The sequence below is a fragment of the Lithobates pipiens genome, unplaced genomic scaffold, assembly GCF_037356315.1.
Source record: "Lithobates pipiens isolate NorthernLeopardFrog02 unplaced genomic scaffold, aLitPip1_a1.2 Scaffold_8, whole genome shotgun sequence".
In the NCBI taxonomy this organism is placed as follows: Eukaryota; Metazoa; Chordata; class Amphibia; order Anura; family Ranidae; genus Lithobates; species Lithobates pipiens.
In genome coordinates this window covers 104117924-104219395 of record NW_027507903.1, presented here as the reverse complement: position 1 = coordinate 104219395, position 101472 = coordinate 104117924, and the positions used below count along the sequence as shown (strand labels likewise).

Genomic DNA, 101472 nt, shown 5'->3' with positions numbered 1-101472 from the left:
GGCAGATTAATCCATCTCCCTATACCTTCTGGAATTCTGCCTAGAACGCTGGGTCTGCCTCTTAGAACATGTGACAGGAACTTCCCAGAATGCAGCTGTGAAACCAGGGTGACATCACCAGTACCTTAAAGAAACCAGGTAGCAGAGAAACTGTCATTTTAAGTCAAAGCAAAAAAAGTTTTGTTCACCTGATAAATGTTAGTTGGTTTTAAAATCAGCATGTAGAGCTGTATACTGCTTGGATTTTCACTGAAAAGGGAAAAGGTCCACTTTAAAAATGCTGGACTGTGTCTGTGCAAGGTTCACAGATCCGCAGTCACATGTTCTAAGAGATGTAACCTAGGATTAAGCTGGCCATACACATAGATTTCTTTTGCTTTGCCTAACAGATTTCTCCATCCATGCTGAACAGCGCAGATATGCGAAAATCTGCGCCGAACAGCACAAATCTCCTACTGCTGCCATTGTATTCTGACAGCTGGCACCACCAATCATTTAAAGGTGCTGTTTGGCTGTCAATTTTCCACCGGGCACATTTGATATTTCAATTGAAGCATGCTGGGTGGAGTAAAAATAAACCGAAAATACCTCTGCGTTACCTGTGTGTAAAATAGTGCATACAAAGTATAAATAGATACAATAAATGAACTGCTTACTGCAACGCCTAATGTGTTCCCACAGTAACGTGACCAAATATTATAAATGGTGTTGTGCATTAGTATCAAATCCCTTTGCACTTGCATTAATTAAAAGTGATGAAGCATATACAGTACAGACAACTCTGTCACAAATTCAGAAATGTAAATATATATATATATATATATATATATATATATATATATATTGCATAAAAGTAATATAGTTCACAACCAAAGAATATATATATGCAAAATACGTATGTTAGGTGATAAATCAATCTTCAATTGTGATAAATAGAAATGATTCGCCTCCTCAAAATGGATGAATCTGTATGTGATAAGATGAAAACAAATAACACCACTGTGCTGAACAAAACTCTCTCCTTAATAAATTTTCAAATACGCTGGAAAAAATCATAATGCAATAGGTGGTATGATGGTCCTCAGGGACCCCTGATGAAGTCACATGATGTGACGCAAGGGCACCACGGACCAGAAGCGATGTTGGAGATCGATATATGCCGAGTATTCTGACTATACAAAAGTGTTTTTAATGCACACTTGATGTAAAAGTTATTTTAATACTACACTATGGGAGGCTATTTTGCATTGTCCTAATATGCGGAGGAGCGCACCTATCGGCCCCTTAAAGGGACCAGCACCCCAGGTTGAACAAAGCTTATTTGGGAGGATTTGTGATTTGAGGACCATCATATTGTGATTATAAGGCATTTTTGAAAATGTATTAAGGTGAGAGTTTTGTGGGCACGATGGTGTTATATAGAGGTGGAAGCACATTTGGTTTCATATTATCACATAGGGATACATCCATTTTGAGGAAGTGGACTATTTCTATTCATCACGACTGAAGATTATACTATATATATATATATATATATATATATATACACACACACACATGTACACATACATACACACACACATATATATACACACACATATATACATATATATACACACACATATATATATATATATATATATATATATATATATATATACACACACACACACACACATACATACATACATACACACGTACACTTACATACACACGTACATATATATACACACACACACACACACACACACGTACACTTTGGTTGCGGACTATTTTACTTTTATGTGCTTTATACATATTTGTAGTTACATTTTTATCTACTTTAAATTTTTTGAATTTGTAACAGAGATCCCTGTATATGCTTGGAATGAAATTAACTCCGTGCATGGTCAGCTTTAGATTTCAAGTGACACATCTGTATAGAAGTAAAAATGAGCAGTGTTGTATGACACAAATTTAATACTCTCCTTGTCAGCAATGTATATACAGAGTTACAATGTCATTGTTCATGACAGCTGCCATTTATAACTGTATTGCAGAACTAAAAATATGAGAGTTACAACCAATGCTATCCACATAGCTTTGATTAGTGATTAGGGTAACTTGAAACTTTTCCTTTGGAACTCTGAATAAAGTTCCTCTGTTGAGTCCCTCCTCTTGCTGCTACTGCTATTTTGTCTGTCAGCGTAGAAAAGATGATCGATGGAAATCGAAGATGTATTTATTTAAAGGAATGTGTTGACTTTTCAATTTGTTTTAGACATTCATGTGAAGTAAGCCAGCTTGATGTAAAAAAATCTTGAATGTGTCCTAATCTTTTTTTTTTTTTTTTTTTTTTTTAAAGCTGGACTCCTGGTATGGTTTATATTGCATAGTTACATTGATCCAGCTTGGACTACTATAAGTATGCATATTTCATACCTCATGGACTGCTGTTGAAGCCAATAATTTGCCGTCATAGGCAGTGCTACTACAGTGTGCACGGCTCCCTTTTGGATCCTGTGCCAAGCAGTTGCTCCACTGCATGCTGACCACAGGAGGCAATTTACTCGGCACCGCTGTCATTCACAGGACACCTTGTATTTTTGCAATGAATACTTGCCATTCTCTGATTGGAAGAGGTGGCGAAGAGAGGTGATGCTACTATCTTCAGCCTGTTCAATGCACAGGACCCTGATGATTGCTGCTATCACTGCAGTAGTACCAACTACTACAGTAATTGTCAGCTTCCACAGCAATGCCTTTGGTATGGAAGAAATATGCAGGTATATTGATCAAAGGTAGACCAATGTAACCGTGCCATTAAGATCATTATTGGGGTTCAGCTTTAAAATGTTGTTTCTATGTATACTTTGTAGTTATGAATATACATTGGATGAGCCAAGTTTGCAGATTTTTTTTTCATGCAAGCTCTGCTTCCTTCAGCTTAAAGGGGAATGACAGGCACATTTTAACAGAATACTGTAAGGTCCGTTTTTAAACAATGACATTAATCAGCTTTCCTATTTGGCAATTTTGAGAGTTCACACAGTACTCTTCACCTCAGTTAAAAAGAATACATACTACTAAGAAACATTTTTTTTCTAAATGGCAAACTAGACTTAGACCCCTTTCACACTGAGGCAGTTTTTAGGAGTTCTAGTGATAGAAATAGTGCCTGCAATGCGCCTGAAAACCGCCTGCCATTAATTTCACACCCGGGCGGAGTGCTTGCAGGATGTTAGGAAAAGTCCTGCAAGCAGCATCTTTGGGGCAGTTTCAGAGCGCTGTATTTAGCACTCTGAAAACACACACACACACACACACACACACACACACACACACACGTTCATAACATTCAAAGGAAAGATAATCAGATTTTATTTATTTTTTTAAATACAGTTTATTTGCCCTCAGAAACTAGACTTTTTGAAAAAAATGACATCTATATAAGATGCAATGTAATAAAAAAAATATTCGAAGGCTGTTACAATGTAGAAAGTAATCATGACATGCAGACTTTACCTCATAGCAGTCAGAGTTCACAGTACTGTACTTACTTTGCACTTTGTTTTGTGCATCATTAAATAGACCTGGTGGGCAAGAACAGCGTGAATAACCAAAGTATCATATGGAGTGTTATTAACAGAGGAACCTATTCCAGATCTTCACAGCAGAGTTCCATTCATAAGGGAAATCGGTGCCCTTATCCCCTTCCATGAAAAACAATCCGTGATCATCACAGAATTAGAAGACATCTTTGCACCATTTCATAATCTCATCAGATCCAAATACAGTATTAGCTGGAAATGTGTTTATCTCTGAAAAAGAGCTATCTCTGCAGGACCAGGAGCACAGACAGCACTTTAAATGGCGTAAAGGAAAGCTTCACGCATCGATCCTTGGAAAGAACATTCTGCAAGTCATATGGCCGTTCAAGGAGATCGCACCTGAAAAGAACAACATTATTATACAATACAGGAGACCCGCCATACATGTGTTATGCTCATTCAGTTAAGGATCACTGACTAACTGAGATGAGCTGCGATCCTAATGATCACAGCTCATCTCAGATCATTAGCAGTTTATGAAAGCGAGATGATCAGCAGAGACATACAGAGAATCTGTCATTAACGGAAACAGCCAGTTTATGCAATCTCAGCGCCTCACTGGCGATCTCTGTGAAAATCCTCTCTCCCAGATTCTCCAGCTCAGAGATGCAGAATCGGGGAGAGAAGAGAGAATCCCAAAGAACTTTAATGACTCCCTTCTTCCACAATTGGACCCCTCAAGACAGTAAAAAAGCCCCCCTGCCTTTTACAAACCCCCCATAACTGATAAAGCAGGTTAAAAACACTATATATATATATATATATATATATATATATATATATATATATATATATATATATATATATATATATACAGTGGTGTGAAAAAGTGTTTGCCCCCTTCCTCATTTCCTGTTCCTTTGCATGTTTGTCACACTCAAATGTTTCGGAACATCAAACCAATTTAAACAATAGTCAAGGACAACACAAGTAAACACAAAATGCAATTTGTAAATGCAGGTGTTTATTATTAAAGGTGAAAAAAAATCCAAACCATCATGGCCCTGTGTGAAAAAGTGATTGCCCCACCTTGTTAAAACATACTATAACTGTGGTTGTCCACACCTGAGTTCAATTTCTCTAGCCACACCCAGGCCTGATTATTGCCACACCTGTTCACAATAAAGGCATCACTTAAATAGGAGCTGCTTGACACAGTAAGGTCCACCAGAAGATCCTTAAAAGCTACACATCATGCCGAGACCCAAAGAAATTCAGGAACAATTGAGAAAGAAAGTAATTGAGATCTATCAGTCTGGAAAGGGTTATAAAGCCATTTCCAAAGCTTTGGGAATCCAGCGAACCACAGTGAGAGCCATTATCCACAAATGGCGAAGACATGGAACAGTGGTGAACCTTCCCAGGAGTGGCCGGCCGCCCAAAATTACCCCAAGAGCGCAGCGACGACTCATCCAAGAGGTCACAAAAGACCCCACAACAACGTCCAAGGAACTGCAGGCCTCACTTGCCTCAGTTAAGGTCAGCGTTCATGCCTCCACCATCAGGAAAAGACTGGGCAAAAATGGCCTGCATGGCAGAGTTCCAAGGAGAAAACCACTGCTGAGCAAAAAGAACATCAAAGCTCGTCTCAATTTCTCCACAACACATCTTGATGATCCCCAAGACTTTTGGGACAACATTCTGTGGACCGATGAGACAAAAGTGGAACTCTTTGGAAGGTGTGTGTCCAAGTATATCTGGCGTAGAAGGAACACTGCATTTCATAAAAAGAACATTATACCAACAGTAAAATATGGTGGTGGTAGTGTGATGGTCTGGGGCTGTTTTGCTGCTTCAGGACCTGGAAGACTTGCCGTGATAAAAGGAACTATGAATTCTGCTGTCTACCAAGAGATCCTGAAGGAGAATGTCCGACCATCTGTTCGTGTACTCAAGCTGAAACGAACTTGGGTTCTGCAGCAGGACAATGATCCTAAACACACCAGCAAGTCCACCACCGAATGGCTGAAGAAAAACAAAATGAAGACTTTGGAGTGGCCTAGCCAAAGTCCTGACCTGAATCCTATTGAGATGTTGTGGTATGACCTTAAAAAGGCCGTTCATGCTCGAAAACCCTCTAATGTAACTGAATTAGGACAATTCTGCAAAGATGAGTGGGCCAAAATTCCTCCAGGACGCTGTAAAAGCCTCATTGCACGTTATCGCAAACGCTTGGTTGCAGTTGTTGCTGCTAAGGGTGGCCCAACCAGTTATTAGGTTTAGGGGGCAATCACTTTTTCACACAGGGCCATGATGGTTTGGATTTTTTTTCACCTTTAATAATAAACACCTTCATTTACAAATTGCATTTTGTGTTTACTTGTGTTGTCCTTGACTATTGTTTAAATTGGTTTGATGTTCCGAAACACTTAAGTGTGACAAACATGCAAAGGAACAGGAAATGAGGAAGGGGGCAAACACTTTTTCACACCACTGTATATATATCTAAAATGTGTATGTGCTCATGAGCGCGGGTGTGTATATATATTTGTGTAGAGGAACTTAAACTTTATCATTTTATGAATATAAGGTGTAGTGTGAGGTAATTAGGAGAGCGGTCTCCTCTGAAAATGCCCATGTACTGATAATAAAAGGACACCTGTGTTACACTGATTTTCTGGTACTGTAATCTCGCTATGTCTCGGAAGATTACATTAACAGGAGGCATTCTTTACAGTTTGAAGTGTATGTAGATCGCATCACTCCTCAAAAGGAGAAGTGATTTACACTGCTTAATAAACGGGCACTCAGAGGAGAATGATCTCCTCTGCGAATGCCGGAGAACTCAGCAGTGGTTATTTTCCTCTGCTTGATAGACACCTACAAAGAAAACATTGCTCACCATTCCTCTTAGTGTCAGGAATACACTAATGCCACGTACACACGATCGGAATTATGGTTGGAAAAAAGTCTGCTGGCTTTCCCGACGGAATTCCGCTCAAGCCGTCTTGCCTACACGCGGTCACACCAAATTCCGACCGCCAAGAACGTGGAGACGTACAATGGGACTAGAAAAAGGAAGTTCAATAGCCAGTAGCTTCTGTCTCGTAGTTGAATCTGAGCATGCGTGCGTACGCGGCATAAGGCTCAGTTCACACTGGATGCGGATGCTGATGCAACTCCCATCAGGAGCCCTGTGCGTCTAGGTTCACCATTTCAGGTCCGATTTCAGCCTGAATTTTGGGCTGAATTTGGACCTGAAACAGACCAAAAGATGCACAGGGCTCCTGTGCAAATCTGCACCGGAGCTGCATTGGAGATATGTGAACCGGCTCCATAGAGAGCCGGTCACATTCTCCTGCTATTGCGAATTGGATGCGGTGATTTCGCATCCAATTCGCAATAGTGTGATCCCAGCCTAAAAGCAGGCCATACATTATTCAATTTTCTTTTCTTTAACTACAGTTTGAAGGAAAGAAAATTGCTCAATTGCCTCATCCACACAGACAGTGTTGATTTATTTCTTATTTTATTCATTACAGGTGCATATACAGTGCCATCAGTCCTTCACATATTTACACACTCACATTAGTCCCTGCCCTCAAGGTCCCTAACACACATTCATACATCCATATACCAGGGCCAATTTAAATATATAGCTGCAGCTCCCTCCCCTCCAAAAATTAAAGGGGTTGTAAATCCTCATGTTTTTTTTCACCTTCATGCATCCTATGCATTAAAAGTGAAAAAACATCTGACAGTGACAGGCAGACCCCAGTTTTACTCACCTGAGCCCGTTTGTTCCCTCGGCGGAGATGTGCTCACCTTCTCTGCCCAGGGTTCTCGGGCTCTTGATTGGATAAATTGATAGCAGTGCAGCTATTGGCTCCCATTGCTGTCAGTCAAATCCAATGAAATGAGCACTAGGGCCCAGTTTTGCATTCTGCATCTATGGGTGCAAATGCTGGGCTCGGGAGTGTGCCCGCAAGGTAACCCCCCGGGAGAGTGCTTCTCCTAGGGGGTTATTTGATGCAGGGAGGTGCTGATAGTGCCTCCCGGGGGACCCCATAAGAGAATGATTGGGGTCACTCTGTGCAAAACGAGCTGCACGGTGGAGGCAAGTATGACATGTTTGTCATTTAAAAAAAAAAAAACAAGGATTTACAATCACTTTAATTCAGCAGCTACAAATACTGTAGCTGCTGACTATTATTATTAGGACCCTTACCTGTCCCTGGAACCCGCAATACCAGCACCCCAGCCAATTTTCCGATCGGCTCTCAGGTGCTGCCATCACCATTTGTGGGAAGAGAAACCATCAGGGAAGCCTTTCCGCTTCACAGCCAGTTACCTACTGCGCAAAGTGTAAAGCGTGCTGCGCTTTCTAACTGGCCCAGCGGTGGAGGGAGAAGGAAGAGGAGGGCCAAACTTAAGAGGAATCTCGCCGCAGCAAGGTCTCCCTCACTCTCTTCTCTGGGAAGCATAAAAGAAATGGTTTGTACTTCTCATATAACTTCTCTTAGTTTTGGAAAAGCAAAACGCAGGAGTGTCGGTGTGAATGAGACCCAATTCCAGAAAGGTAGGCATTTCCCAGCAATGCAATCTTTGGCACATGTGCAGCGCTGATTACATTTCAGCTTTGGAAGGATGTCAGTGCAACCCGAGGCAGGGAGAAGCCACAAACGGTCTGGTCTAGGATATATGTTACCAATATCAATTAAATATGCAGGGTTAGGGGTACATGCAGCTCTCTTTTAGAAGATCTGCATTGTTCTTTAAATATAGCACTATGAGCATTGTAAATGAGGTTTATACTCACAAGAAAGCTTCTTTTACAGGGAGTGAAGTCTGGAGCTGGGTGTCCACAGTGCTGCCATAAGCCTCATACAACCTTACTACTAGAGTATCTGGGCGTTTTTCAGCCTAGGAGAAATGGCATAGATAGTAAAAAACAAGACATATTATAAGAATTACATTTTTTTTAATTCCATGACTATTACTTTCAGTATTAAAGTGGAACACTAGCCCAAATGTTTTTTTGCATAGAATGGGGAGGTGTTAGAACCTTTCAGTGACCATTCAATAGCACATTACATCACAGGCTGTATTTAAAAATATTTTAGTGACACCAAAGTATCCAAAGCCTTTCAGTGCCACATACAGGATTTAAAAGTGTAAATCTCTTCCACAACCTACAGCTGAATCTAGATATACTAAAATAATGTATAAAAGCCTTGAGTACTAAAATAATGCTCACTCAGCACATGTACAGAAAGGTAAATACTCTGGCCACCTCTGTCCCTTGGTTTGGTGTTAAAGGAACTTCTATACTATATATTAGAGCTGCACAATTAATGGCCAAGAATCGTTATCGCGATCTTGACTAAAGTGTTTCACAATTCTTTCTATGTAAAGAATTCTCTCTGCTCTTCTGAAGCCACATCCATCAAAAGAAAGGACAAAACTGGGCACTCTGCCAAGAATCAAAACATTCTTTCCCAGTTGAGTTTAAGTATAAAAACTTTGTAACAATTTGTCAATGGAATAGACTTTGTGTGTAAGTGAAAAAAGTTTAACCACTTAAACACTAAACCTTTTTCTGACATTTGTTGGCTTCAAGTTAAAATTATTTTTATTTGCTTGAAAATTACTTAGAACCCCCAAACATTATATTTGTTTAGCTGACACCCTAGAGAATAAAATGGTGGTTGTTGCAATATTTTATGTCACACTGTATTTGCGCAGTGGTCTTTCAAATACAAGTTGTTGTTTTTTTGGAAAAAATTACTTTCATGAATTAAAAAAAAAAAAAAAAAAACTAACCAGTAAAGTTAGCCCATTTTTTTGTATAATGTGAAAGATTTTACGTCATGAGAATCGTGATCTTTTCACTCTAAGCAAAAATCGTGATTCTCATTTTGGCCAGAATCGTGCAGCTGTACTATATAGAAGGTTGCTTCAGACAGTAAGCCTATTTACTTGCAGTTTAGGAAGTCTCATGTCACATTGCGATTGTTACACACACAAAGTGTTGTGGTAACGCATGTTGCATGTGTTGGTGTGCTGCAGTGCCATTTATTTTGCAATGTACAGAAATGCACTACCGTGCAATGTGGGGCACTGCGTCACTTAATACAACACGCCACAACTGACAGGTGTGAATGGGCCCTTTAAATTTGTGTGAGGACATCCTCAAAGCTCTTTGTAGCATTTGCTGGAGTTCTGGAAAAGAGAACTATGGCACACTATCATGTAAGAAATATAACAAAGCATTCAATGGTTATTACATGACTGTAAAGAATGTAAAGCACAGCAGACAAATTCATGATGTTTAAAATTCCAAATAGGGAAAATAATTTTGTCCGCATGTATAAACGAATAACTAATCCCCATAAAATAAAATCCTAATCAAAATAATAGGATGGGCTAGTATAAACTAAAGATTATGTATGTATGAGAGGGATGGAGATACAATTAACCAGAGTTAGCGGGTGGAAGCGTTCACATCATCCTACCTAGATGTTATTACCAAGTTGCATTAATACCGCTTCATCTTAAAGTGTATCTAAAACACAAAACAAAAATACTGTACAGTGAATATAAAAAGTCTACCGATCCCTGTTAAAATATTAGGTTCTATATGTAGAAAAAAAAAAAAAAAAAAAAGAGATTTCAGAACTTTTCCCACCTTTAATGTGACCTATAAACCGTACAACGAAGGTGAAAAAACAAAAATCTTTTAGATGGAGGGAAATAAAAATAAAACGGTTGCATAAGTGTGCACGCCATTTTTTGGGATATGGCACTGTGCCGCTTTAACTAACAATTAAGTACAACGCTATACCCAAACAAATATAGCTTTCTTTTGGTGGTATTTGATCACCTCTGCGTTTTTTATTTTTTTGCGCTATAAACAAAAAAAGAGAGCGACAATTTCGGGAAAAAAAAAACACAATTTTTACTTTTTGCTATAATACATATCCCCATTTTTTTTTTCTAAAAACAAAAAAGTTCCTCAGTTTAGGCCAATATGTAATCTACATATTTTTGGTAAAAAAAAAAAAAAAAAAAACGCAATAAACATATTGATTGGTTTGTGCAAACGTTATAGCATCTACAAAATAGGGGATTTATGGCATTTTTATTGTTATAAATGTCACTGGCAAGGAAGGGGTTAACACTAAGGAGCGATCAAGGGGTTAACTATGTTCCCTCAGTGTGTTCTAACTGTAGGAGGGAATGGGACTGTCTAGGGCAGTGATGGCGAACCTTGGCACCCCAGATGTTTTGGAACTACATTTCCCATGATGCTCTATTATACTGCAGTGTAGTTGAGCATCATGGGAAATGTAGTTCCAAAACATCTGGGGTGCCAAGGTTCGCCATCACTGGTCTAGGGGAACAGACTAATCGGTGTTCCTATATACTAGAAACACACGATCTGTCTCCTCTACCCTGTCAGAAAGTGGATTTGTGCTTTAAACACACAGATCCTCATTCTGTCTCTGACAGGAGCAATCGCGTGTGCCCAACGGGCATCGGCTTCTCAGTACCGTGGCGGCATGCGCGCACGCATCCTATATCCCTTAAAGCGCTCGCCATACAGCTACGGCGATTCGCGCAAGAGAGCCATTCTGCCGCCTTCAAACAACAGCGGTCAGTCGGCAAGCGGTTAAATGAATACTTTGTTGAAGAACCTTTTGATTTTATTACAGCACTCAGTCTTTTTGGGTATGAGTCTATCAGCATGGTGCATCATGGCTTGGCAATATTTGCCCACTCTTCTTTGCAAAAATGCTCCAAATGTGTCAGATTGTGAGGGCATCTGCTGTGAACACCCCACAGATTTTCAAACAGATTCAGGTCTAGGCTCTGGCTCGGCCATTCCAAAACTTTAATTTTCTTCTGGTGAAGCCATTCCTTTGATTATTTGAATGTATGCTTTGGGTCATTTTTATGATGAAAGATGAAGTTCCTCTTCATATTCAGCTTTCTAGCAGAAGATTGAAGGTTTTGTGCCAATATTGACTGGTATTTGGAACTGTTCTCAATTCCCTTTACCTTGACTAAGGCCCCTGTTCCAGCTGATGAAAAACAGTCCCAAAGCATGATGCGGCCACCACCATGCTTCACTGTGAGTATGGTGTTCTTTTGTTGATGTGCAGTGTTGTTTTTGCGTAAAATATATCTTTTGGAATTATGGCCAAAAAGTTCAACCTTGATTTCATCAGACTATAACACATTTTTCCACATGCTTTTGGGAGACCTCAGATGTGTTTGTGCAAAATTTAGTCAGGCTTGGATGTTTTTTTGGTAAGAAAAGGCTTCTGTCTTGCCACTCTACCCGTTATCCCAGACATATGGGAGATTGATGTCCACAGCTAGGGATGAGCTCAGGCGTGTTCGCATGGAGCAGGTGCAGAGCCCGCCAGGAAGTCGGCGCAGCGCTAATCACAAGCAGTGAGACATTGCCCCGATGCGTGGCTGCAGAGATCGGGCAATGTCTCACTGCCCGTGATTAGCGCAACGCTGCACCGACTTCCTGGCGGGCTCTGCACTTGTCCCATGCGAACATGCCTGAGCTCATCCCTATCCACTGCCAGTATTTGCCAGATATTCCTGCAGCTTCTTTAACCACTTTCGATCCGCGCTATAGCCGAATGACGGCTACAGCGCGGACCTCCTTTGCCGGGACTACGTCTATCGACGTCGTCCCGTGCACGAGCGGCCTGCGCGCCCCCTGAGGGGTGCGAGCGGTGCGCTCTGAGATCGAGGGAGTCTATGAGACTCGCCTGATCACTGATCCGAGCAAGGGGTCGATCCCGACCCCTTATCACATGATCAGCTGTCAGCCAATGACAGCTGATCATGTGATGCAACGGAGCCGGTAATCGGCTATTATTCCTCCTCGCGCTGACAGCGCGAGGAGAAAAAAAAAAGAGCCGATCACCGGCGGCCGTGATCGGGACATCAGTCCCGATCACGGCCAGCCCTGCCAGTGTCCACCTGCCCCCTGCTAGTGCCCACCTGCCCCCTGCCAGTGCCACCTTAATAAAACATAAGTGCCCCCGTCAGTGCCACCCAGCAGTGCCACCCAGCAGTGCCCACAATCTGCCTCAACGGTGCTGCACCCCAGTGCCACATATCCGTGCCCATCAGTGTCATCTACCAGTGCCCATCAGTGCCCAGCAGTGCCGCCCATCAGTGCCACCTATCAGTGCCACCTATCAGTGCCCATCAGTCCCATCTATCAGTGGTACCTATCAGTGCCCCTTAGTGCCACCCATCCGTGCCACCCATCCCTGCCGCCTTATCTGTGCCCATCAGTACTGCCTTATCTGTGCCTATCGGTGCCACCTTATCTGTGCCTATTAGTGCCGCCTTAACTAAGCCTATCATTGCCCGCCAGTGCAGCCTATCAGTGCCCACCAATGCAGCCTATCAGTGCCCACCAATGCAGCCTATCAGTGCCGCCTCATCAGCGCACTTCAATGAAGGAGAAAAATTACCTGTTTGCAAAATTTTATAACAAACTATTAAACATGATTTTTTTTTTTGTTTGTTTAGCAAAAAATAAAACTCCGAGCTGCAATTAAATACCACCAAAAGAAAGCTCTATTTGTGGGAAAAAAAATGATAAAAATTTCATTTGGGTACAGTGTTGTATGCCCGCGCAATTGTCATTCAAAAGTGCATCAGCGCTGAAAGCTGAAAATTGGTCTGGGACTGAGGGGGGTTTAAGTGCCCAGTAAGCAAGTGGTTAAAAGTGGTTGTAAACCCTCCTGGAAAAAAAACACCCTGAAAGATAAAGGCATAATGAGCTGGTATGCATAGCATACTAGCTCATTATGAATTACTTACCCGAGAACTAAGCCTCCGCAGCCGTCCTGGTCTCCCCCCCCCCGGCCATCGATATCTAACCCGGAGGTTACTTCTGGGTATCGCGGCTCCGGCGCTGTGATTGGTCAGAGCTGCGATGACGCCACTCCCGCGCATACGTGGGAGCCGCCGGGAACGGCACAGTACAACTGGAGCAATGGCACGTACATGCCACTGCTTCAGTTGGGTAAGTGCGCATGTGCCGCATGACTTCGGCACATGCAAATACAGGGATATCTCCTAAGCCATGCAGGTTTAGGAGATTTCCAGTGCAGCTACAGGTAAAACTAATTATACAACCACTTTAATGTTGCTGTAGCCTCTTGGCAGCCTCCCTAACCAGTTTTCTTCTCGTCTTTTCATCAATTTTGGAGGGACATCCAATTCTTGGTAATGTCACTGTTGTGCCATATTTTTTTCACTTAATGTCGACTGTCCTCACTGTGTTCCATGGTTTATATAATGCCTCGGAAATTCTTTTGTACCCTTTTCCTGACTGATACTGAAAGAGTCAAGAAAGACCTACTAGAACAGCTGAACTTTATTTTGGGTTAATTAGAGGCACAAATGTGTTTGAATGTGATTGCTTAATTCTAAACACAGCTACATCCCCATTAATAAGAGGGTGTGCACACTTATGCAACCACATTATTTTAGTTTTTTAGTTTTACCCCCCCCCCCCCTAAAAGATTTCAGTTTGTTTTTCAATTGAGTTGTACAGTTTATAGGTTACATTAAAAAGGTGGAAAAAGTCCGGGAATCATTTATTGTTGTCTCTTTTTTAACATCACAGAAACCTAACATTTTAACATGGTGTGTAGATTTTTTATATCCACTGTATATTGCAGCTTACCAGTCCTTCGATACGGTGACTGCACTACTTTTTTCATTTCATATTTTCACCTGGAAATCGTGTGTATAATACATTTCCTTTTCCCTTCATATGTACACTTTTTTCCTCCATTGTATATCTGGAGGCAGCCTTGGTTGTCGCACAGGCTGGACTTCAAACATGTCTGGCTTTCTTCATCTGGATTTCATTACAGTTGATGGGACTAGTAGTGAAAGAGAACACCATTTGCGCATGAGAATTGACAATGGCACTTAAAAGAAAACTAATACAGCCTTCATATCTAAGGACTGGTAAACTGCAATATATACATAATTATTTATTTAGGATTAGGTATGTTTTTTTTGTATTTGTTTTGATGCACCGATCCTGAAGATACTGTAACACCAGGTCGATGCGTGGCGTCGGCAGAGCAAGCTCTTCTTCTATCTCCCTGTTCTAAAAATCCATTTAATATATGGTCCAAAGATAGGGGACATATCAGATGTTAAACTGATAAGAACAGATATTACACTTGATCTTGGCTAAAAGACCAAGAAGGAATAGGTTTAGGAACTAAAGCCCCGCTTTCAAAAACTACAAGCAAACAGGCCATTTCCTAAAAGAAACATAACTGCCTGCGTACAATCGTCTTTGGAATGTACGCTGAGCTGCACAACCCCAGCTTAGTTTATATGTTGACACAAGGCCTGTGTGTTGGGATGACTGCACTCCTGCTCATGTGCAGAAGTGACATCATCCCACTTTGGCCAATGAAGATGGCGCATTTAGAGGCAGCAACTGATTGCCATATACCTAGATCTACATGGTGTGGTTTCTGGGCTGTATGGAAGTGTGTGCAGCTGCAATGTGTCCCAAGACAACGTTGCCTTTTTAATTGAGTTGTGGAGTTTTTTCACTTGGAATCTCTATATAACTTTTATGGTGCATTTTTCTATAATAAACACATTTTTATTCAACCGTGGTGTTCTGCAGTGGTGACACTTCTTGGTGGGAACTCTTTTCCTCCTTGGGCTTTTATTCATTTTCATTGGCCAGAATAATAATTTATTCTGGCCACTGAATTGTATTAGCACTCAAGCGCTAAACAAGCCAAGCATTACCAAGCGTTTAGACGCGTCAACACACGTTTACAAGGGTCAAGCTTTTTACTGCCAAAAGGCCACTGCTTCTGGACGCAGCAGCAGTGGGGTTTTTTTTTTCTGTCTCTAAAAGCCTCTGCCACTAAACGCTGCTTAAAAGCCTATGGCTGTATGGACATTAAAATTAACATGCAGGGGAATTTCGAGGCAGGGGAAAAAATAAATAAAAATCTGATGCCCCAAGGAGCAGCTGTGGAACTGTCCAGCGTGCATGAGGTCTAATAAAGAAAAGTAGAAAATAATTATTGATTAGATTAATCTAAATCAGCTACTGTCTACAACAGCCTTTCTCAACCTTTTCAACACAGAGAAACCCTTGAAATAGTTCTCCGGTCTCGGGGAACCCCTGCTAAAAATTCAAAATCCACAACTCGTGATACAATAGTGTGATGGTCAGTGGGAAGAATGGTCCTTGCACTTGTGGTCATTGGAAAGAATTACCTCCTTACAGAGAGATTAAAAATATCAATGGTGTCAGTGGGAACTTATCTGAGAGGCAGAAATTGCCCAATGCTGAAGGAACCCCTAGCAACTTCTGGAGGAACCCTAGTTGAGAATCACTGGTCTACAAGGAAGGGTCCGTCCATTTCAAACCAACCACCTTGCAGTCATGGTTTGGCAGTTACTTGGTGATGACAATGTTGAAAACTTACCAGTTTGACAGTTTCTAGCACCACGGCTGGAGAGGAAATGGTGAAAGCACTCCAGGAGCTGGGCTGTGCAACTGGCGATGAGGTTGTCAGAAGGGGAATACAAAAGTTATATGCACTTTGGATAATTCCTGCTTCCTGAAATGATCCTAGTGGGTACAGAGTCATAAAATGACAGATCAGTTGGCAGTTAAGCAAAAGTGGAATACAAACAAATATAAATTCAGTCCTTGGAAGGAAAAAAAATACACTTGCTTTAGATTATTTGTACAACTAACAGTTTTTTTTTGTTCTAGTGACCAGTGTACAAATTTGATTTTTTATCACCTCCTTTTGGTGACGTTGGTCACTGGGACAAACAGAACACAAAGAAATAAATAGCACACTACACTCTAATTGTGCATGATGAATAAATGCATCTCTATTGGCAACGACCAATGCAAAAATGTAAATGACAATTTGATAAAAATAACAATGAAGGAAATAGTAATAATAATACTACTAAACTAGTAATGGTTATAATTGTATGATACCAATGAGGATATTAATGATCACCAAAAAAGGATTGAATAAATGAAGGAAGGAAAGGGCTCTGGAAAAGCTTTTTTTTTTTACTATTGGGGCAGACACCATTAATCTATTTAGTGGTGACAGCAAAACCTGACATACAACACAACAACAAAAAAATAGCTATAGATGCACTTAAAGGATGCTTCCACTTCCTATGGTGGCACACCGAGAAGAGGAGGAGCCACCAGGGGTGCCGGTGGGGGACCCCAAAAAAGGAGGATCCGGGCTGCTCTGTGCAATTCTATTCCACAGAGTAGGTAAGTGTGACATGTTTGGTATTAAAAAAAAAAATGAACTTTACAATCACTTCAAGCAGTCTTCTATCCAGCCAGCAGGTGGAGGCTCTGGTTTCCTTTTCCAAATTAACCCATGCTGAAATAAGCCTATTGTTATAACAGCAGTGTTTTCTTTTTAGAGATTTCTCTTTAACTAATCCATAGTTCGCCTAGTTTCAGAAAAGCAGATAAAGTAAGTAATCTATTATATTTGGGGATCTAAGAAGATCTCTGTTGACCAAAATGTGTTTTTGCTTAGATGGAGATTTTATTTTTATTTTTTTAATCGATGGTATGCATCTTAAAAAATAAAATAATAGTAATAGTAGATACCTACTCTCATGAGGCATTATTGCATAGGAAAACTCATGAAGTCCAATATCAGCAGTGGCATCTGGGGATTTTGGGGCTCTCAGTCTAGTTACAAAAAAGAAATGGACATATTACATGTTAAATCAAATTGTAAAGCAATTTATTTTAAAGTCAACTAATGTTCTAAAGGAGCAAAGAGTATGTAAAAAAAGAAAAAAAAAAATACTAATATAAGTATGATTAGCTTACAGACAGACATCTAACTCTCCATCATCCTGTTTATGTTAATATTACAAGCTTGCAAGGAATACATTGGATTGGAGTAGGGGAGGGGGAGGGGGAGAAATCACCACTCTGTATCCCTACAGAATGGCACTTTATGTTTGAAATGGAAAACCCAATTTTTCACAAGGTGTACCTTTTAGCGTTTGTAGTTTACTTTAATGTAGTATACATTATTTTTTTTCAGAACAGATAAAGCTTTAAAGGATAAAATTCCCCCTTTGACAAAAAAATTTGTAAATTCACATTCTAACAGTGTGCATATATTATTTTTTGTTTTGGGAGCTTGTAAAGCATTACAACAGCAATCAGCAGATCACTGATGCCATGTAGAGCTCCTGCAGATCTGTCAGTGTATCTGCTTGCTCATACCTCGTAGAAGCAAGGCGATACATTCTAACAGGAAGAATCAATGAACTACCACAGTGCTCACAGCCCTGTGTTAGTTCATTGACATTTACAAGCCGACAGCCACTAACGCTGTTGGGATTTGTAGTTTACCATCACAGAGGACTGTGAATGAGCAACGCGGCTGGGCGGGCAAAGCCCCATATGGCTGTGTTTTGGGGTTTTTTGACAGCCAACAGGGGGAGAAGATCCCCCACTAGCTGTCACAGCAATGGCCAGTCCTTTCATAACAGGTTAAATATGTGTATAACAGGTTATGAAAGGTGAACTTATACTTTAACTCGATAGCAAATCTGAATACATATATTTTCACTTCCTTGGTTTTTGTTGGGAATAAATAGTAAAAAAATATAAAACAATACAATTTCCTGTAATGTTTCACAACGCAACACTTACATAAGTTGTGCACTCCTATATATTTACAGAAAATATAATCAATGGAATGATAAAGGCTCAAAGTGAATGTATGGTTTTACTTTAGAAAAATTGTATTTGCCTTTTGACACTACATGGTGATGCACACAAAGGGGAAAAAATATTTCTGGAAAATGTTGGCATAACGTAAAATAAGGCTGACAAGGGTACAGATTAGAAAGATTTAAAAGTTTTCTTCAAAGATTTGAATGAGGTTTGCGTCTCCATACGTCATCCAGATCATCCGGTGTCATTGTTGCGATGATAAAAATAATACATTTCTAGGGTTGTACCGATACCGGTATTGGTGCTGATACTTAGCATTTGCATGGGTATCAGTACTCATGAAAATGCACCGATAACCGAAACTGATACCTTCTGGCTTGGTTTTTTTCAGCTGTCAGCAGGATTTCCTGGCTAACAACTGAAAAGCAAAGAAAAAAGTGCTGGCAATTTATGGTTGTTAAAAGAGTAGGGCTGACACGTCCTTAACAACCAATGAAATTTCAGCTGTCTGCAGGATTTCCATGCCGCCGCCTCCTATCTCTCACCAGCTGTCACCAGGCCTGGCCTGGCCTTGGGGCACATCGTGCATTTGCCCGGTGTGCTGGGGCTGCATATTCTGTGCAGCGCTGGGGGTACAGCTCCGCTCACTTGACAGCACATTAGATTGAACAGGCAGCGCTTAGACCAATGACAGCAAACTAACCTAACTCCGACCTCCAGTCCTAAATTTCACAGGAGGTGAGCGAAGTACCCTTTCCTCCACCCCACCTGTCCAGCCACTCTCAAAATTGGAGTTTGTGATTGGAGGTGTGCCCAATTCGCTGGAAACTGCTGGCAGAGGACCGTTGCTATGGGTAGCAGGCTGTGCACTTCCTCCGGGCTTCCTACGTGCCATTTTCAAAATGCTCCTCCACCTGCTACTGTGAACCCTGAGCAGTACCAGATTCCTCAGCAAGCGTTATAACAACCCCTTGCTAGACACAGGGAGGGATACTCTCCACTGAGTGCTGGGTAAGTGGCTGGTGTACACTCAGCTGTGATTTATGTTGTCCTGTACTAACTGGCGAGGGACCAGAGGAAATGTCCATCTTCAGAGAGGTCAAGATGGGGAGACCTGTGACAAATCGTAAAAAAGGATGTGGGTGCAGCGTCTGTGGGTAGTCGGGTACAGCGTCTGCGGGTGCAGCGTCTGCGGGTAGTCGGGTACAGTGTCTGCGGGTAGTCGGGTACAGTGTCTGCGGGTACGTTTAGGACTCAGGTGGTTAAACAGGTTTCTATTACATTGCTTTATGATTCATGATAATAAAGGTTAAGAAATCCCATAGAAACATTTAAACTTACAAAGAGAGACTAAGAACATTTCCTAGTACAGAGCAACCGTATTTGCAGTCATTTAGCACAGCAACTCCAAAACCGTACTCAGACAGGTCCATCCAGCGGTGAGCCCAAACCTGCAGGAGAAAAACATGGCTGAGATGTTTTATAGGATCAAAACATTAAGCTGAAAATTGTATAAAAGGGCTACTAGAAATGTGTTAAGCGTATTTTCACATTTGCAGCCAAATTAGTATCCCACCCACATATTTATTACATGTTCCCATTCACATAACATAACTTGACCCTTCTATGTAATGTTGAGGGGGGCTGGGAAGTAATATTTAACCCTATCTGTACTGTGCTAGCAGATCTCATTCATAATTTGTAGATTTGTACTAACAAAGGGTTAACCAATTCCTACTGGGTGGATGTCATATGACCTCCTGGGGTTTAAGTGATTACACCAGGACAGGCGTCATCCCGCTTTAACATTACATTTCGATACCGGACCTCTAGTCATTTTTTCAACTTTCCATCTATTAAATCTTCTTCTGCCCTTGTGGTTTTAACTTTGGATAGTAAAACATTTTTTTTTACTGCCAGCAAATACCTTATACAGGCCACTGTTTGTCTGGTCATTAGCCTAAGCTTAGGACATCATGCACAGCTCTCTCTTTCACTCGTCAGAGTTTGCCAGGAAGGGAGGGGGGAGGCGTGTGTCTAAATCCAGCTTCAGCTGCCCACAGTTAAAATGTTTGCAGCCAGACTCAGTGGAGGGAGATTTCTGAAGCACATTTGGCAAGTACAGAATCCCAGTATATATAAAATAATATGCAAAGTGGCTGAAGGGAAGCTTCAGAATGGCAAAGATAATCTTATTACAAATTATATGAGCAGACTGCAGTTCCTCTTTAAGGAGATACTGTAATTAACCCTATTATTACTGTGCTAACAGATATATATATATATAAAATCACATCCTATATGCACAAGCATGGGGGGACAGGCGATTTCATTTTTATTTTTCACTTTAAAACATTTTTTTAGCACTTTTATTCCTACCATAAGAAATGTAAACACCCCCTGTGATAGAAATAAGCAGTGACAGATCCGCTTTATGAAGAGATCTCTTCTCTGCCATGTAAGGCATTAGAAAAACAAAAAAACAAAAAAAACACACACACTGATCTAGTGCTTTGAAAAAATAAAAACAAAAAAAAAACCATGGTTTTGTTTACATTGGGCAGGAACTGGAAGTGACATCACTCCGGTCCTCCTAGAGTCTAGACCATAGAGATGAGCAGAGGCCATTTTACCTCCACTCATCTGTTACCAGGCGCCGCAACTGCCAGATCAGTTCTCGGGGCTACTGATCATCCAGGTAAGCCCGAGAACCACCAGGAAGCACTACCTAACCATTCACCACCTTCAAACAAGGTCTCTTTACATCTGCGTATGCCACTCTACTTTTTCTCTAAATTCAAAGTTTCACACATCCTCTATGCATTGCAGGGCTAAGGACTGCTCTAGCGCCATCTACAGCTGCAACCATGCTATTAACTGATCCCACCCACCAGCTGGGAGATGGAGCTGTGCCTGTCATTTTTCTTGCCTGGAGGTGCAGCCAATCTCTATCTCCTCTGCCTGCTCACCACAACCTTATCCCCAATAGCCTGCCCACCTACCTAAAGCAGGCTACAGAGAAGGTACTCACAAGCCACATGCAACCTGAGGGTCACACATTTAAAATAACTGATCTATAACAAGGTTAAAGAGATTTTTCCCTGATCTTAGATTCTGACAAGGACACACAGATAATCACTTCATTTTACTAGTTAAGAGAGCGAAGAGTTATACCTCATATCGTGCCCAGTCCCAAGAAGTATTTCGATGAGTGGGTCTCTGCAAGTGCCCAAACTGGATCTCGTAAGTAGCATTTGCATTGTGAACAGTCGTCGGGAATTCAACTTTTAAGAACTTATGAGCCTCGTTCCATGCCACCTATTGGACAACATAAAGCAAATATTCCTAATAAGCAGAAGAACTAATCACACACTATAGAAAAATATAATTTGCAAATATTTCATGGTGTAGAGCAATGTTTCCTATAGAGGTGCACTAAATGGAAATTGAAAATGAAAACCGATAATTCAGGATGCACTCGACTAAAACCGGAAAATTTTGATCGTCATCTTTAGCGTAAGAAAAGCGCAAGAAAAATCCACCCTTTAAATTCTATGTATGTCTTCACACTGGTCTGTTGCGCTTCCTTGTGGTGTTAAAAATTTAGCTTGCTGCATTTTTGCTCAGTTAAAAAAAAAAAATATGCACCTCCCCGTTGAAATGCATTGAAAACGCAGCAAAAACACATCAATAACGCACCCGTACTATGTTTTTAACGCAGTTTTTGAGTCACGAAACCTATGAAAAACACACCATAAGCACAATAAAATCATGGCAAACTTACGGTAAAATTGCACATGTTTTTGGCACTATTATCTGCACCTTTTTCTTTAGTGGCAACATGCCAAAAAATTTCGCCCGCTGAAATTTCGGTGTATCTCTAGTTTCCTAACATCTTGAAAATGAATTTCTCTAAAGTACCGCCTTAAATTGCTGGCAGGAATTATCCATACATCGAATCAATATATAAATGTTTTCTAAACAATTATTAATGGCTACACCAGTAAGTTTAATACAAGATTCATTATTTGCCTAAAGGATAAGTTCACTTTTTGGAACGGGTTACACATATTCCAACTGTATACTATTTACGGGGGAACATGTACCATATACTAGCAGCCGCAGCCTCACTCCCGTGACAGTGAGTGGGGGATCTTCTCCCTGCAGCCGCTGTCACTATTTGAAAAGAGTGCTTTGTCATTCATTAACAGTTTCCTGTGAATGCATAAACAACTACCGCCAGCCATTGTGGCTGATGGCTTGTAGTTCTGAATGGACTGCAAGGTTGCTGATGAGCAATCTTGCTGTTCATTCACAAGCCCTGCAGCTAGTCTGCCCATATAGAGGTATGGGCACAAAGCTGCATGACTTGCCTGCAGGAGTCTGGCATTGCACACCTGATCCATTGATCATGAGTGCAATGCTTTCCAGGCTCCTTAGAGAATAAAATAAATAATTGCACATTTTTTCAAGCAAAAATATGTGCGTTTATTATTTTTTCCCAAAAGGTGAACTCTTCCTTTAAAGTAGTCAAACCATCTCAAACATCATTTAAGCCTTCCTAATTACATTTATTATCCATCTTTGTAAAATTACCTGTTAATCCTGCAGTTCTTTATGCATTTCTCCTTCTTGGTGGCAATGATCTGCATGCTTATAGAGCCTCTACAATGTTGCCACTGCAGTGTGCATGCTCCTCTTTAGGTGGGTAAGTCGTGAATTACCATACTTTTACTAGGTCATGCAATTGCTGTTCATACTATCATTGCAGAACAGCCTGGGTCAGAGCCAAGCCAAAATGTTTCACATGTCCTGGGGTGGCGCTTTAGGCAATTCACGCCCTTCCTCCCAGGCCATTGAGAGCCAAGTGTCCTCTCAGTCAAGTATGTGCTTCACCCCAATGATACAAAAATACTATTGTGAAAGCCTTTTTTATATCTCTTTGGCTGGTGGGTTGCCCTATCAATACAAGGAAAGAAGGGGGGGGGGGGGTAGCTATATTTAAATTTTTTAATTGTTTAATTTATCTGAAAAAAGTAATGAACTTGTTTGGAGTATATGTTGTAGATTGAGATTTGCTAGTACAGAATGTAAAATAGGACTTCACTCCGAGAGAGGACAACCAATAGGCACTGAGCCAACTGAATAGTAAAAACATATAAAAGAAAAAGCCTTTTAAACATGACCTAAAGCTAGAGGCAAAACATCTACTGATCTCGTGAAGATCTATAAAAGGTTTTTAAACACTTATTAAAAGGACATCTGTACAGAATTTCTACACCCATCCCTGGCTGGACCACAACAACGCAGTTAATGTAATTCTCAGAATGCTAGTCCAATTCTTTGACCAACATTTGCATTTTTTAAATATGGTAAAGATATAAAAGTACAAAGTGTAATGATAAAATGTTTAACTGTCATAGCGCGATTCAATTGCTTCAAAGCAAGATGTATTACTTGTATTGTATGGGTTGCGATTCAATTGCTTCAAAGCAAGATGTATTACTTGTATTGTATGGGTTGCGATTCAATTGCTTCAAAGCAAGATGTATTACTTGTATTGTATGTGTTGTGTTACCAATTTAATACTCAATATTATTTGCATCACGAAGATTAAAAATTAACTTGAGTGTTTTAGAATTAGATATACACTGAAATTTTGGCCGCCGAAAATGGTGTTGTCGGCATTTAGCCGATATTAGAAAAAGGTGCACATAATGGCACGGGAAATGCATGCGTTTTGGCCACGATTTTACAGTGCTTATGGTGTGTTTTTCACAGGTCATATGACTCAAAAACCGAATTTAAAAAAGTAATAGTTGCGTTGTTGATACCTTTTCAATGCATTTCAACTGGGAGGTGCATTTTGGGTACAGTTTTTTAACTGACCAAAATTGCAGCAAGCAAGATTATTTTTCTATTCTTTATTTGGCAGTCATCCCCCTCCTGATATCTGCTTGCCGTGAAAGCTTTATGTGCAAAAAATATTATTTTGTCTTTCTGAAGTTGAGAGAAGGTAACTCGGAGGTCATCCTTCCACTGTCATAAAAAGGTCAAGTCGGCCATGTCCCCTTTGTTTCTCAGCAAAGCATATACATGGGAGAGGGAGTTGAGACCCTCCTGCAAAGATTTGTTCTAGTGGAGTGAGTTGACGAGGGCTTTGATAGTCTCTGGGAAATGAGCATAGGTAAGTACCCAGTTGAGCCCTACTGAAAAAGTCTAGGTCAGCATGGAAGCGGGTCTCTAATTCTCAGCTGAACATAAGTTTATTAGCTACTGAGAGATGAAGGTGAAGAAAAACAAACATTCTGTTGACGCAATGCAGCAAATTTCGAGCCTGTCAGGCCTGGGAAGAATGCATAGGACCCCAACACTGGAGCGAGAGGACTTGGGGAAGATCAAGCTGGATTTTTACACCTCAACGGAAGTGCAATGGACCACGAATAGAATAGGGATTTCTTTTTCCTGAGCTTTTCTTGCGCTAGTGGTGCCGATAATGGTCAATAAATTCATATTTATCAAAATTGCTGATATTAATTAAAAAAAGTCGAAACTGTAATTTTCAGTTTTTGGCCAAGGTTTCTGCACCAAAATTTCTATTCATTGCACCTCTATTTAGAATACATATATTCTGAGTTATATCTATCTGCCCTGGTTGTTGTGTACTGTTATTTTGCCCTGGTTCCCATTGATGCTACTTTGAAATCGCACCCAATTCACTTGAAGTAGCACGATTTCAAAGTAGAAAGGTCAGCGCGATTTCAGGTACTACTTGATAGACTTGATAGTGTGGTTTCATGCAGAGATGTCTATTGAAGTCGCACCTGAAATCTGCAAAAGTAGTGTAGGAACTACTTTTGCAAATCTGTGCGGCTCCGCAAAATCAGTGTCGCACCATTTGGAACAGTGTCACTGCCTCCAACAGGCTGCGACTTGTCATGAGATTCGATCTCTCAAATCGCATGACAAGTCGCTCCAATGTGAACCCAGGCTTTAATTATTTCTAAAGAGAGAGGACCAAGAATGGTTACTGACGGTAACAATGGTTCACCGGGATATTCGACATAAAAGTAAACATTATTATTACACAGTATTTAGGTGTCCATCTTGTGTAGTTGTATACCTTAGTGTTAAATCGAATGTATGGGGTTGCAGCTTCCAGGATTATCTCTTGTACTATAGTGCTAGTGTCACTGATTTGCAGAGTGAATGTCACAACTCCTCTTAGTCCTCCACTGCTGCTGATCTGGAGTTTATTTAGGAGGTTTGATACTGGTTTCCTGCCATCAAAAAATGAAATGGAAAAATAACAGTGTAGAAGAGATACTGAAGTCGGACACTGAAATCCATTACTTCCATTTACCTGGTCTCCAGGTGATAATCCATCACATCCCAAGCATCCCAGTATAGAGGAATGTCATCAAACATCACAAACTGATTCCCATAAGAGTTTTGGGGTATGGATTCTCTGAAACAATAAGCATTTAGTAGGTAAAGAATCATTACTTGTGGGGAGATTATAAAACCTTGCTGACCCTACACAAGCAAACTATCAGTTTATCTTTGTGCCTCTACTAAATATACAATTACTAGCCATCTTCTATTGTTTCTGCTTTGGCCCATCCTGAATCAGGAGCTCTATTAACGCCATAATTATTATAATTTTTTTTTTTCCAATATTATATACAAAGTGATTGTAAAGGATTTTTTTTTTTTTAATAACAAATATCTCTATACTTCTCTGTGCAATTCAATTGCACAGAGCGGCATCCATCCTCCTCTTCTTGGGTCCCCTGCTGGCGCTCCTGGATCCTCCCCTCTGTCCAGCACTTGTGCGTGCTCACTCCCGAGCCCCGCTGCAGCGTCCACAGACAAAACAGCGGGACTTGGCCCCACCTCCCTCATTACCGATTGACAGCAGTGGGAATGCGGTGACCCAGCAAAGCCAGTGAGACACAGAAGTGAGGGGAGAGAAGAGCTGCACAGTGCTAGATCGAATGAGGGCTCAGGTAAGTAAAAGGAGGGGGTGAGGGGCAAAAACCGATGCCTAAACATTTTTTTACCTTAATACAAGCAATGCATTAAAGTAAAAAATGTTTAGGGTTTAGAGCCACTTTAACTTTTATAATAAGTGTTCAATACAAGTACAAACTTTGGCAGAGTAAAGTCAACATATTTAAATCAACTTGAACTAGCAGGCTTGTAACAAAAAATAAAAAATAAAAAAGGGTATAGATCACACAGAATCCCAAAGGCAAGTACCACAACGAAAGGAGAAAGTCACTGTCTTGGCCCCCCCACACCCTTGTGGTGCCTGGTAAGATGAGGTTTGAGGACAGCAGCCTCCTCCCTTAGTACACAAGACTTGATGTAAAAGCAGTCAAATGGAACAATGCAAAAAAAAAAACATATAAAGAGAACGAATCCCATGTGCACATTCAATCCCTGACTTTTAGTGTGTCGTACCCGTGCATTGTTATTATTTTTATTTTACAGACATTTATATAGGGCTGACAATTTACGCATCACTTTACACAGTCAGCCCTTGGCCTCAAGGAGCTTTCATCTAAGAGTCCTAACTCACATGCATACATTCATCACCAACCGGTGTGTTTTTGGAAAGTTGGAGGTAACTAGAGTACTTGGAGGAAACCCACACAAGCACAGGGAGATTATTAACTCTTAGTAGATAGGGGTGCTAATCACTAAGGCACTGTACTGCCCCATTCATCATAGTAAGGGGCCAAGAAAGGCGGGAATGAGGTGGGACCAGAGAAGAAACTTCAGAAGCTGTGAATTATAGAGCAGCCTGTGTTTTGTGGTGGCCAAATGGAGGGTGGCCTACAGGGGACCAGATCCACTGTGCAAGCACCTGCAGGGGTCTGCTATTCAGGTAAGTAAGGCTTTCACATTTTTTATTTTTTATTTACTTCAGGTTTGCTATAGTACAAGCTATCATATATAGAGAAGATATACATTTTGTTTGGTGTTTTTTTTTTTTTTATGTTTTAGGGAAATTTCTAAATATTTATGTCTGCACTATAGAGATAGACATTTTAACCACTTGCTTACTGGGCACCTAAACCCCCCTCCTGCCCAGACCAATTTTCAGCTTTTAGCGCTGTCACTCTTTGAACAAGAATTGCGTGGTCATACAACACTGTACCCAAATACATTTTTTATAATTGTTTTCGCACAAATAGAGCTTTCTTTTGGTGGTATTTGATCACCTCTGTGTTTTTTTTTTTTTTGTAAAAAAAAATTAAAAAAGCCTAAAAAAAAAAAAAAAAACATACAAAACCATTTTATATTTTGTTAATAAATTTCGCAAACAGGTAATTTTTCTTCTTCATTGATGTACACTAATGAGGCTATACTGATGGGCACAGATTGGCTGCATTGATGGGCACTGAGGTGGCACTGGTGGCCAATGAGGTGGCACTGAAGGACATTGATAGGCAACACTGATCAGCACTGGTAGGTGACACTGATAGGCAGCACTGTTAGGTGGCACTGATTGGCACCACTGGTGGGCATTGATAGTTGGCACTCATTGCTGGCACTTATGTACTGGTGGGCACTGATTCATGGCGCTGGCAAGCGGTACTGGTGGGCACATATGAGGCGGCTTTCCCTCTTCAATACTGATGTCCCTTTAACAGAAGCCGGTGATGGGCTTTTATTTCTCCTCACGTTGTCAGCGTGAGAAGAAAAAAAGAAAAAACAATTACCGATCTTCTGTTTACATCACGTGATCGGCTGTCATTGGCTGACAGCTGATCACATGGAAAGGGGCTGGCATCAACCCATTACTTCGAACTGTGATCACCCGAGGCTCATTGACTTGGGTGATGACAGTGGGCGCCGGGCGCGCCCTTCGGGCGGTGGCGTGGCAAGCGTGCTAAGGGAAGGAAGTCTATTGACAGCCTCCCGGCAAAGCAGATCCGCGCTGTAGCCATCATTAGGCTATAGCGCGGATCTGAAGGGGTTAAACACCGGACAGTCAGTCCATCAAATGGCTGGTAGCATAAGCCAGCAGTTTGCAGGTGTTATGTCTTGGTTTCTGTATACAGCTGTGCTCAAAATAATAGCAGTCCAACATCACTAACCAGATCAAATCACGGTTTTTGATATAAATTATATTTCTACATGGCAAATCATTTGCTAGTAGGTGTAGTAAAGTAATAGAAAACCAACAGACCCAAAAGTCATGACATGCATACTGCTGATTCTGTGTATTTGAATCATTCATTGAAAGGGGTGTGTTCAAAATAATAGCAGTGTGGAGTTCGATTAGTGACATCATCATTCAGTCTGTGAAAAAATAGATGTCAAACAGGTGGCCCTTATTTAAGGACGAAGGCCACAAATGTTGTACATGCTGGGTATAGTGCATGCCTCTATGAGTAAAATGGGTAGTTTCACACATTTTTCAAAAGAACACTGTACTGTGATTAAAAATTTGATTGGCGAGCGGAAAACATTAATTAGTGCAGAAACTGATTGGCTGCTCAGCTAAAATGATCTCAAATGCTTTAAAATGGCAACCACAACCAGGAAGACGTGGAATTAAACGGAAAACTACCATTCAAATTTAGAGAAAAATAGCCATAATGGCAACAACTCAGCCAATGATTAGCTCCAGGGTGATGAAAGGTGGTGTAACGTCACCTGTGAGAACTGTAACAATTAGAAGACGTCTATGTGAAGTCCCATTGTTGAAAAGATAACATGCTAAATTGGCTACAATTTGTGAAACAACACATTGACTGGCCTAAAGAGAAATAGCACAACAATTTGTGGATGGATGAAAGCAAGATTGTTCTTTTTGGCTCTAGGGGCCGCAGACAGTTTGTCAGATGACCCCCAAATACTGAATTCAAGCCATAGTACATTGAAGACAATGAAGTATGGCGGTGCAACCAACATGATATGGGGATGTTTCTCATACTATGGTGTTGGGGTTATTTATAATGGATCAGTTTGAATACATCATAATACTTTGCCTTATACCAAAGATTAAATGGCCTTAACATTTTTGAGTCTGTAAAGAAAAATGCAGACACGTTATTTTTCCAAAAGTCTAATACAGTAAAACCTTGGATTGAGAGTAACTTGGCTTGAGAGCATTTTGCAAGACAAGGAATTTTGTTTTTCATAAATTTTGACTTAATAAACGAGAGATGTCTTGATATACAAATAGCGTCTTATCACAACTGGGTATAAAAGAGAAGAGTGACGCCTTTAAGTTTAACAAGATGATTACATTTAATGAAGGTTCAACATTTAGCAACTCCCATGGTTGATGATTAAAACAGGACATCTAAGTATGCAGGGATCCAGGGTAACGCTGTCCATATAGACCATCCGCCACCCCATCATCGACCTCATCCCTTCCACTCTGCGCTCCACGAGGGCTTCAAGCCTCGCTTTCAGATCACCCTACTGCAGGGTAGTCTTCCCGGTCACGCTTGTAGACTGGCAATGGTGAGAGTGGAGGATGGTTTATGTGGACATGCTCTTTTATACTCTGTAGCTTCTGCTGGATTTTGCTGCTAATCCCCTTGTGGAGGCTTCCATTTGTGGATGGACATTTTATGGTTAAACAACCTATTACATTGCTATAATCTTTTTATATGGACTATAAACTGAAGGACTTATAAATGTTTGTGGAACAAATCACCTGAGTTCCTTTTATTTCTTATGGGGAAATTTGCTTTGATATACAAGTGCTTTGGATTACAAGCATCTTTCTGGAACAAATTATGCTCGCAATCCAAGGATTTACTGCATTCATTTTTCTTCACTTTCTGCAAAGTAATAACACGTTTGAAACATTTTTCTTCATATTTTGAACTTTACTAAATTTTTGTTAAAACACACTGCTATTATTTTGAACACAACTGTATATGAAGAGTATGCTTTTCATATATTTCTATGAGGAAAGGATATATATATATATATTTTTTTTTTATAGGTACTTATATAGCGCCGTAAATTTACGCAACACTTCACATATACAGTATATTGCAAATTCATCAGTCGCTGGCCCTCAAGGAGCTTACAATCTAAGGTCCCTAACACATGCATACATACACATACTAGGGCCAATTTAGACAGGAGTTAACCACTTTCAGACCGGACCATTTTGCTGGTAAATGACCAGAGGTCTTTTTACACTTTGGCACTGCGCTGCTTTAACTGGTAATTGCGCGGTCATGCAATGTTGTACCCAAACAAAATTTGCGTCCTTTTCTTCCCACAAATAGAGCTTTCTTTTGATGGTATTTGATTGCCTCTGCGATTTTTATTTTTTGCGATATAAACGTAAAAAGACCGCAAATTTTGAAAAAAAATGATATTTTCTACTTTTTGTTATTAGAAAAATCCAATAAACTCAATTTTAGTCATACATTTAGGCCAAAATGTATTCAGCCACATGTCTTTGGTAAAAAAAAAGTCAATAATTGTATATTTATTGGTTTGCGCAAAAGTTGTCACATCTACAAACTAAGGTACGTTTTCTGGAATTTACGCAGCTTTTAGTTTACGACTGCCTATCTCATTTCTTGAGGTGCTAAAATGGCAGGGCAGTACAAAACCCCCCCAAATGACCCCATTTTGGAAAGTAGACCCCCTAAGGAAATTGATAAGAGGCATGTTGAGCCCATTGAATATTTTATTTTTTTGCCTCAAGCGATTGAATAATGACAAAAAAAAAAATTTTTTTTTTTTTTTACACAAAGTTGTCACTAAATGATATATTGCTCACACATGCTATGGGCGTATGTGAAATGACACCCCAAAATAAATTCTGCTGCTTCTCCTGAGTATGGGGATACCACATATGTGGGACTTTTTGGGAGCCTAGCCGCGTACGGGGCCCCGAAAACCAAGCACCGCCTTCAGGCTTTCTAAGGGCGTAAATTTTTGAGTTCACTTCTCACTACCTATTACAGTTTTGAAGGCCATAAAATGCCAAGATGGCACAAAACCCCCACAAATGACCCCATTTTAGAAAGTAGACACCCCAAGCTATTTGCTGAGAGGCATGTTGAGTCCATGGAATATTTTATATTTTGCCACAAGTTGCGGGAAAATTACAAACTTTTTTTTTTTTATTTTTTTTTTAACAAAGTTGTCACTAAATGATATATTGCTCATGCATGCCATGGGCATATGTGAAATGACACCCCAAAATAAATTCTGCTGCTTCTTCTGAGTACGGGGATACCACATATGTGGGACTTTTTGGGAGCCTAGCCGCGTACGGGGCCCCGAAAACCAAGCACCGCCTTCAGGCTTTCTAAGGGCGTAATTTTTTGATTTCACTCCTCACTACCTATTACAGTTTTGAAGGCCATAAAATGCCAAGATGGCACAAAACCCCCACAAATGACCCCATTTTAGAAAGTAGACACCCCAAGCTATTTGCTGAGAGGCATGTTGAGTCCATGGAATATTTTATATTTTGCCACAAGTTGCGGGAAAATTACAAACTTTTTTTTTTTTTTTTTTTTTTTCACAAAGTTGTCACTAAATTATATATTGCTCACGCATGCCATGGGCATATGTGAAATGACACCCCAAAATAAATTCTGCTGCTTCTCCTGAGTATGGGGATACCACATATGTGGGACTTTTTGGGAGCCTAGCCGCGTACGGGGCCCCGAAAACCAAGCACCGCCTTCAGGCTTTCTAAGGGCGTTACAGTTTTGAAGGCCATAAAATGCCAAGATGGCACAAACCCCCCCCAAATGACCCCATTTTGGAAAGTAGACACCCCTAAATTTAGGGGTACACTAGTGAGACTAGGTAATAAATGGCGGGTGCCCTGAAACTATAAAAAAATAACTAACCAACCAGCGTCACCTGTAACAGTTATATGGTGATCACTGGTGAAAGGGTTAACTAGGGGGCAATTAGGGGGCTTTATGCGGTAGTATATGGGGGTCCCTGGCGCTATAAAAAGCTGCAGCGAACCTAAATACCTACCTGCCTAACTAGCGTCACCTGTGACACTAATACAGCGATCAGAAAAACGATCGCTTATTAGGCTGGGTTCACACTGGAGCGATGCGGGAACGCCACGAATGCGCGGCGGGTTCCCGCATCGCATGCCTCCCGGCGGCAGTTCACACTGCCCTATGCGAACTGCTGGGAGTGTCAGTGAAATGTTACTGACACCCCCAGATCAGTTCGCATATCGCAGTGCGATCTGCAAACTCGGATCGCATGGTGTGAACACCCATGCGATCCGATTCTGCTGCGGGCCAAAAAAAGGGTCCCGTGCGAATTTGCGGCGGGTGCGGCGGGTGCGGCGAATGGCTGAACTCGAATCGCACAGAGATCGGATGTGATTTGCACTGCAGTGCGGTGCGAATCACATCCGTTCTCATAAACCGCTGCAATGTGAACCCAGCCTTAGTGACACTGGCGACGGGGGGTGATCACGGGGTTAAACCTTTATTGGGGGGGTTAGGGGGGTACCTTAGAACTAAAGGGGGCTAACCCTAACTGCCCTAACAGTTATTAGTCACAAATGACACCCGCCGGGTGATCAGGGGGTTAAACCTTTATTAGGTAATAAATGGCGGGTGCCCTGAAACTATAAAAAAATAACTAACCAACCAGCGTCACCTGTAACAGTTATATGGTGATCACTGGTGAAAGGGTTAACTAGGGGGCAATCAGGGGGCTTTATGCGGTAGTATATGGGGGTCCCTGGCGCTATAAAAAGCTGCGGCGAACCTAAATACCTACCTGCCTAACTAGCGTCACCTGTGACACTAATACAGCGATCAGAAAAATGATCGCTTATTAGGCTGGGTTCACACTGGAGCGATGCGGAAACGCCGCGAATCCGCGGCGGGTTCCCGCATCGCATGCCTCCCGGCGGCAGTTCACACTGCCCTATGCGAACTGCTGGGAGTGTCAGTGAAATGTTACTGACACCCCCAGATCAGTTCGCATATCGCAGTGCGATCTGCAAACTCGGATCGCATGGTGTGAACACCCATGCGATCCGATTCTGCTGCGGGCCAAAAAAAGGGTCCCGTGCGAATTTGCGGCGGGTGTGGCGGGTGCGGCGGGTGCGGCGGGTGCGGCGAATGGCAGAACTCGAATCGCACAGAGATCGGATGTGATTTGCACTGCAGTGCGGTGCGAATCACATTCGTTCTCATAAACCGCTGCAATGTGAACCCAGCCTTAGTGACACTGGCGACGGGGGGTGATCACGGGGTTAAACCTTTATTGGGGGGGTTAGGGGGGTACATTAGAACTAAAGGGGGCTAACTCTAACTGCCCTAACAGTTATTACAGTCACAAATGACACCAATGCAAAAAAAAAAAAAAAAAAAAAAAAATGACATTGGTGTCACTGTGACTGGGGGGGGCAGGGGTAATTGGGGGGGTGATCGGGGGGTAAAGGGGGGGTGTGAGTGTGCCTGGCATGTTCTACTGTGTGTGTGAGTGTTGGTGCAACTTACTGATCCGCTCTCCTCCGTGTCGGAACGAAAAATACCGACACGGAGGAGAGAATACATCACTTCCTCTCCTGTGTTTACATTACAGGAGAGGAAGTGATGTCACCGGGGATTTCTATTCGTCGGGAGCGATCGCGAGGGGGTGGCCATGAATGAATGGCCGTCCCCTCGTCCGGGATCGCTCCCGAACGAATACCGACCGCCGCAGGCACCGGGCGGGGGCCCGATCGGGCCCCCGACCCGCGGGAGGCAAGGGACGTACATGTATGTCCTTATGCCTGCCCGTGCCATTGTACCGACGTACATCGGCGTGCGGCGGTCGGCAACTGGTTAATTAACCTACCATCATGTCTTTGGAAAATTTGAACAAAAAGGTCCAGATGGCCGCACTCCAATGAAAACTATTTCCTTATTGTTATAATAAATCCATGCAGCAAGCATAAACCATTATAGCAGGTGCTTATTCAGCTATGAATAAGCATCTGCTATAATGGTGTAAAATGCACAGGGAGAACGTGAAAACTCCAGGCAGGTTGTGCTGTGGTTGGGATTCTAACAGATGAACCTAGTGCTGCTAGGCGGAAATGCTGACCACTTAGCCGCTGTAGTCATGGCAATATGCTAAATAAACACTTTCCCAAAACTGAAACTGGTTTAACTTAGGGACAGAAGGTGTGCAGACAAAACACTTTCCATGTCAAGGACACGCTTTTGTGTGCAATTACTGAAAAAAAGCAACCTGTTTATTATGCTTAACTGTAGCTGAATGACTACTATACCTTAACACTGTAGTCTTGTTCATAAATTGCAGTTCTAAAATTGGGCAAGCATGGTTACATTTTGAACTATGTAGCTTGAGGGTCTATCTAGTGCACGGATATGCAATTAGCGGACCTCCAGCTGTTGCAAAACTACAAGTCCCAGCATGCCTCTGCCTCTGGGTGTCATGCTTGTGGCTGTCAGAGTCTTACTATGCTCACGGGACTTGTAGTTCTGCAACAGCTAGAGGTCCACTAATTGCATATCCTTGATCTAGTGAATATCATTTCAATGTGGTGGTTAGTTGGGTACCTGTTGCAGGATAACAGTCTCAGAGATGTCAGACGTCCCATAGAGTCAAAGTTGGCAGCAAGTAGTTCATTCTCCATGATTACAGAGCCATCATCCTAATGGGATAGCACATGCAAAAATCTATGCTTACTCACAAAGTAGGTTTTATGTATTAAAAACACTTCTATTTTTTCAAAACAAGACAAGACAATAAAAAACGATAGCTGTAAGAATGGTTGCTGCAGGCAGGAATATACATTTCTTGGGAAAATTTTCATACAAGATGAAAGCAAACAATGACCAAATAAATATAAAGTGAACCTACAATACTTATATGACACAATGATTTCTACTTCAAATAATATAACATTTCTTTATATGTACAGAAATATCAAAGGAGACAGAAGACGTTGTAGTGACTTGATATTACCTGCTCATATCACACTTACATGAAGCATAGTTCAAAGGGTAAGTTCACCCTTACAGAAAAATCTGTAAGGTGAACTTACACAAGTCACCCTTCCTCGCCCCCCGCTGACCTGGACCACGGCAAACTCCGACTCTAAGTCCAGGGCTTAGAAATCCCCCGAGCTGAATGTCCTCTCCAGGAGAGACATTTTGGAGCATTGCAATTGGTCAGCGCCGTCACATGGCGACCACTGACCAATCAGCAGCTGCATAGCCTGTCCCGTCAGCTATGGAGAAGATGCGTGGATGCAGAGAGAATTTCTAAGCACCGGACTCCTGATGCTGATATACTGGGGTTTAGGAGGGGAACCAGTGTAAGCTCACCTTACAGATTTTTCTGTAAAGGGGAACTTGCCCTTTAAAAGGTTAAAGAAGTTTTAAACCCCCCCAAAAAATTATATATATATATATATATATATATTTTATTTTTTTTAATATATTGCAGCTTAACGATTCTTATACATATGTGGTGACTGCATTCGTTTTTTATTTTTTACCTTTATTTTTCCCTGGTGATCCAGCAAGTGAATCTGTTATTTTTACAACTCTTTAACTTAACACACCAAGCTGCTCAGCGAAAAATGGCAGATTGTTGGGACTAAAAATTTAACACTGACAGGGCTGCTTACAATGGTCAATTTTTTTTTGGGGGATTTATGTAAAGCCTTTATACCAAAAGGAAAAAAAAAAAAAAAACATATTCCTTTAACTGCTTAAAAAGAGTTAGCTGGAGTTATAGTTTCATTTGTTAGTCAAGTCCAGTACAAATAACACTATCCTCTTCCAAAATTGATAATGCGGCTGTCCAAGGGTGACCCGCTGCTCCTCCATCCAGAGTGGAGACACCCCAAGAAAGGAAGTGCGTTACCGGCTGGATCACTAGGTGAAAATAAAGGAATAATATCTAAAGAAGAAAAAAAAAAAATAAAAAAAAAATATATAAAATAAAAATGCAGCCACTACGTTTAAGGATCAGTAAACTGCAATATATTGAATTTTTGGGTTTATTGCCACTTTAGATTTGAGCTCCAGGCAGAAATAAAAGCACAAATTAGAGCGGATCTTATTTCATCCATATATCATTACATGCATTTTTTTTAATACAAGCACTTTCGATTCCAAATCTGACCTAGTATTAACCTTTTTCTGGAATCTGTACAGGAAAGATCAGACTGGGAGGTGGAGAAACAGCACAAGGAGCCAATCAGCTGTGCTGCACTATAAGGAGCATACAGATAGGCATAGAGGGCAGAGTGAGAGCTGAGGGGGGTGGGGAACAGACAGCTTTAAAATATAGTAAACCCAGCTATGTGCACATACTAAAACTCATTGTAAATAAGCAAGATATTCTGTTTAGGAAGGTGACAGGCTAAGGGCTCCTTTACACTTGCGGGCATTTGGCCTGGTGTGGTTCGGGGGCGCTTGCTCATCCTCCCCCTTTCCTGGCCTGCTGAGCTACATGAATGGATAAAGGTCTGGTATGGATTTGGGGGGGGGACCCCACGCCATTTTTTATGTTTTTTTGAACGTTGGGTTCCCTTTAAAATCTATACCAGACCCGAAGGGCCTGGTATGGATTGGGGGACCCCATGCTGTGTTTTTCATTTATTTTTCATTGCCAGCATTCTTCTTTTTACATTCAGCGGTCAGCAGGGAAGCCCGCTGACAGCTGATGACTCATCGGTTGTTAAGGAAGCGAAGCAAAGCTGCTTAACAACCAGCTATACTTTACACAATTCGAATCAGTCGATTATTTTTCGACCGATCTGAATTGTACATGTTTACACCTAATTTCCTCCCCCCCCAGTGCTTTCTATTGGCTGAACAAAAATGCCTGAAGCTGTAAAACGCTTGTAAAAAGCCGCAAAAAAATGCAAAAAAAAAATGCCCAAAAAACGCCAGTAAATCGATACGCTCAGGTGTGAATGGAGCCTTATTCAGCTTTAGCTTCACCTTGTTTTGAAGGTATTGCAGGTATGAGATATCAACACACACAGGGCATCTTCCAAGCGTCATTAAAGCTTTACTGAAGCACCACTGAAGCATCAAAAACACATCAATAAAGCATGTTGAAGTCGAAGCAAGTAATTGAGCCTTAAGTCTATAAACAGAAAACTATTCAAATTTGTAAAAAATACCAAGCTTCTGCAGTTCCTCAGATCTTTCATACTTGCATTCAATTTTAAAGCAGCCTAAAAGCGTATTAACAGTAGTTCATGTTTTGTCCGACAACACTTCTCAAACGCCAGTGTGTTTTGTTTTTTTTCACAAGGCTAACCTAAAGAAAATAGGAAATAATCGTTTTCGTCAACGCCTGCTAAACTCTGCAGGCAGCATTTATTTTTTGCAACACGAATCAACTCTAATGCTGCAGTGTGAACACCTCCATCCACTCCCTATTGTAATAATTCTGAATGGCATTGATAGGTGTTAGGGAAGCGTTCCAAAACACGACCTATTTTTAACGCCTGTGTGAAAGAGCCCATACATACTTAGTTTTGAATTTTATCTTCTCGGTTTACCTTCATGACAACAGTCACTGGAGTACAAGGATTAATATTCTCAGGCATCACAACATAACCCATACTGGGCACCTTCACAAGACCTTGAGGAAAGAAATCATCACAAAGTAATGTTAACAGTATACAGATGTAACCATAAGTACCGTACATAAGAAGTTTACAAAAAGATTTATGATATGGTAGTAAGGGCCAGTTATTTGACCCCAGAGGGTAAACAGGTCATAATGTTGCACAGTTATTCCAGTTGGCTCAACCCAAAGGATTCATTCATACAAGACTCATGTCTACTAGATTATATCTACAAACATTAGTGTGCAGTGTGTCTTACACAGATATATCACAGTCTGATATGAAAAGACTCAATATTTGCATTCAAATGGTATAATTGTGAATACAATTGTAAGCACAGTATTAATTAGAGAAATATAATCAGAGGCTGCCTTCTGAAAATATTAGCTGTCTGTCTCTGATTTTAAGACAGTCAGATCCAGAACAAGGATATAAACTCAGACAAAAAACCTTTATCTCTTGTTCCAGTAGGTGATTTCAAGGTACTGAAGCTAGGAGCCAAAAGATATACATGGTACTTACATGTATGGAGAAACATGTGTCGGCACTGGACCAATCAGTGCTGTCACATGGGGATTCTATAGCGCTGCCCTGTGTAAGCTAGGACCCTACAGACTCAAAGTTTGCACAGGGCTTTCCTTTGTTCATTTGTAAAGATGGAAGAGTGAAAGTAAGTCAGTCCATAAATTATGCAATTTTCTTTCCTTCCCAACCAAGAATTGAAGGAAAAATTGCTCAATTCCCCCATTAAATCAGTCAAGGTTCGGAATCTCTCCCGCAGTGCTATTGTGTTCTGTCAGCGGAGAGCCTTCCCACTGGCAGAGTACAATGATCACTGCTGCCCGCTATCGCCGCCAGCAATGATTAAGTTAAAAAAGCCCAACAGCTTGGCTATACTGAAGTTGATCGATGGATCTACTACAGTACAACCATCCTGCCCATAGATGCTGTTCAACCAGCCAAATTTCAAATTGTGAGGAGTACTTTACCTTAAAGTGAGCCTGTTGTTCCACCTTGCATGAGCACACCACAGGTTCACTTTAATCTGGTCACATACATGAGATAAGTGTTGTCATTTTAGGTCTACAGTGTCAGAACACACATCTAAGTTGACTTTTTTGGGGGAGCTAAATCAAAAAAAAAATATTTTTAAAATCCTTGTCCAGCTACTAGTGTACCCCCTGAAGCATTGTATAGTGTTGTGGAATATTATGGTATGTACATGTTATAAAGCAGCTTGCAAGGAGTGGGATACATTAGAAAATGTCCACTTACAATGGATCCGTATTTTAGAAGCAATGATATAGCATTTTATGTGTTTGAAAGGCTTAAAAACATATTGAAGGACCATGTCAAATATTTTTTATTTCAGAATGTGAGACACATACTTGACAAAGCTCATGCATCAACAGATACACACATTTCTAATTCATACAGTAGCAGACATTCTATTTATGGAAAGGATTTTACCTAATTTTTGCTCTTCTGATGGCCCTGGCATAGAAATAACTTCGGTACGTTCCCAAGGCAAAGTGTTTATTACCGTTACAGTTGGACTGGGTTGGGACTGGGGCAATGTTCCTAGTAAAGACTGTATAGCGTCAACAAGCAGTTTTGCTCCTCCTTCTCGGATTTCTGTTGGCAAAGAATATTTTTAATACACATACATCTGTTAAAGAAAAGAGTTTAATTTATTAGAAAATAATTCATTAAAGCGGTTGTATACCCCGCTTTCACATTTTTACCTATAGGCAAGCCTATAATGAGGCTTCATAGTTTCATACTTTGTTAGGTTGAATAAAGACACCAGTCCATCCAGGTGAACCTGAGTGAGTGTCTACAATTGTCCCTATCCCTGTACGCACTCATTTCTGTCCCTACCCTCAAGGAGCCCACAATCCAAGGTCCCCATTCATATACTAGGGCCAATTTTTGACAGAAGCCAATTAACCTACCTGCATGTCTTTGGAGTGTGGGAGGAAACCGGAGTACCCGGAGGAAACCCACGCAGGCACAGGGAGAACATTCAAACTCCAGGCAGGTAGTGTCGTGGTTGGGATTTGAACCAGCGACCCTTCTTACTGCTAGGTGAGAGTGCACCACTGTGCTTCACCTGTAGGTAAAATGAATACGGTTTAGGAGATATTCACCTTGCATGTAGCTGCTGACATCAGAGGCGCATGCGCTCTGAAGATCCAGCGGATGCTGCCCGAAAATCAAAGCTCCTTGCCGGAAAGAGGACTCTCGCATGCATGCATGGGATTTACATCATCGCGGCTCTGGCCACTCAGCGCCGGAGCTGCGAACCTGGAAGAAACGCAGAGGGAACATGTCAGCTCCCTCAGCAGTGACCGGGAGGCGATGCCCGTGCTTCGTTCTAAGGTAAGTATTTCATAACGAGCTAGTATGCGCTGCAGCTGTGATCCAACTTCCTGTTGGGGGGGGGGGGGGGTCATGTTCATTCTCCATGGCCCTACTGCACATAGGAAGGTAGCCACCCTCTGTGGCTCACTTCTGAGATGGACTATGGGATTTGCAATGTGCATAAGCAGTGCACATGACGGCAACGAACGTGCGCTGCTCATTTCAAACAAACAGAAGTGAAGAAGGAAAAGGAGAGGTTCAGGATTCTCACTGAGAACTTTACAAGGAGGCAGAACACCAAAGTAAGAAACTATTTCATGAAAAAAAAAAAAGGATTACAGAGCAAGTAATGGATGTGTAAAGAAGATATTGTTTTAACTAGCAGTTTTACACATAAGCAATGGCTGGTCCTGTAAAAGTTTCCTTTAAGAGAAATACAACAAAAATCATCAACCTTAAAAAGTTGTCAAGTGCTCTGAAAACCAATATGGATATGCAAAATGTAGAAAGTTTGGAGCTCACATGGCACTTTTTTTTTTGGCCAACTCATGATCTGAAATAGGACAACTTCTGATGATAAAGAAACTTCATGCCTAAGCACTGGTTAACACCAAAATGCAGTGCGGAATTTCTGGAGTGACCGGCACTTAAATATAAGTCACCAAATAAAAGCAAAGCTCAAACTATTCGCTTTCAATTATAGGTAACACCGTACAACATTCAGGCCTAAAAAAAAACAAAACAGAATCTCCCCTTACCCTCATAGTAGTGTATTGCATCCTCCACAACTTGCTGGATACAGCTACCTGGTAGCACATCATGGAACTGATTCAGCAGTAGCAACCTTTGTGGAAAGCATAGATAACGGCACAGTCATTGCACATTCCTATTTTCTTCTCTTATAAAACTGTACATGAATTTACACAACACAGTAATGAAAAATCCTACAACCAATTCTACAGAGGTTTCTATAGCTTTATAAAAAGCTTGGATCTGTTTTGAAAAAATCTGAAAACTGCAACGTTTAAGCTTAAATCACCCAGTGAAAACTTAAAACCCTTCCTAACCAGACCGATTTTCAGCTTTCAGCGCTCTCACATTTTGAATGACAATTACTCAGTCATGCAACACTGTACCCATATGAAATGTTTGTCCCTTTTTTCACACAAATGGAGCTTTCTTTTGATGGTATTTAACCACTTGACCACTGGGCACTTAAAGTGGGAGTAAACCCAGTTTCAAAAAACACTTACATTCCCGGCATGCCGGAAATGCTAACTTTCACATTGGTTGTGCTCTCAACCAAACTTTCAAACCATCCAATGGCTGGTGTCATAACTGATCACATGTGCAGCATTATGGCAGTTGAAGAATTATTAGAGGCCAAGATGGCAGCTTCCTTGACTGAAAACTATAGGAGGGTTTACTTCCACTTTAAACACCCTTAATAACCAGACCAATTTTCAGCTTTTGGTGCTCTCACATTTTGAATGACAATTACTCAGTCATGCAACACTGGACCTATATGAAATTTTTTTCCTTTTTTTCACACAAATAGAGCTTTCTTTTGGTGGTATTTAATCACCTCTCAGTTTTTTGTGCTATAAAAGAAAAAAGACCGAAAATTCTGTGAAAAAATGAATTTTTCTTCGTTTCTGTTATAAAATTTAGCAGATTAGTAATTTTTTTCTTCATAAAATTTGGCCAAAATGTATACTACTACATATCTTTGGTAAAAATAAGTACAAATTGGTGGATATTATTTGGTCTTTGTGAAAGTTATAGAGTCCACAAGCTATGATGCGCCAATATCTGAAAATTGATCACACCTGAAGTACCGACGGCCTATTTCAATTCTTGAGACCCTAACATGCCAGAAAAGTACAAATAACCCCCAAATGACCCCTTTTTGGAAAGAAGACATTCCAATGTATTTAGTAAGAGGCATGATGAGTTTTTTGAAGTTGTAATTTTTTCCCACAATTCTTTGCAAAATCAAGATTTTTTTCCTTTTTTTTTTTTTTCCACAAAATTGTCATATTATCAGGTTATTTCTCACACACAGCATATGCATACCACAAATTACACCCCAAAACACATTCTGCTATTACTCCCGAGTACGGCGATACCACATGTGTGAGACTTTTACACAGTGTGGCCACATACAGAGGCCCAACATGCAGGGAGCGCCATCAGGCGTTCTGGAGCACCCAGGACAATTCTGACATTTCTCTCCTACATGTAAAAATCATCATTTATTTGCTAGAAAATTACAGAGAACCCCAAAACATTATATATTTTTTTTAGCAAAGACCCTGGAGAATACAATGGTGGTCGTTGCAAATTTTTATCTCACACGGTATTTGCGCAGCAATTTTTCGAACGCGTTTTTTTGGGGGAAAAAACAGTTTTGTGCTTAAAAAAAAACAAAAAAAGAAATAAACTTAGCCCAATTTTTGCATAAAGTGAAAGATGAAGTTATGCTGAGTAAATAGATATCGAACATGTCACTCTTCAAAATTGCACATGCCCGTGGAATGGCGCCAAACGTCGCTACTTAAAAAATCCCCATAGGCGACGCTTTAATTTTTTTTTACTGGTTACATGTTTTGAGTTACAGAGGAGATCTAGGGCTAGAATTATTGCTCTCGCTCTAACGTGCGCGGCGATACCTCACATGTGTGGTTTGAACACCGTTTTCATATGTGGGCGGGGCTTACGTATGCGTTCGCTTCTGCATGCGAGCACATGGGGACAGGGGCGCTTAAACATTTTTTTTTATTTTTTTTATTGTTCTTCATTTTACTTTATTTTAGTTTGACATTTTTTTCCCCAAAAATAAATTTTTGATCACTTTTATTCCTATTACAAGGAATGTAAACATCCCTTGTAATAGGAATATGGGGTGAAAGGTCCTCTCTACAGTGAAATCTGGGGGTCAATATGACCCCACATCTCACCTCTAGGCTGGGAAGCCTGAAATAAAAAAAAATAAAAATAAAAAAAAGATTCTGGCTTTGATCGTACTGGCGAGTTGGTAGAAGCACCGGAGGGCGGTGAGGGGTGGGGGGGCGTCTATGGCTGGGTATTGCAGGGTATCACCCAGTATGGCTGGGTATCTCCGAGTATGGCAGGGTATTGCAGAGTATTGGCAGGGTATTGGCGGGGTATTGCAGAGTATTGGGGGGTATTGCAGAGTAATGGCAGGGTACTGCAGAGTAATGGCAGGGTACTGCAGAGTAATGGCAGGGTACTGCAGAGTAATGGCAGGGTACTGCAGAGTAATGGCAGGGTACTGCAGAGTAATGGCAGGGTACTGCAGAGTAATGGCAGGGTACTGCAGAGTAATGGCAGGGTACTGCAGAGTAATGGCAGGGTACTGCAGAGTAATGGCAAGGTACTGCAGAGTAATGGCAAGGTACTGCAGAGTAATGGCAGGGTACTGCAGAGTAATGGCAGGGTACTGCAGAGTAATGGCAGGGTACTGCAGAGTAATGGCAGGGTACTGCAGAGTAATGGCAGGGTACTGCAGAGTATTGGCAGGGAATTGAGGGGTTAAATTCGGTGAGCAGCGATGTGGGCACTGCAGATGCAGCCCACATTACTGCTGACACCGATCTCTTTCCCCTCTGCTGTACCGATCGGTACAGAGAGGGGGAGGGAGGAACCGGCGTCATAACATCATTTGACGGAGTGATCACGTGGTAAACGGCCGCGACGAGCGGCCGTTTACCGTGATCCGCTGGACCCGGCGGTCACGGATGATCTCGTAAATTCACAGTAAATTCTGCATTTTTCTGTTAAATTTTTTTTGTAAAATGAGTAATTTTTCTTCAGAAATGTTGTCCAAAATTTATACTGCTACATATCTTTGGTAAAAAATAACCCAAATTGGTGTATATTATTTGGTCTTTGTGAAAGTTATAGTCCACAAGCTATGGTGGCAATCTCTGAAAATTGATCACACCTGATGTACTGACAGCCTATCTCATTTCTTGAGACCCCAACAAGCCAGGAAAGTATAAATACCCCCAAAATTACCCCTTTTTGGAAAGTAGACATTCCAAGGTATATAGTAAGAGGCATGGTGGTTTTTTGTTGTAATTGTTGCAAGTTGTAATTTTTTCCCACAATTCTTTGCAAAATCAAGATTTTTTGTTTCCACAAAATGGTCATATTAGCAGGTTATTTCTCAGACACAGCACATGCATACCACGAATGACACCCCAAAACACATTCTGCTACTCCTCCCAAGTATAGCGATACCACATATGAGACTTTTACACAGCCTGGCCACATAGAGAGGCCCAACATGCAGGGAGCACCTTCAGGCTTTTTAGAAGCATAAATTACATTTACATTTCCTGACTACCTCAAAGGCATTTTTTTTCAAATAGTCAAAAATGTATCTACATCGCTTGTAAACGAAGTATAGCTAAATGCAAGTTTCCCTGTTTACAAGCTTCTACAGGCATTTGGCCTTTCCAATGCCTCTGAACATCTGTCCTGAAGGCATTTTTTTGCTTTCCAAAAAATGCTTCTAAACTCAACTGACTATAAACAACCCTGTGTACATGTACTGATAAGATAACATAGAGGAGGGCTCAGGGGCAGCTGAAAAAAATGCCCAACTGATCCTAAATGTCCATTTAGCAGCGTACAGGAGATCGTAAATAAAACTCCAATGTACCAATTTCCAAGTGAGATTGGCTCTGGTAATGCTCTGCAGCGCAGGAAGATCTCAAGCAGCAGCTTTTAAAAAAAAAGATATCAGATGCAAGTAGATTTTAGATGCCAATTTTAAATTTAGCAAATATTAGATTTCAACATTTAGAACCATTTATGATCTTGTGACTACTGATTACAGTGGCTTTTTCTTGGGGAAGGAAAGACACTGTTTTTACTTTATATTGTATAATTTCACAATGGCCCAAAACCATGTATCCCCCAATACAGTTTGCTATACCTCCAAAGTTTCTGAAGATTAGAAGCTGGATAGATGAAACTCCCATCTTTTGCCCGGGCAACAGAGCTAAGGAACTCCACGTTGTGCAGTAGCTGCTCACATCGCCGGTTCTCCTTCTTGATCTATAAACAGCAAACAGCTTATATCCTTGCTATTTTTGTCATCTCCGATTTAACAGGCTATTTTAACTCTTCTGTTTTACATAACGTTTCATACATAAAATAACATGCAGTAATGTTATACCTGTGCCTGTGTTGTGTAAGTCCCATTGTGCAGCTCCAGGAAGAGTTCTCCTACCCAAGTGCAGAGCTGAGAAGTGTCAGCCTCCAAAGCAGAGAAAAATTGGTCAGGGGTAGACATCTGTACTCTGAAATACAGAAAACAACAATATAGCACAATACATAAATATCTGAATATGTAGGCTACATTTAAAGGCCATTTTGTGCCAGTTGATGGAAACCAAGTTAATTTGCAAATAGGTCCAGACTGTTAATTACTACATTTTGTTCATGTGGAAATTTTCACATAAGGGATTTAATTTCTATTTTGTGTATGCGTTGCGCTATAGAGGTTATGGATCATGACATTGTACAGAGTTTGTACTGTGTAAATATAATGTGTGTAAAGACTAAGCCTTTTTCTGACACTTGTTGCTTACAAGTCAAAAATCAGTAATTTTTGCTAGAAAATCACTTTGAAACCCCAAACATACATACACATAATAATAATAATAAATTATATATATATATATATATATATATATATATATATATATATATATATATATATATATATATATATATATATATGATACACACAGACGTGTGTGTGTGTGTATATATATTTTTTTTTAGCAGAGACCCTAGAGTATAAAATGGCAGTCAATATTTTATGTCGCACTGTATATGCACAGTAGTCTTTCAAGCACTTTTTTTTTTATAATCATGAAAAACACATTAAAGTTAGACCCTTTTTTAATATAATGTGAAAGATGATGTTATGCTAAGTAAATAGATACCCAACATGTCACGCTTTAAAACTGCGCAAACTCGTGGAATGGCGACAAACTACAGTACTTAAAAATCTCCATAGGCAACGCTTTAAATTTTTATTTTTTTTGTTAACAGTTATTATTCAGGATTTATACCAGTTTAGAGTTGCAGAGAAGGTCTAGTGCTAGAATTATTGCTCTCGCTCTAAAGCTTCATGTACATGAGACGTTTGGCAACCTCTCTTGAACGATTTAACTTGACAAATAGTAACTGGAGTTTAAAAACGTCCGTTGTCCTGCGTTTGTGTTTAGAATCGTTTTTTGCGACTTATGCCCTGTACACACGGTCGGGCATTCCGACGACAACATTTTTTGGCCCAAACTTGTCTTGCATATGCATAGTCACAGTTTTCCGGGAGTCTTTCAGGACAGCCACCTTAGAGAGACACTGGCTCCTCCCTTCTTAGGAAACACCGCCTTCATTTCCATGATTTAAGCCTCATCCTCCCTCCGTTCCTCAGTTCTTCCAGAGTACCTCCGGCCAACTGGGGAGACACAAGAACACGTCAAACAAACTTTTAATCTTACCTGACGGTCTCATGTGATGAGTTCCCGATGTTCTCCAAAAACCTGGGTGGGAACCGGTGCTGTCCTGAAAGACTCCCGGAAAAGGATGTTACCGGTACGTAACTCAGTTTTTCCCCAAGTTCGTCTTTCAGGACAGCCACATTAGAGAGGATAAGCGAGCACATTACCTTAGGGTGGGATCACTGCTTGCAGCACTTTACGACCAAAGGCCTGGTCTTTGGCTGACAGAAGATCCAGTCTATAGTGTTTCACGAACGTAGAAAAACTGGACCACGTTGCAGCTCTACAGATCTGTTCAGGAGATGCACCAGCCCACTCTGCCTGAGAAGTTGCCACTGCCCTGGTTGAGTGCGCTCTAATCCCAACTGGGGGTTCTAACCCCCCTGCTACATAAGCCTGCCCAATGGCTAACCCTTAACCATCTGGCTATCGTACGTCTAGAGGCTTTGGAACCCTTCCTAGCAACCGAAAATAACACAAAAAGTGAATCAGACTTCCTGAACTGACTTGTGCAATCTAAATAATGAAGGACACATCTTCTAACATCCAATCTATGAAAGATGTGTTCCTGTTCTCTTACTGGATTTAAACAGAAAGTAGGTAGCACAATCTCCTGGACTCTATGGAAACTAGAGGCTACCTTAGGTAAAAAGGCCGGATCCATCTTAAAAACCAAACGGTCCGGAAAAACCTGGAAAAAGGGTGCCCTGACAGAAAGGGCTTCGAGTTCACTCACTCTTCTTGCTGTAGTGATCGCCACCAAAAACACAGTTTTGAGAGTGATCAGCTTTAATGAGCAAGATTCCAATGGCTCCAGTGAAAAACTGTAAAACTAAAGAAAGATCCCAAACTGGGAAGGGAGAATTTGAAACAGGTCTCTGCCTACTTAGGGCTTTGAAGAACCTCATTATCCAAGGGTCTGATGCTAGATGCTTTTCTAGAAACACGCTTAAAGCGGATACCTGACCCTTCAGTGTTCCGAGGGCTAAACCTTTATCTGCCCCAGCCTGCAGGAACTCTAGAACAGCTACAGGGCTGCGCACGTTGAAGGAACTCTCTGCGCACCAGCTATTGAACCGCCTCCATACCTTTAGGTAAATGGTCTGGGTTTCCTTTTTCCTGCAGTTTAGGAGAGTGGCTACTAAACGATCCGAGAAGCCCTTGCCCTTCAGCAATTCCTCCTCAGAAGCCAAGCTGCAAGGTTCCACCGCTCCACCTGAGGACAGCAGATTGGACCCTGAGACAGGAGATCTTCCAGGATTGGGAGAATCCAGGGGGGTTCTACAGACAGACCCTTCAGAATGGAGAACCACGGCCTCCTGGGCCAGTGAGGTGCGATTAGAATAAGGGTAGTATTCTCCACCTGAAACTTCCTTAACACTGCCGGAATCAGTACGGGAGGGGGGAAAGCATAGCACCTGGAGAAACCCCAACTCTGTGCTAGTGCGTCCACCCCCAACGCCCCGTCTCCCCTGTTTATGGAAAAGAAGATGGCTACCTTCTCGTTTTCCCTCGAGGAAAAGAGGTCTATCGAAGGAATCCCCCACCTCTGGGTGATCATTTCGAAAACTTCCTGCTTGAGAACCCAGTTGCCTTCTCTCAGCGTTTTCCTGCTGAGGAAATCTGCCACCTGATTCTGCTCTCCTTTCAAGTGGATCGCCGAAAGGGACAGGACATTTGCTTCGGCCCACCTGAGGATGGCTTTTGCTAGGGCCCATAAGGTTTTGCTCCTGGTACCCCCTTGTCTGTTGATGTAGGCTACCACCGAGGAGTTGTCCGACCTTACTTTTACATGATGCCCCCGGAGTTCTCTCTGAATGGTCCTGAGAGCCAGATCCACTGCCCTCAGCTCCCTCCAATTCAAGGATCTCTTCGACTCCCTCCTCTCCCAGGTACCTTGTATCAAACGGGAGTCTAGGTGTGCACCCCAACCTGAGCTGCTCGCATCGGTTGTGACCACCCTGGATATTGGTAGAATCCACTCTAGGCCTTGGGACAAATTTGCTCCCTTTCTCCACCACCAGAGGGACCTCTTTACCTGATTTGGAACCGAAACCAAAGAATCCAGAGACCCCTGGCTGTGGTCCCAAACTTTCAGAATAAATAATTGCAGGGGACGGAAATGTAAACCCGCCCACTGAACCGCTGGTAGTGCGGACGTCAGCAAGCCCAATGCCGACATGACCATCCTTACTGAGATCTGGTGGCTGCCCTGAAGAAACAACAGTGCCTTGTCTACCTTTTGAATTTTCTCTAAAAGGGAGGAAGACCTTTTGTTCTGTTGAGTCCAACACATACCCCAGGAAGGTGACCCTCTGGGAAGGATTTAAGTTGGATTTCTCCAGGTTCAGAAGCCAACCCAGGCTTACTAACAGGTCTCTTGCGATCTGTAAATCTTGAGTCAGCTGCGTTGGAGAAGGGGCAAACAGGAGAAGATCGTCGAGATACGCGATCACCGAGATTCCCCTGAGACGCAGAAATGCCAGAACTTCTGCCATCACTTTGGTGAAGATTCAGGGGAAGAGGCTAGCCCAAAGGGAAGTGCTTTGAACTGCAAGTGTAGCACCCCTACTGAGGTTCTCACTGCCAGCCTGAGAAACCGCTGGTGGGTCTCTGCGATAGGAATATGCAGGTATGCATCTTTTTAATCTATCGATGCCATGAAACAGTTTGGTGGAAGAAGTGCTTTCACCGAGTAAACTGAATCCATCCAAAACCTTCTGTAGGTGACTGAGACATTCAGAGGCTTCAGGTTCAGGATGAGCCTGAACTTTCCCGAAGGCTTGCGAACCACAAAAACGTGAGAATAGAAGCCCCTGCCTGTCTCTCCTACTGGGACCCGTACTACCACTTCTTGTTCCTCTAACTCTTGAAGAGAGGAAAGAAGAGCAGATGATTTTTCTGCGCATTTTGGCAGCTCGGTGACAAGGAGTCTCAGAGGGGGGAGTTCTGAAAACTCCAAACGGTAACCTCTTCTGATGATCCCCAACACAAACTGATTGGAGGTGATCATCTCCCACTGTGGGAGAAAGGCCCCCAACCTTCCCCCCACTGTGACCCCGTCACTGGGACTTTTTGGGCTGTTCAGGAGGGCGAAAAATTGCTCCCCCGGGCCCCTTGCCCTTGAGCCCCCAACTCTTCTTCTGCCGAACAGTTCTAGGGGCTTCAAATCTTTTCTGGGGACGAGTCTTTCTTTTTGACTGCTCCCCTAATTTCCTCTTAGCTGGAAAGGCCTTTTTCTTGTCCGCTGTGCGATCTAGCACTGCTTCAAGACCTGGCCCAAACAGCAAGTCTCCTGTAAAGGGAATCCCACAGAGCTTTGCTTTGGACGCATTGTCTCCCTGCCAGGTCTTCAGCCATAAGGCCCTCCTGGCTGAGTTGGTCAGAGCCGAGGACCTTGCAGACATTCTCACGGACTCAGCCGAAGCGTCCGCAATGTATGCTATCCCCTTAAGCAGCATGGAAAAGGAGGATAGAACAGTCTCCTTTGCCGTCCCTGCTTCAATGTGCGCATTAATCTGGGTAAGCCAATACTCCATATTACGAGCCACCACTGTGGCTGCCATGGCTGGCTTAAGATTTCCCTGTGATGAATCCCAGGCCTTCTTTAGGAGTGAATCCATCCTTCGATCCATAGGGTTTGAAAGTACCCCCATGTCCTCAAAGGCCAGATCAGTGTGTCTGGACACCTGGGAAAAAGCAGCATCTAATCTAGGAGATTTATTCCAGACCAGAGTCTCCTCTTACGAAAAAGGAAACCTTTGTTTTAATGCCCCAGAAAAGAAAGGTTTCCTTTCGGGATCCTGCCATTCCTTCCTGATGGGATCGATCAAAACGTCATGCACCGGGAACACCCGCTTTTTCTGTTCCCCCATGCCTTTGTACATCTGATCATGGAGTGACAATGTCTGTTTCCTTTTGTATGCCTAAAGTGGTATGAATAGCTCCTAAGAGCTCGTCCACTTCCTCCAGGGAAAGCTTATACCGTGAAGTTCTATTGGATTCCCCATCCAACCCCTCATCGTCAGATTCCCCTTGGAAGTCTGAGACGACACTGTCAACTTCTTCCTCAGCTTCCTCTCTGGAGCCCCCTGGATTCTCTCCACCTTCGGGAGGAACATCCATTGAGCTAGATGGTACACTCTGCTGCGCTGGTGTAGGAGTGCTCTGGGGCTGAGGCCACTGGAAACTGGAGAAAAATGTTTTGAAGGACTGGAAAGTACTAGAGAGTTCCTTCACAGAAGCTGCCAGATCTGCACCCTGTTCTGCTGCCTGCTCCCTAAGCAACCCCTCAATACACTCTTTACAAAGTGCCTTGGACCAGGAATCCCCCATAGAGGCTCTACATGAAGGACACTTCTTCCTAGAACCATGGGGGGACTTGCTCGTGGCTTTCTGAAAAACAGAAATAAGAGAGAGAGCAGCATAAGATTTAAAAGGCAAAAAGAAACACCAGCACTACATAGAGGACCACCGGGAGTGCTCCCTCCCAGGATCAACCAACACCAGGATCCCAGACGCACTACCCTTCCCCCCGACCACCAAGGAGGAAAAACACCAGTGGAGCTACTGGCTATAAAGTAAGGGAACACCTCCCCAGGGTTCCCCTTACCTTTGAGTGGCTGGTGCTGTTGTCTCCAGGAGCTCTTGGAGCCTCTGCTTCAGACAGACATTCTCCTGTTGAGGAAGAGTGGTACGAACGTGCCTCCTGCAGCTGCCTGTACAACTTTAGAAAGAGAGGCTGCACCAGCCGAACGCTTGGTCCCCTTTCGCGTGCCGCGTCCGGAACCGGAAGACGCGGATCCAACGAAGAGGTCCGCCCCCACCGGAACCGACGTCGCCCGTCATCCGGTCCGGCCTCCAGCTCCAAGCCGACTGTGAACACAGGGGGACCTTGGACGTCTTGTTGCAGCGCCCCACTGGGCGAAACGAAGGGATGGACCTCCCCCAAACTTTCTGCTTTCCCCAAGCGAAGTTTAGAGTGCGTGTAAAAAAGGTCAGTACAAGAGTTCGGCTCCCCAGCCGACCGGACTGCCTATCCCGTTGAAGCACCCTCCTGGGTGAACGAACGGATGATCCTCTAAAACTTCCTGCTTTCTCCAAGCGAAGTTTAGAGTGTATGGTCAGTACGAAAATTCAGCTCCCTAGCTGACCGGACTGCCGAGAGTAGACCGATAGACGATCGGACTGCCGAGTGGGGCCGGAGCTCCGCTCGGATAGCTTCAGTCTCGCCAACTCCCCACCGGAGGAAACACCATAACTGAGGAACAGGATGAGGCTTAAATCATGGAAATGAAGGCGGTGTTTCCTAAGAAGGGAGGAGCCAGTGTCTCTCTAAGGTGGCTGTCCTGAAAGACGAACTTGGGGAAAAAAAGACATGCTCTCCCAAAAACTCTTTCATGAATTTGGAAACAAAAGTGGTCCTATCCCAAGCACTGCATACCAAGAAAGCTAAAAAACAACAGCACATAAACTTCACTCCTACAGGGAAGATATATACGAAAAATAATGACATAGCTGCAGAATTTGATTTGATTCTACAGCCTTGAAGGCCCAATCACCCAACATGAATGGACAATAGCACTAAAGCAACTTCAGCAAAGATTAGAGTGAACAATGCCCTGTTAAATGCTTTCTCCACCCACAATGGGACGAGACAGGGATGCCCCCCTGGCCCTTATCCTTTTTATTCTGACTTTGGAACCTCCCCTAAATAGCATAAGACATAACCCCGACATTCAAGGCATCAAAACCAAAAACAAGGAATTCAGACTGTCTGCCTTTGCAGATGACATATTGCTGTTTCTCACAAACCCACACACCATGCTACCAGTACTATTAGAAGAATTCCAACACTTTAATTTGATCTCTAATCTTAAAATAAACTTTTCGAAATCCTTTGCCCTTAACATTTCCCTACCTTCACTGCTTGTGGCACAATGCAAAGAAAACTTCCCTTTCCAATGGAAACCAGACGCAATCACATACCTGGGTATACAACTCCCAGCCAAATTGCAAGACCTATATGCGAAGAACTACACACCGATTTTGAACAAACTGACGACAAACTTGAAAAACTGGAACAAACCACTCTTTTCGTGGTTTGGCAGGGCAGCGATATTGAAGATGAATGCCCTACCAAGAATCCTATATATACACACACTACAAACAGTGCCTATCCATGTCCCACCTGCCTTTTTCAGAACCTAGAGGTACCTCTGGTCCAAATTCCTCTGGGGGGGGGGGATCACAGACCTAGAATCAGTTACGCACAACTCTCCCTGCCTAAACACTTAGATGGGATTGGCCTCTCAGATTTACAGAACTACTACAAGGCTGTCCACCTGACCCGCATAATTGACTAGAACATACACGCACCAACGAAAGACTGGGTAGACTTGGAAGCATCCTTCCCGGCCCTGAATCTAAAATCCATACCGTGGATGAAGAGCCGTCACACTTCCCCGGAAGTAGGATCACATCCACTAATTAGGCCTACCATAACCTGTTTCCACAGAACATGTATTTTTGTCCCTTTGTCCTCCATACCAGGCCTCATGACCCTGATAAAAATCAACCCAGGACTTCCCCCCCCCCCCCCCCCCGAGTGTGACCAACAGCTTCCTTCAACAGTTTTGGTCACATGACCAAGTCCTGCACATCATTTTTACGAACATGAGAAAGCTTGCTCAGCCTCTTGTCTCGCTACACTCCTAGACAAACCTCCTATTCCATATCCTTGACATATCTACAGATCTCACACTTTCTGAGGACATTAGACAAAAAAGCCTCCTGCTCCACAATTTTGACACCTTTTGAAAGACTTTGTACACAAACATCAACCCAAACCCATCTTATATCCACAGCCCACTCTCTCCTTTTCATGGAACATCAGCCCAATGACTTAGCAAAGCTTGGGAAAGGAACCTAACTATTCCCTTTTCACTAGAGGACTGGGGTAAAATATACCTAAACATCCACAAGGGCTCAATTAATGTATCAACACAAGAGAACGGATAAAAAATACAATCCCGCTGGTATCACATCCCAACTCTACTCTACACTTTGTTACACATATGGTGGACATGTCCACGTATCCAAATTTTCTGGAAGGAAGTACACCGCAATAACTTGTTACGTCGTATGACCTGAAATTATCCCCGACCCAGTTTCACCTGCACCACACACACACCTACCTCACCATTCCTATCACTAATCACCAGCGATGCATATGATCAATGCTCAAGGAATGGTTTGGAAGAATAAAATAGCTGAAATGGAAGAACTCAGCCAAAGCGCACGAGATACTCCAAAGAAAATTTGGAGTCAAGTGGCCCTGCTGGACACACTTCCAAACAACGAAGGAATTTTCCAGACTAAACGCTTTATCAATTTAAATACTGGTAAATTAGAGAGCTTGAAGTAGTGGTTCAGAAGAGATTTACTCCCCCCTTATACTTTACTATAGGAATACTGGATTCCCACTACTAGGAAGACGCCCCTCCCGTACATCTGAAAAGCCAGAACGAACACTCCAAATAAAACCAGCCTCCAGGGGAGGGAAGCAAGAGTTGGTCACTAATACCATTCATATAGGCCTTTACCCTCACCCCCTCCCCTCCCCTACACTTTTCTCCTATCCCCCCTCTCTATCAGTCTTCACTACCCAGACGCCCCTCCATCTACTCATATCCCCCCGCCCGTACCCACTCCCCCCTAGTTATATTTTCCCTACTCCTTGGATTGACAGTCGAGATATCAAACAAACATTGAAGAACACACCCCACATAGGAACTTCTCACAACACATCACATACACCCCCAAAAGGTCACAAACTCCGATCCTGCTGAGAGTGGCACCAAACAATTCTGTGCATTTACACGCAGGTACTCCTAGCGGAGTGCCAGTACCCAATAACTCCCCCCAAGCTCTTACGCTTTGTTGCATCCAACATAATAAAGATTCTATAAAGATTCTCTAATCTGCATATTGCGGTAATCCCACAAACTGCACACTCGACTCTAAACCGTGAGATCTTTTCAACACATTAAAGGCTTATGTTAGGCTCTTTGCATTGTATAATGATGGTTCTTTTTTGAATGCTTTCAGACAAATGTTAATGTACCATTTATGTTGAAACAACCTGTACAATGTAATCTTTACAATGTTACTTTGTTTGATTTTGTCAAAAATATTTGAAAAAAAGCGTTTTTTGCATTGCAAATAGTCAAAAATGTATCTCCATTAAAAACTCCCGTAAGTGAAATGCGGCTAAATGTGAGTTACCGCATTTACATGCTTTTAGAAACGGTTATGCCCTGTACACACGGTCGGACATTCCGACGACAAAATCCGTCTGATGTTTTCCGACGGATTTTGGGCCAAACTTGTCTTGCATACACACGGTCGCACAAAGTTGTCGGAAAATCCGATCATACAGAACGAGGTGGTGTAAAACAAGTACGTCGGGAATATAAATGGGCCAGTAGCCAATAGCTTTCGTCTCAAAATTTATTTTGAGCATGCGTGGCACTTTGTCCGTCGGAATTGTCTACACACGATCAGAATTTAAACGATCGGACTTTGTTGTCTGAAAATTTTAGATCCAGCTCTCAAACTTTGTGTGTGTTGGAAATTTGTTGGAAAACTTTGTGTGTTGGAAATTCGGATGGAAAAAGTCCGATGGAGCCCACACACTATCGCATTTTCCGACAACACGATCCGATCGCACCTTTTGGGTCGGAAAGTCCGACTGTGTGTACAGGGCATTACAGCCATTTGGCACTTCAAATACCTCTGAACATCCATCGGAATGCATTTTTTTTTTGCTTACCAAAAATTGCGTCTCAACTCAACTGCCTAGAAACTACCCAATGTACATGTACTGATAAGATAACAGAGGAGCGTTCAGAGGAGCTGAAAAAAACGCCCAACTGCTCCTAAACATCCATTTACTAGCAGCAGTGTACATGAGGTGATAACCCACGTGTGGTTTGAACACTGTTTACATTTGTGGCCACGACTTACGTATTATTGATGCACTTTAAATTAGTGTTTTTTCTCATTTCAATTTTATTTTATTTTTTACACTGTCCCTTTAAAAAAAAAAAAAAAAAAATTTGGTCACTTTTATGTAAGCATCCCTTGTGACAGCAATAGTGACGTGTCAGGTATTTTTTTTTTGGAGGGATCTGGGGTCTATAAGAGCCCAAATCTCTTCTTTGCACTTAAAGGCATTCAAAATGCCAAGTTTGGCTGTTTTAAATACTGACTTTTTTTTTAATCTGGCACCTTTAACGCTCCAGTAAACCAGAAGTGATGTCATGATATCTCTTCATCGTTACTAGATCCGAGACCCGATCAAAGCCAATTTGAGCTTTGTTCCGAGTTTCCAGCCAGGCGGGAGACGTGCCGGCTGGTTGCTTGGTCCTCCCAGTGGGGATGGAAGAGCCCGGGTGAGCCGCAGAAGGCAGCGGGACGACATCCCGCTGCTTGCAATAACAGCAGAGTGGCTGTTTAGCTGCATCGGTTGTTATTACAAGAAAGCCGACCGTCCGCTCTGAAAAAGCTGCAGGCATCACCCCGGTACAACCCCTTGAAGCAGAAGGCCGCATATATGGGTTACGTTGGTGTGAAGGGGTTAAATACTTAAAGTGTCACTAAACCCACATCCTAAAAAAAAAAAAAAAAAAAAAATGGTGTATTACATGCTGTCAGTCACTATGAGATTCATTTTCTGTATTTTGCAAAAAACCTGGTTGCTCCTGCTGCTCTCTATCTCCACCTTCTTTTAATGTCTCCAATTCAGTTGGGGATTTTGCAGTTGTGGCAACTCTGCACATGCTCAGTTTTCTGTGAGTTTCTATGCTGAGCATTTCTTCCCTATCACATCTGAGTAGCCCATGTGACTATAGAGTCACACATGTTGGTGTATACACAGTGGTAAATGACAGCCCACTCCCTCATTCCTTATCCATTCTCACTAACCAGCTAAACACAATGGGGGTGGGATATTACATGTAAATAATGGAGGCTTCACCTCCCTATTACTATAAGAAAGACACAGCCTGGAGGGGAGTGACACAGCCTGTAACTGGCAGAAATCCACCCATGCCATGATATTGCCAAAAAATAATAAAGATTTCATATCAAATGGAGGACTAGAAGCTCCTCCTGTTAAGATTTCCCTGCAAGACAGGCTGGGAAAGATCTGGGTCATGTGACAGCTGTATATCGATTAGGAAAAAGATAGTTTTTTTAATTAAAAAAATTCCAGTGCCATCATCCATATACAGAAATAGAAGGGACGATGTAAATGAAACAGTGTGTGTTTAGTATTAATTTAATTTCATTCTTGCACTGCAGTTCTGGGCTTGTAGCTTTAAAGTACAACGGCAACACTTTTTTATGGATATAGAAGAGAGGGATTAGAACACCTGTCAGATTTTATTGCCGTCTGTATCCCCATCAGAGACATTCACCCTCTCCATTTGTCCTGTTTACCAATATCATTAAAAGTGAAAGTAAAAGAAAATACCACATTTTGGGTTGTTCCCAGAGAAGTAAGAGGGGAAATCTTCCCACGAGGACACTAATTCTAGTAAACTGGGGTTGCCCAAGGGATTACATTAATTTGCAGAGATTTCCTCTCACTTCCTGTTTTGGCTATGGGACAGGAAGTGAGGAGAATACCCCCAATGGCCCACAGATGTCAAAATCTGACAGGGGTTAGGACACTCCCTTAATCTATCGAAAAAAAATAAAAAAAGTTTTGCCTATATAGGCAGTCCCCGGGTTACGAACACAATAGGGACTGAAGGTTTTTCTTAAGTGTCAGTTGTGTGTAAGTCAGAACACTGAATTTTTAAGTGTAACTTCCGCCTGTGCAGAGATATGGGATGTTCCGGGCGCTTCTGGGCATGCAGTTATGTTATCTGGGGCTCTTCTTACCATGCAGTATTGCAGTGTGGGATGTGTCCGGCGCTGCAAGATAGCTGCTCGGAGGTATCCAGGACCCACGTAGAGCACAAGTAGCCAGCATTGAAGTCCGTTCGCAAGTAGGAGTCGTACATAACGCAAATGTGTTTGTAACTCGGGCACTGCCTGTACAGTAGTTCTACTTTAATTCTGCATACACATAGTTACATGCTTGTAAGGTTCCTCTGCATGATCAGTTTTTTTTACTGAACCCTAAAAACAGCTTGTCCATCTTGACCTAAAATGGCCCTATAGTATAATCATGTTTTTGTATGGCCATGGCAGGGACTGACATTAGCAATATGGTATTGACTATATACTTTGAGTACGTAAATTTTTTTATTTATTTTTTTAATTAAAATTTAAAAGGGAAGGGGGGAAATATAGTTTTGTAGGATGCTACCAGGGGACAATAAAGTCTCTATAACCAATTTATAACCTTTATTATTATGGTTTTGTTTGTGTAATTGAGAAGGGTCAATAATCATATCGAATAATGCATCCTTGTTTCAACGATTTTCTGATGAATATTTGAGCATAACATTTTGTATGCGGTTGTGAAATTGTAATAAAAATTATTGTAACCAAAAAAAAAATATTCTCATCCTGACCTGGGCAAGCCATCTGTGTCCTTCATTCTTCTAAACCTTCCCAACATCTTTTCAGTAGGACCTCCACCGCCATCACCAAACCCATAAAGGACAATGCCCGAGTTCACTCGGCCTTTATCACGGTTGTTCTTCACAGTTTTCAGCATCTGAAAAAAAATGTAATATTTCACACAATGTAAACCTTTAAATTCAGTAATCCTTACCAAAATGTTCAGAGATAGCAAGGATAATAGGGATTAAAAGGAAAACAAATCTGGTGGTGCCAATTTGGTGCAGCCAGTTTTTCAAAGAAGTGCATGCATTACTTTTTGTGCGATCTGGGGCAATTTCAGCTCATTCAAATGAATGGCATTAAGGTTGTACTGCAGGTGAATACACAGAAACGCGGACTGCATTCTGGTGTTAACCGCCCCTTACTGTCAGTTCCAATGGCAGGTGAAATTAGGTACTGCAGCTCTGTAATACCCTTCAGGCATAGAGTGCTATATTTGAAACAGATTCACCACACTCATTATTGCTTTCTTCCACTTCTTCTGGGCCCATCACTACAATAGGGATTACTGGTTGGAAGTTAAAGTAGAACTAAAGGCAAAACAACAATTTTATGGATAGAGTAAAGGAGGGTTATAACCCCTGTCAGTTTTAATTTTGCCATCTGTGTCCCATTGGGGAGATTTCCCTTCACTTCCTGTCCCAAAAATAGGAAGCAAGAGCAAATCTCTCCAAACTGAGGGAATCTCTGGTTGTCATCAGGAGCACCAGAGCAATTGTAACAGAGCGATACCCTCTATTACTGTTCCTAACAGGGGCATAGACAACAAAAACTGGCAGGCGTTCTAATCCCTCTCCACTCTATTTTTTGAGGCTCGACTTTTTGTGAAGAGTGTGGTGCTATTATACACTCTCCACGGGCAGTGAGATGGATGAATCCTTCACAGAGGTCATCCCTCACAGCGGGATCTCCCAATCATCCAGGGGCAGAAGATATTCATACAAAATAAAAAAAGAAGCTCCAATAGTGTAATACTGTTAAGGCAGAATTTATTGAAAAAGGAAAGCCAAATGGCTACTTGCAATGTAAAAAATTTGTACATAAAAAAATTTGCACATAAAATAATTTGCCGGGAAAGACAGAACACTCACTCACACTGGGGCGTGACGGCGCCAGTGCGTAGCACCACCTGACATGTTTTGTCACACGTGACGTCCTCCTGGGGCACGTGGCCTGTGGAGGCTAGGTCCTTGCTACCCCGCAGAGGTTATTCTGCTTGCCTGTTTGACCATCCAGTAAGAGTCCCTGACTACTGTATGTGGTATACCACAGAAAACCCTGTATAAAGTCACTTGAAGGTGGAATATACACTTATTTTTGAATTTTTTTTTTCTGTTTACTAAAAAGGACTTATCAGTGATTTCATTATCTATTTTTTGCACATTGCACTTTATGATCCAATGTGTTTATTGTGTCATAGCATTATAAGGAGTGTTTACATCCATAGGACTAGTGCAATTTATTTCGTTTATGTATGTTACCTGGTTTATATCATTTGGTTTTATCACTGCAGTCCTCAGTTCTTATTTCATGTTATATATATATATATATATATATATATATATATATATATATATATATATATATATATATATATATATTAGCGTGGTATATCACTCTTTTTTTATTATACACTCTAAAAAGTCTGTTTTGTGTCTGCATTTCTCACTACTCGCCCCTTGGTCTCTGCGTTTCTACCCTACACGCCCCTTGGGCCCTGTTTTTCTACAGTCAGAATCCACCCAGATGCTTGGACCAAGAGGGGCAGAGAAGAGAGCCAGTGACTGACAGTCACTGCTCTCTGCTCGGAGCAGAGGGTAGAACTGAGCAATCAGAGGTGTTTGATCTCTCAGTTCTCAGTGCAGAGGGGACAGATGCCTCTACCTAGGCGGGTATAAAAAAAATAAAAATTGTAAACCCCGAACTTCCCTTTTAAAGTGCATCTAAACCCAAGAGCAAAACGTGATAGTATTGCAGCTTACCTGCCATTGGATGTGGTAGCTGCATTCGTTTTTTTTTCCCACACTTTTTTCCCCTTTATTTCAACATGATAATCCTGCAATTGATACACTTCCCATACTAGGGTTACTAACTAAACTAAGCAGCATTGTCAATCTAGGAAAAAAAAAAAAAAAAAAAGAGTGTGTTAGGACTAGAAACACTGTGTTAAGAGTACATAACTCCTCCTTCTCTCCTCCATAACAGGGGGATGTGTTTTGTAGTTCACGGAGAGAGCTGGGAGCAGTGCTAACTGATAACGGTCCTAAGGAAGCTCACACTAGTGTGATGCCAGACATTGCATGTGATTCACACCGCATTGTGTGCAGATCACATGCAATGTCTGAAAACTTGTTTTGTAACAGACCAGAGGCAAACAAATATTTATGGTTAGAGTTTACATACACTTTAAGTATTGGCAAGGTTACACTCACTGGCCTTATTACGTACACGTTTAATTGCTAACACAAACTGCTAATCAGCCAATCACATGGCAGCAAATTTTAGGCAGCTAGGCATGCTGATGGCGACTTGCTGAAGTTCAAACTGAGCATCAGAATGGGGAAGAAGGGGGATTAAAGTGACTTTGAACGTAGCATGGTTCCTGGGGCCAGACAGGCTGGTCTGAGCATTTCTGATTTACTGGAATTTTCACGCACAACCATCTCTTGGGTTACAGAGAATGGTCCAAAAAAGAAAAAATATCCAGTGAGTGGCAGTTGTGTGGACGAAAATGCTTTGTTGAGATCAGAGGAGAATGGGCAGACTGGTTTGAGATGGTAGAATGGCAACAGTAACTCAAATAACCCCTTGTTACAACCAAGATATGCAGAATACCATCTCTGAATTAACCTTTAAGCAGATGGGCTACAGCAGAAGAAGATCACACTAGGTGCCACTCCTGTCAGCTAACAGGAAACTGAGGCTACAATTTGCACAGGCTCACCAAAATTGGACAATAGAATATTGGAAAACGTTGCCTGGTCTGATGAGTCTCGATTTCAGCTGCAACATTCAGATGATAGGATCAGAATTTGGCATAAACAACATGAAAGCATGGATCCATCCTGCCTTGTATCAACAGTTAAGGCTGGTGGTGTAATCGTGTGGGGGATGTTTTCTTGGCACACTTTGGGCCCCTTATTACCAATTGAGCATCATATGACTACAGTGTACCCATCGTCTGATGGCGACTTCCAGCAGGATAATCTCAAACTGGTATCTTGAAAATGACAGAGGTCACTGTACTCCAATGGCCTCCACAGTCACCAGACCTTAATCCAATAGAGCAGGGGTCCCCAACCTCCGGGCCGTGGCCCACTACCGGGCTGTGGCCTCCCTGCAGCCGGGCCATGGGTGTGGTGGGGGGCAGGTGGCATGAGAGAGCAAGGCAGGTGGGTGGGTGGATGAGAGAGCCAGGTGGATCAGAGAGGCAGCGCGGGCCTCTTCAATGTCAGAGCTGCGGCGGGGAGCAGAGAGATGGCATCATCTGTCACCGCCCGCCCTCCTCACTGCTCTCCTGCCCTCACTCAGAAATGACCACTGCACAGAGGCCTGCCCCTGTGCTAAATAAACCAGTGCTACCACCAATGTAGTGACAATTAACATCTGGTGGCACTGGAAGGTGACAATCTGCATCTGGTGGCAGGCAGCGTGGCAGGTGACAATCTGCATCTGGTGGCAGGTGACGTGCAAGTGGCAAGCCGAATCTGGTGGCAGGCGACATTGCAAGTGACACGCTCAGGGCTCCCACTGATTCTGTATTATGATGTGCGGAGCTATTTTATACTACAATGTAATAATACGCTTCAATCATCCTGACACCATATCAGCCATGGTGCCCTGATGGTTGAAGAGCCATTGCTCTGACAAATTTCCCGCAAAAATTGCTTACCCCCACGTACCATTATAAACAATCCAATTCCAGCTACATCGCAATTGTCAAACATATGTACATACATGGCATGAAAACATTACACAGAAATTGAGCTACTTACCTCCTCCACTGTGCCCTTCATTCCATAGGAATCCCCTGGGGGAAAGTGAGCCAGAACCTTTGAACCATCAATTCCTGTCCAATGGAAGGTATGATGCTGTAAAGAGGCAGAGTGTTGAATATGAGAAATTCAAGGTATGAAAGCACATAAACAACACAAACATCAACATCATAGCTGTTTTTTTTCCAGTATCCACTGCTAGTCATTTACCCTACCCATAAACGGTGAACACAAATTGAAAAATGTATTTTACTAAGAGAAAAAGGCTAGTTACTACTTTTTGGGAAGAAAACAGTGGGAGTGATTTACTAAAACTGGAGCACACAGAATGTACTGTGCAGCTGTATATAGTAACTATTGTCAAAGCTGAAGTTAGAAGTTGATGGATTGGTTACTATGCACAGCTGCACCAGATGCTGCGTGCTCCAGTTTTAGTAAATCTCCCCCATTATGTCTGCATTACTTTACACAAGAATGCAGCTGAAATACTTTCTGTGGCCACGAAGGAATTATTTAATGAGGGGAGGTCAAAGAAGATCCATTTCCAACATGTGAAATAATATTAAAATATAAATCTATGTGCATAATCAGAATAAGAGTCAACTCATGTTATAAAGCATGCAAGTTATTAAAGCGGGGGGTCCGCCGGGACTCCGAGTTTTTTTTTTTTTTTTTTAAAAGCCAGCAGCTACAAATACTGCAGCTGCTGACTTTTAAAATAGTGACACTTACCTGTCCAGCGCGCCAGCGATGTCGGCACCCGAAGCCGATCTCTAGATCGTCTCTCGAGTGCTGCCGCCGCCATCTTGGGTATGGGAATCAGGAAATGGAGCCTTTCATTTCCCGGTTCCCTAATGCGCATGCGCGAGTCGCGCTGCGCAATAAGGACGGTCCCCGCTGCCTCTGGGATCTGTGTGTTTCCCAGCAGGCAGCGGGGCACTTGCGGAAAGGGGCGGGCACTTGTGGAAAGGGGCGTAATCTACGCCCCTTTCCGCAGAGAGCTATCCCGGAAGTGGGTGCAGATACCTGTACTGTACAGGTATCTGCACCCCCCCTCCCCCCTGAAAGGTGCCAATTGTGACGCCGGAGGAGGGGGGAGGGTTCCGATGAGCGGAACGTCCACTTTAGGGTGGACCTCCGCTTTAATTACTCAAAGATTCACACATAGGACCAATAATCTACATGCAATATTAAATTGGAACTAAACTCTCTCCATTAACTACCATATTTATCGGTGTATAACACACTCTTTTCCCCCTTTAAACTAGGGGTAAAATCGTGTGTGCGTGTTATACGCTGATATCTGCTGCCACCGAGGGGAAGGAGGGGGACGAGCGCTGCCGAAATAGAGCCGGATCTCCTATGTACTCAGCTCAGCTCAGTCACGCTCAGTCCCGCCCCCTGGACGGCTCCTGGCATGGACTGACGTTAGGTTCCTCATAGGATCCAGGCCAAGGGGCGGGACGCCGAGCCAAGCACACAGGAGATCCGGCTCTATTTTGGCAGCGAATGCTACAGGTGGGCACAGGTCAGGCTGCAGATGGGCACAGATCAGGCTGCACTGAAGCTGCAGATGGGCACTATTCTGGGTGCATTGATGCTCCCTGACCATTATTTTGCTTCAAAGTGGTTTATTATTTAAAAAACCTTTTTTTTCCTGAAACTTCCCTCTTAAATTGGGGTGTTTGTTATACGCCAATAAATACAGCATTTTTAATCCTTATGCTGCTAGCATTAGTAATTACATAGGAAGATATATTATATTTGTATTAACTTTTTTTTATTGTTGTCATTTCCTGGTGTCTGGCCTAGGCCAAAATGATGTCATACATCTCAAGACTTCATGGCCTCTTTTTTTTTCCATCTGGGAGGAGGGGGCTTTCTCAGCTATGTACACCATCCTGCCTACTTGCCTGAGCTACAGGCAGATGGATTCCAGAAAATGCTACATGAGTAATCTGCCCTTATTCAAAATGGCGGAAGCTAGAAATGCTAGGAAGGTGCCACCATTCTTTATTATGGTGGTGGTATTCTCATGTTTTTCTGAACTTTCTGTCACACTTTGAATATACCACACTAGAGTTGTACTTTAACTACCAATAATGTTACGGTTATTATTTCCCTATGTACTGCCAGCTTCCGACTGGTCATACAGACCCCGTTGTCTTCATCTGAAAAAAACTCTCTTTCAATAAACATTTGTTAAAGTTGACCTACAGGTAAGCCTAGATTAAGGCTTACCTGTAGGTCCAAGAAATATCTCCTAAACCTACACGGTTTAGGAGATATTTACCCGAAGACAGCCACCTCTGTCTACAGTGCATGCGCCATAGACAGCGGCACGCCGGCGCACTGGGCAGGCCGCAGATCGCGGCTCCCATGCGCATGCGTGGGAGTGACATCATTGCGGCTCCAGTGAATCACAGCGCTGGAGCCGCGAGACCCGGAAGTCGCTCTGGGATACATGGCAGCGGCAAAGAGGAAGACGGAGGACCGCTTCGGGGGCTTCGTTCTCAGGTAAGTTATTCATAATGAGCTAGTATGCTATGCATACTAGCTCATTATGCCTTTGCCTTACAGGGTGCGTTTAAAAAAATAAAATAAAAATGTTTGCCTTTACTTCCTCTTTAAGCAAAAAAACTAATTCAAGGGGGTGTTTTTCAAAGTGATTTCTGAACAGACTAAAGCGACACGGATGGATGGGGGAGTTTATGAATATTAAAAATGAACTAAAAAGCTGAAAAGCTTTTCTAGTTTGTAGTGCTCGGGGACATTTGAATTCTCCTTTAACATGGAGTAATGCAACATTGGGTCACCCCCACAGCACACACAATTTTGTGTTTGAAAGAAAAACAGTCTTTGTTGCACACAGAAACCAGATTCTATAATTTTTTTTAACCCAAACCTCAAAACTATAAAGCGGAGTTCCAGCCTCTTAAAATAATTTTATTTAAAGTCAGCAGCTACAAATAACGTAGCTGCTGACTTTTAATATAAGGACACTTACCTGTCCAGGGATCTTGTGATGTCGGCCCCCCACAGCCAATTCCTCTATTGGCTCACGAGCAGATGCTGGCATAGCAACTAAGGGAAACCAGCAGTGAAGCCTAAAGGCTTCACTACCGGTTTCCTACTGCGCATGCGCAAGTTTCGCTTTGCTTTCTGAATGGCCTGTCATCTTCTGGGACACACACACACACAGGTCCCAGAAGGCAGTGAGGCAAGGAGGAGGGGCCGATCTAAAACTGGAGATGATGTACGTTGCCGCGGCGGTGTAGGACGGAAGTCCTGCTAAAAAAAAAAAAAAAAAAAAAAAGATAAAAAGTTCTCGAATGGATTAAACCTACTTTGATTCTAGCCTGGAACTCCGCTTTAAAGATGCATGTGATCATCTTTTGGAGGAACAGTTTTTTTCTTTTCTATTACTTTTTTTTTTAATAACCAACAAGGTATTAATCTGACATGACGTCATAACTCACAGGAAAAGCATTGACCAGACTCCAGCTCAACTTCTGAGTCAAGAAGCGGTGGATCCCGCAGCCATTCATCAACTGAGGCAGCTGAGCGGAATATCCAAACGTGTCCGGTAACCAAAACTAACAAGAAAGCAAAAAGAAACACAAATCTGGTAACAGTAATGGAACTATAGATCAGCGTTTCTCAACAGGTCATGTTTTCAAGATTTCCCTCAGATGAACCGGCTGTGGTAATTACCAAGGCAGTGAAACTGATAAAATCACCTGTGCAAAATAACGGAAAGCCTGAAAACATGACCTGTTGGGGCGCCTTGAGGACTGGAGTTGAGAAAAACTGCTATAGATAATGCCATGATGGTGCTGAAGTGAAGTGCAGTGAGCCTGTCCTTAGTTTAAAAATCCAATCATGCCGGGTAGCTAGGGAAAAAAATATTTTTGCACATAATTTAATGTTTTAGGTGATCACAGGATTACTTTAAAGTGACACTAAACAATATCCTTATTCTACAAAAATAATCAATATACATCCACTACTTAATGGCCCTGTAATCTATTTTTCAGGAAATCAATTATTATTGTGTTTTTATGTTCCTTTGTAATATCCTGAATGAGCTCCCAAAACTCTCCTTTTTCTCTCCCGCTTCTACTTGTTTGGAACGATCAGCGCACGTTAGTTGCAGTTGAGTCCGGGACCGAAATGTTAAAGGGTGAAACGTTCGGTATCTATTTACTCAACATTATATCATCTTGTATTTAAAAAAATAAATAAAATAAATGGGCATTATATTGTGTTTGTACACATTAAATACATTAAAGTTAATTTGTGTTTTAAAAATGGCTGCACAAATATTATGAAACAAAAAAAAATTTGAACCAACATAATTTTATTCTCCAGGGTCTCTGCTTTTAAAAGTATATAATGTTTTAAAGTAGTTTTCTAGCAAAAAAAAATAAAATAAAAAAAAATGCAGATTTTAACATGTATGCGAGAAATGTCAGAATTGGCCCAGTTTTGAAGTGGTTAAATATTAAATTGGTTCTAAGTCTGAAGGTTTTTACCTTCATGCACTCTATGGTAAAACACCTTCTGTATGCAGCGCCCCCCTTCCCCAGTCCCCCAATCCTTGCCAGAGTCCCTTCCATTCCAGTAATGTTCACGATAGCCTCGGCTGTCTCAAGACTGTTCCTCCTCATTGGCCGAGACAGCAGTAGGACCCCATTGGCTCCCACTGCTGTCGATCACAGCCAGTGAGCCAATGAGGAGAGGGCGCGGAGCGGGGCGGGGCAGAGCCACAGCTCCATGTGTCTTATGGATGCATAGAGTAGCAGTTTAGGAGTGAGCATGCAGCAGTGCCCCCAGGGAAAGCGGCTTTCTCTGGGGGCACTGCTCGAGGAGCCAAGAGCGCCGGCAGGGGGCCCGTAAAGAAGTGGACTGGGGCTGCTCTGTGCAAAACCACTGCACAGAACAAGTAAATATAACCTGTTTTTTTTTGTTTTGTTTTTTAAACTAACAAAGAAAGCTTTTATACCCCTTTAAGTCCAAATATGCTTTGAAATGTATACAGCGAGAGAAGCCTGCATGTTAAGTACATTAGTTTTACACCCAAGCATAGCTGTAGTGCCCCAGTTCACCTCACTGCTTTTAGTTGTTCATTTAGTGAATTATGACCCCCTTTTACTTACTGCGCACTAATCACATTTAAAAGGGCTGAATCTGACTGGTGAAATGTCAGTGCAGAAAAGGGAAATTGCAGAGTATATGTTCAGGGTGTCCCCAGGATTTCTCTGGATTTGGGTGTGATGAATGGTCTTTGAATTTAGCAAAGCTGCCAATCTTTCCCAGAGACCATAAGCAGTTTTTTTAATGGATTTCATATTCTGAAAATTCTCTCTAAATATTTCAGGGGCTGCAATGGTGAGATATTCCTGCCAGATTCCTAGTAGCATCATTAACAGCTTGCCTCTATTCCATAGGAGTAGAAAGGTAGCCATACAATAATGGTATCATGCCAACCTGCTTTAGAGTCTACATGTAATGTAAACATATCATTGGCACATTCAACTGGTAAAGAATGGCATGTCTGTTATGGCCCTATGGCAGTCCTCAAATTTTACACTCGCCTACCCGCATTGTTTCTGGCAAGGAGCTGGGCTGCCTGGGAGTGGGGGCGAGTACCGCTGGCATGCGGGGTTGAACAGGAGCCGATCTCCCAGTGATCGCCCCAGGGGAAGAGAGCATGGAGGAAGAGAAACGGCACTGGATCACAGAGCGGGATAGCCCGCTTGTTACAGCTTACATTACTATTGCCGTCTGCTCATGGTTACACACTGCCCCACCTCCTGACCTGTGCCTGTGATAGACAATACGCCGGTCCAATGCTGGGATGTATTCTGTCTATCACAGGCATGGGATCAGGAGTGCTGTGTGTAATCATGAGCAGGAAATTCTAATGTAAGCTGTAACGGGGCTATCCCGCTCTGTACTCCGGCGGCTCTCCTCTTCCTCCAGTCTCTCTTCCCTGTGATGATCCTCTGCACAGGTGAGCTGAGGCTGCAATGGTGGGCACAGGTGAGCTGAGGCTGCAATGGTGGGCACAGGTGAGGCTGCATTGCTGGGCAAAGGTAAGGCTGCACTGATAAAGTTGTTGATAAATATTTATTTTTGTACCTCAATTCCGCATAAAACATTTAAGTGTAATTTGATGAGATAATTTATGAGGGCATGTTTATGGGAGGAATTAGGGGCGGTGCAGGGTATGGATTGGGTGGGGCAACTGGTGGCAAGTAACCCTTAAGACCTGGCTAGTAGCTCAGGACTTTTGAACCCTGCCTTATGGGACGAGTCAGACTACTACAGGGACACATTGTCACTGGAATCCCCAAGAGATTTATGAAGTAATTTAGTGGTTAAACCAGTGTTGGTTGGAGTTGGTCTTTAGTTGATTTAATATTTAATCCCATTTAATCTACCTTGTGCAGTGCCCTCAATATAATAAGGGCCAATACTGTTCAATACAAGATGTACAAAAACTAATCATTTTAAACTTCCAGGTAACACTATTCCAACATTCCACATATCAAGACCACTTTCCCATGACATGCATCTAACCTCTGAGCACATCTCGCCAAACTCCTCCTGGAAGAAGTACTGGCCCAGAAGAAACTGGCGAACCATCGACTCACCGCTGGGAAGGTTTCCATCCTTTGGAACAAAAGAGTAGACTATGAATCCTTGGGAATTTAGGCAGAATACAAGCAATCCAAATATAAAGCAATACAGAGATTCTTCAAAAACAGATATGTGTGCAAATTCAAGTCCCTCATTAAAAATAAAATGTATGTAGTGATTATACTGTACATATGATAGGAAAATATACTCCCAGAAGAGTGGTTCCCATCATTATCAGATCCCACCTCTACAATTCCATAGTAGTAGTAAGTGCAGGTTTTCAATAGCCACATGGAAGTGTCACTCAACGAGTGTTAGCAGCAATGGATAATAACACCCCCCCCCCCCGACTCAAATGATGGGGCACTATTCCTCCCAATGACACCAACACAGGGGCCCAATGACGCCAATGTTGGGGCACAATTCCTTTCAGTAATACCAATAATGGGGCACAATTCCTCCCACCGAAACAAATGATGAGGCACTATTCCTCCCACTGATCTTGGGACCCTTTCTACTCCCAATGGACACAGTCTGGCCCCCCTAAAATCTGAAGGACAGTAAACTGGCCCTTTGTTTAGAAAGTTTGGAGACCCCCTACCCTACACCAAAGTAGAAAGTCTGGAGAAAAAAAAATAATTAGCCCACCTTAAGATAAGTTATTTCTCCATCTTTCCTGCATGGAAAAGTACTTTATTATAGGTTGGTGCAATTATCAGTGACAATTAGGATTAGGAAAAAGGTAATAAGTCTTTATTAAAGAGGAAGTAAACCCTGGTGAGTTTACTTCCTCTTTCATTCCCTGCAAAGCATAATGGACTACTATGCATCGCATAGTAGTCCATTAGGTGTCACTTACCTGACACAGGAGCCAGCGAAGTCACCGCTGTCCCCTGTAGTTCGGCACATCCATCGTCTTGGTGGGGTCTCGCAACTCCGCCGCTGTCATTCGGCGAAGCCGCGATGACGTCACTCCCACGCATGCGCACGGGAGCCGAGACGCGCGGCATCTTCGTCATAGAGGATGCCACGTTCAGTGCACCTGCACGCCGCTGTCTACGGCGCATGCGCCATAGACAGCGGTGCCCGTCTTCGGGCAAATATCTCCTAAACCGTATAGGTTTGGGAGATATTTCTTGGACCTACAGGTAAGCATTAATCTAGGCTTACCTGTAGGTCAAAGTGGTTTGTAAGGGTTTACAACCACTTTAAAGCTGTCATATAACAAATGGGCTTCCTTAGAAATACTAACTAACTGTCTGTCTTCAGTACATTCTTAGCTCTTGACCTGGAGCAAGACTGCGAGTCAGTAACTCAAAAAGCACCAATGCCTGAGGGATAACAAGACATTTTTCAAAAGGGCATTCGCCCTTTTTCCCCATGACAGGTTTCCTTTAACTGATAAACTTCATTTACAAAACAAATTTCTCTGGATTAATTTCACCTTTCTCATAATATGGCAAGTGTGTAAAAACAATTCCCAAGATCACCTTAATAAGGAGGCAAAGTTCTCAGAACTTATTTTAAATAAATAAAATTGTGACAAATATATTTGACCTTTAATAGTATTGACCTATTCATGGAGAAACAGCACATAGTGGTACCAAGAGTAAACAAGCTACAAATTAATAGCAAGTTCTGATATTAATTTAGTAAATTCAACAATAACAGTAACATTCAGTGACAGAGAAGTTCTAGGTGGTCAACTGCAAAGGTTAGAATTTATATGATCTTAGAAAAGCTCTTGTTCCACATTTACAGGCCTATTTGTTGTTTATGAATGTTTACATCAAGCTTTTCTATATATGTATGTATAGAATGGGTATTCTGGAATATGTAAAAAGTGATGAAACAAGCCATGATTTTACCATCTCTACCCATGTGCCACCAACAGGAATGAACTGACCACGCTTGACATACTTCTTAATCTGCGAGTATAACCCAGGATAGTGCGATTTCACCCATTCCAGCTGCTGGGCCTGTGAAATTGGAAAAATACTATTAATGTCACTGTTTAGGGTTGATACATTTCACCGCACATTAAACTTCTTTATTATTTTTCCTATAATTTTATGTATTCTAGAAAGTGCTGTGACTTTTACTGACTAAGTACACCCCTTAATGAAAGCAGTATTCTCTGACCGCAATGGCCATCTTCTAAGTTATCATCTTACCTTCCATCACAAAGGCTCAGTGTTTTATCTTGCCAATAAGCTTTTGATGTGGATTCTGTGGTTTCCTGAGGATTCCTCACAGTCCTCCATAGATGGTTGGCAAATCCTTGTCTCATCGGAGAATTTGCTTTTAGCATTCAGAAACATAGCAAGGAATTATAAACCTCTATACACCGATCAGCCATACCTTTAAAACCACTGAAAGGTTATGTAATCAACATTGATTATCCCATTACAATGGCACCTGAAAGTTGTGGGATATATTATGCCGCAAGTAAACATGCTGTCCCTGAAGCTGAGGTGTTGAAAAGCAGAAAAAAAAATGGGCATCGCATTTTGAGGTGTATGGGGTGGCGTAGCTGCAATTCATTCAGGATGCCCATGCTGACCCATGACCATAGCCAAAAGTGTCTACAACGGGCACACGAGCATCAGATCTGGATGACAGAACAATGGAAGAAGGTGGCCTGGTCTGTTGAATCACGTTTGCTTTTACATCATGTGTATGGCTAGATAAATGTGCCTCTTAAATGTGGAAGGAATGGCACCAGGATGCAGCATAGGTAGAAGACAAGCTGGCAGAGGCAGTGTGATGCTTTGGGAAATGTTCTGCTGGGGAAACCTTGGCTCCTGACATTCATGTAGATGTTACTTGACACATACCACCAACTAAACGTTGTTGCTGACCAAGTATACCCCTTAATTGAAGCAGTATTCCCTGATGGCAGTGGTCTCTTTAAGCAGAATAACTTCCCTTCTGTCACACTGAAAAAACGGTTCAAGAATGGTTTGAGGAACGCAACGATGCGCTTGAGGTTTAGACTTAGTCTCTAAATACTTATTTCACTCATTAAAATGCAAATCAATTTATAACTTTTTTTGAAATGCGTTTTTATAGATATTTTTGTTGTTATTCTGTCTCTGACTGTTAAAATAAACCTACCATTAAAATTATAGACTGGGATTTTTTTTTTGTCAGTGGGTGAACGTACAAAATCAGCAGTGGATCAAATACTTTTTTCCTTCACTGTACGTAGTAAGCAAAGTATCCCATCGCTGAGACTTTCATTACCAGCATATATAATTATGATTACTATACTGTGCAGATTACATATACACATTATATGATGGGGAATTGTTAGAAGTTTAAGTTCACAAGTAAATGGAGTGCTGTACAAAGGCTTTTTAGAACCAATGGTTTTAGTACAAAATGATACATAAAACAATGATTTTATTAATATGAAGTTAATGTGGTTCTTTTTGACTAGCACCTTTAGGGTTCATAATCATGGACTAAAATAAGTATTATGCCTAGCAGAAATCTCCTTGCACTTTCCCCACCCGTGGACCTGCATACAGCCTGCCATACAAGTGAATGGCTGCACTCTTGTAAACGCTGAAGCTTCTTTGAAAGTTCCCTGTCCGGAAAAATGTTTGACACGCATGCTTAGGTTAAAGCTAATGCAAAAAAAGCATGAGAATTTACAATAGTACAGTCATGTAGAGCTTTTGACCTATACAGCAGGCTGCATGCGAAATGTGTGGCTCAGTGAGCCCCGAAACGCCTATTTTAGCCCGTGTGCACAAAGCCTCAGGCTCGGTTCACACTGCCATAAATGGGGATCCAACTTGTGAGTCCACAAGGAGCATGAAATGTGAAATCCCATGTTAGTCAATGAGAGCTGTCTGAGAGCCTTTTCACACTGACAGCGCGGGGGTGTTGGTGGTAAAGTGCCTCTAGAACTAGCAGCACTTTAAAGTCATTTTAGAGGTGCTTATTGGCCAATAGTGGGGCACTTTTAACCACCCGGCAGCGGCCAAATAAAGGGATAAAAGTGCCACTGCCGAGGCGATTTGGTGGTGCTGCCCATTGATTTCAATAGGCAGGGGCGCTTTAGGAGCAGTGTATACACCTCAAAAGAAGCCGCTTGCAGGACTTTTTGACGTCCTGCCAGCGCAGTGCCCCAATGTGAAAGCACTTGGGCTTTCACACTGGGATTGCAGATGAGGCATTTTTCAGGCGCCCGAAAAACACCTCCAGTGTGAAAGGGGTCTTAATTAGCACTACTGATGTAGCTCCGACTTTAAAAAAGGTTCCTGTACTACTTCAGGGTGACTTCTATCTGACGTGTGCCCATAGACTATAATGGAAGTCACCTCCAAGTCAGATCTATATTGATATGATTTGGATCCGACATTACAGGAAGATTACCCAGGCATTCCCGAAAGTAGCTTCTAAAGTCGCATCAAAGTAGTACTCAAGTCGCCTGGCAAAGTTGTATCATGGGTCTCGGCAGTGTGAACCGAGCCTAACCCCAGGTTCACACTGAGCTGCAAGAATGAAGCTGTGCGGGTTCCGCTGAACTCTCATGATTTCACTCCCACATGTCAGTCCCGATTTCACAAACATCTGTGCGGGTTTCTGCATAGATGTCAAAGGAAAACACCCCCCGAAATTGCAAAAAAAAAAAATAGTACAGAAACTTTTTTAATTTGGTGCAGCGGCGCAAGTTCGGCGTCGCACCAATCAGGATGGTGTCATTGTCGGCAATTGCTGCCGACTTGTTAAAGGTGATAGCCAATAATGGGAGGAGTGGGTGTACAAAGAAGTCTGAATGATGGATTCGATCAGTAATAACAGCTGAACAGATGGCTGATGAATATGATGGATAAAACCCAAGAGAGATTTACCTGAGAGCATGTAAAAGTAAAGTCTGGATTGGATGCCATCAGCTGTACCGCGGTTACCCAGCTGCGAGCACATTTTCTTATGGTTTCTTTATATGGCCACAGCCATGCTGTAACAGAATTTCAGAAAAAGATGTATATTATTGCACAGAACAGCTCACAACTACAGTTTCAAGCAGTGTGTATAAGAAGACAATGATGGTCCTGCTCTATAAGAACGAGTAATTCCTGCCTGCATGGTATAGAAGAGATGATAGATATATGTGGGGTTAATTTACTAAAACTGGAGAGTGCACAATCTGGCGCAGCTTTGTATGGTAGCCAATCAGCTTCTAACTTCAGCATGTTCAATTGAGCTTTGACAAAAAAAAAAACAACTGGAAGCCGATTGGTTTCTATGCTGAACTGCACCAGGATTTTGCACTCCCCAGGTTTAGTAAATGAACCCCACAGAGTCTTCTGGTATATTTGGAGCAACCACTTATTTTCATCATTCAATGAAGGAAATATAAAGATCTGCAGCAATGTAAGTCAATGTTGAGAAATGAGAACAGAAAGTACCTAAAGAATCAGATATTTTAACAAAGACATACAAAGTGCTAAAACCAATTAGAACTACATTACCAAACTACGTAAACCTGACTACTAGATGAATCTGCATATAGCTGCACAGCGGTCACTTTTTTGGTGGTACTAATTATTCCCCCCCCCCCCCCCGCATTTTACATCACATCCAGGATGATACATTCATATTGGAACATCTATTCTTTTGCACATTAAGCCTATCTTGGGGTTTGCTATGAATTCGCCCCATATGGCTCAGCCAGGGCCGTCTTTAATATTGATTGGACCCTGGGGAAAAAAAATTTGCCCCCCTCCATGCAGTTTAGCTCTCCATCTGCTTTGAGATATATAATAAAAAGCAGCAAGACTCAAAATCAGTTTACTGGATCAGATCAGACAGCGATTGCGTTTGGTTGCCAGAGGTTACAGGGTATCATTACCACTCACTGACTGTTTGCTAGAGGTTACAGCACATAATTTCTGTTTGTTAATTGGTTGCTAGAGATTACTGTACATCAATACTGCTCATTGATTGGTTGCTATAGGTTACTGTACATCATTGCTGCTTATTGATTGGTTGCTAGAGGTTACAGCACATCATCTCCTCACTTCCTGCACACCATGGACTGGGGAGATGAGGGGGCCCATTAATAGACATTAAACTCCTAGGGATCCTAGGACTCAGATCAGTGGCAGTGCAGACTTTCAAGCATACCCCTTCACCTCCCCAGTGGGCAGCATTCAGTATAGGTGATGCTGGATATGACCTCAGGGGGGGAATGATATACATATGAATACCGCCTCTATTTACATATGAATCCTGCCGGTCTGCCCCTATTTACATATGACTGTCATCACTATTTGCATGTCAATGTCGGTATTTACATATAAACACAGGTCTGCAGGTGAGTCATCTGTACACAACAATAGGGCAGAGCTGGGCATTAGTAACAGAACTTCACACTGAGATATCAGGACACAGCACGGGACTAAAACCTCAAGGAACAAGGGAAATCAAATTGGTATAGTTTCCAAGTATGAGGCAGATGCTTTGGGCCCCACAGCAATTACAGGGCCCAGGGCAGCTGCCCCTTTTGCCCTGCCTTAAAAACGGCCCTGGGCTCAGCTTCTAATCCAGCGAGTTCTTTGTATGCTAGGGTATTTAATATGGTCTTCACCAGTTCTCCAAATACTGACTTATCTCATAAGATGCAAGCTATAGTACTCCTGAAGAATTACTTCATATGGGGGTCAATACACTAATTCAGAGATCTGCACTAATTGATAAAATACCCAATATATTTTTTAGTTAAAATAACTCATGCTGTATTCATCTCAAAAGTAGTCAAATCACTCAAAAAAAAAAAACACATTATTTACGTTGCCCAGAAATGCCCAGAAGCGAAAGCTCTGTTTATCTGCCTCTATCCCCCCCCCTCCGCTGCCACATTTGCCACCTTTCGTGGGGGAGCGGGTACCTGGTTTTGATAGGCAACCGCTCCCATATCCGGCTCCCTGCATTAGGGAGCCACAAGGCCTCACAGCCAGTTAAAATTAGATTTGGGAAACTTAAAATTAATAAGTTACAGGGACCAGATGGCTTGCATCCGAGTGTACTTGGGGAGCTCAGTCAAGTAATTGACAGACCATTGGTCATAATTTTTACTGACAGTCTACTGACTGGAACCAGCTGATTGGCTTTTCTCCAATGTAGCACCAATATTTAAAAAGGGACCAAAATACATCCCTGTAAACACTTGGAGGGGATGATAATGGGCTATATACAAGATTTTAGTAATGAGAATGGTATCATTAGCAGTAATCAGCATGGATTCATGAATAATTGTTCTTGCCAAACCAATCTATTAACCTTCTATGAGGAGATGAGCTGCCATCTAGATAAAGGAAGGCCCGTAGATGTAGTATATCTGGATTTTGCAAAAGCATTTGACACAGTTCCCCATAAACGTTTACTTTACCACATAAGGTCTATTGGCATGGACCATAGGGTGAGTAGAGTACATGGATTGAAAACTGGCTACAAGGGCAAGTTCAGAGGGTGGTGATAAATGGGGAGTACTCAGAATAGTCAGGGGTGGGAAGTGGGGTCCTCCAGGGTTCTTTTCTGGGACCAATCCTATTTAATTTGTTCATAAACGACATGAAGGATGGAGTAAACAGTTCAATCTCTATATTTGCGCACAATACCTTCTCCGCAGGATGTGGAAACCTTGTAAAAATGTCACAAATGAATAAGGTGGGCAACTACATGGCAAATGAGGGTCAATGTAGATAAATGTAAAAATGCATTTGGGTGGCAAAAATATGCATGCAATCTACACATGGGGGGAGGGGGGGACTACAGGGGAGTCTATAATGGAAAAGGACCTGGGGGTCCTAGTAGATGATAGGCTCATCAATGGCATGCAATGCCAAGCTGCTGCTAACAAAGCAAGCAGAATATTGGCATGCATTAAAAAGGGGATCAACTCCAGAGATAAAACGATAATTCTTCCGTGCTGCAAGCCTCTGGTCCGGCCGCACCTAGCGTATGCCATCCAGTTCCAGGCACCAGTCCTCAGGAAAAACATACTTGAAACGGAGCAAGCACAGAGAAGGGAAACAAAGCTAATAAAGGGTCTGGAGGATATTAGATATGAGGAAGGTTGCGAGCACTGAACTTGTTCTCTCTGGAGAAGAGACGATTGAGAGGAGATATGATTTCAATTTACAAATACCGTACTGTTGACCCCACAATAGGGAATAATACTTTTTCACAGCAGGGGGTTTAACAAGACTTGTGGCCACTCATTAAAATAAGAAAAGAGGTTTAACCTTAAACTATGTACAGGGTTCTTTACTGTAAGAGCGGCAAGGATGTGGAATTCCCTTCCACAGGTGGTGGTCTCAGCGGGGAGCATTGATAGTTTCAAAAAACTATTAGATAAGCACCTGAACGACCGCAACATACAGGGATATACAATGTGATACTGACATATAATCACACACATAGGTTGGACGTGATGGACTTGTGTCTTTTTTCAACCTCACCTACTATGTAACAATGCATCAGAGGAAAAAATAAATACACACTGAAATACTGTACTAAGAAGCCGTACTTTCATTCACAGAACCATCTCCCTCTGCTGAAATGTTACAATTTATTTTAATTTCTGAGCTCAGAGCAGAACATTTCCACAGCGATACATTGTATACTTTTCATTTACTGGCCAGTGCAGGAGTTCTAGGCCGAAGACTAGGCCGAAGCCTCGGCCTCGCCTAAAAGCTCCTGCCCGCATCTCCTCAGGACCCACGCTGTGCCCATCAAAAAAAAAAAAAAAGGATTTGAATCATGAATCAAGTTTTTTTTTTTTTTTAAATCGCTTTTTTGTTTTGTTTTTGAGAAAATCGCCCAGCTCTAGTTACCTTTAGTGAATTGACCCCATGGTGTTTTAAAACATTTAAAATATACTTGTAGATATCAGAACTATACTAAACCAGCATCAGGGCCATAACATCTACTTTCTCAGGTCGGCCCCAGAAAACGAAAGTTCAGGTTGTTCTACTATGTGGACTGTGCTCACAGCTCCTATGGCCACTCAGGGGTACTGACCTTTTTACCCCGCTATACTAGCCACAAAGTTGGGTGGGTGGCCTCAAGAGCCAACAGAAAAGTGCAGACAGGGAAGAATACAACGCAGGGAGGAAAATGTGAAGCGGGTTTAATAAAGCAAGTTGTATTGTTTCAGGATTCTGAGTCCAGTGCTTAGGTATAGGCACTAGCAGGTGCATGGGAGATCATCCCATTGCTGGTTTAGTATGACACTAGAGCCCACAGGTTGGATTTAAAATCATAGAAATAAATAAAAGTGCAGCGCTTACCACTAGGTGAATTCTCATATAACTAAGTATAAATGAATAAACTTTCGTAAAGAACCTAAATGTTAGTGAATCCAAATATAGTGAAATCAATAGTGAAAAGTGTTTTCAAAAAATTAGTTGTCAAAATAAAAAACCAACAATCATCTAAAACTCAAAAGTCCAGTACACTTAAACATGTGAAAAAATCTCAAAAGTGTATAATAGTGTCCTATATAAGTTAAAGGGGTTGTAAAGTAAAAATTTTTATTTTTTTAAAATAACAAACATGTTATACTTACCTCCACTGTGCAGCTCGTTTTGCACAGAGTGGCCCCGAACCTGCTCTTCTGGGGTCCCTCGGCGGCTGTCTCTGCTTCCTCCCGCAGGTGCTTCTCACGTTAATGCGAGCTCCCTCGCATTGGTGAGAAGCACTGCGGGCGCGCTCCCGTGATACAGCCGGCGGCTATAGCCGCTCGCTGTATCACAAGGCCCCGCCCCCCGGCGCGCTGCGTCATTGGATGTGATTGACAGCAGCGCGAGCCAATGGCTGCGCTGCTTTCAATCCATCCACTCCAGCCAATCAGCGGCCAGGCTGAGCGGCGAAGAGGACGGCGGGGGCGAGCGCGGGATTTTCGAGGGGTCAGGTAAGTAAAACGGGGGGACTGGGGGCGCCGGCAGTGTGAGATGTTTTTTTCACCTTAATGCATAGAATGCATTAAGGTGAAAAAACATTTACCTTTACAACCCCTTTAACAAAAAAAATGTAGTTAATCCTGTTTGTTCAGAAAATAGTGCTTGACCACGTGGACCCTTCACAGCTACAAATCAGTAAGAAATGGAGGCTTACCAGATCACCAATTAGTATACACAAATACGAATACCCAAATGATTCGAAACGGACAGCCGGAAAACGACCCAGTCTCTCAGACGTTCCACAGTCACCGAATCGGCTCAAGTCCTCTCACAGGACGATCTGCACAGCCGCGTAGAGTTTTCGATGTAGGAAGCCAAAAGTCAGCCCACACCTTCGAGTGTTTCGTAATTCCCAGGTCCGTTCCGGTCCTTTCAGAAGTCTCGGGATATCGTATCACCATAAAAACAAAAATAAAAAAGTGCGCCCAATCGTGTAATAAAGTTTAAACACGTAAAGTTTATTATTTTCTATAAATCCTGTGAGAGGACTTGAGCCGATTCGGTGACTGTGGAACGTCTGAGAGACTGGGTCGTTTTCCGGCTGTCCGTTTAGAATCGTTTGGGTATTCGTATTTGTGTATACTAATTGGTGATCTGGTAAGCCTCCATTTCTTACTGATTTGTAGCTGTGAAGGGTCCACGTGGTCAAGCACTATTTTCTGAACAAACAGGATTAACTACATTTTTTTGTTAACTTATATAGGACACTATTATACACTTTTGAGATTTTTTTCACATGTTTAAGTGTACTGGACTTTTGAGTTTTAGATGATTGTTGGTTTTTTATTTTGACAACTAATTTTTTGAAAACACTTTTCACTATTGATTTCACTATATTTGGATTCACTAACATTTAGGTTCTTTACGAAAGTTTATTCATTTATACTTAGTTATATGAGAATTCACCTAGTGGTAAGCGCTGCACTTTTATTTCTTTCTATTTTGTTGTGCCCAGTATCCTGGTTATTGTGTTCAGCTGCTGTTCTTTAATTAAATTTTTAAAATTTTTTTACTAAGCGCAGATTTTTTATAATTTTTCTTGTTGATTTAAAATCATGTTGTCTACCATTCTCCATAGTGAAAAATAAACACTCTGTGGCAGGCGACACAATACATAATGCCAACATGACATTTGGATACTACCTCCAGTTTCCCCACTACATGATTCTATAGAGTAAACATTATTTCAAAGTGTAATGTATATCCTATAATCGATAAAATACATGAAAAAAATAAATAAAAATCACATAAATATATAGAATCTGCAGTAAATATTAGGTAATAAAGCAATAATAATAATTAAAAAAAAAAATGCAATGTCCAATATAAAAACGAGTAAGAAAAATAACAAAAAGGAAATCAAATTATAAATAATATCCAATATAGAGCAAAATAATCCAGTGCAGGAAAAAATGTGTCAAAAAGGACAATGAACAATTCTTCAATTCTTTCTTTTCTTCTTCCACCACCAAATAAAAAAGCACTCACAATTATTTGCGCCTCCACTGACACTAGTATTACAGATACAAACATGTAGCCAAGCCAACTCCAACTCGATTTGTTGTCGATTAATCGATTAGTTGTTTCAGCCCTACTGATGACCAGCATATTATGATGAGAGACTCAATGGACTCATTCATAGAAATATACTTGTTATAACCAGGCCTGTCATATAATAATAGTTACCTGAGTCGATGTGGCAGTGTCCCATGGCGTGAATCATGTGCTGACTGTCTCCATTCTTTTGGCTGAAAAATGTGGAAGCCAACTTGGCAACAGCAGGAAAGGTACCAGGGTCATTTACATCACACAGGTTCACCATTTGGTTGGCCACATAGAGCGCTTGATAGCTTCTTTGGTTATCTTCACCAATCAACTAGAAAAAATGCATCAGGAAGAAATTCATGTTATGCTTGAATTTTACATAAATATAAAGGTGACATATTACAGTTGGTAATTATCAAAATAAAAATGGAAAAGGAAATAATCTAAGTAAGGTTTAAAAGGGTTCTAAAAAGGTAGAAGTTTTTTTATTTTTTATCTTAATGCAGCAGCCCCCCTCCGCCCTCCTAATACTCACCTGAGGTCCATCTAGACCCAGCGATGTTGCACCAGAGACTTGGTTGTCCAGACTCCAATCCTCATTGTCAATGAGCCAATGAGGAGAGAAATGGGGCGGGGTTGGACCGTGGCTCTGTGTCTGAATGGACACAGGGAGCTGTGACTCGGCTTGGGTGCCCACATAGAAAGCTGCTTGCTGTGGGGGTACTCAACAGGAGGAAGAGGCCAGAAACACTGAAGAGGGACCCATGAAGAGGAAGATCTGGGGTGCTCTGTGCAAAACCACTACAACAGAGCAGGTGAGCATAACATGTTCGTTATTTTTAACAAAAAAAAAAAAAAGAAGATTTTAGCATCACTTTAAATAATCAGAAGGCCTACCTATTTAATGGAATGAGTAAGAGGTTGAATGTAATGGGAAATCATCACAAATGTCTTAGCCCTTGTACACACGGTCGGAGATTCCGACAACCAAATCCGTCGGAGTAATTCCGACTGATTAATTCCGGAAGAGGTCCGGAAGTGATGTCGCATACAAACAGTCGGACTAAATTGTCGGAAAATCCGATTCTACATAACGTGATGACGTTATTTCGTTACGACTGGACTACGTACAGGCTAGTAGCCAATAGCTTTGGTTTAGGAATTTGATCTGAGCATGCGTGGCACTTTGTCCGTCGGAGTAGGCTACACATGATCGGAGTATGTCCGATCGGAGCATTTTTGTCGGAAAATTTTACCGGCAAGTTGGAAAAGTTGGTCCGTCGGATATTCCGACGGAAACAGTCCGATGCAGACCACACCCAGTCGGAATATCCGACAAACTGGTCCGATAGGAAACTAATTTCGTTGGAATCTCCGACCGTGTGTACAAGGGCTTAGAGTGGCTGTATAAAATAAATAAAAATCCTGCTCCTGTCCCTCAAAGGCACGAGTTATAGCATACAGGCAGTCCCTGAGTTACAAACACAATAGGGACTGTAGGTATTTGTGTGTAAGTCAGAACAGTGCATTTTTAAGTGCAACTTCAGCCCGTGCAGGGATGTGGGATGTTCTGGGAGCTTCTGGCCATGTAGTACTGCAGTGTGGGATGTATCCGGTGCTGCAAGATAGCTGCTCGGAGGTATTCAGGACCAGCGTGGAGGCCGGCATTGAGGTCTGTTTGTAACTCGGGGACTGCCTGTAGTGCTTTTGCCTTGTCAATTGTCCCTTTCTATCTTCCACAGTACTTGGCTGATCCTGCCTGGTCTTGTCTTTCCCTCTGTGAGCTGACCACGATTATCATGGCTGCTGAACCACGAAAGCATGGTCAGTTTACAAGCCTCCATCATTCCAGCTCTCTCCTGTGCATCACCCCCTCTCCCTTCCATAGTCTGCAGTCTGTGTGTCTGCCTTATCCCTGCCCACAACATTTTATTAAGCAATAAAAGTACAGTTTGAAATACATACGTATGTGTTGCGTAACATTGAAATTATACACGGTGTTCTCTGCTTTATTTTGATTTAATTATTATTATTATTCTTTTTTTAACCACTTCCCACCTGGCCTATACCAGAGTGACAGCTTGGAGGTGGTTCTGTTATCCTGACAAGTGACATCTTTCAGAATAACAAGCCGGCCATCGGTGGTGCGGTGGGCCAGTCAACTCCGATCTAGGTAAAGAGCCTCTGACGGAGGCTCTTTACCACGTGATCAGCTGTGTCCAATCACAGCTGATCACTGCGTAAATAGGAAAAGCTGTGTATAGGCTTTTGCTCTATCACATCTGATTGACGTGAGTATAGGAGAGCCAATCGGTTGATTATCAGTGCAGTCCCCCCCTCCAGAGGATGCTCACCACCCATGACCACCAGGGATGCCAATAATTACCCATAAATGGTGCCTGCCAGTGCCTCCTTATCAGTAATGCCTGCCAGTGCCTCCTTGTCAGTAAAGCCTGCCAGTGCCTCCTTGTCAGTAAAGCCTGCCAGTGCCTCCTTGTCAGTAAAGCCTGCCAGTGCCTCCTTGTCAGTAAAGCCTGCCAGTGCCTTCTTGTCAGTAAAGCCTGCCAGTGCCTCCTTGTCAGTAAAGCCTGCCAGTGCCTCCTTGTCAGTAAAGCCTGCCAGTGCCTCCTTGTCAGTAAAGCCTGCCAGTGCCTCCTTGTCAGTAAAGCCTGCCAGTGGCTCCTTGTCAGTAAAGCCTGCCAGTGCCTCCTTGTCAGTAAAGCCTGCCAGTGCCTCCTTGTCAGTAAAGCCTGCCAGTGCCTCCTTGTCAGTAAAGCCTGCCAGTGCCTCCTTGTCAGTAAAGCCTGCCAGTGCCTCCTTGTCAGTAAAGCCTGCCAGTGCCTCCTTGTCAGTAAAGCCTGCCAGTGCCTCCTTATCAGTAAAGCCTGCCAGTGCCTCCTTATCAGTAAAGCCTGCCAGTGCCTCCTTATCAGTAAAGCCTGCCAGTGCCTCCTTATCAGTAAAGCCTGCCAGTGCCTCCTTATCAGTAAAGCCTGCCAGTGCCTCCTTAACAAAAATTTATAACAGAAACAAAGTAAAACTTTTTTTTTCCCCCTGAGGTTTACAACCTCTTTAATGCATTCTCTTCCCTCTATTGTCAGCCCCCCCCCCTATCCAAATACTTACCTGAGCCCAATCTCGATCCAGTGCTGCTCTCTCTCTCCCACCTCACTGGACTCAGTGTCAGCCACTGGGTCCCCCTGCTGTCAATCACATCCAGTGATAAGGGAGCAGAGGCAGGCCAAGCCACATGTGAGTCTCTTCCCTACCTCTCATAATTCAGAGACGAGTGTCTGAGCAGCCAATTGGCAGGGCCCAGCACTGTTATATGGGGACAGAAAGAGAGTCCACAGCCTGTTCTGTATTTGGAGATTACACAATTACACATATACAGCCGAGTAAACCACTCACTGCTGTCATTATAAACATATATTTATTTTTTCACAACTTCCATCTTCTATTTCCTATAGAATTGAAAAAAAAACATCCAGCAGACTTTACTTACCCTGGCCATATCATAGAGAATTTCAAAATCCAGAAGTAGTTCTTCTACATTGCGGTTGTAAACCGCAAGTTCAGCTTTCTGTAGAGTACATGTCTTGTTTGGATCAACCGGTGCAATCATCCCTCCCTGACCAGCTCCAAATAGACCATTGCAAGCCATCTCAATGTAGAGGGTCACACTGATAACACAAGAAGAAAGCTCAAACATGAGAAAAAACAAAAAAAACAAACACTCACAATATTACATGCCAGATGAAAAAGATCTAAGGAACAGATGGGCCTTCTGGTTAAAGAGATAGTACTAAGAATATGTTGTTAGCCCACAGCCACCATTCAAATTAAAGATTTTAGATTCTAAAGCTGGATACACACTATACAATACAATATAAAATATAGTGTGTAACCAGCTTTAGATTCTAAAATCTAAAGCTGGATACACACTGTACAATTTTCTGTAGATTTTTTCCTTCAGATTTGCCAAAACCATATAATATACCTTAAGATTTTCAATTTGTGTGCAATCAGCCAGGCACTTGCCCTACATGGTTTTGGTAAATCTAAAGGAAATCAGACAACAAAAGTTATATAGTGTGTATGGGATCTAAGTGCTGATGTCCACAGTAGTTTGGAATGCGATTGCTGGCTCTGGGAAAATAACTATAGTTGTACCAACACTTTGATGAATGATGGCCATGGGAAAGCATTCAAACTAAATTAATAAATATAACATGGCATCAGTGTCATAAAATAAAGTAATACATCTATATATCACAGTGCAGAGCATGAAAAGTGATGATCAATTTATTGATTACAATTGCACTTATGAAAATGCAGAGCACAAAACAGCGCTGTGTACAAACAAGCTCTATGATGCCCACATCAAAGATGGCGGATGCTCATCACACATATGTGGGGACGTACGTCCTGGCTCCACCCAATAATGTCATCAGGGGATTAGGACATACATCCTCCACCACGCTCTTAAATACAGAAACCATAAAAAAAAGTATCAGCAGTCATGAAAACATAGAGCATGAAGAAGGAAATATCTTTGGCAAATTGAATGTGAACGCCAAAAGATCTAGCTCATGCAGATTTGGAAGACTCAATGGCAGTTACTGGGGGGCAAATGACAAAGCACAAGCACTGTGCTGTATAACATGCTTTAAAGGAGAGGGATCCATTTTTTTGGGTTACCAAACGCTTTAATCTGTAGAGCAGAAGTGTGCTCCAGTGACCATCTTGCACAGGAAAAATGAATTGACTGGATGTTAAGCCCTTTTGGAGACTGAAGTGTTAGCCAACTTGGAACGGGATTAAAAGAAATGCATGCTACCAATTCACAGGAATGTAAGTTGGTGTTTAAGTTCATGGTTAGGTTTTTGCAGGAATGCAGTAGTTGTGATCTGTGCAGAAAAACAGACTTATGGCAGCATTTAAAATAGAACACTGTTCTAATTCAATAAACACCACATGGCACAAAATACAGTAACCCATAGCAACATGTTTTCTAAAGCTAGACTGGTATGATATGGATTTATATTGATTGCCTTGTGTCTCTGCCTTTGTCTCTTGCACTCTTTTTTAAGCTCCCTTTCATTTTAATCTTTGCCCTATTAATCTATTGGAGCGCTGGCAACACGTTTGCTCAGTGTTAAGTACAAAGTGCAGAAACTCACAGCAATAAACTAGATATATTTTACTGAAGCCATGATCTTGACCTGCTGCTGTGATTACTGCACTCTGAACCTTGTTCTGAACACTGTATAACAGAGTAAGTTCCTAGATAGGAATCTGCAGATGTAGCCAGTGCATTAACTGCAATACTGGATCAGTATGGACAGGCGATGCATGTGGAAACTGGTGATACTATAGTGCAGGGGTCTTCAAATTGTAGATTTTTTAAATATTTGCGGGCGGAAAAAATGTGTTATTTATAAATAAATTAATAAAAATGTAAATAATCTCGTCAGAGCCTTTCCGGACGTCTGTGTCCCCTACCCTGATTGTGTCCCCTACCCTGATTACACCCCCAATCTGATAACACCCCCCCCCCCCCAGATACCTCCCCATCCTGATCACCACCTCCCAGATACCTCCAGTCTGATCACCCTCCCCATATCTCTCCACTCTGATCACACCCCCCCCCCCCCCAACACACCCCTCCACCATCACACACACCCCTTTGGCTTTTCCAGTCCTCCAGACACTTCCTCCCAGTCCTGCGGCTCCTCCTCCAGATGATGTCAGTGGAGGAATCTGCAGCACACCAGGGTGGGTTAGCTGTCACTGGGGCAGGTACGACAATACCTCCATACAAATCTCTGGTGGCGGTGGCAGCTGCACAGAGTGGGGAGCCTCCTGCACCCCGCCCTCCTCCTCTGACGACACCCCCCCCAGCGCAACCTCCTCCTCTGCCACCACTCCCCCAGCTCAAACTCCTCCTCCTCTGCCGCCACTCCCCGAGCCCAACCTCCTCCACCTCTGCCGCCACTCCCCGAGCCCAACCTCCTCCTCCTCTGCCGCCACTCCCCGAGCCTGACTCCAGCAAGTACAGCCAGCCCACAAGTCCTTGCTGCTCGACACCACGGCCCTGACTCCTCCCTGCACACATGGGCAAACCACCCACTGCTCTGTCTTCCTCATTGGATCCGCTCTGACAGTGGCACACATACATCGCCCCGTCTGCCTTCTGCTCTGTCCCACTGCCCAAAAGTGCACGGGGGAAATGAAACAAACAGTCTTGGCAGTCTCTGAATGAGCTGCGGGCTGAATAGAACATCCAAGCGGGCCGGATTCCTGTTATAGGGCAATGATGGCGAACCTTGGCACCCCAGATGTTATGGAACTACATTTCCCAGCATGATCAACTACACTGCAGAGCATATGAGCATTTTGGGAAATGTAGTTACGAAACATCTGGAGTGCCAAGGTTCGCCATACCTTCTATAGGGGATGCTTGGACGCTACAATAGGTAGCGATAGAACACAAATGACTGGCAAACCTGAAATACATATGGCAGAGTCCTTACCTGTGTGGATCCCCGTCTTTTAAATGTCTGGCCAAAATGTAGCTGTTTTTTTCACCCTCTTTTGTTAAACCCTGCATGAAAAGATCATAATTTGTTTTTTAATACTAAAAAAAAAAAAAAAAACACCATTGTGTCAAAAGTTTATTCAGTTTTTTTTGGTTTAAATAAAGTAGGTAAGGGTTAGAATCTTTGTTAGTTTTTTATTGCTGTATGTGACTGCGATGGATGACCGTTGTCACAGACCCTGAGTGAGGAAACATCAAGAATTTATTTCCATTTCCTACTCCGCCCCCAAAAAAATTAAAAATCTAAAGATTTTGCACTAGATATACTTTCAAGGCTGCAACTGTGTGGTCTTTTAAAGTACACCTAATAGAAGAACAGGAAGCCTACATTGCTTACCTCTTTCTGAAAATGCTAGCAGGCTGCAATGTCTGCTTTCACTACTTCAGAGCCAAATGCTCCAAAGAGATGCTGGTAGGTTAATTGGCTTCTGTCTAAATTGGCTCTAGTATACGAATGTGAGTTAGGGACCTTCGATTGTAATCTCCTTGAGGGCAGGGACTGAAGTTAATGTACAATGTACATGTAAAAAGCTGCGTAAATTGATGGCGCTAAATAAGTGCCTAAAATAAAATCAATAAATAAATGCCTGATACAAGAATGCAGCTAATGAAACTCAGGGGCCAGTTTGAAAGCAGCATGAAAGCCATACAATAAGCATTTTCAGGAGAGGGAAGCAAGGGCACCCTGCATGTTTCTCTTATGAGAAGTGCAATTTAAAGTGATGTAAAGTTTATTATTTTTAAGAAATAAAAAACAAACCATGTTATACTTACCTGTTCCGTGCAACGATTTTGCATAAAGCAGCGCCAATCCTCCTATCCCATGGTCCCCCGCCAGTGCTCATGGCTTTTCTCCGTTGTCAAGTGCCCCCATAGGCAACTGCTTCCTATGGGGGCACTTGTGTGTGCTTGATCCCAAGCCGGGCTGGGGACACACAGCCCGACTTTAATTGACAGCAGCAGGAGCTAATGGCTGCAACTGCTCTCAGCCAATCCTCTGAGAGCTGGGACCATGGAAAAGAGCAGCTGCAGGCAGGCACAGCAGTGGATTCCAGCTTCAAGTCAGTATTTATGGGGCTGTGCTACTATTAAAATGTTTTTTTCACTTTAATGCATAGAATGCATTAAAGTCGTTGTAAAGGCAAAAAGGTTTTTTATCTTAATCCATCCTATGCAAAAGCCTTCCTCAGCCACCCTAATACTTACCGGAGCCCCCTCTCTATCCAGCGTTGTTGGAGTGTCTTGGCTGCCCAGGACTCCCCTCCTCATTGGCTCGGCACCATTGGCTCCCTCTGTTGTCAAAGTCAGTCAATGAGGAGAGAAAAAGGGGCAAGGCCAGGCCGTGGACCCATGTATCAATGGACATAGGGAGCTGTGGCTCTGCTCGGGTGCCACCATAGCAAGCTGCTTGCTGTGGGGGCACTCAACAGGAGGGAGGGGCCAGGATCACAGAAAGGGCACCTGATAAAGGAGGCTCCAGGCTGCTCTGTGCAAATACACTGCACATGGCAGGCAAGTATAAACAGTTTTTTTTTAGGTTAACAATTACAAACAAGACTTTACAATCAATTTAAGCTGAAAAAAAATAAAATAAAAAAAATAATATAAAAGATTATGTGAAATATGCATTAACCCCATCACAACAACAGAATTCGGTGTTTACTGTAGTTACATCAAAGGAAGATAACCAGTTCAACACACCCATCAGATGGCTGAATGACAAGTCCTCAGAGTCAGGGGTGACTATAGAAAATAAATAGCTGATGAAGTCCTGCCTCTTTAATCACCTCTACTCCTCCAGTCATTGGGTAAAGAAGCAATCACAGCACATTGATGAGGTCCTCCCTCTGCTCACCCTTCCTGTAATCAAATTCAACATAAGGCAGATAAAGACTGCATACATCAACAAACTTCTGGTTGGCCCCTACCTCTGAAGCCATAAAAAAATAAAATAAAAAACACCATGAACCTGCTGGATTTTACTACATTAGCTCAAAAAAAAAAAAAAAAAAAAAAAAAATTACTTGTGTTGGTAAATACTTATTTTTCTTTATTTCTATTCTCATTAAATGTTTATCAAAAAAAACGTGGGTATTTATGTATAGTTTTGGCGAGTGTTTGAGAAAGTACACTGATATTTAAGCAGATTCTCCCTATCCACCACCCGATTCACGAATGTAAGTAAATTGCAAGAAGCAATACAAACTGTCTGAGACAATTCTTCCATCAGTGACTAATAAATGACGATGGGAAAGGTTGTAGTAAGAGAGAACATTCGGAATCTTCAAAGTGTGAGCAGGAAATATGACATGCGAGGCTGAATTTACAAAGATTTGGAGCTCATTCGCACTATTGCCTTGTGGTAACTCGCACTGCATGCGTTTGTGGAATTCAGTGCCATTTATTCTAACGTGGTGTACTGCCATAGATGGTACATGCACCTTTTTTAGTGCATTAGGCAAATGAACATGTGTAATAATGCACCGCAATGGTGTGAATAAGCCCTAAGGGTTTAAGCTTTATTGTGTGCCACTACACCACTGATCATGTTGGAAATTTCTGAACATTCCATTCAGGAATAACACATTGTTTAGAAAGACAATCATTTCGATTAGAAGCAGAATTTGTTAACAGTCATTGGTGAAGCTAATTCACAGCTATTTTGTCTGAGCTTGTGAAAAATCCACCGCGCATGTACAGTTGACAGGTCTTGTGTTTGACTTTTTCCTTGGAATAATCCTTTACCTGGACTGGCATGCCATCCTTCCAGACCAACCCTTCACCGTCACTTTCCCATATTAGATGGACTTCCTGTCCACGCCACTTCTCAGGTATGCTTAGCTGCACTTTGAACCAACAAGTCCACCAACTGCAAGAAAAAGAAGAGTTTTTTTTTTTTTTTTTAATCTTTAAAGACAAATTCCAGGTGCCAAACAGTCTGCAAAAGTAAGAAATGACATAATTTACATCTGGCATCGTGTAGGCATAGCAACTGAAAAAACTTTAGTAAACAGGCATTTGCAAAGTATTTGCATCACGTAAAGTGTGTTTTTGCGCTGAAAAGTTTTCTGTCCTAGGTTGAGGTTTGTATTCTTTATTTATACAATATTTTAGTACATAAGCAAACAAAAAGGAAAATTTTAATACAAACAGGGGAAAAAAAACAGAAATGAAAAGATTGGACAAAGCGATCCAATCTGTGAGTAACAAGCATTGCCCATTAAAGTGCAAATATATTTGGAGGATCACAAATACTCAAAGAAATGAGGAAATCCTTGTAAAAACAAAGGAGGCCAGGGGTTAATCATATTACAGTACCAAAAATGGTCCATGGTCTCACCACAAGGGCGGGCAGGATTGATTCGATTAAATATCCCATAGAACGGTCATAAAAGGTATCCAAAATTGTCTATATAGTATGAGGAGCAAAGTACTAAAGGGAGAGAAAAGGGGGGGGGGGGGATAGGGGGCAACCAGTGGGAGCCCACACCGGTGGCACCCAGCAAAAAGACGCTGTAGTCATTCAATCTCCTGGGGGGGTATTAAGAGAAAGGTAAGCAGGCTTTAGCAGACCACCCTCAGCTATACCATGACACTCACTAATTAAGTCACTAATAAGTGTTTAGATTCATCAGTGCAGGTAAACTCAAACCAGTAGAACAAAGGGTTTCTGAATTTATAATGTGTGTCTTTTATTGAACTTGTGAGGCTTTCCTCCATTAGTGGATTTTCATACAGCTGACCTCACCCCATCACCAGGTGGCGCAATAACGATTTTTTTATGGACTGAACCGAAGTGTGATACAGAAGGAAGAACGCAGGTGTTTTGAGGAGTAGCCGATCTGAACTTTTGGGTAAAATCCTGAACATGATTTCAGAAGTGATTGGAGCGCTGGGCAGGACCAAAATATATGTAGTAAATCGGCTGTTTTTTGGCCACATCTCTAACAAGTCTCAGGTACTGTAGGGTTCATTTTTAGAATTAACACTAGCAACACACTAGAGAGCCGAACCTCTTTTCAATACAAAGCGCAGTGGGCCAGGTCTCCCGAGGTTCAACACACCTCTTGCCCAGTGCTCCAATCAACACTTCTGCTCAGGGCACATGAACGTGAGACTGGGCAGGTTGTAAGTTGGAACGCTGGAGATCCGGACCGCTGCGCTCTGTGCTGAGACCCGACTCTCTAGTGTCCAGCTAACACATGGTATTTTAATCTTTGCAGGAGCAATTAGGTGTGTTAAAAAATAAAAAAAGAAGCCCATTAGACTTTAAGTGATAAATCTTAAAGAGACCCTGACCTGAGAAATGTACAGTGGCTGCCATTGCTGTTCTCTTTCTAAAATGGACTTGTTGCTTTACTGTGTCTGACACTTATACTTTTGAGCCATGGCGCAATCATGCTGTAGTATGAGAGTGCCAAACATCTTTAATTTTAATTTTACATCTGTGATTCTCTCATGACAGGCTTTCTTTAAAGTGGTTGTAAACCCTTACAAACCACTCTGACCTACAGGTAAGCCTAGATTAAGGCTTACCTGTAGGTCCAAGCAATATCTCCTAAACCTATATGGTTTAGGAGATATTTGCCCGAAAACAGGCACCGCTGTCTACGGCGAGGCGCACTGAGCGCGGCATTCTCAGCGACGGAGCTGCCACGCGTGTCGGCTCCCGTGCGCATGCAAGATGGACGCTGGGAACTACAGGGGACAGCGGCGACTTCGCTGGCTCCTGTGTCAGGTAAGTGACACATAATGGGCTTCTATGCGATGCATAGTAGTCCATTATGCTTTGCCGGGAATGAAAGAGGAAGTAAACTCATCAGGGTTTATTTCCTCTTTAAGTTTGTTAACTTATTGAAATTATTCATATTTATTATCAGAATTTATTCTACCAGTCAAACCTGTACTAGTTGAATTTTGGTTTGTTGCTATGTGTTGCTGCACTTAGACTACCTTCACACTGCAGGCGGTTTTCAGGTGTTTTAGCACTAGAAATAGACTCTAAAGCCTGAAAACCGCCTCCCATTCAGAATTTTCACACTGGGGCGGTGATAGTGATAGTGTGTATGGGGCTTAAGAAGTAACCGATCTGAACAGTGTCAGAGAGTTTTGCTTCTAGAATGTATGCATGTACACACTTTTTAATTAGAAACAGCAGCAGATAACCTTGAACTAGATTGTAGTTCTTATCTATTTCAGCACTTCCAAAGTGTCTGAAAAGCACTGCAACACAGGTGCCTTTAACCCCTTCTTCGGCCGCTAGCGGAGGTAAAAAGCTCACCACTAGTGACCAAAAAGCGCCGCAAAAACGAGTGGAGCTTTAGCGCTAACGGCCGGGCGCTGCAGTGCGAAAGCAGCCTAAAGCCTCGTACACTGGGTGCGATTGTTGGCCAACCGATCGTCTGATTTCTGGGCATGTGTCTGGATATTGTCTTGCATACTAATGGTAAACAATTGTCGTGCCACAAACACAAACGTAGTTATGTACTACAAGGAATTTCAGCTCTTGGTGCCCTTTGGGCACCCACTGCTAATGTCGTGTTTGGTGAGCATTGATTCCGAGCATACTTGTTTGTACTTTTGACTTTTGTGTGACGGATTTGCGTACTGACCATACGAAAATCTGATGTCAAACCGATGTCCACTGAAAATTTACTAGCCTGTCATCCAACTTTTGTTGGATGACAGGTAAGACGGTACTAAACGGTAAGATTTTAGGACAACAGTCTTTCAGACAATCCCCTGCCAACAATCACATTGTGTGTACGAGGCTTTAGTGTTCGTTCACCTGTACAGAAAAAAAATGAAAAGGTGAACTAACGCCATACACCTTTCTCCACCGCTATCCATCGGTCCTCGTTGTACACACCTCTGGGAAAATTCTGGTTGGTTGCGGCTGTAATGGTCGTTCGTACTGGGAACATGAATAACTGGCAAATTTATATTCATTTTGAAGCTACATTTAGGATGGACAATAACCTGCATGTTAGCAGTCTGTACCCACTAGGTATTCAGAAATATAGAAAACTGTGTTTGGGACATCGTGACATCCCAGAAACCACTCACCAGAAACTTAATTGGTCAGATGGCTTCTATCAACACTCCATTGATACCAGAGAAAAGGGGATTGCCAGGAAAGTTTGACAATTCTCATTAACATCAAACCAAGGAACACCTAACAGGACTTGAGAGAGCCACACTGTACCGTTTTTGCTTATTTGCTGGACTTCTCTGAAACCAGGATTTGCAATAACCAGCACACACAGATTCCGAAAATAGCTGAGAATGAACGGCGCCTGCGCACTGAGTCCAGGTTCTATCCCCACCATCCAAGTGGACATAGAGTTGGAATAGAAAAAAAACGAGCGCAGCGAGGCCAAGCAAAGCGAGCCCGCGAAGGGCCCTCTAATTTTCCCAACCCTATGTCCGCTTGCATGGTGGGGCTACCACCTCCACTCACGGCGCAGGCGCCGTTCATCTTCAGAGATTTTCAGAAGCTTCGTCTGCTCCATACTGTGCATGCGCAGTATGGGGTGGACACTATATGATGGCAGGACACGTGATTGCTTTAATCCAGGTGACAATCCACAATGTCTTTATCTCTCTCTCAGACTGATAGACACTTTGTAAATCCCATTCTCGTTGCCACTGTTATATCCTCTGAGTTGTGAGACACAAGACACTGGTCTGGAACAATGGATGTTTATTTCAGTACTCACTGTACACTGCAACATGCATCTCAGGACAGTACATCTTATTATGCTGCTTACATGTGCTCTCAGGTGGCTACTATGACCCTTGACTCTTGTCATCACTCCTGGGTGGAGCCAGCCTTAAAGTGGCAGTACATGTGGAACCCTTCAGGTATAACAACTATCTGCCAGAACACCGGCGTCTCCAGCCCCCCGTTTTACTTGCTTGACCCCTCGAAAGTCCCGTGCTCGTCCCCGACATCCTCTTCGACGATCAGGCTGGCCACTGATTGGCTAGAGTGGATGGATTGAAAGCAGCGCAGCCATTGGCTTGCGCTGCTGTCAATCACATCCAACGATGCGGCAGGGGCGAGTGATACAGTGAGCGGCTATAGCCACCGGCTGTATCACAGGAGCGTGCCCGCAAGTGCTTCTCACCATGCGAGGGAGCTTGCATAAACGTGAGAAGTGCTTGTGGGAGAGAGCCGAGACAGCCGCCGAGGGACCCCAGAAGAGCAGGTTCGGGGCCACTCTGTGCAAAACGAGCTGCACAGTGGAGGTAAGTATAACATGTTTGTTAATTAAAAATAAATAAAAATAAAATAACTTTACAACCCCATTAAGTGAGGGAACCCTTGTGGTCCTTGTGCAGGGGGAAAGCCCTTTGCACAGAACCACAGCAGGACCTGGAAGATCACAGCTACCATTGTAGTAGCACCAACTACTACAGGAGCCATCAGCTTTCCCAGTAGTCCCTCGGGTATGAGATATGCATATTTCCAAGCTAGACTATTGAAAGAATGCTGTACGCGATTCCTGGAATTTAGAATGACAGGATCCAGTTCAGTTTTATAACCAACTCAATTGAAAAATACCAGCATTTAACAGGGTTTATGATACTCACGTTGGTCCAAAGGTCTGTCCAACCTGAGCTGGTTGAAAGTCTTTCTTCAAAGCATCTTCATATGAGATCCGCTCCTCTGTTAAAAAGCAGGAGAGGGAATCCACAGGACACCTCGGGCCAAACAACCTACACAGAGAGCAAGAGGTTGGAACTATGAAAATGAATAATTACATTATAATAAAAGGATTCATTTGTTTTATTTAACCTCCCTGGCAGTATTCCCGAGTGTGGCTCGGGGGTTAAATTTCAGTACCATTAGCGATAACCCCGAGCCACACTCAGGACTGTATCTCAGGATTGGCTGTAGCGGTGCTTTGCGGGCGCATTTAACCCTAACTGCTAAAAACCTTTTCTCATCAGCAGTATATAGCAGTCTTGTTACTTCTATTAGTGTCTGGTTAATGTTTGTAGGAGGAGTTTTCATTCTCCTCTGACCATCCTATGAGGCTACAGAACCCCTGACCCTCTGTCTACACAATGCTGATTGGCCCCGTGCCGATCACATGCACTCTCCCAAGAGAAAAAAAAAACTCCATCAATACACACCAAACTGAGCATGTGCAGAGTGCCCCCAAGACTCTGTAATCAGGATATGGATTGGGAACAGTGGAAGAAAAGGGAGGATCAGAGAAGACAGGATCAAACAGCCTTTTTACACAATTCGCAGGATTAACCCCTTAGGTTCCACAGCGAGTATAACAAGCATGCTTTACTGCATATACAGACTGATTATTTTACCGTTGTGGGTTTAGTAACACTTTAAGGTTAGGGACGAATTAATTAATTTTTTTGGTTAACGGTTAGGGTCAATATGAGGGCTGAGGGTTTTTTATTTTATTTGTTGTTTATTTATGCATTTTATTATTATTTTCATTTTGAATTGCATTTGAGCAGAAAAACGCTCAAAAACACGCAACAAAACACTAAAATTCTCAAATCAAGGGTTTGAATGCATTTTTACAGAACAAAAAAAAATGCTTTAACCGCTTCAGCCCTGAAAGATTTACCCCCTTAATGACCAGGCCATTTTTTGCGATACGGCACTGTGTCGCTTTAACTGACCATTGTGCGGTCATGTGACGCTGTACTCAAGAAAAACTGATGTTCTTTATATCCCTCAAATAGAGCTTTCTTTCGGTGGTATTTGATCACCTCTGTGGTTTTTATTTTTTGTGCTATAAAAAAAAAGGGAACGACAATTTTGAAAAGAAAACAATATTTTTTACTTTTTTTGCTTGAATAAATATCTCCAATTTTTTTTTTTTTTTAAACAAATTTCTTCAGTAGTTTAGGCCAATATGTATTCTTCAATGTATTTTTGGTAAAAGAGTATATTGATTGGTTTGGGCAAAAGTTATAGCATCTACAAAGATAGATCTATGCCATTTTTACCATTTTTTTTTTTTTACACTAATCGCGATCTTAGCCCTTTTAAGTCTGGTATGGAAGCTCAACGCTAAAAAAAAAAAAAAAAAAAAGAAAAGAAATAAATAAAAAAAAAGAAAAAGCTGGTTGTTTAACCACTTTCAGACCGGACCAATTTGCTGGTCAAAGACCAGACCACTTTTTTGCGATTCGGCACTGCGTCGCTTTAACTGACAATTGCGCGGTCGTGCGACGTGGCTCCCAAACAAAATTGACGTCCTTTTTTTCCCACAAATAGAGCTTTCTTTTGGTGGTATTTGATCACCCCTGTGGTTTTTATTTTTTGCGCTATAAACAAAAATAGAGTGACAATTTTGAAAAAAAACGCATTATTTTTTACTTTTTGTTATAATAAATATCCCCCAAAAATATATAAAAAAACATTTTTTTCCCCTCAGTTTAGGCCGATACGCATTCTTCTACATATTTCTGGTAAAAAAAAAAAAAAAAATCGCAATAAGCGATTATTGATTGGTTTGCGCAAAAGTTATAGCGTTTACAAAATAGGGATAGTTTTATAGCATTTTTATTAATAATTTTTTATTATTTTTTTTTTACTAGTAATGGCGGCGATCAGCGATTTTTATTGTGACTGCGACATTGTGGGGGACCCATCGGACATTTTTGACACATTTTTGGGACCATTGTCATTTATACAGTAATCACTGCTATATAAATGCAGTGATTCCTGTGTAAATGACACTGGCAGTGGAGGGGTTAACCAGTGGGTGGCAGTGGAGGGGTTAAGTGTTCCTAGGGGTGTGTTACTAACTGTGGGGGGGTTGGGCTTTCATTTAGTGAACACTGATCTCTGCTCCAATCACATGGAGCAGAGATCAGCGTCACTAGTTGCTAGGCAGAATGGAGAAATGCTGTTTACAACGGCATTCCTTCATTTGGCCGCTCCGTGAGACGATCGCGGGTATGCCCGCGGCGATCGAGTCTGCGGGTCCCGCGACCGGACTCACGGGGGTCCCGACCAGCGCGGGAGCGTGCCGCTGGCCGCGTGCTCCCGATGGCAGGGCGGCAAATTGTACATGTACACCCATTTGCCTGCCCGTGCCATTCTGTCGACGTACATCGTCGTCCGCTGGTCGGCAAGTGGTTAAGCGGAGTTCCACCCAAAAGTGGAACTTATGCTTTAAGGACTCCTGACATGCCAAACTTGGCATGTCATTTTTTTTTTGGGGGGGGCAGCGGGTACCTAGTTCTGACAGGTACCCAGCTCCCACTTCCCCTCGGAGCGCCGCGCAGAAGTTTTCCTCTCCCCCTTCCTCCTTGCAATCTTCTGGGACACGTCACAGGTTCCAGAAAGATTGCCCGGCCATTCAGGACACGCAGCACGACTCGCACATGTGCAGTGCAAACCCGGCTGTGAAGCCGTAAGCTGTCACAGCCGGGTGCCCACTAGTGTGATGCCGGCACCGGAGAGAACCGAGGCTTCGGGCGGCCGCATCACTGAACTGTGGGACAGGTAAGTGGCTGTTTATTAAAAGTCATCAGCTACACATTTAATAGACACAAAAAAAAAAAAAAAACCATTGCTGGCAATAAAAAGATCCATCTGAGCATGCAGCCTGACAGGCAAGATAAGGGGGGAGCGAGCGCGTGCCCCAACCCCCCCTCCCCCAAACCATACCAGGCCACATGCCCTGAACATGGGGGGTATGCTCTCATGTACATACCCCTACCTAGTCACCATAAAAAGTATCAAAAAGAAATAAAAAAAATAGACAGTTTTTGAGAATTCTTTTAATAAAAAAAAATGTATAAATATAATGTTCCCCCGCAACAAAGCAGGCTGCATGCGCACATAGGGGTCTGTTATGGATTTGGGGGGGGGGGGGGCATTTTTTTTATTTTTTTGGACGTGGGGGTTCCCCTCAAAATCTATACCAGACCTAAGGGGCCCTTTAAAATCTGCACCAGACCTGAAAGGGACCTAGTATGGATTTGGGGGGGGGGGGGGGGGGTTTGTTTTTCACAGTTTTTTATTGCCGACACTGTCTTTTTTTTTTTTTTTACATTCAATGGAGACATAAACTGGTAAGGATGTGCCTTAAAGCGGTAGTAAAGATTTTTACCTCTCGCCTCCCCCCCTCCGATCTAGGGGGACCTCTCGCCTCCCCCCCCCCTCCGATCTAGGGGGACCTTTCATCCCCCCCCCTCTCCCACCTCCGATCTAGGGGGACCTCTCGCCTCCCCCCCTCCGATCTAGGGGGACCTCTCGCCTCCCCCCCCCTCCGATCTAGGGGGACCTTTCATCCCCCCCCCACCTAGGAGGACCTCTCATCCCCCCCCTCCCCCACCTCTGATCTAGGAGGACCTCTCGCCTCCCCCCCCTCTGATCTAGGAGGACCTCTCGCCTCCCCCCCCCCCTCTGATCTAGGAGGACCTCTCACCCCCCCCCCCTCTCCCACCTCTGATCTAGGAGGACCTCTCGCCTCCCCCCCCCCTCTGATCTAGGAGGACCTCTCGCCTCCCCCCCCCCCTCTGATCTAGGAGGACCTCTCGCCTCCCCCCCCCCCCTCTGATCTAGGAGGACCTCTCGCCTCCCCCCCCCCCTCTGATCTAGGAGGACCTCTCGCCTCCCCCCCCCCTCTGATCTAGGAGGACCTCTCGCCTCCCCCCCCCCCTCTGATCTAGGAGGACCTCTCGCCTCCCCCCCCCCCTCTGATCTAGGAGGACCTCTCGCCTCCCCCCCCCCCTCTGATCTAGGAGGACCTCTCGCCTCCCCCCCCCTCTGATCTAGGATGACCTCTCGCCTCCCCCCCCCCCTCTGATCTAGGAGGACCTCTCGCCTCCCCCCCCCCCTCTGATCTAGGAGGACCTCTCGCCTCCCCCCCCCCCCCTCTGATCTAGGAGGACCTCTCGCCTCCCCCCCCCCCTCTGATCTAGGAGGACCTCTCGCCTCCCCCCCCCCTCTGATCTAGGAGGACCTCTCGCCTCCCCCCCCCCCTCTGATCTAGGAGGACCTCTCGCCTCCCCCCCCCCCCCTCTGATCTAGGAGGACCTCTCGCCTCCCCCCCCCCCTCTGATCTAGGAGGACCTCTCGCCTCCCCCCCCCCCCCCTCTGATCTAGGAGGACCTCTCGCCTCCCCCCCCCCCTCTGATCTAGGAGGACCTCTCGCCTCCCCCCCCCCCTCTGATCTAGGAGGACCTCTCGCCTCCCCCCCCCCCCTCTGATCTAGGAGGACCTCTCGCCTCCCCCCCCCCTCTGATCTAGGAGGACCTCTCGCCTCCCCCCCCCCCCTCTGATCTAGGAGGACCTCTCGCCTCCCCCCCCCCCTCTGATCTAGGAGGACCTCTCGCCTCCCCCCCCCTCTGATCTAGGAGGACCTCTCGCCTCCCCCCCCCCCCTCTGATCTAGGAGGACCTCTCGCCTCCCCCCCCCCCCCTCTGATCTAGGAGGACCTCTCGCCTCCCCCCCCCCCTCTGATCTAGGAGGACCTCTCGCCTCCCCCCCCCCCCCTCTGATCTAGGAGGACCTCTCGCCTCCCCCCCCCCCCTCTGATCTAGGAGGACCTCTCGCCTCCCCCCCCCCTCTGATCTAGGAGGACCTCTCACCCCCCCCCCCTCTCCCACCTCTGATCTAGGAGGACCTCTCACCCCCCCCCTCTCCCACCTCTGATCTAGGAGGACCTCTCGCCCCCCCCTCCCCCACCTCTGATCTAGGAGGACCTCTCGCCTCCCCCCCCCCCCCCGCCCTCTGATCTAGGAGGACCTCTCACCCCCCCGCCTCCCCCACCTCTGATCTAGGAGGACCTCTCGCCTCCCCCCCCGCCCTCTGATCTAGGAGGACCTCTCACCTCCCCCCCTATGATCTAGGAGGACCTCCCCCCCTATGATCTAGGAGGACCTCTCACCTCCCCCTCAGGTTGCAGTCAGTGAAGTACACATCGGAGATGAACTTCTCCACTCTCTCCAGGGTGGTTCTCCGGTTCTTCAGCACTAGAGGGGCTCCTGGCGGCTCCATGTCTAAAGGGGACACCAAATTAGGGAACAGTTGTCACAGGCTCACACCAGAAGCGGACGTATCAGATCAAAACACGGGACACCCCAGAACAGTTCACATCCCCCAGGATCGCTCTATAGACAGGTGTTCGCCTGATGTATAGTGCGCATGTGCCGTGTAGCTTCTACTGTCAGCGAGATGTGATTGGACTCCGGGATCCCGGGGGCGGGCTGATCTGGAAGAGGGAGGAGTGTGTGATATGAGGAAAGACATCGTCACATGACACACCGGTCATCTGATCCTCCTCTACATCTCATGGCAGATCCCCTGTGGCGGGCATATATGCTTCAATCTTATCATCCAATCAAAATTATTGAACCAGAAAGTTATCGAACAACCCTAACTTCCCTTCTGATTGAAGATTAGATTGATCGGTCAGAGCATAATATGATCAATCATTGTGCATTGTATGGAAGCACCGAGACACTGTTCATCAATACAATCACATTTCCATAGGAAAAAAATAGGAAACAGATTTTCAAAGACGTATCTTACCTTGTGGATCGTTTTTCAGAGGGTGTTTGGCAGGCAGTAAGGGAGCATAATATTGTCTCCTCACCAACTGATAAAAACCTGCAACACTTTACTACTGTGTGCATTGTATAGGTTTGCCGGGAGGCGCCATTCAGTGGAATGGGTCACATTTGGACATTTGGTAGATTTTTACCACATGACAGTGCAATGCAGCATGAGAGCACCCCGCTCTTGTCTGTGTGTTATCCCCTTCTAATATCTGTACATTACACACCCTGACTTCTGAACTATGTACACTCCCACTCCTGACCTCTGAACTATGTACACTCCCACTCCTGACCTCTGAACTATGTACACTCCCACTCCTGACCTCTGAACTATGTACACTCCCACTCCTGACCTCTGAACTATGTACACTCCCACTCCTGACCTCTGAACTATGTACATTACCCACCCCTGACCCATAACTATGTACATTACCCATCCCTGACCCCTGAACTATGTACATTACCCACTAATGATCCCTTAACTATGTACATTACCTACTAATGACCCCTGAACTATGTACATTAACCACTCCTGACCCCTGAACTATGTACATTACCCACTCCTGACCCCTGAACTATGTACATTACCCACCCCTGAACTATGCACATTACCCACCCCTGACCTATGCACATTACCCACCCTGACCCCTGAACTATGTACATTACCCACTAATGATCCCTTAAC

The 101472-nt window shown here is 42.9% G+C and overlaps 1 protein-coding gene and 1 non-coding gene across 2 annotated transcripts; both read right to left on the bottom strand.

Annotated features, from left to right (window-relative positions):
• Positions 1-3369: 3369 nt before the first annotated feature.
• MAN2C1 (mannosidase alpha class 2C member 1) lies at positions 3370-100388 on the bottom strand. Its single transcript, XM_077472419.1, has 26 exons — positions 100118-100388; positions 94827-94952; positions 89976-90099; positions 87166-87236; positions 84135-84312; positions 80771-80960; positions 73970-74076; positions 70973-71083; positions 69045-69137; positions 65939-66055; positions 62460-62555; positions 58413-58558; positions 45489-45612; positions 45246-45367; positions 41038-41123; positions 39386-39550; positions 37847-37929; positions 34878-34972; positions 25682-25786; positions 25442-25598; positions 21493-21636; positions 19660-19769; positions 17234-17313; positions 16055-16200; positions 8350-8453; positions 3370-3929 (listed from the first exon to the last, which is right to left on the bottom strand). The coding sequence occupies exons 1-26, from the start codon at positions 100225-100227 to the stop codon at positions 3812-3814; spliced, it is 3108 nt and encodes a 1035-aa protein (XP_077328545.1). The 5' UTR covers positions 100228-100388; the 3' UTR covers positions 3370-3811.
• Positions 14613-14803, bottom strand: LOC143964579 (U2 spliceosomal RNA). Its single transcript, XR_013271170.1, has one exon. It is a non-coding gene; the product is annotated as a U2 spliceosomal RNA (small nuclear RNA).
• Positions 100389-101472: the final 1084 nt, after the last annotated feature.

What these genes read in the sequence shown, in the direction of transcription:
- MAN2C1 (XM_077472419.1), bottom strand. Translation starts at nt 100,227, where the DNA reads ATGGAGCCGCCAGGAGCCCCTCTAGTGCTGAAGAACCGGAGAACCACC. An exon ending in TTACTTTTACATGCTCTCAG is followed by an intron (nt 71,084 to 73,969) that starts GTAAATCTCTCT and finishes CCAATTTCACAG; the next exon opens with GCCCAGCAGCTGGAATGGGT. An exon ending in CTTACACAACACAGGCACAG is followed by an intron (nt 45,368 to 45,488) that starts GTATAACATTAC and finishes TGCTGTTTATAG; the next exon opens with ATCAAGAAGGAGAACCGGCG.